The 144,179-nt window shown below is 45.2% G+C and overlaps 3 protein-coding genes, 2 long non-coding RNA genes and 1 other non-coding gene across 8 annotated transcripts in view; 3 read left to right on the top strand and 3 right to left on the bottom strand.

The window, feature by feature from the left end:
- Positions 1–21,272, top strand: part of LOC106608448 (transmembrane protein 151A) — a 41,492-nt gene extending 20,220 nt beyond the window's left edge. Inside the window, exons 5-8 of the mRNA XM_082977273.1 lie at positions 1,710–1,849; positions 2,032–2,862; positions 17,362–17,472; positions 20,984–21,272. Coding sequence (XP_082833399.1) covers positions 1,710–1,849; positions 2,032–2,862; positions 17,362–17,472; positions 20,984–21,272 — 1,371 coding nt within the window. The remainder of the gene's footprint in view (positions 1–1,709; positions 1,850–2,031; positions 2,863–17,361; positions 17,473–20,983) is intronic.
- LOC123743874 (U6 spliceosomal RNA) lies at positions 14,946–15,053 on the top strand. Its single transcript, XR_006770726.1, has one exon. It is a non-coding gene; the product is annotated as a U6 spliceosomal RNA (small nuclear RNA).
- An 839-nt stretch (positions 21,273–22,111) lies between the features above and the next one.
- On the top strand, positions 22,112–29,582 carry LOC106608454 (uncharacterized). The gene is made up of 4 exons (XR_001329513.3): positions 22,112–22,196; positions 26,201–26,367; positions 28,792–28,960; positions 29,042–29,582. It is a non-coding gene; the product is annotated as an uncharacterized LOC106608454 (long non-coding RNA).
- A 6,075-nt stretch (positions 29,583–35,657) lies between these two features.
- On the bottom strand, positions 35,658–52,171 carry tmem179ba (transmembrane protein 179Ba). Its single transcript, XM_082977332.1, has 5 exons — positions 51,868–52,171; positions 40,807–41,003; positions 37,791–37,928; positions 37,017–37,095; positions 35,658–36,044 (listed from the first exon to the last, which is right to left on the bottom strand). Exons 1-5 carry the CDS (start codon positions 51,973–51,975, stop codon positions 35,886–35,888), a joined length of 681 nt encoding a protein of 226 aa, XP_082833458.1. The 5' UTR covers positions 51,976–52,171; the 3' UTR covers positions 35,658–35,885.
- Positions 52,172–60,932: 8,761 nt separating this feature from the next.
- On the bottom strand, positions 60,933–78,248 carry LOC106608456 (uncharacterized). Its single transcript, XM_082977272.1, has 5 exons — positions 77,322–78,248; positions 64,053–65,885; positions 63,875–64,015; positions 61,997–62,209; positions 60,933–61,486 (listed from the first exon to the last, which is right to left on the bottom strand). The coding sequence occupies exons 2-5, from the start codon at positions 65,850–65,852 to the stop codon at positions 61,313–61,315; spliced, it is 2,328 nt and encodes a 775-aa protein (XP_082833398.1). The 5' UTR covers positions 65,853–65,885; positions 77,322–78,248; the 3' UTR covers positions 60,933–61,312.
- Positions 78,249–83,403: 5,155 nt separating this feature from the next.
- On the bottom strand, positions 83,404–101,701 carry LOC145850531 (uncharacterized). 3 transcript variants are annotated; one of them, XR_014392857.1, is made up of 5 exons: positions 101,445–101,701; positions 88,605–88,824; positions 87,624–88,000; positions 87,198–87,368; positions 83,404–85,594 (listed from the first exon to the last, which is right to left on the bottom strand). It is a non-coding gene; the product is annotated as an uncharacterized LOC145850531 (long non-coding RNA). The 3 variants fall into 3 exon arrangements; XR_014392858.1 differs by lacking the exon at positions 101,445–101,701 and adding an exon at positions 92,032–95,126; XR_014392856.1 differs by lacking the exon at positions 101,445–101,701 and having other exon boundaries at positions 88,605–95,110.
- Between the last annotated feature and the right edge of the window lie 42,478 nt (positions 101,702–144,179).

Here is a 144,179-nt window from a genome sequence, read left to right as displayed (position 1 = left end):
ACACACAAACACACACACACACACTCACACACACACACACACACACACACACACACACACACACACACACACACACACACACACACACACACACACACACACACACACACACACACACACAGACACACACACACACACACACACACACAGGTTAGCAGGAAGGGGTGAAAACCCACACCTTCAGCTATTAAAGGGAGTGCTCCTAATCTCAGTTTGTTACCTGTATAAAAGACACCTGTCCACAGAAGCAATCAATCAATCAGATTCCAAACTCTCCACCATGGCCAAGACCAAAGAGCTCTCCAAGGATGTCAGGGACAAGATTGTAGACCTACACAAGGCTGGAATGGGCTACAAGACCCTCGCCAGGCAGCTTGGTAAGAAGGTGACAACAGTTAGTGCGATTATTCGCAAATGGAGGAAACACAAAAGAACTGTCAATCTCCCTCGGCCTGGGGCTTCATGCAAGATCTCACCTCGTGGAGTTGCAATGATCATGAGAACGGTGAGGAATCAGCCCAGAACTACACGGGGGGATCCTCTCAATGATCTCAAAGCAGCTGGGACCATAGTCACCAAGAAAACAATTGGTAACACACTACGCCGTGAAGGACTGAAATTCTGCAGCGCCTGCAAGGTCCCCCTGCTCAAGAAAGCACATATACATGCCCATCTGAAGTTTGCCAATGAACATCTGAATGATTCAGAGGACAACTGGGTGAAAGTGTTGTGATCAGATGAGACCAAAATGGAGCTCTTTGGCATCAACTCAACTCGCCATGTTTGTAGGAGGAGGAATGCTGCCTATGACCCCAAGAACACCATCCCCACCGTCAAACATGGAGGTGGAAACATTATGCTTTGGGGGTGTTTTTCTGCTAAGGGGACAGGACAACTTCACCGCATCAAAGGGACGATGGATGGGGCTATGTACTGTCAAATCTTGGGTGAGAACCTCCTTCCCTCAGCCAGGGCATTGAAAATGGGTCGTGGATGGGTATTCCAGCATGACAATGACCCAAAATACATGGCCAAGGCAACAAAGGAGTGGCTCAAGAAGAAGCACATTAAGGTCCTGGAGTGGCCTAGCCAGTCTCCAGACCTTAATCCCATAGAAAATCTGTGGAGGGAGCTGAAGGTTCGAGTTGCCAAACGTCAGCCTCGAAACCTTAATGACTTGGAGAAGATCTGCAAAGAGGAGTGGGACAAAATCCCTCCAGAGATGTGTGCAAACCTGGTGGCCAACTACAAAAAAACATCTGACCTCTGTGATTGCCAACAAGGGTTTTTCCACCAAGTACTAAGTCATGTTTTGCAGAGGGGTCAAATACTTATTTCCCTCATTAAAATGCAAATCAATTTAGAACATTTTTGACATGCGTCTTTCTGGATTTTTTTGTTGTTATTCTGTCTCACTGTTCAAATAAACCTACCATTAAAATTATAGAGTGATCATTTCTTTGTCAGTGGGCAAACTTACAAAATCAGCAGGGCATCGAATACTTTCCCCTCACTGTATATCTTTCTACCCCATCTACAATATTACCCCTGTAACCTGTCCCTCTCTAACCCCCTCTACAACATTACCCCTGTAACCTGTCCCTCTATAACCCCTCTACATTAACCCTGTCCCTCTATAACCCCTCTACATTAACCCTGTCCCTCTGTAACCCCTTACATTACCCTTGTAACCTGTCCCTCTGTCACAGGTGTATCATGAGAGGGTTAATACCCACGCCTCCAGCTCTGAGTTTGACTACGGTCGCCACAGGGTTAAAGATGTCTCCAAAGAGCTCCAGGGACTTCAGGAGCATCCAGCTGTCAGGCTACGCTTCACCAAGTGTTTCAGGTGAAACACACACATTTGGAATTCTATATATTCATTTACAAAGCATTGTTTAAAATTCAGAAAAATATACTTTTTGTGAGTTGAGTTTCCCACCCTTAGGCTGATTTGTGCTACTGGAAAAGCGCTATGAAATCCAATCCGTCAGTGAATCAATCAATTCATCAATTGTTCCTCCGTTTCAGTTTTGCCAGCGCCCGTGCGGAGGCGGCATACCTCACCCAGCGAGCACACTTCTTCGGAGACAATGAGGGTCTGGATGATTACATGGAAGCGCGAGAGGGGATGCATCTAAAGAACGTTGATTTCCGGGAGCATATCCTGGCGTTCCCGGACCCGACCCGGCAACCGTGGTATTCCCGACCCCGGGTCTTCTGGCTAGCCTCAGTGTTCCTCTTCTCCTGGCCGCTCCGGGTCGTGTCAGAATACCGCACGGCGTACGTACACTACCACGTGGAGAAACTGTTCGGAGAGGAGACGATCCGTGAGGACGGAGGAGGGGACGGAGTGACGGAGAACGGTGGAACGACGAGAGGAGACAGGAGTGTCAACGGCGGGTCGAGTTACAGAGCGATATCGCGGGTGAACACGGTGGACATGACGGAGCTGGAGTGGCATATTCGCTGTAATCAGCAAATGGTTCCTTCATATTCTGAAGCTCTTCTCATGGACTTGGAGAGAGAGAGTAACGGAGGAGTTAGTAGAACAGGAGGAACTAATACCACCACCTCATCTACACCTGGAGCTCCAGGCTCAGACCCCATCCAGGGGGGCATCCCAGCTGGTATGGCCCACCCAGTGGCCTTCTCTTCAGCTTACCTCCTCCAGAGCTGCCCCCGGTGCCGGAGAACCACGTCCAGCTCCAGCCTACCGTCCAGGCTAAGGGCCCCGACAGGGAATCAAGCTCTGCTGAACGGCACCGTGGCTGAGATGAGGGCAAACGGCGTAGGGGGTGGCGGGGGAGGGCAGGGGGGAGGAGGGGGAGGTCAGGGGGGAGGAGGAGGAGGAGAGGGGAGGTTAGTGTTGAGTCGTAGTGGGTTCTCTCTAGGGAGAACACGGCCGAGACCGGCGAGTCTGTTTCACTCTCGTAGTATGGGGGGAGGACTGGGCGGAGGACTGGGGGGAGGACGTGGGGAGGACGGAGGAGGAGGAGTGTTTCTGGGGTTAGGTTCCCGGCAGGGTCAGGACGATGAGGAGAGTAGAGGAGTGCTGGAAGGAGAGAGAGATGAAGAACAGGAGGAGGAGGAGAGGGATGAGGAAGCAGAGCAGGAGGGAGGAGGAGGAGTGGCGGATGCGGGGGTGAGGGAGGGAGAGAGAGATAGACCTCCGTCTTATCACGATGCGTTTTTCTTCCCGGTGTTGATCGTACACGGAGAGGAGAGTTGCCACGGTGGAGATGATGTGATGGACACAATAGTAAACTAACAGAAAACAAAGAGATTAAAAGAAGAGATCAAATTTAAATAGAGTGGTTGTCATAGTCTAGCAGTGGAGTGAAGGGATATTGTAGTACAGGACAAGAAAGAGGGAGATGTTGGAGAGAGAGAGAGAGGTCTGATAATACGGCACAGAGAGAGAGAGAGAGAGAGGTCTGATAATACGGCACAGAGAGAGAGAGAGAGAGGTCTGATAATACGGCACAGAGAGAGAGAGAGAGAGGTCTGATAATACGGCACAGAGAGAGAGAGAGAGAGAGAGAGGTCTGATAATACGGCACAGAGAGAGAGAGAGAGAGGTCTGATAATACGGCACAGAGAGAGAGAGAGAGGTCTGATAATATGGCACAGAGAGAGAGAGAGAGAGAGGTCTGATAATATGGCACAGAGAGAGAGAGAGAGAGGTCTGATAATACGGCACAGAGAGAGAGAGAGAGGTCTGATAATACGGCACAGAGAGAGAGAGAGAGAGGTCTGATAATACGGCACAGAGAGAGAGAGAGAGAGGTCTGATAATACGGCACAGAGAGAGGGAGAGAGAGAGAGAGAGGTCTGATAATATGGCACAGAGAGAGAGAGAGGTCTGATAATACGGCACAGAGAGAGAGAGAGAGAGAGGTCTGATAATACGACACAGAGAGAGAGAGAGGTCTGATGATATGGCACAGAGAGAGAGAGAGAGAGGTCTGATAATATGGCACAGAGAGAGAGGTCTGATAATATGGCACAGAGAGAGAGAGAGAGAGGTCTGATTATACGGCACAGAGAGAGAGAGAGAGAGAGGTCTGATAATATGGCACAGAGAGAGAGAGAGAGAGGTCTGATAATACGGCACAGAGAGAGAGAGAGAGAGAGAGGTCTGATAATATGGCACAGAGAGAGAGGTCTGATAATATGGCACAGAGAGAGAGAGAGAGAGGTCTGATTATACGGCACAGAGAGAGAGAGAGAGAGAGGTCTGATAATATGGCACAGAGAGAGAGAGAGAGAGGTCTGATTATACGGCACAGAGAGAGAGAGAGAGGTCTGATAATACGGCACAGAGAGAGAGAGAGAGAGGTCTGATAATACGGCACAGAGAGAGAGAGAGAGAGAGGTCTGATAATACGGCACAGAGAGAGAGAGAGAGAGAGAGAGGTCTGATAATATGGCACAGAGAGAGAGAGAGAGAGGTCTGATAATATGGCACAGAGAGAGAGAGAGAGAGGTCTGATAATACGGCACAGAGAGAGAGAGAGAGGTCTGATAATACGGCACAGAGAGAGAGAGAGAGAGGTCTGATAATACGGCACAGAGAGAGAGAGAGAGAGGTCTGATAATACGGCACAGAGAGAGGGAGAGAGAGAGAGAGAGGTCTGATAATATGGCACAGAGAGAGAGAGAGAGGTCTGATAATACGGCACAGAGAGAGAGAGAGAGAGAGAGAGGTCTGATAATACGACACAGAGAGAGAGAGAGGTCTGATGATATGGCACAGAGAGAGAGAGAGAGAGGTCTGATAATATGGCACAGAGAGAGAGGTCTGATAATATGGCACAGAGAGAGAGAGAGAGAGGTCTGATTATACGGCACAGAGAGAGAGAGAGAGAGAGGTCTGATAATATGGCACAGAGAGAGAGAGAGAGAGGTCTGATAATACGGCACAGAGAGAGAGAGAGAGAGAGAGGTCTGATAATATGGCACAGAGAGAGAGGTCTGATAATATGGCACAGAGAGAGAGAGAGAGAGGTCTGATTATACGGCACAGAGAGAGAGAGAGAGAGAGGTCTGATAATATGGCACAGAGAGAGAGAGAGAGAGGTCTGATTATACGGCACAGAGAGAGAGAGAGAGGTCTGATAATACGGCACAGAGAGAGAGAGAGAGAGGTCTGATAATACGGCACAGAGAGAGAGAGAGAGAGAGGTCTGATAATACGGCACAGAGAGAGAGAGAGAGAGAGAGAGAGGTCTGATAATACGGCACAGAGAGAGAGAGAGAGAAATGCAGACCGAAAGACTTGCAGAAAAGGACCAAAAGAATGAGGGAGAGGGGGGAGAGAAATAGAGAGAGAGAGAGAGAGAGAGAGAGAGAGAGAGAGAGAGAGAGAGTAGTTTTAAATGGAGGGTAGTAGACTGAACATTGGAATGTTTTCCAGATATAGTATCTATGCAAGGATATTGTTCAAGTATGTTGTTTTCCAGATTTCAAGGACACTTTAGGAGACAGATACCGTAGGAGACAGATACCGTAGGAGACAGACACCGTAGGAGACAGACACCGTAGGAGACAGATACCGTAGGAGACAGACACCGTAGGAGACAGACACCGTAGGAGACAGACACCGTAGGAGACAGACACCGAAGGAGACAGATACCGTAGGAGACAGATACCGTAGGAGACAGATACCGTAGGAGACAGATACCGTAGGAGACAGATACCGAAGGAGACAGATACCGTAGGAGACAGATACCGTAGGAGACAGATACTGTAGGAGTATGTGACTGTTTAAAAAGATTGGCTGTGTCCCAAATTGTACCCTGTTCCATATTTTAGTGACCGGAAAAGTTTCTCTGAAATAGGTCAACCAGAGGGCTGGTAAATATGTTTGCGGGGTACGGGATGTCGCCTTCAGCGACAGGACATCGGACGCCACCATTTAGGATCTGCTCTTTTGAGACAGAGGAGAAGAGGAGGGCAAAAAAAAAAGACAGGATGCTGGAGATGAAAGACGAAACAGAGCAGAGTGTATTCCTCTCGTTATCTTGTCTTCCATGGAACAGATGGAACGAGAGTTCCCATTCTCCACCAACCCAAGGAGAGGAATAGATGGAACATTCTGGAAACAGCTCAACATGCTATGGATAGACATGGACACTGAGCAGCCAATCATCTGAGAGTGCCATCATGAACCAGTTCTTCTATAAACAGTGTGTGTGTGTGTGTGTGTGTGTGTGTGTGTGTGTGTGTGTGTGTGTGTGTGTGTGTGTGTGTGTGTGTGTGTGTGTTCACAGTCACCTCTACAGATAGGAGGCTATCTATTTTCCATCACACTGGACCCTGTCTTCTTAAGCCAACAACCCAGCACAGCAAAACAAAATGGAGGATATCTGATCCTTCCTCTCTGACCTCCTATAGCCTCGTTATCACTATCTGCCTGCTTGGCGTCTCACATTACACCCTATTCCCTGAGTAGTGCACTACTTTTGACCAGAGGCTCTATGGGACAGCCCTGTGTATGTATACTGCCCCTTATATGGTATGTGGCCCTGGTCAAAAGTAGGGCACTACATTGGGAATAGGGAACCATCACTCACTCCGCTGTCTGCATCTACCCAGAGTTCGAGGTGAGGAACTGGGCTTGAGTTACAAGCCGCTCCCCGTCTCTCTCCAACCTCCCCCTGGCAGTAATCAAATGTATCTGTGGTTGGTAGCTCAGTTGGTAGAGCATGGTGTTTGCAACGCCAGGGTTGTGGGTTCGATTCCCACGGGGGGGCCAGTACATAAAAAAAAATATATGAAATGTATGCATTCACTACTGTAAGTCGCTCTTGATAAGAGCGTCTGCTAAATGACTAAAATTGATTTCTGGATCCTGATGGTTCTAGGACAGTCTGAGGTGGCCCAGGTGCATAGGCTGTGATTCTAGCCCCACCAATGTTTAGCCAACGAGAGAGAGAATTATATTCTACTAAATGACAAACTTGACCACAAACAGAGGATGACCTGTTTTTTTCAGCATGTGGTCCTTGCTCACACACACTGCCCTGACTGAGCCTTCCCCTTGATTTGGTGTCGTTATATTCACACGCCGCCTCTGTCTCTTTCTGAGAACAGTGCCAAGATAAATCTCACACACACATACGCGCATTCCCATGAGATCACCACTTGGCCACGCACGCCGGTCGCCACGCACGCCGGTCGCCACGCACGCCGGTCGCCACGCACGCCGGTCGCCACGCACGCCGGTCGCCACGCACACCGGTCGCCACGCACGTGTGCAGGCAACGTTAGTTCCGTTTTGTTGCTGTGATGTCATCGCTACGCTGTCGGAATGTCTTTGTGTTGCAGCACGAATGTTGACAGGTTGACAATGATAATTATATTATTACTACGATGAAGACAATCTTCGAATCACCCCCTATTCCCTAGACAGGTAGGGCACTACTTTCGGGCCAGGGTGGCACCCTGTTCCCTAGGCTTCTGAAGTTTCTAATTTCCACTTTGAAATTTAAGACTTGATTTTCCCTTACGAAGAAAATGGATCAACCTTTACAAAAATGTCCATTAATTACAATCCACATAATAATTCACATTTCCTGTTGCTACAAGGATTATTTTCCTGTTGTAGCAAACTGGCTCAAATTAAGATGCAACATCTGTAATCCTCATCTAGGGCCAAAAGTAGTGGGCTACATAAGGAATAGGGTACCATTGACCTAGTCTTTGTAATGTCTCTGATGGGTTTATGACACTGTATCCAATAACACTCTCCAGTCATTGTAACAGTCCAGCGCTGTCCACATCACTATTTTGTCTAAACATGAGGATGTGTTAGCCAGGATGAAACCCGAGGTGTGACAGTTCTGAGGGGAGAAAGAGGGACCATTTGCAGTTATGGCCAAAAGAGTTTGGCCAACTTGGATGAAGATTTTGAGTTTTTAAACGGGCGCCATGTCAGACCCCAAAAAGCGCCAAGTCAAAAAACTTTTCCTCCTGATATTTTAAACTGTTATTATTCTGCTCTGCTCTATATAGGATACTATTAATGATAATGCTGTTATTCCTACTACTACTGGTCATTACTATCCTGGATATTACTTCTACTACTGGTCATTACTATCCTGGATATTACTTCTACTACTGGTCATTACCATCCTGGATATTACTTCTACTACTGGTCATTACCATCCTGGATATTACTTCTACTACTGGTCATTACCATCCTGGATATTACTTCTACTACTGGTCATTACCATCCTGGATATTACTTCTACTACTGGTCATTACCATCCTGGAATACAAGGGACAGACAGATTATCATCTGTATTTTAAAATGACAGATTATTTTGACCTGGTTGGTTTCCACTAATCTCCATACCAGATCTTGTATGTGCTGACCAGCTAGTCGGTTTGGGTAACTGTCTTTCATGACTCCCGAGACATCAGGTTGCTACTGATCTAAGTCAGATAAAATGGCTGAAATTAAATCGCCAGCAGCAGCTTTTCCTATGGAATGAATGGATGGTCCAACACTGCAATACAGTATTTACTTTAATACCCACCGGTATCAACACTTATATTCACACAAACTAAAGTAATGCTCTTCTATATATTTCTGATAATAAATGTAATTTCATGAATATGCTACTATACCTCTGATGGTGATGATGTATGTGGTACTGCTGATAACGATGACAGCGATGTTGGTGATGTCAACGATGTTGGTGATGTCAACGATGTTGGTGATGTCAACGATGTTGGTGATGTCAACGATGTTGATGATACTGCTGATAACGATGATTGTTACCAATAATAAAGTCAACCTGCTTGATGTACCAGGATATAATTGCTTTGCCTTGTGGTTATTCACACATCAAATCAAACTTTATTAGTCACATGCACCGAATACAAGTGTAGACTTTACAGTGAAATGTTTACTTACAAGCCCTTACCAACAGTGCAGTTAAAGAAGAAGAACATATTTATCAAGTAGACTAAAATGAAAAAGTGAGACAATAAGAATAACGAGGCTATATACAGAGGGCACCGGTACCGAGTCAGTGTGGAGGCTATATACAGGGGGCACCGGTACCGAGTCAGTGTGGAGGCTATATACAGAGGGCACCGGTACCGAGTCAGTGTGGAGGCTATATACAGAGGGCACCGGTACCGAGTCAGTGTGGAGGCTATATACAGAGGGCACCGGTACCGAGTCAGTGTGGAGGCTATATACAGAGGGAACCGGTACCGAGTCAGTGTGGAGGCTATATACAGAGGGCACCGGTACCGAGTCAGTGTGGAGGCTATATACAGGGGGCACCGGTACCGAGTCAGTGTGGAGGCTATATACAGAGGGCACCGGTACCGAGTCAGTGTGGAGGCTATATACAGGGGGCACCGGTACCGAGTCAGTGTGGAGGCTATATACAGAGGGCACCGGTACCGAGTCAGTGTGGAGGCTATATACAGAGGGCACCGGTACCGAGTCAGTGTGGAGGCTATATACAGAGGGCACCGGTACCGAGTCAGTGTGGAGGCTATATACAGAGGGCACCGGTACCGAGTCAGTGTGGAGGCTATATACAGGGGGCACCGGTACCGAGTCAGTGTGGAGGCTATATACAGAGGGCACCGGTACCGAGTCAGTGTGGAGGCTATATACAGGGGGCACCGGTACCGAGTCAGTGTGGAGGCTATATACAGAGGGCACCGGTACCGAGTCAGTGTGGAGGCTATATACAGAGGGTACCGGTACCGAGTCAGTGTTGAGGCTATATACAGGGGGCACCGGTCCCGAGTCAGTGTGGAGGCTATATACAGAGGGCACCGGTACCGAGTCAGTGTGGAGGCTATATACAGAGGGCACCGGTACCGAGTCAGTGTGGAGGCTATATACAGAGGGTACCGATACCGAGTCAGTGTGGAGGCTATATACAGGGGGCACCGGTACCGAGTCAGTGTGGAGGCTATATACAGGGGGCACCGGTACCGAGTCAGTGTGGAGGCTATATACAGAGGGTACCGGTACCGAGTCAGTGTGGAGGCTATATACAGAGGGCACCGGTACCGAGTCAGTGTGGAGGCTATATACAGGGGGCACCGGTACCGAGTCAGTGTGGAGGCTATATACAGGGGGCACCGGTACCGAGTCAGTGTGGAGGCTATATACAGGGGGCACCGGTACCGAGTCAGTGTGGAGGCTATATACAGGGGGCACCGGTACCGAGTCAGTGTGGAGGCTGTATACAGGGGGCACCGGTACCGAGTCAGTGTGGAGGCTATATACAGAGGGCACCGGTACCGAGTCAGTGTGGAGGCTATATACAGAGGGCACCGGTACCGAGTCAGTGTGGAGGCTGTATACAGGGGGCACCGGTACCGAGTCAGTGTGGAGGCTATATACAGGGGGCACCGGTACCGAGTCAGTGTGGAGGCTATATACAGAGGGCACCGGTACCGAGTCAGTGTGGAGGCTATATACAGGGGGCACCGGTACCGAGTCAGTGTGGAGGCTATATACAGAGGGCACCGGTACCGAGTCAGTGTGGAGGGGTACAGGGTAGTAATGAGACTATATACAGGGGGCACCGGTACTGAGTCAGTGTGGAGGGGTACAGGGTAGTAATGAGACTATATACAGGGGGCACCGGTACTGAGTCAGTGTGGAGGCTATATACAGGGGGCTCCGGTACCGAGTCAATGTGGAGGGGTACAGGCTAGTAATGAGACTATATACAGGGGCTAGCAGTACTGAGTCAGTGTGGAGGGGTACAGGGTAGTAATGAGACTATATACAGGGGGCACCGGTACTGAGTCAGTATGCAGGGGGTACAGGGTAGTAATGAGACTATATACAGGGGCTAGCAGTACTGAGTCAGTGTGGAGGGGTACAGGGTAGTAATGAGACTATATACAGGAGGCACCGGTACCGAGTCAGTGTGCAGGGGTACAGGCTAGTAATGAGACTATATACAGGGGCTACCAGTACTGAGTCAGTGTGGAGGGGTACAGGGTAGTAATGAGACTATATACAGGGGGTACAGGCTAGTCATGAGACTATATACAGGGGGTACCGGTACCGAGTCAGTGTGCAGGGGTACAGGCTAGTAATGAGACTATATACAGGGGGCAGCGGTACTGAGTCAGTGTGCAGGGGTACAGGCTAGTAATGAGACTATATACAGGGGGCACTGGTACTGAGTCAGTGTGCAGGGGTACAGGCTAGTTGAGGTAATCTGTACATGAACAGTTGAAGTCGGAAGTGTACATACACTAAGGTTGGAGTCATTAAAACTCGGTTTTCAACCACTCCACAAATTTCTTGTTAAACTATAGTTTTGGCAAGTCGGTTAGGGCATCTACTTTGTGCATGACACAAGTAATTTTTCCAACAATTGTTTACAGACAGATTATTTCACTGTGTCACAATTCCAGTGGTTCAGAAGTTTACATACACTAAATTCACTGTGCCTTTAAACGGCTTGGAAAATTCTAGAAAATGATGTCATGGCTTTAGACGCTTCTCATAGGCTAATTGACATCATTTGAGTCAATTAGAGGTGTACCTGTGGATGTATTTCAAGGCCTACCTTCAAACTCAGTGCCTCTTTGCTTGACATCATGGGAAAATCAAAAGAAATCAGCCAAGACCTCAGAAATAAATTGTAGACCTCAACGAGTCTGGTTCATCCTTGGGAGCAATTTCCAAAAGCCTGAATGTACCACCTTCATCTGTACAAACAATAGTACGCAAGTATAAACACCATGGGACCACGCAGCCGTCATACCGCTCAGGAAGGAGACGCTTTCTGTCTCCTAGAGATGAACGTAATTTTGTGCGAAAAGTGCAAATCAATTCCAGAACAACAGCAAAGGACCTTGTAAAGATGTTGGAGGAAACAGGTACAAAAGTATCTATATCCACAGTAAAACGAGTCCTATATCGGTATTGGAGTGGCCATCACAAAGCCCTGACCTCAAGCCTATAAAATAATGTGTGAGCAAGGAGGCCTACAAACCTGACTCAGTTACACCAGCTCTGTCAGGAAGAATGGGCCAAAATTCACCCAACTTATTGTGGGAAGCTTGTGGAAGGCTACCTGAAATGTTTCACCCAAGTTAAACATATTTAAAGGCAACGCTACCAAATACTAATTGAGTGTATGTAAACTTCTGACCCACTGGGAATGCGATGAAAGAAATAAAAGCTGAAATAAATCATTCTCTCTATTATTATTCTGACATTTCACATTCTTAAAATAAAGTGGTGATCCTAACTGATCTAAAACAGGGAATTTTTACTAGGATTAAATGTCAGGAATTGTGAAAAACTCAGTTTAAATGTATTTGGCTAAGGTGTATGTAAACTTCCGACTTCAACTGTAGGATGGGGCGAAGTGACTATGCATAGGCAACAAACAAACAGCGAGTAGCAGCAGTGTACAAAAGTGGGGGGTCAATGTAAATTCGCAGCAGTCTAATGGCTTGGGTGTAGGATGTCCCAATTAAAAACATTGACAGGTCAGGGAATCAGTCTCAAGATCATTCATCAGTGATTTAAAAATACCAATCGGGACAAGTTCTTCCAGTTTAAAAGTATTTTGTAAGGCGTTCCAAGACGATGGCGCAGAGTACATAAAAGCCCTTTTACCAAATTCAGTTCGGACATTTGGAACAGTTAGCAGGATAAAGAACGAAGAGAGTACCCACCACATTTCTGAACAATAAAAATGCCCAAATAAAAAGGTAGTAAACCCAAAATGGCTTTGTAAATAAAAGTATACCAGTGACTGAGCCTACGAGTGACTAGAGAAGGCCAGCCAACCCTGGTATACAAAGTGCAGTGGTGCGTAAGGGTTTTGCAATTTAAAATAAATCTCAAAGTGCCATGGTAAAGGGTGTCAATTGATCTCAAACACTGAGCGGAAGCATTCATATATAAAATATCCCCATAGTCTAGTAAAGGCATAAATGTAGCTGATACTAGCCTCCTTCTGGCTTCAAAAAAAAAACAAGCCTTATTCCTAAAATAAAATCCTAATTTCAGCTTCAATTTTTTTGTAAGTTGTTGAATATGCATTTTAAAAGAGAGGCCATCATCAATCAAAATTCCAAGATATTTATATGAGGTTACAACCTCAATCTCCTTGCCCTGACAGGTAGTAATAGGTGAAAGGTTCAGAGGTCTATTTCTTGCTTTAGAAAACACCAGTAGTTTAGTTTTGTCAGTATTGAGGATAAGCTTCAATTGACACAAGGTATGTTGAACAGTATAAAAAGCAGTTTGCAAGTTCTGGAAAGCTTTTGTAAGAGATGAGGCACAACAGTAAATAACAGTATCAGCATAAAAATGAAGTTGTGCATTTTGGACATTTTTGTCTAAATTATTTATATAAATAGTGAATAAGAGAGGACCAAGTACAGAGCCTTGGGGCACACCATTAAAGACAGACAATTTAACAGACATAAGCCCATCAAATTGAGTGCACTGAGTTCTATCAGACAGATAGTAAGCAAACCATGCAACTGCATGCTCCGAAAGACCGACGCTCGACTATCTCTGCATCAGTATAGCATGATCAACTGTATCAAAAGCCTTAGAGAGATCAATAAAAAGTGAGACACAATGCTGTTTTTTTTCAAGAGCTTCAGTGATATCATTTAAAACCTTCATGGCTGCTGTAATTGTGCTATGCTTCTTCCTGAAACCCGATTGGTACATTGACAAAATAGAGTTAGTAAATATGCATCTCCCTTCAGACTAGCTAAATTAGACAGCTTCGCTCCGACGTGTGTGAGTAGCTACCGTTAGTTATAACGTTAGTTATAACTTGTTACCTGCCCACCATTGTCATTACCGCCGCTTTATTCCTTACTGCTGTAATTGTAAAGTGCAAACCATTTTTATAAGAACTTCTCTCTATTTTGGAGTCTTGTCAGAGTGTCTGCTTTCAACTTTGTCTTCGAATATATTAGTCAGGGAAACATGGTTGGTGTGTTTTTATTATTTAACCAGGTAGGCCAGTGGAGAACAAGTTCGCATTTACAACTGCGACCTATTTGTGGGAGGAGATGGAAACACGCAGGCTGTCGAAAAATAGGAATAAATCCCAAACTGAGGCTTAAATGCAAGCCTCGGTTTAGGATTTTTACTGCTTTATTTCTACCTCTTTCTCCAGTATTCTGATTTTGTTACCTGGAACAAACACTATTTAGGTTTACAGAACATTTTAAACAGCGCAGACTGACTCCTATTATTTCTTGTTTTATTTGAATATGGTTTGTATTTCGTTTTAAATTGTAGAACTGTGATGTCAAACGTGACAAATAAATAACATTTCTCTGGCAAAGGTGTTTCGTAGGTTCAATGGAACAGCTCTTATCATCCCTCTGCGCTGCACCTTCAAGTCTTATTTGCGGTGAATGGAGCTCCATCTGGCGGAGAAAAGCAGTACTGCACCAGCGGACGTCAAAGAGGACAGGCTTTAAATTAAAACACATCCAAGATGGTGACTCGTGTGAGTATTGAACGCCAATGTATTTTAGTTTAGTTGCCCCTCTTGTTGGTAAGATTTTCTGCTGTTTTAAAAATGTGAGTTCAACGGACACACACACACTAAGCCCAAGTCCTCTCAGCTCTGAGTAGAAGTGGTTACTAGATACAGATATCAGACCAGTTTAGTTTCTACTAGCAGAGCAAAGACTTATGAAGGGAGGAAGGGAAACCACACCAGTCACTCTACCGCTACTCTACATAACCCCCAGCATGCCCTACTGCTCGGTTAAAGGCAACTGGTAGAAGCTTTTAGATGGTAACTCCGAGAGCTCTGTGTGTGTATATAGATGTGTTGATTGTTTTAAGCATGCGTGAGTCTTATCAGGGTGTTTCCAGAGTATAACCGTTAATGAGACTGCTAATCTCGACTGGTCCTACAAATAATGTCTGATCAGAGTGACTATTTGTGCTGGCTTCGGCAGCACATATACTAAAATTGGAACGATACAGAGAAGATTAGCATGGCCCCTTGTGCAAAGATGACACGCAAAATCGTGAAGCGTTCCCAGTTTTGTCCCCCTCGGTTGTAGTTTTGGCTTTTTCAGACCTTTAATTAAACTTTGTTTACTGTATTCATTGTGTGGTGGGAGAAAGCAGGCACTTGTGTGGCTGGCTGTTCACTACCTCTAGTGGTCATGTTGGAGGACAGCGGAGTCAATCACCACCTTCCGGAGACACCTGAAACCCCACCTCTATAAGGAATACCTAGGATAGGATAAAGTAATCCTTCTAACCCCCCCCCCCCCCCCCTTAAAAGATTTAGATGCACTATTGTAAAGTGGTTGTTCCACTGGATATCATAAGGTGAATGCACCATTTTGTAAGTCGCTCTGGATAAGAGCGTCTGCTAAATGACTTAAATGTAAATGTTGGGTAAGTGCAACAGGACTGCTGAACTAAACCCAAACAGCTGTGTCGCTATTGACAGGATATTGCTCACTAGTCGAGTTTGTGCCACAGGGAATTAGCAAATTCAAAGGGGGGTATTTTCTACCAAGGATGAACCTACTCACCAACCCTGTACGGAATCCCGACACGGCTGCTGTATTTAGCCTTCAATCGTTGTTTTTTTAAATGCTTTTTCTTACTGTGAGAACCTGTCACTTTTTGTCAGGATCTAACTTGTAGAAGGGTTGTCTAAATGTGTTAAACCTGAACCCCACAGGAGTTAAATCTTGTTTATGGAGGGTGATTTTGAGACTATGGGCACTTCTGTCTCGGGATCCATTTTGGGGATTTGATTAAAAGTTTATATTCTTTGTTAAGTTCACACTACAAACACCCCAGACTTTTTTTTAACACCTCTCTCAAGTATATTTAGCTACTTTTCAGATGCATTTTATACCTAAAATTCACTGTTTTGCCCTTGTCCCTGACCCAGACTTTTTTCGATGAAAGAACATTTATATAATGTGTAATTGTTATCAACTGGAGAAAGAATCAATGAAATAAAATACATTTATTGTGAGTATGTCCTTTTATATTGTTTACTCAAAATATACCTGTAGTGGTGTTATTTCAACCACTGAGGACAAATACCTCATTTAATGAAGAAAATGTTAATTTAGTTACCAAGGAAACATGGTGACACTGAAGCACATGGCTGCAGCGGACAGAAATTAAGGTAAATATTGTTTGTGTAGAGAATTGGTTTTGTTTTTTTACAGTCATTTCCAAACAGGCTATAATTTCATTAATTTGTGGTAGAAATGTTGAAAAAAATAGTGTATTTAGTGTAAACTACATGCTAACTGTAATACTAACCAAAGCACGCTAAGCAGCCTGTCATTTTTCTCCAGAAACTGTAGAAGTGTCATTTCCATCACAAACTTAACTGGTGGACATTACAGAACGTGGTGGAAATGGCACATCCATTTTCTTATTCGTTTTTACCTTTTTTACTTTAGGATCATTTAAACATGTTTTAAATTAATTTTATCTAGAAAATTCTCCAAGGTGTGCACAAGTCAAACTAAGTAGACTTTGTTTTTAGAAGATGCCACTGAAAACAGAGCAGGTCAGACATATAGAGAAGAGAGAAAATTATCCTATACAATACCCGGAACATCTACAAAAAGACAGCGAGAGATACTGGAAGAGAAGATTCCCTAAAGACAAAACAGCAAATGAAGGGAACTGAAGGATTTTGTTTCAAAATGGCATCATTGCAGAGTTAAAGCAATAGTATAAAAATATGCAGTGCCATGGACAAACAAGAGGAGATCAGCCGTGCATATTTGAAGCACATTCTTCTCTGTTCCTAATACCCATATAGTTCCATTAGTCCTCTCCTCCAATCAGAACTTCAGCTTGTTCCAAACTGGAGAAAGAGAGCAAAAACCCACCAATGAAGAGCTTGTTCCAAAAGTTTTTTTTTAAGCCAATCATCGTCCTCCGAAGTTCTGGTAACGTCATCTCATCACAAAAATATTTTTTTTTTCGGGGGCAGCCATTGAACATACCTGGTGAGTATGTGAGGTAATTGTGCTTAATTTGCAATGAAGTTAACATCGACGACTAAATGTGCTGAAATATGACAATAACACGTTTAGCCAACCGAATTGTTTGACTACAGGGGCTACCTGAACTGTGTAATTTAACGTCCGTAGATCGCTAGCTGCTGTAAACAAGGTTTACAGAAACTCTGTTTATTTGAGCGCTGACAACCCCGTAAAACCTTAGCTAACATTTTATATCAACTCAAAGTTGGAATTCTATTTTCCTTCGTTTTTTTTGATGGCATGTAGTTCAAGTGTATGTAGTTGAATGCATTGCATGATATGTGACAACAACCCCCCCCCGGCACTTCCCGGCCCCCCAAGGACCACAGACGGGCTCCTCTTCACCTCCTCCAGTGCCAAGGACAACGGCTTGGAGGAGGAAGAGGATGGTGGAGGACACAGAGGAGGTGACAGCCGGGAAGAGAAGGCAACGTGAGCAGTACGACTGCGCCAAATGCGGGTCGCCGAAGCGGTGGGAGACGGGGCACAGTCGCTTCGGCGGCGTGGCGTTCTGCTCTGTTGCTGCAGGAGGTAAGACCGTGGCCCAGTGGCTGGCGGAAATGAAGGACGCTAAGGGGAGAGGTGAAGGACAATGAGCCATTGGCTGGGTGGTCGGACCTTTTTATTGGAAATAGTTCACTGTTCTCCTCTACCTGGACCGAGACCTTGAGCGCACTGTAGATGCTTGTGTGTGTGTGTGTTGAGGACCCTCAGAGCTATATTGTCTGTAGTCTATAAGATTACTGGTAGGGTAACCCATGGTAAGCAGGTCTGAGGCGAGACGCCAGACTAACATCGGTCCGTTCCAAAGCAAAATGCACATTGTATTAGTACATAAACATCTTATTTACATAGTTCAATAAAAGGACTGTAGAGCAAAGACACAGGATCATGATGAACCTGTAAAAAAAATATATCAAACATTTATCAATACATCTTCAAGTGAAAACTCAACTTCTTGCTAGAGCTAATGTTTTTTTCAACAGCAGTAGCTATAACACCTGGGTAAAACCAATATAAGGCATGAATAGCTTACCTTTTGCTCACATTTCTGTCCACAGGTCAGTGGGCCAGATGCACTAACGCCAATGTTATACATACACCTGACTGTTAAAAGATATAGACTGTACGAATGCACACATACATATATATATATACCATACATTAATTATGGTGTGTTATTTGGTTTATAGAGATTGCTGACATTTATTTAACGTTAATTGTTTTAATGTACATCCAATAATCTTTCATTTCATCCTGTTTCACTATGTACACTCTGGTTCATCATTAAAACTCCTAGACTGGACTTCTGTGTCTCATCACTGTTTTGACCTGGTGCTCAAAGCACATGGCTACTTTACTTAATATGCATTGTTGACATGCCCCTGCCAACTCCTCCTCTCACCCAGCACCCCCCCCCCCCCCCCCCCCCCCCCCCCCCTTGGATAGAAGATTGGGCCATATCTTTGCACATGGAAACACCCTGATAAGACTCACATATGCTTAAATCAATCAACACACCTATATACACACACAGAGCTCTCGGAGTTACCTTCTAAAAGCTTCTACCAGTTGCCTTTAACCGACCAGTAGGGCATGCTGGGGATTATGTAGAGTAGAGGGGCTGTGACTGGTGTGGTTTCCCTTCCTCCCTTCATAAGTCTTTGCTCTGCTAGTAGAAACTAAACTGGTCTGATATCTGTATCTAGTAACCACTTCTACTCAGAGCTGAGAGGACTTGGGCTTAGTGTGTGTGTCCCCGTTGAACTCACATTTTTAAAACAGCAGAAAATCTTACCAACAAGAGGGGCAACTAAACTAAAATACATTGGCGTTCAATACTCACACGACTCACCATCTTAGGATGTGTTTTAATTTAAAGCCTGTCCTCTTTGACGTCCGCTGGTGCAGTACTGCTTTTCTCCGCCAGATGGAGCTCCATTCACCGCAAATAAGACTTGAAGGTGCAGCGCAGAGGGATGATAAGAGCTGTTCCATTGGACCTACGAAACACCTTTGCCAGAGAAATGTTATTTATTTGTCACGTTTGACATCACAGTTCTACAATTTAAAACGAAATACAAACCATATTCAAATAAAACAAGAAATAATAGGAGTCAGTCTGCGCTGTTTAAAATGTCCTGTAAACCTAAATAGCGTTTGTTCCAGGTAACAAAATCAGAATACTGGAGAAAGAGGTAGAAATAAAGCAGTAAAAATCCTAAACCGAGGCTTGCATTTAAGCCTCAGTTTGGGATTTATTCCTATTTTTCGACAGCCTGCTTGTTTCCATCTCCTCCCACAAATAGGTCGCAGTTGTAAATGCGAACTTGTTCTCCACTGGCCTACCTGGTTAAATAATAAAAACACCAACCATGTTTCCCTGACTAATATATTCGAAGACAAAGTTGAAAGCAGACACTCTGACAAGACTCCAAAATAGAGAGAAGTTCTCATAAAAATGGTTTGCACTTTACAATTACAGCAGTAAGGAATAAAGCGGCGGTAATGACAATGGTGGGCAGGTAACAAGTTGTAACTAACGTTATAACTAACGACACACGTCGGAGCGAAGCTGTCAAATTTAGCTAGTCTGAAGGGAGATGCATGGCCATAGCTTGCCAATTATGGCGCTTTCAACAACAGTAGCTAACAAGCCAAGGCTATAACGCACAGGTAATCTATACAAGGCCAAAGTCATTTACCTATAAGCTTACCTACCTCAAGTATAGCACTTTCTGATTCTGGTAGATGCTTGCTCGTATTTGTCTTCAGGTCACAAGGGCCCAAATGCGCCGTTATCCAAAGTCTTTTCATGGTTCAACGTTCGAGGCGCAAATGATCTACATTCAACCTGCATATCCTCATATCAGTGCAAAATACAATCTTCTATGATTTCCAGAGTGGGCAACGTGCAAAAATAATGGTTAGTGTTACTAGGGATCCCTGGGACGTCCATACCCTAAACCCTTTTACCCTAACCTTCACCATAACCCTTCCCTAACCCTGTCCTTAAGTCAACCATTTAAACGGCTCGTTGGGACCTCCGATTCATCCCATTGAAGTTGACAGGATGTCCCAAGGAAGCCTTTTAGACTTTCCCTAAAGGTTAAACAATATTGGTATTTTTGTTACATTTGAGCAAAAGTAAGAGGGGGTAATTCCAACCACTCAGCCGTCAACATTGAAGGATCATACTTAAAATATTGATGTAATGTGAATCCATTTTCAAAATGTTAACTATCAGAATAACCAATGAACTGGGCAGCAGCCCCTGTTGGCAAATGAATATATCTACTGCTGTTAATTCCATTCTTGTAACGGCCGTCGTCAAAATGAGACCAAGGTTCAGTGGAGGATGTGTTCATCTTAAATGAATTTATTCAAGAAAGAACACGTTAGACAAAAAACAAGAACCCGACAGCCAAACAGTACTGTCAGGTGCAAAACACTAAACAGAAATGACTCACCCACAAACCCTAAAGGAAAAACAGGCTGCCTATGTATGACTCTCAATCAGCAACAACGAAATTCCCTGTTTTAGGTCAGTTAGGATCACCACTTTATTTTAAGAATGTGAAATGTCAATAATAGTAGAGAGAATGATTTATTTCAGCTTTTATTTCTTTCATCACATTCCCAGTGGGTCAGAAGTGATAGCATTGCCTTTAAATATGTTTAACTTGTTTAACCCAAGTTAAACATAAATATGTTTAACCCACAATAAGTTGGGTGAATTTTGGCCCATTCCTCCTGACAGAGCTGCTGTAACTGAGTCAGGTTTGTAGGCGTCCTTGCTCGCACATTGTTTTATAGGGTTGAGGTCAGGGCTTTGTGATGGCCACTCCAATACCTTGACTTTGTTGTCCTTAAGCCATTTTGCCACAACTTTGGAAGTATGCTTGGGGTCATTGTCCATTTGGAAGACACATTTGCGACCAAGCTTTAACTTTGTTGACATCACCAACATCGTTGACATCACCAACATCGTTGACATCATCAACATCGTTGACATCATCATCGTTGTCATCATCAACGTCGTTGACATCACCAACATCGTTGTCATCACCAACATCGTTGACATCACCAACATCGTTGACATCACCAACATCGTTGTCATCACCAACATCGTTGACATCACCAACATCGTTGACATCACCAACATCGTTGTCATCACCAACATCGTTGACATCACCAACATCGTTGACATCACCAACATCGTTGACATTTAATTGCCTTTTTGTTTTTGACTTTAGTTAAAGTGGTGCCATATTGTTTAAACTCATTTATAAAGTGAAAAAAGTTAGGTTTTGAATTAGACAATTTGCATTTGTGAATATGAAATTGACCTAATATTATTAGCAGCTTAATTATATATACTACATCTTTATCAATGTCATAATTTCTGAAATAAATCATTATATCAAATCCATTAAAGTGTACAACTGGTCCTATTTTAATTTTTTTTTGTAACAAAATTCTGTATGTCAATCCAAAACATTCTGCTATAAATACAGGTAAAAAACAAATGCAAAATGGTCTCCTCCTCCATTCCACAGAAATCACATTTATAGTCAATATTCAGCTTGAATCTTTCCAAATCATGTTCCACAGTATAAATTCTATGTAACATTTTAAATTAAACTTCCTTTACCTTGTTACTGATACAATATTTGTTAGCAATTTTCCATGCTTTCCCCCATTCTATATCACCATAGATATTTGACCAAAATAATCTTGCTGAGGGAATTGTAGTATCACAAACAATATTCCTAATCTATTTATTACTACCTTTATCTTTGATGTTAATAAAATATAAATCTATGTTACTTACATCAACCACAGAGGAATTTATAAGAGATACAACCCCCCCTTGGAATCGCATCAAAAACAATTGCATATTCTTTCAAGGTTATTGAAATGTTAAATTTATCAAGAAATTTAAACCCATTAGTTTGGCTGCTCAGCCTACCTAAATTACCCATCATAGCCCTGCCATTCCCAACCAATCAGAGCGCTTAGAAATGCGTCTCTCCACACTGTACCCTCCCACTCAGGTCAGACTGTTTTAGTCGTCCGAACGGAGAGACGCATGTTTCTCAGGACTTTTGTCTACAGTAAACACGAGTGTCTGACTGTTGTGCGGGCATTGCAATGTAAGTGCAGGGTTGTTTATCTGGGTTTTACATGCTGTGTAATAATAGGTAATTACCACTAAATACTTACTGTTATTTTGATAGCTTTCAGACATAATTCTAATACTGCTTTGCCTGTTTATCGTATGTAGTATTAGTCAGTACTGCCGTAACTGTTATTGCATCGGCTGCAGAAGTGGTTTAGTTGTTGTATTGTTAAACACAGTCTTTTGCATGCACACGCTTCCACAATGTTTTCCATAGTAGCCTTATTAAGGTGTTTTATTGCGCTGCGATGTGCGAGCTTCTAGTCATCCCAGACAGTTCTTGGAGGTTGTTCATGCGCAGAGTAATTTACGACCCTGTGGCGCCAGGGCAGATCTGGTAAGATTCTCACAGGAGGCTTGAGAGAGAGGGTGCCATAAATCTTGACCCTTTGTCAATCCAGGTAATTAGTTTATCTCTCTCTCTTAAGTTCATGTTTACATTGATGCTGTGTTTATTGCCCTTTATAGACATGTTATAAGTTTAATGCCATTTAATGTGTATATATGCAGTACCAGTCAAAAGTAGAGTGAAGGAAAAGCAGTGAACAAGTGCTCAGCATATGTGGGAACTCCTTCAAGACTGTTGGAAAAGCATTCCAGGGGAAAGCTGGTTGAGAGAATACCAAGAGTGTGCAAAACTGTCATCAAGGCAAAGGGTGGCTACTTTGAAGAATCTCAATATATTTTTTATTTGTTTAGCACATTTTTGGTTACTACATGATTCCACATGTGTTATTTCATAGTTTTGATATCTTCACTGTTATTCTACAATGTAGAAAATAGTAAAAATAAAGAAAAACCCTTGAATGAGTAGGTGTGTCCAAACTTTTGACTGGTACTGTATATATAGTTATAACGGTTAACTAATGCTGTTTACATGTGTACATATCTTTGTCTTATAGAACTACAACAATAACATTAAGTCATTCAGACTACCAAAATCATATAAACATCTTCAAAGGAAACAGCTGTTTCTGTGTGTGTGTGTGTGTGTGTGTGTGTGTGTGTGTGTGTGTGTGTGTGTGTGTGTGTGTGTGTGTGTGTGTGTGTGTGTGTGTGTGTGTGTGTGTGTGTGGTGGGTGTGTGTGTGTGTGTGTGTGTGTGTGGGTGTGGTGGTGACTATCAAGAGCACAGTGATAGGCCTCAACATCATGTTCTAACAGGACAGCACTATAGAGGACAGAAAGAAAACCAATCATTTCTAAGTATATAGCGGGTGAGGGCATTCACAGCCGACCGCTCAGACTGGTGAGGGCATTCACAGCCGACCGCTCAGACTGGTGAGAGCATTCACAGCCGACCGCTCAGACTGGTGTGGGCATTCACAGCCGACTGCTCAGACTGGTGAGAGCATTCACAGCCGACTGCTCAGACTGGAGAGGGCATTCACAGCCGACCGCTCAGACTGGTGAGGGCATTCACAGCCGACCGCTCAGACTGGTGAGAGCATTCACAGCCGACCGCTCAGACTGGTGAGGGCATTCACAGCCGACTGCTCAGACTGGTGAGAGCATTCACAGCCGACTGCTCAGACTAGAGAGGGCATTCACAGCCGACCGCTCAGACTGGTGAGGGCAGTCACAGCCGACTGCTCAGACTGGTGAGGGAATTCACAGCCGACCGCTCAGACTGGTGAGAGCATTCACAGCCGACTGCTCAGACTGGTGAGGGAATTCACAGCCGACCGCTCAGACTGGTGAGAGCATTCACAGCCGACTGCTCAGACTGGTGAGGGAATTCACAGCCGACCGCTCAGACTGGTGAGAGCATTCACAGCCGACCGCTCAGACTGGTGAGGGAATTCACAGCCGACCGCTCAGACTCGTGAGAGCATTCACAGCCGACCGCTCAGACTGGAGAGGGCATTCACAGCCGACCGCTCAGACTGGTGAGAGCATTCACAGCCGACCGCTCAGACTGGAGAGGGCATTCACAGCCGACCGCTCAGACTGGAGAGGGCATTCACAGCCGACCGCTCAGACTGGTGAGGGCATTCACAGCCGACCGCTCAGACTGGTGAGGGAATTCACAGCCGACCGCTCAGACTGGTGAGAGCATTCACAGCCGACCGCTCAGACTGGTGAGGGAATTCACAGCCGACCGCTCAGACTGGTGAGAGCATTCACAGCCGACCGCTCAGACTGGAGAGGGCATTCACAGCCGACCGCTCAGACTGGTGAGAGCATTCACAGCCGACCGCTCAGACTGGTGAGAGCATTCACAGCCGACCGCTCAGACTGGTGAGGGAATTCACAGCCGACCGCTCAGACTGGTGAGAGCATTCACAGCCGACCGCTCAGACTGGTGAGGGAATTCACAGCCGACCGCTCAGACTGGTGAGGGAATTCACAGCCGACCGCTCAGACTGGTGAGAGCATTCACAGCCGACCGCTCAGACTGGTGAGGGCATTCACAGCCGACCGCTCAGACTGGTGAGGGCATTCACAGCCGACCGCTCAGACTGGTGAAGGCATTCACAGCCGACCGCTCAGACTGGTGAGAGCATTCACAGCCGACCGCTCAGACTGGTGAAGGCATTCACAGCCGACCGCTCAGACTGGTGAGAGCATTCACAGCCGACCGCTCAGACTGGTGAGGGCATTCACAGCCGACCGCTCAGACTGGTGAGAGCATTCACAGCCGACCGCTCAGACTGGTGAGGGCATTCACAGCCGACCGCTCAGACTGGTGAGAGCATTCACAGCCGACCGCTCAGACTGGTGAGAGCATTCACAGCCGACCGCTCAGACTGGAGAGGGCATTCACAGCCGACTGCTCAGACTGGTGAGGGCATTCACAGCCGACCGCTCAGACTGGTGAGGGCATTCACAGCCGACTGCTCAGACTGGTGAGGGAATTCACAGCCGACCGCTCAGACTGGTGAGAGCATTCACAGCCGACTGCTCAGACTGGTGAGGGAATTCACAGCCGACCGCTCAGACTGGTGAGAGCATTCACAGCCGACTGCTCAGACTGGTGAGGGAATTCACAGCCGACCGCTCAGACTGGTGAGAGCATTCACAGCCGACCGCTCAGACTGGAGAGGGCATTCACAGCCGACCGCTCAGACTGGTGAAGGCATTCACAGCCGACCGCTCAGACTGGTGAGAGCATTCACAGCCGACCGCTCAGACTGGTGAGGGCATTCACAGCCGACCGCTCAGACTGGTGAGAGCATTCACAGCCGACCGCTCAGACTGGTGAGGGCATTCACAGCCGACCGCTCAGACTGGTGAGGGCATTCACAGCCGACCGCTCAGACTGGTGAGAGCATTCACAGCCGACCGCTCAGACTGGAGAGGGCATTCACAGCCGACTGCTCAGACTGGTGAGGGCATTCACAGCCGACCGCTCAGACTGGTGAGGGCATTCACAGCCGACTGCTCAGACTGGTGAGGGAATTCACAGCCGACCGCTCAGACTGGTGAGAGCATTCACAGCCGACTGCTCAGACTGGTGAGGGAATTCACAGCCGACCGCTCAGACTGGTGAGAGCATTCACAGCCGACTGCTCAGACTGGTGAGGGAATTCACAGCCGACCGCTCAGACTGGTGAGAGCATTCACAGCCGACCGCTCAGACTGGAGAGGGCATTCACAGCCGACCGTTTTTTCCGTATCCTTCTAGACGGATTTAGTGACCAACAGTTTTTTTTTTACATGGTCCGACATCTCTCCAGATTTAGCGACCAATAGTTTTTACAACAACGTTGGATGTTTCTATAATATTCTGGTCAGTCTGCAGTTAGTGTCGCTCATTATTGTTCTTTACAGTATAAATATTACATCTATGCTGACTTCGTCCTATAAACTCATATGTAGGCTGATAATCTGGATCTTGATTGGGCCTGTTCAATTACTAGAGATTTTAAAGGAAGAGGAGTTTACTGCTATTGGCATTAACCCCTCTTTCCTACCCTATCTCTCCCGCTCTCTCCCTCTCGCTCGCTCATCTTCTCGGATTAATGGCACGCACCAGTCGTGCGTGCTCCAGCAAAATTCGAGGGAGAGAGGGAAGACGACACGCTGTTGAAGGAAGAGAGGGAAGACAACGCGCTGTTGAAGGAAGAGATGCTGTTGATTTGAACCTGCACTGCCAGAAAACGGGATAATACATCTAGCTGAGGATCTACCTACCTGAACAAGGTGCTCCGTATTGAACAGGCACCTGCCATTCTTTGGCAGGGTTTAATGTTGTCAAATATTGCAGACAAGTCTTGTTAATTGCAATGGAACTAATGGACAAATAGCCTACAAAAGGCTGTAGTGTAGGCAGTAGTGTGACTGAATGCTGCTGTTCAGTTCACTGTTTAAATTCCTTTAGAATTTTAATGTCTTTATTTGTTGTACACCTGACGTGTGTTTGAAAGCCCAGAAAAGGGAGGGAGGGAGGGAGGGAGAGGGAGAGAGAGAGAGAGAGAGAGAGAGAGGAGGGGGGATGAAGGGTAGATTAGCCAGGAGTAAAGCCTCTTTCAGGCCACTTGTAGACACAGATCACTCAGTTCTATCTGTCTGTAGAGTCCAGTGGTACCTATAGGTTAGCATGACTGTCTGTAGAGTCCAGCGGTACCTACAGGTTAGCATGACTGTTTGTAGAGTCCAGTGGTACCTACAGGTTAGCATGACTGTCTGTAGAGTCCAGCGGTACCTACAGGTTAGCATGACTGTTTGTAGAGTCCAGTGGTACCTACAGGTTAGCATGACTGTCTGTAGAGTCCAGTGGTACCAACAGGTTAGCATGACTGTTTGTAGAGTCCAGTGGTACCTACAGGTTAGCATGACTGTTTGTAGAGTCCAGTGGTACCTATAGGTTAGCATGACTGTTTGTAGAGTTCCGCGGTACCTACAGGTTAGCATGACTGTAGAGTCCAGTGGTACCTACAGGTTAGCATGACTGTAGAGTCCAGCGGTACCTACAGGTTAGCATGACTGTCTGTAGAGTCCAGTGGTACCTACAGGTTAGCATGACTGTAGAGTCCAGTGGTACCTACAGGTTAGCATGACTGTCTGTAGAGTCCAGCGGTACCTACAGGTTAGCATGACTGTTTGTAGAGTCCAGTGGTACCTACAGGTTAGCATGACTGTCTGTAGAGTCCAGTGGTACCAACAGGTTAGCATGACTGTTTGTAGAGTCCAGTGGTACCTACAGGTTAGCATGACTGTTTGTAGAGTCCAGTGGTACCTATAGGTTAGCATGACTGTTTGTAGAGTTCCGCGGTACCTACAGGTTAGCATGACTGTAGAGTCCAGTGGTACCTACAGGTTAGCATGACTGTAGAGTCCAGCGGTACCTACAGGTTAGCATGACTGTCTGTAGAGTCCAGTGGTACCTACAGGTTAGCATGACTGTAGAGTCCAGTGGTACCTACAGGTTAGCATGACTGTCTGTAGAGTCCCGTGGTACCTACAGGTTAGCATGACTGTTTGTAGAGTCCAGTGGTACCTATAGGTTAGCATGACTGTAGAGTCCAGTGGTACCTACAGGTTAGCATGACTGTTTGTAGAGTCCAATGGTACCTATAGGTTAGCATGACTGTTTGTAGAGTCCAGTGGTACCTACAGGTTAGCATGACTCTCTGTAGAGTCCAGCCATACCTATAGGTTAGCATGACTGTTTGTAGAGTTCCGCGGTACCTACAGGTTAGCATGACTGTAGAGTCCAGTGGTACCTACAGGTTAGCATGACTGTAGAGTCCAGTGGTACCTACAGGTTAGCATGACTGTTTGTAGAGTCCAGTGGTACCTACAGGTTAGCATGACTGTCTGTAGAGTCCAGTGGTACCAACAGGTTAGCATGACTGTTTGTAGAGTCCAGTGGTACCTACAGGTTAGCATGACTGTAGAGTCCAGTGGTACCTATAGGTTAGCATGACTGTAGAGTCCAGTGGTACCTACAGGTTAGCATGTCTGTAGAGTCCAGTGGTACCTACAGGTTAGCATGACTGTTTGTAGAGTCCAGCGGTACCTACAGGTTAGCAAGACTCTCTGTAGAGTCCAGTGGTACCTACAGGTTAGCATGACTGTCTGTAGAGTCCAGTGGTACCTACAGGTTAGCATGACTGTCTGTAGAGTCCAGTGGTACCTACAGGTTAGCATGACTGTTTGTAGAGTCCAGTGGTACCTATAGGTTAGCATGACTGTTTTGAGAGTTCCGCTCACACACACCTTCACCTTGTTTGCGCACAGGTTATAGGGCGTGGCCTGGCTGTCTATGTCTCTATCTGCATCACGATACTCACACACACAGACAGACAGGCAGGCAAACACGCACCCTGTCTGCCCTGGTTGTTATGCCAGGGGCTCGGTGGTGTGACCCAAGCCCCTGTAAGCTTCAGATGCCGGGCTAAGCTCTGGCCGTACGAGGCCCAGGCCTCCAGTGTATGAGTGAGTATCCAGTGTTTAGAGAGAGGAGCGTTAGACAGATGTACATTTAAAGCTTTTCAGACACAACTTCTCCTACTTTCTCTCTCCTTCCTTCCCTCTCTCCACTTATATAGACCAACCATCATCACCATGTCATAGGACCAGTCTCTAAATTCCTCCCATCCATCCCTCTCTTCACCTATATAGACCACCCATCACCACCATGTCAAAGGACCAGTGTGAATCCATAGCAGTGAGCGTCGAGTCCCTTTTAACCAACGCAGTGAACATGCAGTCCCAGTGCCGGGAGCGTAGTGAGCAGCTAGCCATGACCGCCACCGCACTTAGGGAGGAGTCGGCGTGCTTGAGAGAACAGGTGAGGTATGGATGGATGCATAGATATTTAGATAGACTGACTGATGTTTGGTTGATTGATTGATTTTGCTTGATTTAACAGTGTCAAGTCACCCAGCTGGATATGGCCCAGATGAGAAGACAGCTAGAACAACTGTTGGATAGCAAGGCTCAGATGGAGGCCAGTGATAGAATGCACCGCAAACTCAGCAAGACACTCTAAAGGGAAAGGAGGGGAGAGAAGGAGAGTGAGAAAATCAGAACGGCTGGCTAACAAGGCTCCGATGGAGATCCGGGATGGTAAACTTAGTAGTTAAAATGTTAAAAAAAAAAAAAAATGTCTCCTGTTCTCTAACGCTATCTAGCTCCTGTCCCTAAACAATAGACTTTATGCCTAATAAGCCATTATTATGCTAGCTATATAGGCTTTCACTTCTCTTCACGAAGATTGAATGATTATGGGTCTGAATAAATAGCTGCTATAGCCTACCGTCATCGCTCATTCGCGTTTCTTTCAAAACTACGCGCGATTCCTTTTGGCTGCTGTATTTAACATTCGGCAGAAAAGAGCTTGGATCCTTCTTCCAATAGTCTATTGTTATAAGAAATGCTAACAAAAATAAAATAATAATAATATCCAGCAAGCTATTCTAGTTTTTCCTGCATGGGGACCAAGAGCTAAGGAATGTTTTTTTAAGGAGAGGTTAGCGGAGCTCAGGCGCTTGGGTATTACGCAAGAGACAGAGGCTATAAATTAGAAGCTTATTATTATACATAAGCCATCATTAATTAACTAAATATAAGGCTAATACTGAATTGAATGTATTACCTGAAAGAGGTAGGCTAGGACATTATATATATATATATATGATTTATTTCAGCTTTTATTTCTTTCATCACATTCCCAGGGGTCAGAAGTTTACATACACTCAATAGTGTGTATGTGTAGTATTTGGTAGCATTGCCTTTAAATTGTTTAACTTGGGTCAAATGTTTCGGGTAGCCTTCCACAGGCTTCCCACAATTAGTTAGGTGAATTTTGGCCCATTCCTCCTGACAGAGCTGGTGTAACTGAGTCAGATTTGTAGGCATCCTTGCTTGCACGCAATTTTTTCAGTTCTGCTAACAAATTTTCTATAGGTTTGAAGTCAGGGCTTTGTGATGGCCACTCCAATACCTTGACTTTGTTGTCCTTAAGCCATTTTTCCACAACTTTGGAAGTATGCTTGGGGTCATTGTCCATTTGGAAGAGCCATTTGCTACCAAGGCTTTAACTTCCTGACTGATGTCTTGAGATGTTGCTTCAATATATCCACATAATGAGGTCTTGGCTGATTTCTTTTGATTTTCCCATGATGCCAAGCAAAGAGGCACTGAGTTTGATGGTAGGCCTTGAAATACATCCACAGGTACACCTCCAATTGACTCAAATTATGTAAATTAGCCTATCAGAAGCTTCTAAAGCCATGACATCATTTTCTGGAATTTTCCAAGCTGTTTAAAGGAACAGTCAACTTAGTGTATGTAAACTTCTGACCCACTGGATTTGTGATACAGTGAATTATAATTGAAATAATCGGTCTGTAAACAATTGTTGGAAAAATTACTTATGTCATGCACAATGTAGATGTCCTAACTGACTTGCCAAAACTATAGTTTCTTAACAAAAAATGTGTGGAGTGGTTGAAAAATGAGTTTTAATGACTCCAACCTAAGTGTATGTAAACTTCCGCCTTCAAGATATATATATATATATATATATATATATATATATATATATATATATATGGATGACTAGGACATCTATATAGGGCCAGAGGCGACCTGTCATTCAGGGCAGAGCCCCACCTGTTTTGAGCCCAACCTGTTTAGTTATTTTGGCATTAATACGTGTCACATATCAGTTTGCAAACAATCAAAAAACAAAAAATGGACTTAATAAAGCCGCATACAAACATGGTCTACTTTTCTTTCTTGAGTAAAGCAGCTCCAAAATGCATTGATTTTAGTCTAGCTCAGTGCTTTCTGTGGTGGTGGGGCAGCCAATGGAAGATACAGAGCTTAGGGGTTGGTAATGTTCTCTAGTTGCACCGTGATTGGCTCAGTGTTCTGTCACTCATGTGGACACTAAGTCACCGCAAAATCTACAGGTAGAGCTAGAAAATTCAAGCTCCTTCGGTGCTGCCGTAGAGTTACATTAGAAGTGCTCATCCAAGAAGGTTCAAGGTCATTGGCCACAGATATAATTACGTCTATTCACGTTATATCTACCGTAGCTTTGATTGGACTGATCATGTCAACGTCACACTTTCAAAGTCTTAGCTAGCAAGCTAGACAAGCAGTCATCATCATGAATCAAGTCGACAATCTACTGACAAATCCTTTTCAATCCTTGTCATATGAAGATAAATTATGAAGCGAAATTATAGATAAAATGTAGCGGTGCTCATTGCCCATAAACATTACACAATAAGTTGGAAATCACAAATTCAACAATGAGTTGGTTTGGAAGGAATCAGTGGCTGACTGCAAGATTTTGCAAAACAATCAATAGCCTGCTATTCAGTGGAGTTGTTGTGTGGTCAAAGTATGGGTTTGAGGGTCTCTTTTACAAGTTTAAAAGGATAAATATTCAACCTTGGCCATGCTGTCAATCCAACATTACTTCTGCCGCGTTCAAAACAACTCGAAACTCAGAACTGGGAAATGTCAGACTTCAGTGAGTTCAAGACAACTGGGAACTCTGGGGGAAAACAAATATATATATATATTTAACGGGCTCCGACTTGGAAAATACGTTTTGAATGGTCATCCAACTCTGCCTTTTTCTAGAACTCCAACCTGAAGATCACGGATGCCATGATTCGACTTAGTTTTTTTGTGTTTTCGAGTTCCCAGTTGTTTTGAAAGCACCATGAATCCAGAGAATCCCAGACTTTGATGACAAAATTTGCAGCCAAGAAGGACCACCTGTTCTGTTCAAGAGAGCACAGCACAACTGTGAGTTCAGAAATGTCTTGTATGCTGCTGCATAAATGATGTAATATGCCAGGGAGATATGTATACTGTAGCTAAGAAAGTAATACTAAGTGTATGTTGTGTAGTAAGCTGTTAGTAGTCCATTTGCCTCACTCTAATACAGTGCATTCGGAAAGTATTCAGACCTGTTGACTTTTTCCACATTTTGTTACGTTAGAGCCTTATTCTAAAATTGATTCAATCGTTTTTTCCCCCTCATCAATCTACACACAATACCCCATAATGACAAAGCGAAATCATGTTTTAGAAATGTTTGCTAATTTATAAATAAAAGAGAATTGAAGTATTCAGACCCTTTACTCAGTACTTTGTTGAAACACCTTTAACAGTGATTACAGCCTCGTATTCTTGGGTATGATGCTACAAGCTTGGCACACCTGTATTTGGGGGAGTTTCTCCCATTCTTCTCTGCAGATCCTCTCAAGCTCTGTCAGGTTGAATGGGGAGCGTCGCTGCACAGCTATTTTCAGGTCTCTCCAGAGATGTTCGATCGGGTTCAAGTCCGGGCTCTGGCTGGGCCACTCAAGGACATTCAGAGACTTGTCCCGAAGCCACTCCTGCATTGTCTTGGCTATGTGCTTAGGGTCGTGAACCTTCGTCCCAGTCTGAGTTCATGAGTGTTCTGGAGCAGGTTTTCATCAAGGATCTCTCTGTACTTTGCTCCGTTCATCTTTCCCTCGATCCGACTAGTTTCCCAGTCCCTGCCACTGAAAAACATCCCCACAGCATGATGCACCTGAGCTCAAGTCTCATAGCAATACTGTAAATATTTTTTTTTATTTTTACACATTTGAAAAAAAAAACAGTGTTTGCTTTGCCATTATGGTGTATTGTGTGTAGATTGATGAGGAAAATGTTTATTTAAGGCTGTAAGGTAACAAAATGTGGGAAAAGTGAAGGGGTCTGAATACTTTCTGAATGCACTGTAATTTGGTCCATTTTCACCATATAATTTAGCCTACTGTGCTGACTTGGTGGTGCACATTTAGCCTATAGCCTGTTTTAGAGAAATGTTATCATTAAATATTGTAAGACCTGTTATTGTCTGCTTATATACCCCCTATATTTATTCTATAGTTCTGACTTGGTGTACAGGGAGAATACTGTAAGAACAGCCCATGTTCTGAATTCTGTCGCTGTACATTTCAAAAGTGCTGAACAAATAGTTATATTGACTACATCCGCCCTAGCTCGCTCATTAATGTCTTAATCTAAATTACAGATTGTCCTTTATCTGCTCATTGTCTGCACATCTTAATTGTCAGTAGAAACCACATTTGTTTAAGCAATCAGCCATATCAGCTATGTTTTTAAATGAAGCTGAATGAACTGTTTGGCTGCCAGACAAGGCTCTACTGATAGCCAGGTGTAGCAGTGGTAAGGTGTTGGGACTGCTGTTGGGACTCTGCTGTTGGGACCAGCTTTATGTACTGTAGGCCCTAACAGTTTGCGGGCACCGTTTGTCACCGTTCTAGTGCAGTTACTGTATTGTTTATGTATTGCTTAGTTTTGTGTTGTGTAGTGGCTTTGCTGGCATCCCCCAAAACATATATTTTTTTAGTTTGCCCCACCAAGATTGACATGCTAAAATCGGCACTGTATAGGACTATATATCAATCTAGAACAGGATTGTCTATTTTGGATGGAGAGAGAAAGACGAGCGATAGGCTGTTTTTAAAAGTCTGCAGCTGCAATAGAAAAAAATTAAACGAATCTTTACAATTAAAAAACTGCTGCAGAAAATGTAGGTCTACCTGTCACAATACAACAAGTTACAATGATGAGATGATTGGTCTACACATGCATTGTGAACTGCTCTCCATACTGAGATGGGCTGTGTGTCCCCACACCCTAAACGTTGATTTATCATGTAGACGTGGGAGAAGTCAGATTTAGACATAGCATTTAGCATTTATCATTTAGCAGTTCCATTTCACGCCATGCTGTTCATATAAATAATGTATTATAATTTTCATGGTTTCTCGCTGTTATTTAACCTGGGAAAGGGAGTGGTTTGGGGCGGTAAATCTCGGTAACCGGGTCCCCGCCATTCAATCCTAATCTGTTCTCGTTCACGTTTTATAAGGTATAAACCTCAGTAACACAGTTATTAAACATTTAATTTGGGAAGTATTTTGTCTGTTACATGTGTCAAGTCTTGAAATCAGACAAACAACTGCACACGGCATATAAAATGTTGTAATGTCTCTCCGTTATTTTATATGAAAATGCGCAAACTCCAAACGTATCGCAGTGCGTGTCGGGATAGCACTTCGCTCTGAAGTCTTGCTGACTCGATTGAAGGGGCTATCAGAGGGTCTAATTAGGCTTTACACCCTCCATCATTTTCAGTATGATTCCCAATCTGTCCAGTCGAAACTCCTGGTGTGTTTAGTGCTAGATAAAAAGCCTGTCAATCCTTGGAAGCCTACAGCAGCATTAAGGTTGCCAAACCCAGAATGAAATACAGAACAACAAAAAAACGAATGAAAGAATTAAGAATATCCGACAAACAAAATGTATCTTTATTGGATGGTCGATACCTGTTTTTATAAAGTTTTGTAAAAAGATTCAACAATACAGTATCAGCAATGGCAACAATAATTCATTCACTCAAACAAAATACATGTGTTTGCTTTTTAATAATAAAAAAAAAATCTAAGTAAGTGCAGGCAGAAAGGGAACGCAGTAACAAAATGGTTGCTTTGTGTCTTAGTAGTCAGGAAGGCATTATAAGGTTTGTCTGTCTGTCTGTCTGTCTGTCTGTCTGTCTGTCTGTCTGTCTGTCTGTCTGTCTGTCTGTCTGTCTGTCTGTCTGTCTGTCTGTCTGTCTGTCTGTCTGTCTGTCTGTCTGTCTGTAGGACAGTTGCTGAAAGCTGACTGTGGTGCAGTAGTCTTGGTTTGGCAGTGGTCCGTAGTGGGACACACAGACACACACAGTGCATGGCACTGATATTATCTGAGAAGATTGATGTCCCTGTCAGTCAGTCACACACACACACACACACACAGTCACGCATCTACTGTACACCTCTCTCCCTGAATATAGGAAGAGAAAGGACTGTGGATGGAGGGACCACAGAGAAAGGACTGTGGATGGAGGGACCACAGAGAAAGGACTGTGGATGGAGGGACCACAGAGAAAGGACTGTGGATGGAGGGACCACAGAGAAAGGACTGTGGATGGAGGGACCACAGAGAAAGGACTGTGGATGGAGGGACCACAGAGAAAGGACTGTGGATGGAGGGACCACAGAGAAAGGACTGTGGATGGAGAGACCACAGAGAAAGGACTGTGGATGGAGAGACCACAGAGAAAGGACTGTGGATGGAGGGACCACAGAGAAAGGACTGTGGATGGAGGGACCACAGAGAAAGGACTGTGGATGGAGAGACCACAGAGAAAGGACTGTGGATGGAGAGACCACAGAGAAAGGACTGTGGATGGAGGGACCACAGAGAAAGGACTGTGGATGGAGGGACCACAGAGAAAGGACTGTGGATGGAGGGACCACAGAGAAAGGACTGTGGATGGAGGGACCACAGAGAAAGGACTGTGGATGGAGGGACCACAGAGAAAGGACTGTGGATGCTCACTGGGGCGCAGTACTCAGAACCAGAGATCTGCATAGACACTGACCCCAGGAGCAGTTGTGTGTGTGTGTGTGTGTGTGTGTGTGTGTGTGTGTGTGTGTGTGTGTGTGTGTGTGTGTGTGTGTGTGTGTGTGAGTGAGGAGGAGGACTCTCTCTGGAAACATACACAGGGTGAGGTTCATTCATTCTCTACTAACAGGTCAGACAGTTAGGAGTACGTGTGTGTGTGTGTGTGTGTCTGCGTGTCTCCGTCATGTGTTTGCGCACATCCACATGTGTCTAGCCAACAGGTCGTAAGGCGAGACCGTTATGAGTCACTGGGGCCGGGCCGGGCGTGGGAAGAAAGGTTCTGTCTCAGAGGGCGTGGCTAAGGGGTCGGCCACCGTCATTCTGAACTCGGACCCTTGACCTCTCTGGATCACCACCAGCACGCCAATCAGAATCCAGAAAAAGAAGTTCACCCACACCGCAGTCTGGAGAGAGAGAAGAAGAAGAAGAAGATGGGGTGGTGTGATGATGTCAGATAAGTCTGTTAATACTGACCCCAGCCCTGTATAGTCCAGTGTAGTACTGTCTGTTAATACTGACCCCAGCCCTGTATAGTCCAGTGTAGTACTGTCTGTTAATACTGACCCCAGCCCTGTATAGTCCAGTGTAGTACTGTCTGTTAATACTGACCCCAGCCCTGTATAGTCCAGTGTAGTACTGTCTGTTAATACTGACCCCAGCCCTGTATAGTCCAGTGTAGTACTGTCTGTTAATACTGACCCCAGCCCTGTATAGTCCAGTGTAGTACTGTCTGTTAATACTGACCCCAGCCCTGTATAGTCCAGTGTAGTACTGTCTGTTAATACTGACCCCCAGCCCTGTATAGTCCAGTGTAGTACTGTCTGTTAATACTGACCCCAGCCCTGTATAGTCCAGTGTAGTACTGTCTGTTAATACTGACCCCAGCCCTGTATAGTCCAGTGTAGTACTGTCTGTTAATACTGACCCCAGCCCTGTATAGTCCAGTGTAGTACTGTCTGTTAATACTGACCCCAGCCCTGTATAGTCCAGTGTAGTACTGTCTGTTAATACTGACCCCAGCCCTGTATAGTCCAGTGTAGTACTGTCTGTTAATACTGACCCCAGCCCTGTATAGTCCAGTGTAGTACTGTCTGTTAATACTGACCCCCAGCCCTGTATAGTCCAGTGTAGTACTGTCTGTTAATACTGACCCCAGCCCTGTATAGTCCAGTGTAGTACTGTCTGTTAATACTGACCCCAGCCCTGTATAGTCCAGTGTAGTACTGTCTGTTAATACTGACCCCAGCCCTGTATAGTCCAGTGTAGTACTGTCTGTTAATACTGACCCCAGCCCTGTATAGTCCAGTGTAGTACTGTCTGTTAATACTGACCCCAGCCCTGTATAGTCCAGTGTAGTACTGTCTGTTAATACTGACCCCAGCGTTGTATAGTCCAGTGTAGAACTGTGTTCCAGTGTAAGGACTGATCCAGGTCCTAGACTGAGCCTCTTCACAGCTAGATGGAGGGAGTAAATCCAGAATTCATTCATTTGCAATAGGAATGTTTACACACTTTACAAACATCTAAGTTTACACACTCTACTGCCCACACAGTTCTGAAAACATGACACATCTAAATAAGAAGTCTAGTTGTATTGGTACTCACAAACCATTTAGAGTTGTATTGGTAGTAGCAGTACTCACAAACCATTTAGAGTCGTATTGGTGGTAGTAGCAGTACTCACAAACCATTTAGAGTCGTATTGGTGGGTGTAGCAGTACTCACAAACCATTTAGAGTCGTATTGGTGGTAGTAGCAGTACTCACAAACCATTTAGAGTTAGTATTGGTGGTAGTAGCAGTACTCACAAACCATTTAGAGTTATATTGGTGGTAGCAGTACTCACAAACCATTTAGAGTCGTATTGGTAGTAGCAGTACTCACAAACCATTTAGAGTCGTATTGGTAGTAGCAGTACTCACAAACCATTTAGAGTCGTATTGGTGGTAGTAGCAGTACTCACAAACCATTTAGAGTCGTATTGGTGGTAGTAGCAGTACTCACAAACCATTTAGAGTCGTATTGGTGGTAGCAGTACTCACAAACCATTTAGAGTCGTATTGGTGGTAGTAGCAGTACTCAAACCATTTATAGATTTTATATGAAGAAAAGCTACTCCTAATACAAGTTTAGGTAGATGTGTATGGTACCTGGTGATGTTGGGGACAGTGTGTAGGACAGAGTCACACAGAGAGTCTCTTCCTCTCTTCAACATACAGCCCGTCAACAGGAGGAAGAAGAGAAACACACTACACATCACCAGGGTCACGTTCAGCCATAGACGCTCTCTGGAAGGAAACACACACACACACACACACACACACACACACACACACACACACACACACACACACACACTCACAGGTCATAAGGTTAGACAGACATTGTGGAATGTTGCACAATGCACATAATAATGGGTTAAAAATGGCAACATCTACGCATAAGTACATGGACTGACAGGCACCTAGCCTATTAAGACAGGTACCGAGAGGCGGGACATCGCTGGCTTTGTGACTGACAGGCACCTAGCCAATTAACACAGGTTCCGAGAGGCGGGACATGGCTGGCTTTGTGACTGACAGGCACCTAGCCTATTAACACAGGTACCGAGAGGCGGGACATGGCTGGCTTTGTGACTGACAGGCACCTAGCCTATTAACACAGGTACCGAGAGGCGGGACATGGCTGGCTTTGTGACTGACAGGCACCTAGCCTATTAACACAGGTACCGAGAGGCGGGACATGGCTGGCTTTGTGACTGACAGGCACCTAGCCTATCAATAGAGAGCATTAGAAGATGCATATCGTTCATTCTAGTGGGAGAGGGCTATAAGGACTTTTCTGACTAGCGAATTTAAACTTTTAAATGAAAAGAAACCTTGTTAATGACATGCTAGCAGATACCAATAGACTTCCAGTCATTGCACGCTAACACTAGTTAGCATTGTCTCGCGTAACTACCTATTAATTTCCTTCATACTGAACTTGGAGACATACAAATTGTATTCACAAGTTCAGCAGACTCTGGGGAAGAAGATAACGGACCTGAAGTATTCCTTTAACGTATATTAAAATCACAGTGCAGCTTTCTCTTTCTCTTTGCTAATGATGTGTGTGTTCAGTCTTCGGTCTGTTGAGTGTAGAAGATCCTAGTTTGTTCAATGCGAAATACAGCGTTCCGTTAAGAGACACAGATAGGCCTAGCGCACGGTTCTGACTGTCAGTCTGGTGGCCGACCTGCCTATACTGTTCCCCTCTATCTCCGTCCCTCGCTAGTTCGCTATGAAAGATGCCGGTGTTTGTGTTCTCGGGAAGTACGACAACTAATCAGCCTCCTCCGTTCCAGATTATTTGATTTGACAGTTTTGGTTGCTTAGTGATGGCTGTTAGTCTCGCTTTAGAAGTACCCGTTCAGTGGCGCTTTGAAACCATCTCCAGAGAAGGTTTTCGTCCCTGTAGCTGTAGTTTACCCTTCCAGACAAACAAACAAACCCTTGAAAGTGACTCGGCTACGGCATCTGACGGAGGTAGATATAAGGTCACTGCTCGACCCTAGCGGTTATAGTAATAGGACCATTGTTCTGCATTGTGAATTGACATGGAATTTAGATTTTTTTTAAAATTGTTTTAATGGAAAAAAACGATGAAGTTAAAATGGCAGTTTAAACATGAAGCAAAATTGTCAATTTGTCACAGGCAACATGTTCAGTACATTCGGAAAGTATTCAGACCCCTTGACTTTTTCCACATTGTTATGTTAAAACCTTATTCTAAAATGGATTAAAAAATACTCAGCAATTTACACACAATACCACATTATGACAAAGCGAAAACAGGTTTTTAGACATTTTTGCTAATTGATTAAATAAAAAACAGATACCTTATTGACATAAGAATTCAGACCCTTTGCTATGAGACTCGAAATTGAGCTCAGGTGCACCCTGTTTCCATTGATCATCCTTGAGATGTTTCTACAACTTGATTGGAGTTCACCTGTGGTACATTAAATTGATTGGACATGATTTGGAAAGGCACACACCTGTCTATATAAGATCCCACAGTTGACAGTGCATGTCAGAGCAAAAACCAAGCCATGAGGTCAAAGGAATTCTTCGTAGAGCTTAGAGACAGGATTGTGTCGAGGCACAGATCTGCAGCATTGAAGGTACCGAAGAACACAGTGGCCTCCATCGTTCTTAAATGGAAGAAATTTGGACCCACCAAGACTCTTCCTAGAGCTGGCCACCCGGCCAAACTGAGCAATCAGGGGGAGAAGGGCCTTGGTCAGGGAGGTGACCAAGAACCCGATGGTCACTCTGACAGAGCTCCAGAGTTCCTCTGTGGAGATAGGAGAACCTTCCAGAAGGACAACCATCTCTGCAGCACTCCACCAATCAGGCCTTCATGGTAGAGTGGCCAGACAGAAGCCACTCCTCAGTAGAAGGCACATGACAGCCCGCTTGGAGTTTCCCAAAAGACACCCAAAGACTCTCAGACCATGAGAAACAAGATTCTCTGGTCTGATGAAACCAAGATTGAACTCTTTGGCCTGAATGCTAAGCGAGATCCTTGATGAAAACCTGCTCCAGAGCGCTCAGGACCTCAGACTGGGGCGAAGGTTCACCTTCCAACAGGACAACGACCCTAAGCACACAGCCAAGACAACGCAGGGGTGGCTTCGGGACAAGTCTCTGAATGTCCTTGAGTGGCCCAGCTAGAGCCCGGACTTGAACCCGATCGAACATCTCTGGAGAGACCTGAAAATAGCTTTGCTATCCAACCAACCTGACAGAGCTTGAGAGGATCTGCAGAGAAAAATGTGTGCCAAGGTATGCCAAGCTTGTAGCGTCCTACCCAAGAAGATTCGAGGCTGTAATCACTGCCAAAGGTGATTTAACAAAGTACTGAGTAAAGGGTCTGAATACTTATGTAAATGTGATATTTCAGTTTTTTATTTATTAACAAACATTTCTAAAATCCTGTTTTTGCTTCGTCATTATGGGGTATTGTGTGTAGATTTGATGAGGGGGGGAAAAAATGATTGAATCCATTTTTGAATAAGGCTGTAACCTAACACAATAGGGAAAAAGTCAAGGTGTCTGAATACTTTCCCGAATGCACTGTATATAGATAGACATGTACAGTGATATATAGAGAAACACTCACCTGTTAACCCCTCCATCCAGGCAGCATGTATATATCCAGTATAGTGATATAGAGAAACAGAACACGGCTACACACACTGAGATCGCAGAGACAAAGTAACAGAGCGAAGGAGAGCTGGAGGTCTGGACCAATATGGAGTCTGATGAAGAGTTGTGGGTCACTGTTCCATACAGCATACAGCGACCCCTGAAACTCCCCTGGACAGAGACGGGGGGGGGGGGGGGGGGGTAGAGAGGGAGAGAGAGATCACCAGTCATTGTTAGTTTAAATGTACTGAAACTCCCCTGGACAGAGATGGGGGGGGGGGTAGAGAGGGAGAGAGATCACCAGTCATTGTTAGTTTAAATGTACTGAAACTCCCCTGGACAGAGATGGGGGGGGGGGGGGGGGGGGTAGAGAGGGAGAGAGAGATCACCAGTCATTGTTAGTTTAAATGTACTGAAACTCCCCTGGACAGAGATGGGGGGGGGGGGGTAGAGAGGGAGAGAGAGATCACCAGTCATTGTTAGTTTAAATGTACTGAAACTCCCCTGGACAGAGATGGGGGGGGGGGGGGGGGTAGAGAGGGAGAGAGAGATCACCAGTCATTGTTAGTTTAAATGTACTGAAACTCCCCTGGACAGAGATGGGGGGGGGGGGGGGGGTAGAGAGGGAGAGAGATCACCAGTCATTGTTAGTTTAAATGTACTGAAACTCCCCTGGACAGAGATGGGGGGGGGGGGTAGAGAGGGAGAGAGATCACCAGTCATTGTTAGTTTAAATGTACTGAAACTCCCCTGGACAGAGATGGGGGGGGGGGTAGAGAGGGAGAGAGATCACCAGTCATTGTTAGTTTAAATGTACTGAAACTCCCCTGGACAGAGATGGGGGGGGGGGGGGGGGTAGAGAGGGAGAGAGATCACCAGTCATTGTTAGTTTAAATGTACTGAAACTCCCCTGGACAGAGATGGGGGGGGGGGGGGTAGAGAGGGAGAGAGATCACCAGTCATTGTTAGTTTAAATGTACTGAAACTCCCCTGGACAGAGATGGGGAGGGGTAGAGAGGGAGAGAGAGATCACCAGTCATAGTGCATCAAATAACTGTCCGTCCGTCCGTCCGTCTGTCTCTGTTTGTTTGTGTTTCTCTGTCTCTCAGGGGCATCATTTCAGCTAAACCAGGGTATGGCAAAGCTTCATTTGTGAATTTATACATCATTTAAAACTTTTAACATGCTGCGAGGAACAGCGATAACAAGCAACATTGACTCCAGCCATTATCACCTTTGTTGCTATAGCACCATTCACCCCAGTCAATAGGGGACTGAACATTCACCCCAGTCAATAGGAGACTGAACATTCACCCCAGTCAATAGGGGACTGAACATTCACCCCAGTCAATAGGGGAATGAACATTCACCCCAGTCAATAGGGGACTGAACATTCACCCCAGTCAATAGGAGGACTGAACATTCACCCCAGTCAATAATAGAGGACTGAACATTCACCCCAGTCAATAGGGGACTGAACATTCACCCCAGTCAATAGGAGACTGAACATTCACCCCAGTCAATAATAGAGGACTGAACATTCACCCCAGTCAATAGGGGAATGAACATTCACCCCAGTCAATAGGGGACTGAACATTCACCCCAGTCAATAATAGAGGACTGAACATTCACCCCAGTCAATAGGAGACTGAACATTCACCCCAGTCAATAGAGGACTGAACATTCACCCCAGTCAATAATAGGGGACTGAACATTCACCCCAGTCAATAGGGGACTGAACATTCACCCCAGTCAATAATAGGGGACTTAACATTCACCCCAGTCAATAGGGGACTTAACATTCACCCCAGTCAATAATAGGGGACTTAACATTCACCCCAGTCAATAGGGGACTGAACATTCACCCCAGTCAATAGGGGACTGAACATTCACCCCAGTCAATAGGAGACTGAACATTCACCCCAGTCAATAGGAGACTGAACATTCACCCCAGTCAATAGGGGACTGAACATTCACCCCAGTCAATAGGAGACTGAACATTCACCCCAGTCAATAGGGGACTGAACATTCACCCCAGTCAATAGGAGACTGAACATTCACCCCAGTCAATAGGGGACTGAACATTCACCCCAGTCAATAGGAGACTGAACATTCACCCCAGTCAATAGAGGACTGAACATTCACCCCAGTCAATAGGGGACTGAACATTCACCCCAGTCAATAGGGGACTGAACATTCACCCCAGTCAATAGGGGACTGAACACTCACCCCAGTCAATAGGGGACTGAACATTCACCCCAGTCAATAGGGGACTGAACATTCACCCCAGTCAATAGGGGACTGAACATTCACCCCAGTCAATAATAGAGGACTGAACATTCACCCCAGTCAATAATAGAGGACTGAACATTCACCCCAGTCAATAGGGGACTGAACATTCACCCCAGTCAATAGGGGACTTAACATTCACCCCAGTCAATAGGGGACTTAACATTCACCCCAATCAATAGGAGACTGAACATTCACCCCAGTCAATAATAGAGGACTGAACATTCACCCCAGTCAATAATAGAGGACTGAACATTCACCCCAGTCAATAGGGGACTGAACATTCACCCCAGTCAATAGGGGACTTAACATTCACCCCAGTCAATAGGGGACTTAACATTCACCCCAGTCAATAGGAGACTGAACATTCACCCCAGTCAATAATAGAGGACTGAACATTCACCCCAGTCAATAGGGGACTGAACATTCACCCCAGTCAATAGGGGACTGAACATTCACCCCAGTCAATAGAGGACTTAACATTCACCCCAGTCAATAGGGGACTTAACATTCACCCCAGTCAATAGAGGACTGAACATTCACCCCAGTCAATAGAGGACTTAACATTCACCCCAGTCAATAGGGGACTGAACATTAACCCCAGTCAATAGGGGACTTAACATTCACCCCAGTCAATAGAGGACTGAACATTCACCCCAGTCAATAGAGGACTTAACATTCACCCCAGTCAATAGGGGACTGAACATTAACCCCAGTCAATAGGGGACTGAACATTCACCCCAGTCAATAGAGGACTTAACATTCACCCCAGTCAATAGGAGACTGAACATTCACCCAGTCAATAGGAGACTGAACATCCACCCCAGTCAATAGGAGACTGAATATTCACCCCAGTCAATAGGGGACTGAATATTCACCCCAGTCAATAGGGGACTGAACATTCACCCCAGTCAATAATAGAGGACTGAACATTCACCCCAGTCAATAGGGGACTGAACATTCACCCCAGTCAATAGGAGACTGAACATTCACCCCAGTCAATAGGAGACTGAACATTCACCCCAGTCAATAGGAGACTGAACATCCACCCCAGTCAATAGGAGACTGAACATTCACCCCAGTCAATAATAGAGGACTGAACATTCACCCCAGTCAATAGGGGACTTAACATTCACCCCAGTCAATAGGGGACTGAACATCCACCCCAGTCAATAGGAGACTGAACATTCACCCCAGTCAATAGGAGACTGAACATTCACCCCAGTCAATAGGGGACTGAACATTAACCCCAGTCAATAGGGGACTTAACATTCACCCCAGTCAATAGGGGACTGAACATTCACCCCAGTCAATAGGAGACTGAACATTCACCCCAGTCAATAGAGGACTGAACATTCACCCCAGTCAATAGGGGACTGAACATTCACCCCAGTCAATAGGGGACTGAACATTCACCCCAGTCAATAGGGGACTGAACATTCACCCCAGTCAATAGGGGACTGAACATTCACCCCAGTCAATAGGGGACTGAACATTCACCCCAGTCAATAGGGGACTGAACATTCACCCCAGTCAATAGGAGGACTGAACATTCACCCCAGTCAATAATAGAGGACTGAACATTCACCCCAGTCAATAGGAGACTGAACATTCACCCCAGTCAATAGGGGACTTAACATTCACCCCAGTCAATAGGGGACTGAACATTAACCCCAGTCAATAGGAGACTGAACATTCACCCCAGTCAATAATAGAGGACTGAACATTCACCCCAGTCAATAGGAGACTGAACATCCACCCCAGTCAATAGGAGACTGAACATTCACCCCAGTCAATAATAGGGGACTTTCTACAAAGACATGTCATACAAGATATTAGCTGCTACGTACTAGCTCAGACATGGGCGCCTGACTTTGTCTGAAAGTTTAGAAAAATATGCATTTTTTATTCAAATTTTTTTTTTTTATGCAATTCTACATTGTTTCTTTACAAGGATAATCCATATTTATGAACAGAACACAATAATTATTCTTAGGTTCTGCTATAATAAATTAAATTGAACTTGAGTACTGGTATTAAAAAATACATATATTTTAAGGAACACAATCCAATTATTTAGGCATATATGCCAACAATGCCGAATTTATCATAACATTACAGATAACAAATCCTAATTTCTAAATTGCCACATATATATTCAGTCAATAAAAAACAAATGCCATTTAAGATTAGTTTATCGAAACCATAATATCAATTAGTTATATAATATAATGGAATATATTTTTCATACAGGCAGTAACCTCGGCAGTTTAGCTTGCTTGAGAAAGCCTATGGCAGTGCCTTACATTTGACATTTTTACATTTGAGTCATTTAGCACAGGGCAGGTAGCCTAGTGGTTAGAGTGTAGGGACGGCAGGTAGCCTAGTGGTTAGAGTGGAGGGGCAGCAGGTAGCCTAGTGGTTAGAGCGTAGGGGCGGCAGGGTAGCCTAGTGGTTAGAGTGTAGGGCTGGCAGGTAGCCTAGTGGTTAGAGTGTAGGGCTGGCAGGTAGCCTAGTGGTTAGAATGGAGGGGCGGCAGGTAGTCTAGTGGTTAGAGTGTAGAGGCGGCAGGTAGCCTAGTGGTTAGAGTGTAGGGCTGGCAGGTAGTCTAGTGGTTAGAGCGTAGGGGTGGCAGGTAGCCTAGTGGTTAGAATGGAGGGGCGGCAGGTAGTCTAGTGGTTAGAGCGTAGGGGTGGCAGGTAGCCTAGTGGTTAGAATGGAGGGGCGGCAGGTAGTCTAGTGGTTAGAGTGTAGGGGTGGCAGGTAGTCTAGTGGTTAGAGTGTAGGGACGGCAGGTAGCCTAGTGGTTAGAGCGGAGGGGCGGCAGGTAGCCTAGTGGTTAGAGCATAGGGGCGGCAGGTAGCCTGGTGGTTAGAGCGTAGGGGCGGTAGGTAGCCTAGTGGTTAGAGCGTGGGGGTGGCAGGTAGCCTAGTGGTTAGAGTGTAGGGGCGGCAGGTAGTCTAGTGGTTAGAGCGTGGGGGCGGCAGGTAGCCTGGTGGTTAGAGCGTAGGGGCGGTAGGTAGCCTAGTGGTTAGAGCGTAGGGGCGGCAGGTAGCCTAGTGGTTAGAGCGTAGGGACGGCAGGTAGCCTAGTGGTTAGAGCGGAGGGGCGGCAGGTAGTCTAGTGGTTAGAGCGTAGGGGCGGCAGGTAGCCTAGTGGTTAGAGTGGAGGGGCGGCAGGTAGCCTAGTGGTTAGAGTGGAGGGGCGGCAGGTAGCCTAGTGGTTAGAGCGTAGGGGCGGCAGGTAGCCTAGTGGTTAGAGTGGAGGGGCGGCAGGTAGCCTAGTGGTTAGAGTGGAGGGGCGGCAGGTAGCCTAGTGGTTAGAGCGTAGGGACGGCAGGTAGCCTAGTGGTTAGAGTGTAGGGGCGGCAGGTAGTCTAGTGGTTAGAGCGTAGAGGTGGCAGGTAGCCTAGTGGTTAGAATGGAGGGGCGGCAGGTAGTCTAGTGGTTAGAGTGTAGGGGTGGCAGGTAGCCTAGTGGTTAGAGCGTAGGGGTGGCAGGTAGCCTAGTGGTTAGAGTGTAGGGGCGGCAGGTAGTCTAGTGGTTAGAGCGTAGGGGTGGCAGGTAGCCTAGTGGTTAGAATGGAGGGGCGGCAGGTAGTCTAGTGGTTAGAGCGGAGGGGCGGCAGGTAGCCTAGTGGTTAGAGCGTAGGGGCGGCAGGTAGCCTAGTGGTTAGAGCGTAGGGGCGGCAGGTAGCCTAGTGGTTAGAGTGTAGGGGCGGCAGGTAGTCTAGTGGTTAGAGCGTAGGGGCGGCAGGTAGCCTAGTGGTTAGAATGGAGGGGCGGCAGGTAGTCTAGTGGTTAGAGTGGAGGGGCGGCAGGTAGCCTAGTGGTTAGAGCGTAGGGGTGGCAGGTAGCCTAGTGGTTAGAGTGTAGGGGCGGCAGGTAGTCTAGTGGTTAGAGCGTAGGGGTGGCAGGTAGCCTAGTGGTTAGAGTGGAGGGGCGGCAGGTAGTCTAGTGGTTAGAGTGTAGGGGCGGCAGGTAGCCTAGTGGTTAGAGTGTAGGGGCGGCAGGTAGCCTAGTGGTTAGAGCGTAGGGGCGGCAGGTAGCCTAGTGGTTAGAGCGTGGAGGCGGCAGGTAGCCTAGTGGTTAGAATGGAGGGGCGGCAGGTAGTCTAGTGGTTAGAGCGGAGGGGCGGCAGGTAGCCTAGTAGTTAGAGCGTAGGGGCGGCAGGTAGTCTAGTGGTTAGAGCGTAGGGGTGGCAGGTAGCCTAGTGGTTAGAATGGAGGGGGGGCAGGTAGTCTAGTGGTTAGAGTGTAGGGGCGGCAGGTAGCCTAGTGGTTAGAGCGTAGGGGCGGCAGGTAGCCTAGTGGTTAGAGTGTAGGGGCGGCAGGTAGTCTAGTGGTTAGAGCGTAGGGGTGGCAGGTAGCCTAGTGGTTAGAATGGAGGGGCGGCAGGTAGTCTAGTGGTTAGAGTGTAGAGGCGGCAGGTAGCCTAGTGGTTAGAGTGTAGGGCTGGCAGGTAGTCTAGTGGTCAGAGCGTAGGGGTGGCAGGTAGCCTAGTGGTTAGAGTGTAGGGGTGGCAGGTAGTCTAGTGGTTAGAGCGTAGGGGTGGCAAGTAGCCTAGTGGTTAGAATGGAGGGGCGGCGGGTAGTCTAGTGGTTAGAGTGTAGGGGTGGCAGGTAGTCTAGTGGTTAGAGTGTAGGGGCGGCAGGTAGCCTAGTGGTTAGAGTGTAGGGGCGGCAGGTAGCCTAGTGGTTAGAGTGTAGGGGCGGCAGGTAGCCTAGTGGTTAGAGTGTAGGGGCGGCAGGTAGCCTAGTGGTTAGAGTGTAGAGGCGGCAGCGTAGCCTAGTGGTTAGAGTGTAGGGGCGGCAGCGTAGCCTAGTGGTTAGAGTGTAGGGGCGGCAGCGTAGCCTAGTGGTTAGAGTGTAGGGGCGGCAGGTAGCCTAGTGGTTAGAGTGGAGGGGCGGCAGGTAGCCTAGTGGTTAGAGTGGAGGGGCGGCAGGTAGCCTAGTGGTTAGAGTGTAGGGGCGGCAGGTAGCCTAGTGGTTAGAGTGTAGGGGCGGCAGGTAGCCTAGTGGTTAGAGTGTAGGGGCGGCAGGTAGCCTAGTGGTTAGAGTGTAGGGGCGGCAGCGTAGCCTAGTGGTTAGAGTGTAGGGGCGGCAGCGTAGCCTAGTGGTTAGAGTGTAGGGGCGGCAGCGTAGCCTAGTGGTTAGAGTGTAGGGGCGGCAGGTAGCCTAGTGGTTAGAGTGTAGGGACGGCAGGTAGCCTAGTGGTTAGAGTGGAGGGGCGGCAGGTAGCCTAGTGGTTAGAGTGTAGGGCTGGCAGGTAGCCTAGTGGTTAGAGTGAGCGCGGCGGCAGCGTAGCCTAGTGGTTAGAGTGTAGGGGCGGCAGCGTAGCCTAGTGGTTAGAGTGGAGGGGCGGCAGCGTAGCCTAGTGGTTAGAGTGTAGGGGCTGGCAGGTAGCCTAGTGGTTAGAGCGTAGGGGCGGCAGGTAGCCTAGTGGTTAGAGTGGAGGGGCGGCAGGTAGCCTAGTGGTTAGAGTGGAGGGGCGGCAGGTAGCCTAGTGGTTAGAGTGTAGGGGCGGCAGGTAGCCTAGTGGTTAGAGTGTAGGGGCGGCAGGTAGCCTAGTGGTTAGAGTGTAGGGTAGGCAGGTAGCCTAGTGGTTAGAGTGTAGGGGCGGCAGGTAGCCTAGTGGTTAGAGTGTAGGGGCGGCAGGTAGCCTAGTGGTTAGAGTGTAGAGGCGGCAGGTAGCCTAGTGGTTAGAGTGTAGGGGCGGCAGGTAGCCTAGTGGTTAGAGTGTAGGGGCGGCAGGTAGCCTAGTGGTTAGAGGGTAGGGACGGCAGGTAGCCTAGTGGTTAGAGCGAAGGGGCGGCAGCGTAGCCTAGTGGTTAGAGTGTAGGGGCGGCAGGTAGCTTAGTGGTTAGAGCGTTGGACTAGTAACCGAAAGGTTGCAAGATCGAATCCCCGAGCTGACAAGGTACAAGTCTGTCGTTCTGCCCCTGAACAAGGCAGCAACAGGCCATCATTGAAGATAAGAATTTGTTCTTAACTGACTTGCCTAGTTAAATAAAGGTAAAATAAAAACACCCCTCTGGTAGGCGGAGAGAAGGTTGAAGGTTTGAAGCTTATTTTCTTGCAATTCTACACATTTTGTCATGTGGTGCAAAGAAAATGTTGCTGTTTTAAAGCATTTTTTTGCTGCAATTCTATACATTTTTGCCATGCCTAATATGTATTCATGTGATATTTGACTGACTCAAACATTACAACAATATATATGGGTTAAAAAAACCTAGCTAAAAAAGGTTAGCTGACATGGACTAGTTGATCTGGACATTTCTGACAAGTTACACATATCTCTCTAAGGTCTGTAATGACTGACTTGACAAAAGGAACTGATAATGTACTACCCAATATAGAAATGTCACCTTGTGCATTCTACCATCACAACTTTCAAGAGTAAGTTGAAAGCCGGACTGAGTGACAAAAAAAAATGTATTACTTTGTTTTTGTGTGTGTGTGTGGGGGTCGGCCTTCCATTCTCCTTGATTTTCAGCTGCTGCTTAGCTAATGCAGGACAACAACATAGAGAAGCTAACAATGACATTTGACTTTGGTGTGATTTGATTGGTGTGAAGCCAAATCCAAACTGGCATCCCTTAACATTTTTTTTGCTGTTTCAGGACCATTCACATTTGAGCTCACTCAGCTCAGCTCAACGCTGATTGGGTATTATAAAACATTTTATTATCAAGAGAGGCCAAATGCTAGCTGGCTTCCCTTACTATTGAATTCAAAGCTACGGGCCAGACAGCATCATGGGTTACACATACCGAGACAGAGGGGTGCTGTTTCCCTCGCTCTGAGTGATTTCTCCGTTGAGAAAAGCCACTTGGGAATTGAAGGGAAATTATGAAACAGACGCAAGTTTTGGAGGAAGTCTGGCTTCCCTTAGCATCCATGAATACACGCCCCTGTGGTCAAATCGATGTATTTGGAGCTAGATTCCACAAAGCCTGGGCTCCATAAACTTCCTTCAGCATGGAGTGGCGTTTAGTCCACTATTTTCACGTAAAATCAATCAGCACTTACCTAGCCAAAGCCATCTACTATAGACATGTTTACCTTTGAGATGTGTTGAGAAAAGTTCACCGCTATTCTCTGCAGCCGATGCTTTCCACAGAGAGGAAGAGGCGAAGCGAGAGGTTTCACTCTTACCAAACTCTGTCCAAAATAAGCGCCATTGCGTTTCAATGGGCTTATTTTGGACCTAAGCTTGTTGCATTCTTTCCCGTCTTTGGAACAATGACTCATATTGTTAGGGCAGAGACATAAGCATCTCGTCCTTATATACAGATCTCTGCTATTCATAAAGACAGCCATACAAATGGCCTTCCCTCCCGCGCCCAGGCGTCTGCATGGTCCTAAAGCCAAGTCAGTCCTTCTAATACAGCTAAACTACATTTGTCTTTTAATCGGGATTGGAATGATTTTAGTAGCCTATTTTAAATGGTTGGTGTTGAGCTTGCATACCCAATTGACACCCCTTCTCTCTCTCTCTCTCTCTCTATGTCTCTCTCTCTATGTCTGTCTGTCTGTCTGTCTGTCGGTCATTTTGCTCTTGACTCAAAGCATGCGGTTTATAATTTGACACCAGGAGACCGCAGCCAGATCACATGATAAATGTCTATCAGAGCTCTTGGGTTTTAGTTCCACGTTACAGATGACTGTCACACCTTTAGCTACACTTCCAGGACTGATATTTTAGGAACAAATGAAAGCTGTTTGTAAGAGAGGTCATGTGTCACTATAGAATGTAGCCCAGTGGGCTATTGTAGATTGAACATGAACTTGAGACTAAATAGCTTAAACTATGCCAAAATTACTCTACTTACATTACAGTCATTTAGCAGACGCTCTAATTCAGAGCGACTTACAGTAGTGATTGCATACATTTCATGCATTTTTTTTTTTTGTACTGGCCCCCGAACCCACAACCCTGGCGTTGCACACACCATGCTCTACCAACTGAGCCACAGAGAAGCCATTTCCTGTTTGCTAAAACTCTTAATAGTTTGCCTAATTTCAGTTTACGTGAAAATAACATTAGTATCGTGTAGATAATCATTGTACCCCACTAAACCGCTGTGAAATATATTTTCCATAACCAAAAATACTGTTGTTTCAGCTGTTTGAATCTGGTGTACAAAACCGGAAGTTAAAGACGCAAAAACAAAACTTAATAAGGGTAAACAGAAATTACACACATATAACAGAGCTATAGTTTATTTGACTTGCTTTCAAGTAGAATGATGCATTTATAACTCACATTTTATGTGAATTTGGTCGCCCAAAAAAAGTTACATTTGCCACTAAAGGGCCCTGCCTTGGTCGAATGAATATAGAGTTAAACGGTTTTAAGTGGGTTTTCCCGTACCCATACTGGTACAAAATAGAATTAGGATGGTGAAACTGGTGCAGCATTAGGAGAAAGCAGCGAGGCAGTCGGTCATATGACCAGTATCATACACTTTCAGAAGTCCTACTTTCTCCTAATGTACAATACGCTTATTCAATCATAAGACATTACATTAGGCTACTATACTACTCCCCCAGTCAAACTCATTTTATCTGGTGATTCAAATAAAGAAATGTCCGCTTGGAAAGTAAATCAAAGTAAACTTGTACAACTGCGACATAACAGTCAGTCCAAAGCAGACAGCCAGTCGAAACAGTAAGTCAACATTAGCCTACCAGTGTTTGCAAAGTTAACACGAGAAGACAAAGTTTTTTTAAACTTTCTTTACCTGTGTGATAGTGAGAGAAGCTGCCGTGACGATTCCACAAACGAAGCAACTGGCGTACAATCCCATCTCAAGGAAAAGTAGCCACGGTATCTTCGCTATTGCCATCATCGTCCCCTACTCAAACCCTCTCTCTCTTTCTCTCTCTTTCTCTCTCTCTCTCTCTCTATATATATATATATATATATTTATATATTTATATATATATATATCTCTTTCTCTCTCTCTCTCTCTCTTTCGCTCTCTCTCTCTCTCTCTCTCTCTCTCTATATATATATATATATCTCTTTCTCTCTTTCTCTCTCTCTCTCTCTCTAAATATATATCTCTCTCTATCTCTCTCTCTCTCTTTCCGGGATCTAACGGACCGCCTGATTGACAGACGAAGCCTAGACGACAACCGGGACGCGCTCTAACCGTTTATAACAACATTCCGGAACTGCCTCCGAAGCGCGCATTCGACACAGTTGAAAAACCACTGGTGCATCCGCTGAAATCGAGAAATGTCCAATACAAACTATACACTAGCGGTTCTGGGGGGGGGGGGGGGGGGGGGGGCAGTGCCCCTGTGACAACAATTTTGGACCCCCTTGTGGCCCCCCTAAATGTGGAGTATGAAATAATTTTTACATAACTATTTTTTTGCTATCGTTCTTTTTTTTACATCCGTTATTAGACAGTGGCAACGCGGAACACTAATGATTATGAACATGATATTTTGCCTGCTAATGCAGTGAAGAAAACGATATGACAACAATAACGTCTAATGTAACTGGCCCCTCTAACAGTACAACTGGGCCCAGCTTGGCTCCCCCCCCAGTTGAAATGGTCTAGAACCGCCACTGAAACCATAACTATCTAGAACAACTCTTTGACCTGCCCTGTCATGATGTGAAGAATTGAATGATAATCTCATCAGATCATTTTACATGGATATTGTGGTGGTTGCTCTATTTCTAGATGCGCAATGGAGGCTTGTTGGAGACCCCAAAATCCCAATATTGGCTAAGAAAACAATTAGGGGGAGAGGGGGAGGGAGAGTGATGGGGAAGGGGGAGGAGGGATGAGACAATGAAAAGGGAGAGGGAGAACATCAGGGAGAGGGGAGGAGGGATGAGACAATGAGAAGGGAGAGGGAGAACATCAGGGAGAGGGCAGGAGGGAGAGAGAGGGAGAGCATCAGGGAGAGGGGAAGAGAGGGAGAGAGAGGGAGAGCATCAGGGAGAGGGGAGGAGGGAGAGAGGGAGAGCATCAGGGAGAGGGAGAGGGGAGAGAGGGAGAGCATCAGGGAGAGGGGAGGAGGGATGAGACAATGAGAAGGGAGATGGAGAACATCAGGGAGAGGGGAGGAGGGAGAGAGAGGGGAGGAGGGAGAGAGAGGGAGAGCATCAGGGAGAGGGGAAGAGAGGGAGAGCATCAGGGAGAGGGGAGGAGGGATGAGACAATGAGAAGGGAGAGGGAGAACATCAGGGAGAGGGCAGGAGGGAGAGAGAGGGAGAGCATCAGGGAGAGGGGAGGAGGGAGAGAGAGGGAGAGCATCAGGGAGAGGGGAGGAGGGATGAGACAATGAGAAGGGAGAGGGAGAACATCAGGGAAAGGGGAAGAGAGGGAGAGAGAGGGAGAGCATCAGGGAGAGGGGAGGAGGGAGAGAGAGGGAGAGCATCAGGGAGAGGGGAGGAGGGATGAGACAATGAGAAGGGAGAGGGAGAACATCAGGGAGAGGGGAGGAGGGAGAGAGAGGGAGAGCATCAGGGAAAGGGGAGGAGGGATAGAGAGGGGAAGAGGGAGAGAGAGGGAGAGCATCAGGGAGTGGGGAGGAGGGAGAGAGAGGGGAAGAGGGGAGAGGGAGAGCATCAGGGAGTGGGGAGGAGGGAGAGAGAGGGAGAGCATCAGGGAAAGGGGAGGAGGGAGAGAGAGGGAGAGCATCAGGGAGAGGGGAAGAGGGAGAGAGAGGGAGAGCATCAGGGAGAGGGGAGGAGGGAGGAGACAATGAGAAGGGAGATAGAGAGCATCAGGGGTTTGGGGAAGAGGGAGAGAGAGGGAGAGCATCAGGGAGAGGGGAAGAGAGGGAGAGAGAGGGGAAGAGGGAGAGAGAGGGAGAGCATCAGGGAGAGGGGAGGAGGGAGAGAGAGGGGAAGAGGGAGAGAGGGAGAGCATCAGGGAGTGGGGAGGAGGGAGAGAGAGGGAGAGCATCAGGGAGTGGGGAGGAGGGAGAAAGAGGGAGAGCATCAGGGAGAGGGGAAGAGAGGGAGGGCATCAGGGAGAGGGGAAGAGGGAGAGAGAGGGAGAGCATCAGGGAGAGGGGACGAGGGAGAGAGAGGGAGAGCATCAGGGAGAGGGGAGGAGGGAGGAGACAATGAGAAGGGAGATGGAGAGCATCAGGGAGAGGGGAAGAGAGGGGGAGCATCAGGGAGAGGGGAGGAGGGAGGAGACAATGAGAAGGGAGAAGGAGAACATCAGGGGTTTGGGGAAGAGGGAGAGAGAGGGAGAGCATCAGGGAGAGGGGAAGAGAGGGAGAGCATCAGGGAGAGGGGAAGAGGGAGAGAGAGGGAGAGCATCAGGGAGTGGGGAAGAGGGAGAGAGAGGGGAAGAGGGAGAGCATCAGGGAGAGGGAGAGAGCGGGGAAGAGGAAGAGAGAGGGAGAGCATCAGGGAGAGGGGAAGAGGGAGAGAGAGGGAGAGCATCAGGGAGAGGGGAAGAGGGAGAGAGAGGGAGAGCATCAGGGAGAGGGGAAGAGAGGGAGAGCATCAGGGAGAGGGGAAGAGGGAGAGAGAGGGAGAGCATCAGGGAGAGGGGAGGAGAGGGAGAGCATCAGGGAGAGGGGAAGAGGGAGAGAGAGGGAGAGCATCAGGGAGTGGGGAAGAGGGAGAGAGAGGGAGAGCATCAGGGAGAGGGAGAGAGCGGGGAAGAGGAAGAGAGAGGGAGAGCATCAGGGAGAGGGGAAGAGGGAGAGAGAGGGAAAGCATCAGGGAAAGGGGAGGAGGGAGAGAGAGGGAGAGCATCAGGGAAAGGGGAGGAGGGAGAGAATCAGGGAGAGGGGAGGAGGGAGGAGACAATGAGAAGGGAGATGGAGAACATCAGGGAGAGGGGAGGAGGGAGAGCATCAGGGAGAGGGGAGGAGGGAGAGAGAGGGAGAGCATCAGGGAAAGGGGAGGAGGGAGAGAGAGGGAGAGCATCAGGGAAAGGGGAGGAGGGAGAGAGGGAGAGCATCAGGGAGTGGGGAGGAGGGAGAGAGAGGGAGAGCATCAGGGAAAGGGGAAGAGAGGGAGAGAGAGGGAGAGCATCAGGGAGAGGGGAGGAGGGAGAGAGAGGGAGAGCATCAGGGAAAGGGGAGGAGGGAGAGAGAGGGAGAGCATCAGGGAAAGGGGAGGAGGGAGAGAGAGGGAGAGCATCAGGGAGAGGGGAAGAGGAAGAGAGAGGGAGAGCATCAGGGAAAGGGGAGGAGGGAGAGAGGGAGAGCATCAGGGAGTGGGGAGGAGGGAGAGAGAGGGAGAGCATCAGGGAAAGGGGAGGTGGGAGAGAGAGGGAGAGCATCAGGGAAAGGGGAGGAGGGAGAGAGAGGGAGAGCATCAGGGAAAGGGGAGGAGGGAGAGAGAGGGAGAGCATCAGCTATACATTTTTAAGCCAATTAATAAAAGCCCAATAGTTTGCCTGAGAAATGGTTGAGCTCACTATCAAAGTAGAAACGAAACAAACACAGTTGGTTCCTTAAAAGTTGTGGGAATGTGTGTTTTTGGTTTGACATTGGTTGTGGGAACGAAGTCCTACGTTTCCTGACCAGTAAAAGGGGAAGTTTTTTTTTTTTTATGTTTTGAGAGCAGAAGTGAACATTTCTCCTGTTCTGGGAACCTTTATTTTTAGGTTGCAGGGACGTTCTGAGAACGTTTTACTCTGATTCCTTGAACGTTTCCCTGGGAGGTTATATTAAAGCTCTTAGAACTGAAATTATAGGTTTTTATTTATTTTCGTAACGTGTTTTAATAAAGCTTTCAATAACGTTGCAAGCTTGTTTTGGGTAAACTTTAAAAAAAATATATATATCCAAGCACATAGGACACATGGAGATTCATTTCCTTGGGCATTAAACATGCAAGCACATTTATTTTGTATCGTGACATGGCATCAGTGTGATTTGAACCTATAATCTTTTGTACACTGTGCCACCCGGACGGAAGCTAAAATACAACAGAGCCGCTGGAAATCATGTGGCGAGACGGCATTTGCCGGGCCAGTGACTTCTCAGCGCATTTTTGCATTCCGGTTCAACGTTTAGCTCTTGGGTCAGTCTACCATTGATACCTACACCCAGAAAAGTCATGCTGTTCGTATTTGAGTAATATGATTGGCCGTTCATTCAAGCACCACTACGCTCCGGCGAGTTATTTATAACTTCTCGAGTAATTACAGTACAGAATTTGATCTATACCTTAAACAAAAAGAAGGGAGAAAAAAACACCAATTTACTCTCTAAGCGTATTTATTTTAGGGAAAGTGATTTACAAAAGTAAACCTTCAATATTGAACATACTAGCAATATGATAGCTACTGTTGATAATCTGCATGAATAAACCTACAAAAATACACTTTAGCATTTGTTATGGCTAATGGCTAGCCTACTGTAGCCAGCTATATATATCTCGTTAGGAACACAATTGTCTTAAAGGGGCAGCATCCTATTTTGAGATGTAAAAAAAAAAACGTTTTAACAAAATAACAGACTTTAGAAACAAAAATGAATGCAAAAATGAATGCAATGAATATAAGAATAAAGCTGCTTTTTAATACCATCATGTTTTAATACATTCACTCTGTCACTAAGTGTTTCTTCAAAGTCCCTAAGTGCAGAACAGACTCCGGGAAACGCAGTATTACACAGAGCCATGACTACATGGAACTCTATAGGCTCTTCAGGAACCCAGTGCATTTAAAACTACACCATGTCTGGGGGCCAGTAGAAATTTTAACAAAATAGAGAGCGTTTTTTTTTTATTCTGAGGAAGGAATGTATATGTTTTTAAATAACATTATTAGAATATTCTTTGAACGTTACTTTACAATTTCTTGTGCTTTTTTTTAATGGAAAGTTTTCTTAACGTTCTGAGAACGTTCTGAGTTTTTAAAATATTCTTAGAACGTCCTCTGAATGTTATTAAAGTTTTCTTTTGGTTTTTTTTATTGAACGTTTTCTTAACATTGTCAGAACAATTTGAGAACATGACTTGAAGTAGAACCATGACGAAACCTATAGGAAATGTTATGCTGAAGTACTGAAATTCCCAAAGAAGAACGTTGTATTTTAACGTTCTCTGAACTATGAGAACCTTCCCAATGTCAAACCAGTTGGAGAACATTCTTAGAACATTACCAAAATGTTAATTAAATGTAACAATGTTTGAACTTTTAGGAAACGTTCTGTTAAAGTAATGAAATAGCAAGAATGTTTTTTTTTTTTTTGTATTTGTCAATATTAAGTCCCTTATATCTGGGACTTTTACTGGTTTTGGACCAGTTTCCGACTGACATTTTTTGGTGTAAAATGCGCTCAGTGAAAGTCGTAGGGTCCCGTGCATTATAGTGCCAGAAAGCCCCATCTACCTGCTCTCCACTACCACTCTCTCAGTGGAGCTGACATAAAGTCTCAGGTTTCACACCCAACATTTGCATAGCGAGTGACGTGTCACATTTTCTGGCCTATCCAGACAAATAATTGATTTACTCTCCAGCTGAGTGACGGAGCCCAGGCTGGGAGACGACATATGGAAGATGACAGTCTAGTGAATTCAACAGTTGTAGTTTTATCTCACTGTGATATTCTCATGCGGATTTAGAGCTTTTAAAATGAAAAAAAAATCGAAATAATTTCATCGGATTTAAACAAGACCACTTTCTCTTGGTCACAGACAGATGAAATCTGTCACACCCTGATCTGTTTCACCTGTCTGTGTGCTTGTCTCCACCCACCTCAAGGTGTTGCCCATCTTCCCCATTATCCCCTGTGTATTTATACGTGTGTTTTCTGTTTGTCTGTTGTCATTTCGTTTTGTTCGTCAAACCTACCAGCGTTTTTCCCTGCTTCCTGTTTTCTAGTCCTTCCCGGTTTTGACCGTTCTGTCTGCCCTGACCCTGCGACTGCCTGTCGTTCTGGACCCTGTTTACCTTCTCTGGATTATTGACCCCTGCCTGCCTTGACGTGTCGTTTGCCTGCCCCTGTTGTTAGGAATAAACTTTTGTTTCTTCAACGCTGTCTGCATCTGGGTCTTACCTCAAACGTGTTAGAAATCACTTTGTACTTAAAGCTGAAGTTGTAACAAGTGTTTCTGCGCCCCTCAGTGGGGACATTTAGGAGAACATTCTCTGTCGTCGACTATATGAAATGGTGCCAATATTCTTCTGTCACTAAGTTTGATCCTATTTATTTGCCAGTTATAAGAAAGGTTAAATCTTACACTAAGTCATTTTATAATTTGATTGTTACTATATTTAGAAAGCAGTTCAGTCATTTCAAGCCCTATTGCTCCACTTCTGTTGAAATCATATAGGATATTTTCATATTTTCATTATATTTGTACTATGTACTTGAACTTGTGTCCTCAAAAGGTGAGTATAGATCAGGAATGTATAACACAGTTTTTTTTATACCAGACAGATATCTTCCAGAACTTTCTGAAACTACAGTATGCAACATTACCAGTTATTGTTTATGGCCATCTCATGAAAAATAACTACGTTTGGGTATATCTAATTAGGCGGGAAATTAATTTAGGCGGAAATCAAAAATGTTTCCCTATCATTCATGTCCTGAGAATGTTCCCGAAGACAAGCAACAAATCCTGCTCCTTTCCCAGAAAGTTGTGGAAAAGTTGTATAAAATAACCGTAGGACAATCACATTCTCTCACCACGCTCTCACATCAAAACATATGGTTCTCAGAACATTATGTGCTACCTTCTGGGAAGCTATGCGACCACAGAAGGTCTGATATAAGAGGGACTAATTTAGTCCTGTTTTAGGACACATATCTGGAATACCAAGACCTGTGTGTGTCTCCCTATGTGTGTTGCAGTCTGGTAGCCAACACACTAATACTCCTATGACAAGGTGTTTTAAGCAGCTCAATCCACGACTAAGTCTAACCACCTGACACAGAGCCACACACACACACACACACTACCTGGAGGACTTTACTGACCCGAGAGAGAGAGACAGAGAGAGCGAGAGAGACAGACACAGAGACAGACAGAGAGAGAGAGACAGAGAGAGAGACAGAGAGAGACAGAGAGAGACAGAGAATGGTGTGTTGCCCATTCATAGTGTGTGTTCGTCATCCTGTCATGGGGAAAAAACACATTGTTATACCCCATTTTATCTTCAATCCTTTTATTTTCCCCCTTTTCATCACTCTGTTTCCCCCATTATTCAACCCTTCCTTCATTTATTACAATAATTATGTCATAACATCAAAAGTGTGTGCCTGTGTGTGTGTGTGTGTGTGTGTGTGGTGTGTGTGTGTGTGGGAATAGCATCAAAAATCATCAAAAAAAGCTGAGGCACAGATCTTGTAATATACTGTATAAACAAATCATAATAAACCATAGAAATATAATTTATATAATTACTATTCTCAATTCTAGTATTTCTATTTATATGTTAAAATGCTGTGTGTATATATACACACATACATACACACACACACACACACACACACACACACACACACACACACACACACACACACACATATATACACACACATATACATACACACATACATATATACATATACACATATATACACACACATACACACATACATACATATACACATACACATACGTGTGTTTATGTATCTTACTCTTAACAACAACTAAACAACAGTATAGTAAACAAGTAAACAAAAATAATATTCAATATTATGAATGAATGTATAGAAGAATTTGACCATAGAGCCATTTCCAGAGATCTTTATGGTTTTGGATTGGATAGAGCAGATCTGGGTTCAAACAGAGATAGTCAGAGGAATAAACTTGGATATAACCTGTTTTAGCATGGACATTGCCAGTGAGGGTTTCCACCATTTTAAAGTAGTCAACTTGGTGGGGATTCTAATGGGTTGGGAGCAATCAGCCAATGATCAGACCATTGTCTTCTTTTTCAAATTGGGTGCCATGGTTTGGTTCAGGACTGCAGTACTGCAGGTAGAGGTAAATCACAAATATTAGCATAAAAATGGAGATAGCGTCAATGGCGCTTCCCGTTCTGTCACAGACACCATAATGGCACAGATACAAAGAGGAGACCTCGTTCCATCTCTATGGCCTCACATGCTATTTGAAATCATTACAAAAGATGAGACCTCTTTCCATCTCTATGGTCTCACATGCTATTTGAAATCATTACAAAAGAGGAGACCTCTTTCCATCTCTATGGCCTCACATGCTATTTGAAATCATTACAAAAGAGGAGACCTCTTTCCATCTCTATGGTCTCACATGCTATTTGAAATCATTACAAAAGAGGAGACCTCTTTCCATCTCTATGGCCTCACATGCTATTTGAAATCATTACAAAAGAGGAGACCTCTTTCCATCTCTATGGCCTCACATGCTATTTGAAATCATTACAAAAGAGGAGACCTCTTTCCATCTCTATGGCCTCACATGCTATTTGAAATCATTACAAAAGAGGAGACCTCTTTCCATCTCTATGGCCTCACATGCTATTTGAAATCATTACAAATACCCTCTGTGCTTGATTGAGTTTACCAGTTGCAATGGCACTAATATAACAGTCTGGCACTCCAGGCGAGCAAAAAACAAACACTAAATACTATTTGAACCCAGATGTGGTATTGAGTAACACAGCCAATAAGAGCCAGCGAACTATAGCGACCAACAACCAGAGAGATTCATGGCAGAACACATTGTGCAGTAGTTAGTAATAGTATAGCATGTGTTGTATACCTTTCCAATAGAACACGTTAACAATTACTTCAATGTATGAATTTATACTAGTGACATATTTTACATTTAATTCGTCAGCTCATTGTGTGTGTTCCTGCATCCGTTGCAGTGTTTGTGTGTGTGTGTGTGTGTGTGTGTGTGTGTGTGTGTGTGTGTGTGTGTGTGTGTGTGTGTGTGTGTGTGTGTGAGCATGGATGTCCCATACAATGTGCTTCCCGTGCAGTGTGTGTGTCCTCACACTTCAGCCCATAGGGCACCCAGGCATCTGGTACAGGACTGTTCAATGAATTTGTGTGTGTCCCCCTTGCGGTTTGTGTGTGTGTGTGTTCCGTGTGTGTCCCTTGTGGTTTGTGTGTGTGTGTTCCGTGTGTGTGTGTGTGTGTGTATATGTCCCTTGTGTGTGTGTGTGTGTGTGTGTGTGTGTGTGTGTGTGTGTGTGTGTGTGTGTGTGTGTGTTCCCCTTGCAGGTTTGTGTGCGTGTCCTCTCCTCAGCCCATTGGACAGCCAGGCAGCCTAAAACTATCCGGAACAGGGCTATCTAGTTTACAGATAATCTTGTAAATGTATTTCTTCCAGCAGGGGTCACTATCTCTCCCAGTCTGTATCGCCGTGTAGAACTCTCTCAGTGCTAACTCTGCTATCTCCACAAACCTGTCAGGAACCTAGAGAGAGAGAGAAAGAGGAAGGAGAGAGGGAGGGGGATAGAGAGAGAGGCGGAAGGAGGGGGGTGAGAGAGAAAGAGAGAGGAGGAAGGGTGGGTGAGAGAGAGAGAAAGTAAGGAGGGGGAGGAGAGGGAGTGTGAGAGAGAGAAAGAGGAAGGAGAGAGGGAGTGAGAGAGAGAGGAGGGGGGAGGAGAGGGAGGGTGAGAGAGAGAAAGAGAGATGAGGAAGGAGGGGGGAGGAGAGGGAGAGAGAGAGAGAGAGAGGAAGGGGGAGGAGAGGGAGGGTGAGAGAAAGAGAGAGGAGGAAGGAGGTGGAGGAGAGGGAGGGTGAGAGAGAGAAGGAGGAAAGGGAGGGTGAGAGAGAAAGAGAGAGGAGGAAGGAGAGGGAGGGTGAGAGAGAGAAAGAGAGAGGAGGAAGGAGAGGGAGGGTGAGAGAGAGGCGTTCAATGTGCATGTATAAGAGAGATACACAGACAGATAGACAGCAAGTCCCTACACCCCTCACACTTACTTGGTAGTCGTTGCTCTTGTTATAATGCATGTTCAGTATGCGATAGAGCTCAGTGTCCCGGCCCAGGCGTAGGGGGGTCTCTCTGCTATCTCTCCCCAGGCAGAGTGCACCGTCGCGGGCAGCCTGCCTGGCGAAGCGCTCCATCTGGATGTAGAAGAACTCACGGAAGTTACTGAACCACTTGATGAGCTGGGAGGTCACGCAGCGGTTGAACTACAGGTGGGAAAGAGAGATGAAGAGAGAGAGGAGAGAGAGAGAAAGAGAGAGGGAAAGAGAGATGAAGAGAGAGGGAAAGAGAGAGAGGAGAGAGAGAGAGGGAAAGAGAGATGAAGAGAGAGGGAAAGAGAGAGAGAGAGAAGGAAAGAGAGATGAAGCGAGAGAGGGAGAGAGAGAGAAAGAGAGAGGGAAAGAGAGATGAAGAGAGAGGGAAAGAGAGAGAGGAGAGAGAGAGAGGGAAAGAGAGATGAAGAGAGAGGGAAAGAGAGAGAGAGAGAAGGAAAGAGAGATGAAGCGAGAGAGGGAGAGAGAGAGAAAGAGAGAGGGAAAGAGAGATGAAGAGAGAGGGAAAGAGAGAGAGGAGAGAGAGAGAGGGAAAGAGAGATGAAGAGAGAGGGAAAGAGAGAGAGAGGGAAAGAGAGATGAAGCGAGAGAGGGAGAGAGAGAGAAAGAGAGAGGGAAAGAGAGATGAAGCGAGAGAGAGAAAGAGGGAAAGAGATGAAGCAAGAGAGGAGAGAGAGAGAGAGAGGGAAAGAGAGATGAAGCGAGAGAGAGAAAGAGGGAAAGAGATGAAGCGAGAGAGGAGAGAGAGAGAGAGAGGGAAAGAGAGATGAAGCGAGAGAGAGAAAGAGGGAAAGAGATGAGAGGAGAGAGAAAGAGAGAGGGAAAGAGAGATGAAGCGAGAGAGAGAAAGAGGGAAAGAGATGAAGCGAGAGAGGAGAGAGAGAGAGAGAGAGAGAGAGGGAAAGAGAGATGAAGCGAGAGAGGAGAGAGGGAGAGAGAGAAAGAGAGAGGGAAAGAGAGATGAAGAGAGAGAGGAGAGAGAGAAAGAGAAACGAAGAGAGAGGGAGAGAGAGAGGAAGCGAGAGAGGAGAGTCAGAGAGAGTAAGAGGGAAAGAGAGATGAAGAGAGAGAGGAGAGAGGGAGAGAGAGAAAGAGAGAGGGAAAGAGAGATGAAGAGAGAGAGCAGAGAGAGAAAGAGAAACGAAGAGAGAGGGAGAGAGAGAGGAAGCGAGAGAGGAGAGTGAGAGAGAGAGAGTAAGAGGGAAAGAGAGATGAAGAGAGAGAGGAGAGAGGGAGAGAGAGAAAGAGAGATGTCCAGAGGTAACTTTGACACAGTTGTATTGTATGAGTCAGTGTTGTTGTAGTTGATTATAGTTTCACTAGAGGGCGCACTGGTACCTTGACATCAGGGAAGTACACTGACTGTACAAAATATTAGGAACTCCTGCTCTTTCTATGACAGACTGACTAGGTGAATCCAGGTGAAAGCTACGATCACTTATTGATGTCACTTCAATCAGTGTAAATGAAGGGGAGGAGACAGTTTAAAGAATGATTGTTAAACCTTGAGATATTTGAGACATGGATTGTGTTTGTGTGCCATTCAGAGGGTGAATAGGCAAGACAAAATATTTAAGTGTCTTTTAACAGGGTATGGTAGTAGGTGCCAGGTGCATTGATTTGTGTCAAGAACTACAACGCTGCTGGGGTTTTCACACTCAACAGTTTCCTGTGTCTATCAAGAATGGTCCTTCACCCAAAGGACATCCAGCCAACCTGACACAACTGCGGGAAGCATTGTAGTCCACATGGGCCGTTATCCCTGTGGAACACTTTCAACACCTTGTAGAGTCCGTGTGTGTTTGTGTAATACAATACCTTGACATCAGGGAAATAAGTCTTGAGCGTGTTAGAGCTGGGGTATCTAGCGTAGAAGAACATCAGTTTGGCTTTCTTCAGATGACAGGGAGACAAACCCTCCTGAGAGTAACCATGGTTAAGGAGTAGTATGGAGATCACACACACACACACACACACACACACACACACACACACACACACACACACACACACACACACACACACACACACACACACACACACACACACACACACTTTTTCTCACTCCACTCCTCCAAAAAAAGGATATTGAACCCAGACCGAGATATATCCCAGAATCCATCCCTCCGTCCCTTCCTCCTCTCATCCCTCCATCCCTCTCATGATGATGTTGCAGCCCTCCATCCAGCCGATCCAATCCCTCCATCACAGCGAGGGGAGGGAAGGAGGGATGAGAGGAAGAGGAGGAGGAGGTGAGGTGGTGGGGGAAAGGGTTCCCCTCCATGTAAACATCAGAGTTCATAATGCCCCCTTTGTGGAGAGGGTGAAGGTGAGAGAGAGAACGAGTAAAGAGCTGTTGCATGGTGTAGTGGAGGAGGGGGATGGGGAGCAGGCAGGAGGAGGGCGGGAGGAAGGGGGAGGAGTCCTTATGACGAGAGGAGGGGGGGAGGAAGGCGGGGTGAGGCTGACAGAGAGGGGGGAAGGGGTGAGGAGGGAGAAGAGTGTTTTTAGTTGGGTTATTGGGGGGTAGAAGATTGTTTCGGCGGTTGTCGGGGCGACGGGTAATCAACGGCAACGCTTCAGATTGTTCCTGGTGGGGGTGTGGGGGCGGACCTCCGTTTGAGTGGGGAGGTTGGTCGTGTGTTGCTGAACCTCCCCCGCGTCCTCTCTCCTTCCTCTCCTCCCTCTCTCTCAGGGCTGCCCACACTCCTCCTCCGCCTCCTCCCACGTTCCTTCCCTCTCCGGGTGATGGATGAATGGATCGAGGTAGAGGGTCGTTTTGGGTGTATAGACGGAGGACCCTATCGATGACTCGAGCTACAGCGCTTCCCAGTTCCTGTTTCAAAGCTTGGGCAAACTTCTGCTCCCCTCCAAAACGCTCCCACTCCCCCCTCACCACCCCACACCCCATCCACACTGCCGCCCTCTTCAAAACCCCCTCCAAAAACACCCCACCTCCTCCGTTCACGTTCCTCTGTTCTTCACTCCTTTTCTCGTGATCCTCCGCTTTTCGGTCTTGTTTAGCGATGCCTTGGAAATGGGGAGAAGAGGGGATGAAGGGAAGAGAGAGATCGTCTGTTTCTCCTACTTCTTCTTCAGTGATCCCTTTTGCCGTCTCCTCCTCCTCTTTGTTCATCTCTCCATCGCCATCCTCCTCCTGCTCTCCCCCGCTCCACCTCTTCTCCTCCTCCTGAGCGGATCTCTCTCCGAATGCTTTCCATACTTTCTCCTGCAAGTCCTTCAGTCTTCCTCTCGCCTCTTCCAACTGTTCTTTCAGCTCCTCTTTCTCCCTTTTCCTCCTCCCCTCCCGCCCTTTCTCCCTGTTCCCCCTCTCTGCACTCCTCCTCCCTTTCTCCTCCTCCTCTTCTTCCTCTAAGCCTATCTCTCCATCTCCGAAAACTAGACTCTCCAGTCTCAATCGTTTCACTCTCATTATGTCATAACTCCAGTCCGCCACTAGGGCGGCCCCACTCAGCCTCTTCCCCCCCACCCCTACCAACCGTCCACCCATCCCTTCCTCCTTCTCCCCCTCCATCCCTTCCTCTTCCCTGTTATATCTGTCTAGGTGTAATTGCCCCTTGGACCTCATGGGGGCTCCACCAGGCTGCAGCAGGTGGTGGATGAGGGGGTAGTGGGGTTGGGAGGAGGGGTTGGCTCCAGGGTAGGGTGCACCGTGCCCCCCTCCAGAGGGTGTGATGTGTCTGGGGAGGTCAAGGGCGGTGGAGGGGTTAGGATACGGGTCAAAGGGAGAAATCAGGGAGGACTGACGACCAAACAGATCAGAAGGGGAATCCATGGAGTCTTCTCTTCTCCTCGTCGATGACTGTTTCTGAAAAGAGAGAAAATATTAAACTGTTTAGAAATCAAATTTGTGTTTAAAGTGATAAACCCATTGTGACTGTACCTTACACCCCATTGCGACCGTACCTTACACCCCATTGCGACTGTACCTTACACCCCATTGCGACCGTACCGTACACCCCATTGTGACCGTACCTTACACCCCATTGCGACCGTACCGTACCCCACACACACACTTACACATACACACATACACACACGCGCACACACACACACAGAGAGAGAGACAGACAAAAGAGAAAGTGACCTTTTAAATAGGATTTGAATCTAGCTATAATCCATACATTAATTCAACTAAATGTGTGGCAGTTTAACCCTACAGTGAATAGGTCACATCAGTCACCATGGTCACCATGGTAGGGGGTTACTATAATTCCGTTGCAACATTAACTATCTAATCCAACAGCCTAAAAATAGATAAATATTAAATTATTCAAATTCGATCTCTTTTCCATTTCTCTTCATAGTTGTGTTCGTTTGGGTGTCACTGACTAGGCGGATACCTATTGATCTTGGGTCCCTAAAATGGGGTAGAATTCGTCATTGTAAATAAGAATTTGTTCTTAACTGACTTGCCTAGTTAAATAAAAGGTTCAATAAAAAATATAAATACATTTAATAAAAAAGCCTGTACATTGCGATATTAATATGCAATACGTACAAATAGACTGACTGGGGAAGTGATTTCCCACAGTCAAAGTCCTGCAATATGAGCTACAATGCTAATATCAGCTACAATGCTAATATCAGTTACAATGCTAATATGAGGTACAATGCTAATATCTGCTACAATGCTAATATCAGCTACAATGCTAATATCAGCTACAATGCTAATATCAGCTACAATGCTAATATGAGCTACAATGCTAATATGAGCTACAATGATAATATCTGCTACAATGCTAATATCAGCTACAATGCTAATATCTGTGTAAACTCTTCAACGTTGTGTTCTTTGGGTGTCACTGAATTGGCTGATACTCCATTTCATGGAACCAAGATCCATGGGTAAGGCTGTACAGTACGCCCCTTTTTAACTGAATTATTTAATTTCACCTTTATTTAACCAGGTAAGCTAGTTGAGAACAAGTTCTCATTTACAACTGCGACCTGGCCAAGATAAAGCAAAGCAGTGCGACACAAAAAACACAGAGTTACACATGGAATAAACAAGCGTACAGTCAATAACACAATAGAAAAAAAGAGTCTATATAAAGTTTGTGCAAATGGCGTGAGGAGGTAAGGCAATAAATAGGCCATAGTAGCGAAGTAATTACAATTTAGCAGTTTAACACTGGAGTGATAAATGAGCAGATGATGGTGTGTAAGTAGAAATACTGGTGTGCAAAAGAGCAGAAAAGTAAATAAAAACAGTATGGGGATGAGGTAGGTAGATTGGGTGGGTGGGCTATTTACAGATGGACTATGTACAGCTGCAGCGATCGGTTAGCTGCTCAGATAGCTGATGTTTAAATGCAATTCCTTAACCAAGTTAAATAAAAAGGTTAAATAAAAATAATATACAATTATTAAGTCTAATTACATCCACAGTGCGATTAACTGATTTGTCTTTTTTTTTTGTCAAATTAAATTGTGTTTTCTTTAATTCATATAGCAACATTCCAAACGTGTTATTTAGTCCGAATATGGCATGATTCCACTATTTGTATCCGTTTGCGTCAGTTTCAGTGCCGTACGTTTATTTTGAAGGCGAACCGAATATTCCACTATTGTGGCTATCTTCACATAGACCTGTGGCAGTGCTGGCCCCTGCTGAGAACGACGTATCTCCAGATTACCGGATTTCACGTGTGGATGCATGCATCGACAACTTGTCAGCTAGCTGCTACAAGTTACACATTGGTGAACGGATACATTTGCTAGCTGTTCATCTGATTGATAAAGTTGATTAAAAAAAATGCCATTTACTAGCCCGCTATCTTGAGGCTGCAGCGTAGCCTAGTGGTTAGAGTGTTGGACTAGTAACCGAAAGGTTGTAAGATCAAATCCCTGACCTGACAAGGTACAAATCTGTTGTTCTGCTCCTGAACAAGTTAACCCACTGTTCCTAGGTCGTCATTGAAAATAAGAATTTGTTCTTAACTAGGCAAGGAATTTACCTTAAATAAAAGGCAAAAAAATATATATTGTAACTTCTGGGGGAAAGCTAAAGTTAGCTTACTCCCACCATCTGTAACAGTAGCTAGGTTTCTAGAAAACAACAACTAGCTATATAACTGGAAGCTATATTTTAAAGACTAGCAGCTAGTTACTGACTATTGAACACTTTTTGTCAAACGACTTTGTTCCTCTGCCTGTTTGATGAATTGGTGACAGAAAGTTGTCCAGGAAAATGTCCCTCCTAATATCACTGCAAATAGGATTTGTTGTTTTCATATAATTTGGCTGATTAGGCTTGTGCGCATTTACAATAATGTTTCATTAGCTAACTAGCATAATGTACAAAATAAGATAAGTCTTATTCAAGTTGTTTTTGTTGCATTTCAGATGGAGTGGCATTGCTGGCTGATAGGCCAGGGCACACATTCACAAAGTATTTCAGAGTAGAAGTACTGATTTTAGGATCAGTTTTTGCCTAGACTGTCTTTGAGTGCAATTCAATTACATTGGTGGAGGTGGTGGACAAGGTGGAGGTTATCCTAGGACCTAGATAGCTATTGCTCTGGAAGAAAGCTGTCGCCCATTACCTTACAGAGCAGTCCTTTCACCCCAGAATCCCACAGCAGGGGTAGGCAACCCTGTTCCTGGAGTGCCGCGGGTACTGCAGGATTTTGGCCACGGGCTGCGTTCAGGGTGCGTTCAGTTCGCGTGATCGTTTTCTACGTTGCGTAACGGTTTGTATTGAACGACACGTTTTCCCCAAAAACGTTCTCGGAACAGAATTTGAGACGCGTTTTCTCCGTTCGGTGGGAGTGCCAGGGTGTGGCTTGAAGCAACGAGTGGTGTATTGAAAAAGGGCAGCGGTGCAATTTTAAGACCCCCACAAACCCAACCACTCCCAAGTTTTTTTTCAACTGGTCTTCAGTACAGTTTCATCAGTTGAACGTTCCATTATGTTTTGTACTGAACGCAGCCCTGACCAACTGTGCTAATTGATCAGTTCAGTGATTTCCTAAATTCAACACACACAAAAACATGAAGTGGCTGCGGCAATCCAGGCCCAGGGTTGCCTACCCGATCCTTAGAGGTATTACAGTCAATGCTTATGAACTGAATATTGTATGTGAATTTCCATATAATCAATGACACGAACCAAAAGATTGAATCGTTTCAGCAACATGTGCAGTAAACGCTAACATGTCTTTGGTGATGAAAGGTAAATGATGTATCAGGCGACTGCATGCTGTGAAACGGGCCTGGATGGTGACATCTTCAAGCTGCCTGGCTGAAGACTGTGGCCTTTAGTGGTACCCGGAAACAAGGTCCTTACCTGGGGAGTACAGCAACAGTCTCTCTGTCTCTCAGCCATTCTATCAACATGTATTGTATGTAACCATTCAAATTCATACCAACAGCTGTAGACACAAGCACTGACTTATAGTCACTTTGTCTACTTGTACCATTCTTAAATCTTGTCTGCGATATATATATATATTTTAGTTGACAAGCCTGTGTTGATGTGTCGGATATACATGAATAAAGATGTATTTACCCTGGACATGAGACCTTTTGAATCACTTATACCACAGAAGTTAGAAAACTTTTTTTTATAATAAACAATAAAAAAAACAAGTTGTTTATACAAAAAAACTTGACTGTGGCCTTTGAAAGCAGTGATAGTTGCATCCTTCCTCGAAACAGTCTGCTGACAGCTGACAACAGGGTGGTAGGTTTGTTGATGTGTTGCTCTAGAGTTCCCACAGCCCAGCAGACTCACCTGGGGACAGAGGGATGGACACATGTTAGTTTTTAATAATAGTCTCAGAGACTTGTCCAGGGAGGAGAGAGCATGAGTTTTGGAGTGAATAGAATCCAACAACTGGCCCTGGATAATATACTATGTTATCACACAGGCAGGCTGCCGCAGTGAATTATTTTATTTATTTAACCACACAAGTCAGTTAAGAACAAACTGTTATTTACAATGACAGCCTAGGAATAGTGGGTTAACTGCTTTGTTCAGGGGCAGAACGACAGAATTTTACCTTATCAGCTCGGGGATTTGATCTAGCAACCTTGCGATTACTGGCCCAACACTCTAACCGCTAGGCTACCTGCCGCCTCTACGCTCTAACCACTAGGCTACCTGCCGCCTCTACGCTCTAACCACTAGGCTACCTGCCGCCCCTACGCTCTAACCACTAGGCTACCTGCCGCCCCTACGCTCTAACCACTAGGCTACCTGCCGCCCCTACGCTCTAACCACTAGGCTACCTGCCGCCCCTACGCTCTAACCACTAGGCTACCTGCCGCCCCTACGCTCTAACCACTAGGCTACCTGCCGCCCCTACGCTCTAACCACTAGGCTACCTGCCGCCCCTACTATCTAACCACTAGGCTACCTGCCGTCCCTACACTCTAACCACTAGGCTACCTGCCTCCTCTACACTCTAACCACTAGGCTACCTGCCGCCCCTACACTCTAACCACTAGGCTACCTGCCGTCCCTACACTCTAACCACTAGGCTACCTGCCGTCCCTACACTCTAACCACTAGGCTACCTGCCGTCCCTACATTCTAACCACTAGACTACCTGCCGCCACAGTGAAGGAGGTTTACTAGGAGTACAGCTTATTTATCTGTGCTCTGGAGAGATCGCAGGTAGTGGCTCTGGAAGTCCTTGGACCAGTCTGTCTCTAGCATCTGAAGAGAGACTGATCGAGGTAGCGAGTCTCCTAGAAAGAGACCCCTGCCCTCGCACTGGGTCTCCTGCCTATTATCAAAATCAAATCAAAATGTTATTTGTCATGCGTCAAATACAAGAGGTGTAACTTCACCGTGAAATGCTTACTTACGAGCCCTTTCCCAACAATGCAAAGATAAAAAGTACTTGGCCATACGCACCACCTCCTGGTCGGATGCCAAGCAGTTGCCACACCAAGCCGTGATGCAGCCAGTCAAGATGCTCTCAATGGTGCAGCTGTATAACATTTTGAGGATCTGAGGGCCCATGCCAAATCTTTTCAGCCTCCTGAGGGGGAAGAAGCTTTGTCGTGCTCTCTTCACGACTGTGTTGGTGCGTTTGGACCATGATAGGTCCTTAGTGATGTGGACACCGAGGAACTTGTATCATGCAATATAACGGAAAACAACAATATCATGACTTACTGACAAGGGAGTGATCCATGTTCCTGCTGGAAGCAAGCCTCAACCTGGATGCAGAGAAATCTCCTGCCTTAGATACGACCATACATCTCCACTAGGCTCCAGGAAATCATTAAACGTATAGCTTGCTAAGCTACTATTTATATTATGGCACCACGTCTCATCTCACTAACAATTGCTAAGGCGAACAGCAAATTCCACTATTGTGGCTAATCCTTATTGTGGCTAGCTTCATATAGGGGACTTCTTCCATCATGCTCTTCCTTATTTGACTGTGGTTAGCTGCTGGTTTAGATGCCTGTAATTGTTGAGACCATAATTTTGCTGCCCAACTGCTTCAAAGATGGATGATGTAGAGAATTAGCCTAGCTAGCTAGCTAGCTTAATGACATCCCACTTAAATTAGGTATCCACTATGGTTTAATTCAGAAAGTAGGCTACACCTCCGAGTTACATCTGAAAGAGGGTTGGCAACAACACCTCCACACTGACTCTTAACACAGGTGCACCCCCAGGGTGTACTCCCTGTTCACCCACGACTGTGTGACTTTGCACGACTCCAACTCCATCATCTAGTCTCCATGACGACACCACGGTTGTACGCCTGATAACCAACAACGATGAGTCAGTCCATGCCCCAATCCACATCTACGAGACTGCAGTAGAGAGAATCACGTGTTTTAAGTTTCTCAGCGTCCACATCACTGAGGACTTGTCATGGATCAACAACACCACCATTCTTGTCAGGAGGTCGCAACAGCAACTCTACTTCCTAAGGGGGCTGAAGAAATTTGCCACGCCACCCCGGGTCCTCTCCAAATACTACCGCTGCACCATCGAGAGCGTTTGCATCATGGCCTGGTACGGGAATTGCTCCGTCCACAACAGCAAGGCCCTCCAGCGGGTGGTGAAGACAGCCCAGTACGTCACTGGGACGGTGCTACCACCCATCCAGGAAACGGTGCCTGAGGAAGGCACACAGCGTCATCAAGGACCACAGCCACGAGCTGTTCTCTCCTTTTACCGTCGAGCAAACGGTATCGGAGCATGAGGTCTGATACCAAAAGGCTCAGAGACAGTTTCTGTCTACAAGCCATAAGACTTGCTGAACAGTTGAACTGGACTGACTACCTGCTCTGATTCTCCACACCTTAGCACACACACGCTACCAGACTGTTATTATACTGCTCAGTTTATACACTGCCCCCCCCCAATACACATGTAAATATTGGACTATAAATTGTGCCTTCCTGTATTATACTTGTGCTAAAATATTTATTATATCTACTGAGCCATTTACTTTATGTTCGTATTCTTCTCTTTTATTTAGTATTGTTGTTGCATTGTCGAGAAGGAAGCTGCAAGCATTTCATTGGACCATGTATATCCTGTAAATACGACTAATAAAACTTGAAACTTGACTAGCTAATGTGATCTAGCTAACATGAGCTAGCCAACTGCTTCTGACACATGCCACGATCCTGCTTGCTTTACATCTGACAGATATGTTGCTACGGTAGCTAGCTAAATGGTTTACGATACTTGAAGTTTAGTTCATTATCTAGCTAAATAGCTACCTAAGTGTAAAGTTTAGTCTGACTGAAAAACGCAACTAGCTAGCTACTTAAGTGTAAAATGTAGAGTCTGACTGTTAAACACAGCTAGCTAGCTAGCTACCTAAGTGTAAAATGTAGAGTCTGACTGTTAAACACAGCTAGCTAGCTAGCTACCTAAGTGTAAAATGTAGAGTCTGACTGAAAAACGCAACTAGCTAGCAACTTAAGTGTAAAATGTAGAGTCTGACTGTTAAACACAGCTAGCTAGCTAGCTACCTAAGTGTAAAATGTAGAGTCTGACTGTAAAATGCAGCTAGCTAGCCAGCCAACTCAACGTTCAGTTGTAGCCAAGCTAGCTAGCTTGATACTCACTCAGTAACATTAGCTTACCGTGCTTTTCTGTCCAACTGGATATTCCTCTCACCGATCCCGGTCGACTCCTTCTCGCCTACTCCCGTCTCTCGGCCTTCTTCTAGGTTCAAAACTATATGGCTGTAGCCCGGTGCCTTATTGTCAAAACAAACCCACTCATAACACTGCTACCTGGTGTAGCTTGGCAACCAATGGCTCAAATAAGATTTTTGCAACGTAAGCTTAACTTCCTGAACATTCGAGACGTGTAGTCCACTTGTCATTCCAATCTCCTTTGCATTAGCGTAGCCTCTTCTGTAGCTTGTCTACTATGTGTCTGTCTATCCCTGTTCTCTCTCCTCTGCACAGGCCATACAAATGCTCCACACCGCGTGGCCGCTGCCACTCTAACCTGGTGGTCCCAGCGCGCACGACCCACGTGGAGTTCCAGGTCTCCGGCAGCCTCTGGAACTGCCGGTCTGCGGCCAACAAGGCTGAGTTCATCTCAGCCTATGCTACCCTCCAGTCCCTAGACTTCCTGGCGCTGACGGAAACATGGATTACCACAGATAACACTGCTACTCCTACTGCTCTCTCCTCGTCTGACTACGTGTTCTCGCATACCCCTAGAGCATCGAGCCAGCGGGGTGGTGGCACTGGAATCCTCATCTCTCCCAAGTGGACATTCTCTCTTTCTCCCCTGACCCATCTGTCTATCTCCTCATTTGAATTCCATGCTGTCACAGTTACCAGCCCTTTCAAGCTTAACATCCTTATCATTTATCGCCCTCCAGGTTCCCTTGGAGAGTTCATCAATGAGCTTGACGCCTTGATAAGTTCCTTTCCTGAGGATGGCTCACCTCTCACAGTTCTGGGTGACTTTAACCTCCCCACGTCTACCTTCGACTCATTCCTCTCTGCCTCCTTCTTTCCACTCCTCTCCTCTTTCGACCTCACCCTCTCACCTCCCCCCCTACTCACAAGGCAGGCAATACGCTTGACCTCATCTTTACTAGATGCTGTTCTTCCACTAATCTCATTGCAACTCCCCTCCAAGTCTCCGACCACTACCTTGTATCCTTTTCCCTCTCGCTCTCATCCAACACTTCTCACTCTGCCCCTACTCGGATGGTATTGCGCCGTCCCAACCTTCGCTCTCTCTCTCCCCGCTACTCTCTCCTCTTCCATCCTATCATCTCTTCCCTCTGCTCTAACCTTCTCCAACCTATCTCCTGATTCTGCCTCCTCAACCCTCCTCTCCTCCCTCTCTGCATCCTTTGATTTCCTCTGTCCCCTATCCTCCAGGCCGGCTCGGTCCTCCCCTCCTGCTCCGTGGCTCGACGACTCACTGCGAGCTCACAGAACAGGGCTCCGGGCAGCCGAGCAGAAATGGAGGAAAACTCGCCTCCCTGCGGACCTGGCATCCTTTCACTCCCTCCTCTCTACATTTTCCTCTTCTGTCTCTGCTGCTAAAGCCACTTTCTACCACTCTAAACTCCAAGCATCTGCCTCTAACCCTAGGAAGCTCTTTGCTACCTTCTCCTCCCTCCTGAATCCTCCTCCCCCTCCCCCCCCCCCTCCTCCCTCTCTGCGGATGACTTCGTCAACCATTTTGAAAAGAAGGTTGACGACATCCGATCCTCGTTTGCTAAGTCAAACGACACTGCTGGTCCTGCTCACACTGCCCTACCCTGTGCTTTGACCTCTTTCTCCCCTCTCTCTCCAGATGAAATCTCGCGTCTTGTGACGGCCGGCCGCCCAACAACCTGCCCACTTGACCCTATCCCCTCCTCTCTTCTCCAGACCATTTCCGGAGACCTTCTCCCCTACCTCACCTCGCTCATCAACTCATCCTTGACCGCTGGCTACGTCCCTTCCGTCTTCAAGAGAGCGAGAGTTGCACCCCTTCTGAAAAAACCTACACTCGATCCCTCCGATGTCAACAACTACAGACCAGTATCCCTTCTTTCCTTTCTCTCCAAAACTCTTGAACGCGCCGTCCTTGGCCAGCTCTCTTGCTATCTCTCTCAGAATGACCTTCTTGATCCTAATCAGTCAGGTTTCAAGACTGGGCATTCAACTGAGACTGCTCTTCTCTGTGTCACGGAGGCTCTCCGCACTGCTAAAGCTAACTCTCTCTCCTCTGCTCTCATCCTTCTAGACCTATCTGCTGCCTTTGATACCGTGAACCATCAGATCCTCCTCTCCACCCTCTCCGAGCTGGGCATCTCCGGCGCCGCCCACGCTTGGATTGCGTCCTACCTGACAGGTCGCTCCTACCAGGTGGCGTGGCGAGAATCTGTCTCCGCACCACGTGCTCTCACCACTGGTGTCCCCCAGGGCTCTGTTCTTGGCCCACTCCTATTCTCGCTATACACCAAGTCACTTGGCTCTGTCATATCCTCACATGGTCTCTCATATCATTGCTATGCAGATGACACACAATTAATCTTCTCCTTCCCCCTTCTGACAACCAGGTGGCGAATCGCATCTCTGCATGTCTGGCAGACATATCAGTGTGGATGACGGATCACCACCTCAAGCTGAACCTCGGCAAGACGGAGCTGCTCTTCCTCCCGGGGAAGGACTGCCCGTTCCATGATCTCGCCATCACGGTTGACAACTCCCTTGTGTCCTCCTCCCAGAGTGCTAAGAGCCTTGGCGTGACCCTGGACAACACCCTGTCGTTCTCCACCAACATCAAGGCGGTGACCCGATCCTGTAGGTTCATGCTCTACAACATTCGCAGAGTACGACCCTGCCTCACACAGGAAGCGGCGCAGGTCCTAATCCAGGCACTTGTCATCTCCCGTCTGGATTATTGCAACTCGCTGTTGGCTGGGCTCCCTGCCTGTGCCATTAAACCCCTACAACTCATCCAGAACGCCGCAGCCCGTCTGGTGTTCAACCTTCCCAAGTTCTCTCACGTCACCCCGCTCCTCCGCTCTCTCCACTGGCTTCCAGTCGAAGCTCGCATCCGCTACAAGACCATGGTGCTTGCCTACGGAGCTGTGAGGGGAACGGCACCTCCGTACCTTCAGGCTCTGATCAGGCCCTACACCCAAACAAGGGCACTCCGTTCATCCACCTCTGGCCTGCTCGCCTCCCTACCTCTGAGGAAGCACAGTTCCCGCTCAGCCCAGTCAAAACTGTTCGCTGCTCTGGCACCCCAATGGTGGAACAAGCTCCCTCACGACGCCAGGACAGCGGAGTCAATCACCACCTTCCGGAGACACCTGAAACCCCACCTCTTCAAGGAATACCTGGGATAGGATAAAGTAATCCTTCTAACCCCCCCCCCTTAAAAGATTTAGATGCACTATTGTAAAGTGGTTGTTCCACTGGATATTATAAGGTGAATGCACCAATTTGTAAGTCGCTCTGGATAAGAGCGTCTGCTAAATGACTTAAATGTAAATGTAAATGTTCCACAGTTGTTCACCGTTTTCTACGGCAACCAAGGACAATGTTCTATTTGTGTGTTTTCATGGTGCGTGTTCAGCACGGCAGCATAAAATAGATTTTATCTCCAGTTTCTAATGTCGGGAAAAAAGTGACACTGATACATGTATGCTCTACACATGATTGTTTTTGGGGGGGTACTAATGTTAAACATGATCTTTAAAATGTTGAACACCGTTATGTCATACTGAAAGCAGCCCAGGCAAGTGCAACGCACTGTGGCATTGATCAACCAATGGTTTGTTAGATACCAGCCACATATGTTTGCTTGACACCCCCTCGTTATCATACTGGAGGAAGAAATACAGAAATAAATAATATAAAATTAATAGAACAAAATAAACTGCTATTAATTATTAATCTGTATGCATTCATTCATCCATTTATTTATTTGTTTAAATGAGCATTTATTTATGTATTTATCTGTTTACATGAGCATTTATTTATGCGTTTATATGAGCATTTATTTAGGTATTTATGTGTTTATATGAGCATTTATTTAGGTATTTATCTATATGTGTGCTTTTATTTATTAATTTATTTCTAATTATGTCAGGTTTAGTCCTCCATAATGAGCAGCTGCCGCCCATTAATTGTCGGTGCACGTACAGTATGTCGCAGTTGACAATAGGCTAGGATACATAAACATGGACGGACACACAGGTCAGTGCACTTCACAGCAAAGGACACACGGAGTACAGTCAGTGTGACAAACCAAAAGTAGAATTGACTTTCGACAATAACTCACTGAATTGGATAACCCCCCCGCACGGAAACCGACTCTTCTCTCTCTCTCTCCGTGAGACCGTTAGAACCGGTTAGTTCTGAGGTGTTTTTCCAGTGTTCCTCTTCCCGTTTTATCTGTCTGCAACCGCTCCTCTCGTGCCCTTCTGTTTGCTCTGGTCAGTGCATCCGCTCGGTAGAAAGCAAAGCCCTGCGCGCAGTGTTTCCTGTTATTGCTGCTCCTCGCTCTCTCTCTATCTCTCTGTCTATCTCTCTGTCTATCTCTCTGTCTATCTCTCTGTCTATCTCTCTGTCTATCTCTCTGTCTATCTCTCTGTCTATCTCTCTCTCTATCTCTCTGTCTATCTCTCTGTCTATCTCTCTGTCTATCTCTCTGTCTATCTCTCTGTCTATCTCTCTCTCTATCTCTCTGTCTATCTCTCTGTCTATCTCTCTGTCTATCTCTCTGTCTATCTCTCTCTCTATCTCTCTGTCTATCTCTCTGTCTATCTCTCTGTCTATCTCTCTCTCTATCTCTCTGTCTATCTCTCTGTCTATCTCTCTGTCTATCTCTCTGTCTATCTCTCTGTCTATCTCTCTGTCTATCTCTCTCTCTATCTCTCTGTCTATCTCTCTCTCTATCTCTCTGTCTATCTCTCTGTCTATCTCTCTGTCTATCTCTCTGTCTATCTCTCTGTCTATCTCTCTGTCTATCTCTCTCTCTATCTCTCTGTCTATCTCTCTGTCTATCTCTCTGTCTATCTCTCTGTCTATCTCTCTGTCTATCTCTCTGTCTATCTCTCTGTCTATCTCTCTCTCTATCTCTCTGTCTATCTCTCTGTCTATCTCTCTGTCTATCTCTAGCTTCCTAACATACACTATCTCCCTGTGACATCCTCGCACGCTTTGAAAAGGTGCGTGAGGGCGGGCTCGCGAGCTGTTGTCCACTTCACTGCACGGTTGGCATGAACCCCCCCCATGTTCCCCCATGGACCCCCCCTTGTTCCCCATCTCCTCTTTCTCTCTGTCTATTATGGAGACTAAAGTATAGCTACGTGATATAGATGAACTAACGACTTTGCCAAAACTGAAATACACTGGGATTATATATATATATATATATATATACTATTGTGGCTGTAGGTAGTTAGTTACATGGCACAACTAGAATTCATACTCACTCTCCATGTGGGCAGATATCCCAGTAGTGGAATCCTGGCTCCTGTCCTATCACAGAGCAGAGTTCATATTCCCTAGGTCTCTCATTGGCTCTTTAGAACGATCATTATAAACAGTTGGTTTAAGACTATCTTTTGACAGTTTTCATCAGTCCCAAATGACACCCTGACTTTAGGCCCCAGTCAAGGGAATAGGGTGTCATTTGGAACAAAACTACTGACTGACAGCCGAAACGAAACTCGTAGCCTCGATTGAAGGAGTCAAATATGAACCATTTTTTTGTTATCTCTAGAAGGAAAAACATTGATTTATTTGTAGACAGCATTTATTCACATGAAGGGCCCAGACAGCAAACGTGGCAAACTTCATTGGCTACATGGACAATGTGTTTTATTGTCATGTTGGCTTGGTTAATGCCGGAGTTCTGTCAGCTTTCAGGGCCTTGTGGTTGATGGAAGGGTTAATGACTTACTAACGAATAGGAAACATCATCTCACCTGTTCATCTACTGTAGTGTCTAGCCCGTAACACACACCCGCCTCACTCTGTCCCCGTTCCCTTTCTCCATCCCTCTGTGTTTTTATCCCTCCCATCCTCCATCTCTCCTCTTCAGTGTAAGCACCCCCCAAAAACCAAAAGGTTGTGGTTGTTATGGTAACAATGGCGGTAACAAAAGCTGCCTGAGAGAGGGTCATTTGTCTGGATTAACAACAGCATATGCAGAGAAATTATGAAGTCTGTGTACGTGTGAGAGAGGTGTGTTTTTCTGTGTGTGTGGGGACAGATTTATTTAGCCAGTGTATTTAACTGACCATAAACCCTTTCACAGATAGCTAGCTTAGTTAAATTATATTTTGGCACAGAGCAGAGAGGAGGATGATGTGTATCTCTGTCTCTCTCTCTCTGTGTGTCTCTCTCTGTGCGTCTCTCTCTCTGTGTGTGTCTCTCTCTGTGTGTGTGTGTCTCTCTCTCTGTGTGTGTGTGTCTCTCTCTGTGTGTGTGTGTGCTCTCTCTCTCTGTGTGTGTGTGCTGCTGCCTCTTTCTGAGGTCTGTAACATGTCAACCACTTGGCCCAACATCAAGCAGCTCATCCAATGACTGATGATGTGTGTGTGTGTGTGTGTGTGTTTGATCTAACACTTCAATATCACACTGGGAACACAGCAGCACCAGGAATGGAAAAATAGGGCATCCCAGAGAGAGGGATGGAGGGATAGAGAGAGAGAGAGAGAGAGAGAGAGAAAGCGGGTGGGAGAAAGAGAGAGAGGTGGGTAGAGAGAACAGGAAGGGAGGAAGATGAATGAGAGCAAAATAACAGGAAGGGAGGAAAAGAGGAGAGAGAAAACAGGAAGGGAGGAAAAGAGGAAGGAAGGGTGAGAACTGAGGCGGGAGGCGATATGAGAGAATTGATGGACAGCATAAAGTGTTTGTGCATTGATTCCTGTTTAGAGAGAGGGATAGAGGGAGGGAGTGATAGAGGGGGATGGAGAGGGAGAGAGAGAGAGGGAGGGAGGGAGGAGAGAGCACTCAAACAGCCTTAGGCAAGGTGACAGAGAGGGATAAAGGGATGCAGGGGAAAAGAGAGGGAGAGAGGAAGTAGAGAGAATAGAAACAGAGGGTGTGTGTGTCCAGTGCTTTTTTCCAGTAATTGCTGTGTGTGTGAAGGAAACACATTATGCTCATTCCTCATTTCACAACAGAGCAGACCACTGAGGTGTGTGTGTGTTAAAGTGTGTGTGTGTTAGGGGGTGGGGGATATCATTTAACACATATAGGTCATTGGAAGGCGTGTGCGCATATCTGTGTGTACAGTGTATTTGTGAGTGAGTTGGGGTTGAGTTTGCCTACAGGATGTGTGAGTTTTACATATATGTAAAAGTAGAGTCAGTAAAGTATCGCTTAGCCAAGTGTTTGTGTGTCTGTAATTCATGTGCAAATCAAAGTCAAATCAAATGTTATTGGTTAGCAGATGTTATTGGTCACATGGTTAGTAGATGTTATTGGTCACATGGTTAGTAGATGTTATTGGTCACATTGTTAGTAGATGTTATTGGTTACATGGTTAGTAGATGTTATTGGTCACATGGTTAGCAGATGTTATTGGTTACATGGTTAGCAGATGTTATTGGTTACATACACGTGGTTAGCAGATGTTATTGGTTACATACACATGGTTAGCAGATGTTATTGGTTACATACACGTGGTTAGCAGATGTTATTGGTTACATACACATGGTTAGCAGATGTAATTGGTCACATGGTTAGCAGATGTTATTGGTTACATACACGTGGTTAGCAGATGTTATTGGTTACATACACATGGTTAGCAGATGTTATTGGTTACATACACATGGTTAGCAGATGTTATTGGTTACATACACATGGTTAGCAGATGTAATTGGTCACATGGTTAGCAGATGTTATTGGTTACATACACGTGGTTAGTAGATGTTATTGGTTACATGGTTAGCAGATGTTATTGGTTACATACACATGGTTAGCAGATGTTATTGGTTACATACACGTGGTTAGCAGATGTTATTGGTTACATACACATGGTTAGCAGATGTTATTGGTTACATACACGTGGTTAGCAGATGTAATTGCGGGTGTAGCGAAATGCTTGTGTTTCCAGTTCCAACAGTGCAGTAATGTCTAACAAGTAATCTAACAATTTCACAACAAATACCTAATACACACATCTAAGTAAAGGAATGGAATTAAGAATATATAAATATATGGACGAGCGATGTCAGAACAGCATAGACTAAGATACAATAGAATAGAATACAGTATATACATGTGAGATGAGTAATGCAAGATATGAAAACATTATTAAAGTGACTAGTGATCCATTTATTAAAGTGGCCAATGATTTAAAGTCTGTATGTAGACAGCAGCCTCTCTGTGTTAGTGATGACTGTTTAACAGTCTGGTGGCCTTGAGATAGAAGCTGTTTTTCAGTCTCTGGGTCCCAGCTTTGATGCACCTCTACTGACCTCGCCTTCTGGATGGTAGCGGGGTGAACAGACAGTGGCTCAGGTGGTTGATGTCCTTGATGATCTTTTTGTCCTTCCTGTGACATCGGGTGGTGTAGGTGTCCTGGAGGGCAGGTAGTTTGCCCCTGGTGATGCGTTGTGCAGACCTCACTACCCTCTGGAGAACCTTCCGGTTATGGGCGGAGCAGCTGCCGTACCAGGCGGTGGTACAGCCCGACAGGATGCTCTCGAATGTGCATCTGTAAAAGTTTGTGAGTGTTTTTGGTGACTAGCTGAATTTCTTCAGCCTCCTGAGGTTGAAGAGGTGCTGTTGCGCCTTCTACACCACACGGTCTGTGTGGGTGGACCATTTCAGATTGTCAGTGATGTGTACACAGACGAACTTAAAACACTTTCCACCTTCTCCACTACTGTCCCGTCGATGTAGATAGGGGGCTGCTCCCTCTGCTGTTTCCTGAAGTCCACAATCATCTCCTTTGTTTTGTTGACGTTGAGTGAGGTTATTTTCCTGACACCACACTCCCATAGCCCTCACCACTGTGTGTAAAGCCACATTACTTGAGTACACCGATTCTGTGCCTTCTGACCGAGCAGGCTCTCACAGTGAGTGAAGCACCTTGCAGTACGATATAGAACACATGATGGACCCTCTCTAAACACACACACACACTTAGACCCACACAAGCACAGAAATAGACACACTATCTATATCGCTCTCTCACTACAACACTGGCACCAATTACCCTCTCTGACTGAAGTGTTTTGATGGTGTAATTGTCACAGACAAAGAGGAGAGGGGGATGGAGGGATAGAAGGAGGAAGAGACATGGAGAGAGGGAGGGAGAGAAGTGGAGAGAGGGGGTTGGAGAGAGTAGGGATAAATAGAAAAAGGAAAGATGAGTGCTGACTCAGCATGCTAATGCTGTGCTGCTCTCCACCTCCCTGTTTTGTTCCATCTCTCTCTCCCTCTCTCTTCACAGGTGCAAGGTTCTCGTTCTCCTCTCATCCCTCTCTCTCTCTCTCCAGACTCCCCAGAATGCACAAACAAAGAACGAGAGAGAGAGCGAGAAAAGGGTGGGTCAGGATCGCCCCCCCCCCCCAATCCGTTTTTCCCGTACAATGAAGAGATCATCCTCTCTTATCCTTTAATCAGCTCTCCATTTTTCCCCATCCCTCTCCACTCCTCCCTCCCTCTCTCCCTCCCTCTCTCTCTCTCCCTCCCCTCCCTCTCTCTCCTCCCCTCCCTCTCTCTCTCTCCTCCCCTCCCTCTCTCTCTCTCTCTCTCCTCCCTCCCTCCCTCCCTCCCTCCCTCCCTCCCTCCCTCCCTCCCTCCCTCCCTCCCTCCCTCTCTCTCCTCCCCTCTCCTCTCCTCCCCTCCCTCCCTCTCATGGCCAGAGAAAAGGTTAGGTATCTAAAAGTACTACTCCTCTGGGTGTCTATTAAGCAGATGGAATCATTCCGTCATTGTTGACGTCGTTATCATTTCTCTCTGCTGGGTTCATGATGCAGATTTTAATTAGACAACTGCTCAATGGCGACACCTGCTGGTAGAGTTGAGCTACTACGTCACTGCACACACTACATCTGTATTATAGACAAAGCCAATATACTAAATATACTGAGATATATATATGTTTTTAAATGGCTTGGGGGGGGAATTCCATTTGAATTCAGTCTATTTGGAGAAGTACACTGAAATGTGAAATTCCAATAGTTTTTCCATTAAGAAACATTGAAGAAAAATGAGAATTTCAGTATATCTTCCTGAACTGAAATGGAATTGACTCTGATAAATAACGATTCTAATTAGGGCCAATAGTTTTTCCTGGTGAGGTCACATGGTCATGGAAAAGAAACTCCTCGCCCAACAGTATAACAACTATCACAATACTATTGCTATAGCAACAGTACCCCACTGGGACAACATCATCTCATCTACTGTACCGTATTTATTTAGAAAACAATTAACAAAATGTTTGTGTAGTGTACAAATCCACTCTATACAGTACATATTATTACTAACATTAAATTAAAACATTGTAAAAGACTTTAGGAAGATAAATTAAGCGGACATTGTCTTTGTATGAGTCACAAATGGCCCAGAGCCCAGGCACCGTAGTACCATGGGGGCCCTGGGGGGGCCCTGGCACCGTAGAACCACGGGGGCCCTGGCACCGTAGTACCATGGGGGCCCTGGGGGGGCCCTGGCACCGTAGAACCACGGGGGCCCTGGGGGGGCCCAGGCACCGTAGTACCATGGGGGCCCTGGGGGGGCCCTGGCACCGTAGTACCATGGGGCCCTGGGGGGGCCCTGGCACCGTAGTACCATGGGGGCCCTGGCACCGTAGAACCACGGGGGCCCTGGCACCGTAGAACCATGGGGGCCGGGGGGCCCTGGCACCGTAGAACCACGGGGGCCCTGGCACCGTAGTACCATGGGGGCCCTGGGGGGGCCCTGGCACCGTAGTACCATGGGGGCCCTGGGGGGGCCCTAGCACCGTAGTACCATGGGGGCCCTGGGGGGGCCCTGGCACCGTAGTACCATGGGGGCCCTGGGGGGGCCCTGGCACCGTAGTACCATGGGGGCCCTGGGGGGGCCCTAGCACCGGAGTACCATGGGGGCCCTGGGGGGGCCCTGGCACCATAGTACCATGGGGACCCTGGGGGGCCCTGGCACCGTAGTACCACGGGGGCCCTGGGGGGGCCCTGGCACCGGAGTACCATGGGATGGAAAAGGGTGTCATTTGGGATATAGCCAGTGTCTTGTTCATTAAGGCGAATCAGATTTTAAAACTCAAGACTTTACATTTAAAATCAACTAAAATCTCAAAATGACAAACAGCAACACTTGGATTGATGGGCTGCTTCATGGTGCTAGTGTGTACACTTCAGTGTGTGTGTGTGTACACTTCAGTGTGTGTGTGTGTATACACACACTTCAGTGTGTGTCTGTGTGTGTGTGTGTGTGTGTGTACACACTTCAGTGTGTGTGTGTGTGTGTGGTGTGTGTGTGTGTGTGTGTGTGTGTGTGTGTGTGCACACTTCAGTGTGTGTCTGTGTGTGTGTGTGTGCACACTTCAGTGTGTGTCTGTGTGTGTGTGTGTGTGTACACACTTCAGTGTGTGTGTGTGTGTGTGTGTGTGTGTGTGGTGTGTGTGTGTGTGTGTGCACACTTCAGTGTGTGTCTGTGTGTGTGTGTGTGCACACTTCAGTGTGTGTCTGTGTGTGTGTGTCTGTGTACGTGTGTGTGTGTGTGTGTGTGTGTGTGCTATTCAGTGCTCTAGACCTAATGGTTGCTGTAGTGTGAGTTTTGGTCTATTTATAAGGAGCATCTGTGTGCATAAGTATTCTGTTCATGTGTTTGTTTTAAAAGTCCTGGTCCTGTGTGTGTGTGTGTGTGTGTGTGTGTGTGTGTGTGTGTGTGTGTGTGTGTGTGTGTGTGTGTGTGTGTGTGTGTGTGTGTTTGCATTTAAAAAGGAGAAATGTATCTAAAATCTTCCTAAGAGATTCCACACATTGAACCTGGTTCAGTGGAGTTTTCCCCTCTCTTCCCCCGGTAGCGCTGTACTGAAACAGCTGTTACTGGAGCAGGCCTCGCTCTGCTCCGTTGCCAATGAATTCATGATTCAGAAATAAGCATCTCTGCTGCTGTAGCAGTCAGCTATATAAAATAATAGAATGTTTTTAGGTGGAAAAGTACACATTTCCTGACTCCAAACCGATAGTACTTTTGACAAAAATAGCTGATTTCAGCCATATGCTTTCAATAAAAACAACAAACTCATCCACACTTTGGATTTCTGAATCATCAATTCACTGCTAACAGAGCAGAACAGAGCAGAGCAGAGCAGAGCAGAGCAAGGCCAGCATCCAGCAATGTCAGGAGACCCATTTTTGCAGAGGGCAAACTCCCCTGAAATAGTTTCAATGTATGGAATCACTTGGGAGTTTCTGGATTTTGGGTAAACTTCTCCTTTAAGCATTGCGTTAGTATGTTTAAGAGTCCTTCTCCTGCGAGGTGTGTGTGAGAGAGGTGAGCTGTGTGAGAGTGTCTCTGTGTGTTTCAGATACTGAGCAGTTCTTCTCTTTACTGACTCTCTACGTTTTGGGTCTGGATCTCCTAGAGAGGAGGGACGAGGGCGAGGGGGGACAAGAGGGGGGGTACGAGAGAGAGGGGGGATAGGAAGAGACGAGTTGGCGGAGAGAGAGCAAGCGAGAGAAAGAGCGAGAGGGGGAGAGAGAGAGAAAGGTAAAGACATTTGGCAGAAGTCAAAGAGAGACAGTGGGAGCGAGAGCCAAAAAGAGAGAGACAGCGGGAGGGAGGGAGAGACAAAAAGAGAGAGACAGCGGGAGGGAGGGAGAGACAAAAAGAGAGAGACAGCGGGAGGGAGGGAGAGACAAAAAGAGAGAGACAGCGGGAGGGAGAGACAAAAAGAGAGAGTTAGAACAATAGAACAGTGTCCTGGGTTTTAAAATGAACCAACCGTCTCAGATCCTCTTATCTATAACACACTACCCTGGACTCCCCTGGACTCTCCAAAACACTCTTCCCACTCCTCTTTATCCTCGTTTGTCCCAATCTCTTGACTAAGTTCCTACACGGTTCTCCCTAACCCACTCCTCCCACTCCATCCATCTCTCCTAAGCCACATCCCCTCCCCTCAGCCACCGCTCCCCCCCTCCCCTCAGCCGTACCTCCCCTCTCCCCTCAGCCGTACCTCCCCCCTCCCCTCAGCCGTACCCCCTCCCCCCATCAGCCGTACCCCCCCTCCCCTCAGCCGTAGCCCCCCTCCCCTCAGCCGTACCCACCCCCCTCCCCTCAGCCGTACCTCCCCCCCTCCCCTCAGCCGTACCTCCCCCCTCCCCTCAGCCGTACCCCCTCCCCCCATCAGCCGTACCCCCCCCTCCCCTCAGCCGTACCCACCCCCCTCCCCTCAGCCGTACCTCCCCCCCTCCCCTCAGCCGTACCTCCCCCCTCCCCTCAGCCACCGCTCCCCCCCTCCCCTCAGCTGTACCTCCCCCCCTCCCCTCAGCCGTACCTCCCCCCTCCCCTCAGCCGTACCCCCTCCCCCCATCAGCCGTACCCCCCCCTCCCCTCAGCCGTACCCACCCCCATCCCCTCAGCCGTACCTCCCCCCCTCCCCTCAGCCGTACCTCCCCCCTCCCCTCAGCCGCCACTCCCCCCCTCCCCTCAGCCGTACCTCCCCCCCTCCCCTCAGCCGTACCCCCTCCTCCCATCAGCCGTACCCCCCCTCCCCTCAGCCGTACCCACACCCCTCCCCTCAGCCGTACCTCCCCCCCTCCCCTCAGCCGTACCCTCCCCCCCTCCCCTCAGCCGTACCTCCCCCCCTCCCCTCAGCCGTACCTCCCCCCTCCCCTCAGCCGTACCCTCCCCCCCTCCCCTCAGCCGTACCTCCCCTCCCCTCAGCCGTACCTCCCCCCTCCCCTCAGCCGTACCCTCCCCCCCTCCCCTCAGCCGTACCCTCCCCCCTCCCCTCAGCCGTACCTCCCCCCCTCCCCTCAGCCGTACCCTCCCCCCCCTCCCCTCAGCCGTACCCTCCCCCCATCCCCTCAGCCGTACCCTCCCCCCCTCCCCTCAGCCGTACCCTCCCCCCCCTCCCCTCAGCCGTACCCTCCCCCCATCCCCTCAGCCGTACCCTCCCCCCCTCCCCTCAGCCGTACCCTCCCCCCTGTATGCACCTTTCTCCCTCCCCCTCTCTCACCTTTAACTCCAGTGATGAGTAAATCCACAGCTGTCTTGTATTTCAGTATGGCTGTACCGTACTCTCCCTCTCCATTGCAGCTGTGAGCTCATTGGCTGCCTGCCTGCCTCGTCGCCGTCCGGATTGGTCAGGGGCCGCGACAGGAGTTCTGAGTGGTCGTGTGAGGTTGGTCTGGATAGAAAAGGAGGAGGGATGAAAAGAACAGGAAAAAAAATATATGAAATGACCAGAAGATTGTGATTAAAGTGTTACAGGAACGAGAAGAGAGTTTGAAATAAAAGCAAAAAAAAAAAGTGATAAAGTAGTTTTAAAAAGTTAAAAGTGATAGATATGTGGTGGAATGTGATTGTAGCAGTATTTGATCTAACCTTTATTTAATTAGGCAAGTCAGTTAAGAACAAATTCTTATTTACAATGACAACCTACCCCGGCCAAACCTGGACAACGCTGGGCCCAATTGTGTGCTGCCCTATGGGACTCCCAATCACGGCCGGTTGTGATACAGCCTGGATTCGAACCAGGGTGTCTGTAGTGACTCCTCTAGCACCGAGATGCAGTGCCTTAGACCGCTGAGCCACTCGGATTGGGAGAAGCAGCAGTAGTAGTAGTCTCTGTACGTGTGTGTGCTTGACCTCTGACCTTTAGTACAGGGGTCGAAGATGGCAAGGTCATTATCGGCGAGAGCAGGGGGCGGAACTTCTCCCGTAGGCTCCTCCCCAACCACAGAGTCAAATAGCAAATCAAACTCCTCCTGAGACTGTGATTGGTCCGTTCCCAGGACCCGGGGTGGAACTGAGAGGGAACTTGGGAAAAAACATGGAACATTAAGAATCAAGAACAATTAGAACATGGAACATTTAGAATCAAGAACAATTAGAACATGAAACATTAAGAATCAAGAACAATTAGAACATGGAACATTTAGAATCAAGAACAATTAGAACATGAAACATTTAGAATCAAGAACAATTAGAACATGGAACATTTAGAATCAGGAACAATTAGAACATGGAACATTTAGAATCAGGAACAATTAGAATGAATCAAATAGGACATAAAGAAACGGGATTGCAACTTGGATGAGACAGAGATGGTGATTTTGGATGCCAAGAAGCAGAGAGAACTGCTGTCGGATCAGACACTGAATCTCGATGGCTGTGCAGTCATCCCCAATCAGATTTACAAAGACCATGACATCACACTGGATTCTGATATCGAGACAGCGGGAGGGAGAGACAAAACGAGAGAGACAGCGATGCACTATTGTAAAGTGGTTGTTCCACTGGATATCATAAGGTGAATGCACCAATTTGTAAGTCGCTCTGGATAAGAGCGTCTGCTAAATGACTTAAATGTAAAATGTAAATGAGACATATCAAAATAGAAGTAATAGTCATGTCACTCTACCTCGGTTTTCTAGCTCATCTGGTAGCTCAGTCTCTTCCACCGGAGTAGGACTCCCACCCATCTCACTATAGGCCTCAGCCACCAACCTCAGGCTCGCCTAGATCTGTGCCCAGGGAGAGGCCCAGGTCCTGGGGTTGAATAGGAGCCACAGTACCCTCCTCCTCCGCTAGTTCACAGTCTGAGCCTTTGCGCTGGGGGAGGGGGATGAGAGGGGGAGGGACTATACACACTAGTTATTAACATCCAGAAAAGAGCCGTTAAATTCTACAACCACCTAAAAGGAAGCGATTCCCAAACCTTTCATAACAAAGCCATCACCTACAGAGAAATGAACCTGGAGAAGAGTCTCTTAAGCAAGCTGGTCCTGGAGCTCTGTTACCAAACACAAACACAAACAGACCCCACAGAGCCCCAGGACAGCAACACGATTAGACCCAACCAAATTATGAGAAAACAAAAAGATAACTATTTGACACACTGAAAAGAATCAACCCAAAAAAACTAGAATGCTATTTGTCCCTAAACAGAGAGTACACAGTGGCAGAATACCTGACCACTGTGACTGACACAAAATTAAGGAAAGCGTTGACTATATACAGACTCAGTGAGCATAGCCTTGCTATTGAGAAAGGCCACCGTAGGCAGACCTGGCTCTCAAGAGAAGACAGGGAGAGAAGGAGGGAGAGAAGGTAGGTAAGGACAGGGTGATAAGTTCATTGATCTGTGCATTGTATTTACATAGAAGAGATCAATGGTTTGAAGTCCATGTGTACAAAGGACAGGAGGGTTGGAAGCACAGTATTATCAGCAGCTAGAAGGTAAGGGGGAGGAGTAGGGTGGGGGGCTAGGGGAGTGCGTGTGTGTGTGTGGCGGGGGGGTCTAGTTACCCAAGAAGGGTGTAGTCACTGGGGTTGAGGCTCAAGTCATGCAACGAATCACGAGTTCCCAACAATGCCCCTTTGAAATTGATTAGCTAGCTAACAGCTGTGCTTGAAATTTTCAACAAAATTGGCAGCTTGATCACACATAACTTATTTTTTTTTCTCCCCAATTTCATGGTATCCAATTGATAGTTACGGTCTTGTCTCATCGCTGCAACTCCCGTACGGATTCGGGAGAGGCGAAGGTCGAGAGCCGTGCGTCCTCCGAAACACGACCCAACCAAGCCGCACTGCTTTTTGACACAATGCCCACTTAACCAAGAAGCCAGCCGCACCAATGTGTCGAAGGAAACACCGTACACCTGGCGACCGTGTCAGCGTGCACTGCACCCGGCCCACCACAGGAGTCGCTAGAGCGCGATGGGAGAAGGACGTCCCCGCCGGCCAAACCCTTCCCCTTCCCTAACCCGGACGACGCTGGGCCAATTGTGCGCTGCCCCATCGGCCCCAACCAGGATCTCTAGTGGCACAGCTAGCACTGTGATGCAGGGCCTTAGACCCCTACGCCACTCGGGAGACCCTTCACAGTTCCCTTTCATAGCAGCCACATTGTATTCCTTCTCGCATCTATGCGCTCTCCTCCTCTAACCTTTTCCCTTCACTTGTGGACTTCAATTTACAGCACATCAGCTGGATGTGACCAGGAGAAAAAAAATATTTCCAAGCCAAACCACATCATAACTGCTACACACAGCCTACATCGTTGTCTCCATATTAGCTAAAGTCATAGTCAACATAGCTAAACCTGCTACAATCATGCGGTAACATTACAGCATAGTCAGTAAGCAGTTTAGCACTTACACCAGCAGTCCCCAGTGGCAACAATTGAGTAAAACCAAAAGCCCTTGACTTGGAAGAGTTCCAGCGTTGTGTTGGATAGTCATAGCCAGCTAGCTAACATAGCATCCCTCGGTTTGAGCAGGGTGTTTCAGTAGGCTAAACTAGCTAGCTGCATTTGCTAGCTAATAAAGTAAAACTTCATTTTGGAAGAAATTAAATTTGTACAAAACTGTTTAACTATTGTCTTTCTAGCTTATGCTTTCAGTACTAGAGTCATTCTCTGATCCTTTGGGTGGACAACATATCAGTTCATGCTGCAAGAGCCCTAATAGGTTGGAGGACGTCCTCTGGAAGTTGTCCTAATTACTGTGTAAGTCTATGGAAGGGGGTGAGAACCATGGGTTAGGGTTAGGGTTTTCTATTGAAGTAAATGTACCTAGAGGAGGATGGAAGCTAGCTGTCCTCCGGCTACACCATGGTGCTACCCTACAGAGTGCTTTATCTAACTTTATTTAATTTTGATCTAAAATGGATAACATTAAATGTTTTACCATTTTTATGAAATTCACTGAGGAGGATTGTCCTCCACATTCTCTGAGGAGCATCTACTGGTATACACAGTGGTATACACAGAGTATACCAAACATAAGGAACACTTTCCTAATATAGAGCTGCATCACTTTTGCCCTCAGAACAGCCTTGATTTGTTGGGGCATGGACTACAAGGTATCAAAAGAGTTCCACGGGGATGCTGGGCCATGTTGACACCAACGCTTCCCACACTTGGGTCAAGTTGTCTGGATGTCCTTTGGGGGGAGGACCATTCTTGATACACACGTGAAACGGTTGAGTGAAAAACCCAGCAGAGTTGCAGTTCTTGAAACAAACTGGTGCACCTGGCACCTACTACCAAACCCCGTTCAAAGGCACTTAAATATTTTGCCTTGCCCATTCACCTTCTTAATAGCACACAGTGGTGTAAAGTACTTAAATAAAAACACTTTATAGTACTACTTAATTATTTTTTGGCGGTATCTGTACTTTATTTATATTTCTGCCAACTTTTACTTTACTACAGTCCTAAAGAAAAGAATGTACTTTTTACTCCATACATTTACACATGCTGGAGTGTGCCCCTGGCTATCCATCAACAACAACAACAACATAAACAGTTGTGCTGTCTAGTTTGCTTAATAAGGAATTTGAAATGATTTATACATTTTAGCAATTACATTTACTTTTGATACTTAAGTATATTTAAAACCAAATAATTTTACTCAAGTCATATTTTACTGGTTGACTTTCACTTGAGTCATTTTCTATTAAGGTATCTTTACTTTTACTCAAGTATGAAAATTGAGTACTTTTTCCACCACTGGGCACACATACACAATCCATGTCTCAAGGTTTACAAATTATTCTTTAACCCGTCTCCTCCATCGACACTGATTGAATATGATTTATTAACAAGTGACATCAATAAGAGCCTATAGCTTTCACCTGGATTCACCTGGTCAATCTGTCATTGAAAGCGCAGATGTTCTTAGAATAACAACCAAATAGCCCTCAATTACACATGACTATCTTGACAAAGTCTCTACTAGCTAGTTATAACAAGACAGTCAAAACAATGCATTGAAATGACAAACGTTAACTAGCTTGCTAGCGGCTACTAAGATACCAATAAGACAAATTGATAAACCGACCCTTGCGGTGACTTTATATTCAGTGTCTCTCTTCTCGTGTGTGCGTGGTTCTGTCACCGAGAGAAAAAAACATAATATTCTTCATTCTCTTTCTTTCCGAGACATCGCTGTGTGGATAGGAGATTTATACACTGGTAGCTAATGGTACAATAGACAGGCGTGTCTGTGTCGGCTGTCATACAATACAAAACAAAGACAGAACAAAAAGCTAATTATAAATATATTTGATACAAACACTAGTTCTTGTTTACATTTTTTTTTCTTATCCACTGTAGCTTCCTGGTTGGTTGCGCAGCGACAACCGAGGCACGCCCCTCGTTTTGAAGGGTTCTTATGCTGCGTTCAGGTCATAGTCGGAAACCATGAGACTCGGACATTTATGATTTGCTAACTGGCGAACGCGGTACATGTAGAAGTTTCTCTTAAATATGTATAATTGGCGTCCAATCACACTCCTAAATAACGACGACAAATTTAGTAGGCCACTCGGAATAACTTTTCACCTCATAAATGTTTTATATGGAATAATGGGTCGATATTACATAGAAACAAGATGTTATTTTACCGTAACTGGTTATCGAAAAAACATTGTCCTTGTCAGCTAATTAGTTCGTATTAGTGAGAATCTATTTACGCAGAGACAATTTATGGAAAGATACAACTTTGATGTTTTCAAGCAAGGAATATGACACTGTAATAAAAGCTGTACCTAGTGGAATAAAATCATTATTTCAGAATAATGAATATTTTGGAATATCTCCTATTGTAAGCAATATCCAGGTGAATGGCATAGGTTTATTAGATAAGAAATTCAACAATCGTTTATAAAGGGATATTTTCTACAGGAAGGCTATTCCCTCTGCAATATTTTGTTGGGCTTCATCGTTTGATGTAAACTTGGCGCCATGCTTGGCTCACTTCACACAAATTCATGGTGGCCAATAAAGTAAAGGAGATCTGCTTGAAGATGCTCCATAGATTCTATCCGTGTAATAGCTTGATTCCTAAATATATACCTGATGGTACCAGTGAATGCAGTTTTTGTGAACTAGAAACTGAATCTATTCAAATCAAATGTATTTATATAGCCCTTCTTACATCAGCTGTACAGAAACCCAGCCTAAAACCCCAAACAATGCAGGTGTAGAACACTTATTCTGTCATTTTTCACATAGTGAAGTGTTCTGGACTGATGTCAAACTATATCTTGGCAACAAAATGCATACAACCATTGAAATATCTAAGTTTGACATATTATTTTACTACACTGATTCCGCAACTGAACGGGAGTATGTCATAAATCTCTTTATTTTAGGAAACATTTTCATACAAATAAAAATGTATGAAGAAAAAGACCCTTAATTTTTTAAAATCTGATTTGGAAAACTATTTAGAATTATTAAAATATATACCAATCAAAATGTTTCAAAAAATGTATTAGCTACATGTCTGGATTTCAATTGATAGATTGTGGATTTGTGTTTTTTTCTCTTCCTTATTTCTTTGTGAAATCCCTCTGGCTGTTCTGTTTTTTTGTGTGTTTTGCATGTTACTGTTTAATAAAAAATAAAATAAAATAAAAAATATATATATAGTGTGAACGCGGCAAGAGTGGTGGTGGTGAGGAGAAGTCTACCGTGTTGCGGAAGAGAATTCACCATTCTGTATTCAAGGTTCACTCAGGGACAGTACAGTATGAAGACAACCAGAAACTGCTTCTCTGGTTGAAATCCTCGATCACGGTTGTAGGTGATGTCATGGCGACGTCGACAAGCTAAGATCATGCGCAGAAACACGTCTAATGGACGTTATGCGCTGAATTGCGCATGGAAAGGCCATCAATTCAAAGACATTCCTTCAGTATAAAGTTTTTATATTTTTTATTTTTACGAACGTGAAAAAAACTTTCGCAAAGGTTGGAGTAATAACATGTTCAACTACCTAATACATTGGTTCGAATCTAGATTGTGCCTTTAGATCTTTTTAAAATTAACAACTAAGGAAGAAATGTTCACTTTTCTCTTTGACTTCTTAAACCCCGGCCTGGTCTGCTTCGCAAGCGTTCCCGGAAGTCTGGCAATGTTGCGCCTCTGAGTTTAGAAACTGTGGTTTACTAAAACATTGTATATCGATATGTTGCCCTTTAATGTAAGTCATCTGACGTATTCGTTTCAGTCTCTGAATTGTTTAAACAAACTTTTCGGCGCCAGTTCCTAGGTTTCTTCCTAGGTTTTGGCCTTTCTAGGGAGTTTTTCCTAGGGAGTTTTTCCTAGCCACCGTGCTTCTTTCACATGCATTGCTTGCTGTTTGGGGTTTTAGGCTGGGTTTCTGTACAGCACTTTGAGAATATCAGCTGATGTACGAAGGGCTATATAAAAATAAATTTGATTTGATTTGATTTGATGTCAGGGCATAAAAACTACAATTAAATTCAACGGTCTTTATTGGCATGGGAAACATATTTCACATTGCCAAAGCAAGTAAAATAGATTATAAACAATACAAATTAACAGTAAACATTTCACAAACAAGAGTTCCAAAGGAATAGAGACATTTCAAACGGCATATTATGACTATATACAGTTAAAGTACAAAAGGAAAAATAAATTGTTGTATTTACAATGGTGTTTGTTCTTCACTGGTTGCCCTTTTCTTGTGGCAACAGGTCACACATCTTGCTGCTGTGATGGTACACTGTGGTATTTCACACAATAGATATGGGGAGTTTATTAAATTTGGATTTGTTTTAAGTAAGTAATCTCCCCCTGTGGGGGAGATAGATACCATAAGTAACCCACAGGGGGAGGTAGATACCATAAGTAACCCACAGGGGGAGATAGATACCATAAGTAACCCACTGGGGGAGATAGATACCATAAGTAACCCACAGAGGGGAGATAGATACCATAAGTAACCCACAGGGGGAGGTAGATACCATAAGTAACCCACAGGGGGAGTTAGATACCATAAGTAACCCACAGAGGGATTTAGATACCATAAGTAACCCACAGGGGGAGATAGATACCATAAGTAACCCACAGGGGGAGATAGATACCATAAGTAACCCACAGGGGGATTTAGATACCATAAGTAACCCACAGGGGGAGATAGATACCATAAGTAACCCACAGGGGGAGATAGATACCATAAGTAACCCACAGGGGTATTTAGATACCATAAGTAACCCACAGGGGGATTTAGATACCATAAGTAACCCACAGGGGGATTTAGATACCATAAGTAACCCACTGGGGGAGTTAGATACCATAAGTAACCCACAGGGGGAGCTAGATACCATAAGTAACCCACAGGGGGAGGTAGATACCATAAGTAACCCACAGGGGGAGATAGATACCATAAGTAACCCACAGGGGGAGATAGATACCATAAGTAACCCACAGGGGGAGTTAGATACCATAAGTAACCCACAGGGGGATTTAGATACCATAAGTAACCCACAGGGGGAGATAGATACCATAAGTAACCCACTGGGGGAGATAGATACCATAAGTAACCCACTGGGGGAGATAGATACCATAAGTAACCCACAGGGGGAGGTAGATACCATAAGTAACCCACTGGGGGAGATAGATACCATAAGTAACCCACAGAGGGGAGATAGATACCATAAGTAACCCACAGGGGGAGGTAGATACCATAAGTAACCCACAGGGGGAGTTAGATACCATAAGTAACCCACAGGGGGATTTAGATACCATAAGTAACCCACAGGGGGAGTTAGATACCATAAGTAACCCACAGGGGGAGATAGATACCATAAGTAACCCACAGGGGGATTTAGATACCATAAGTAACCCACAGGGGGAGATAGATACCATAAGTAACCCACAGAGGGAGATAGATACCATAAGTAACCCACAGGGGGAGATAGATACCATAAGTAACCCACAGGGGGAGGTAGATACCATAAGTAACCCACAGAGGGGAGATAGATACCATAAGTAACCCACAGGGGGAGGTAGATACCATAAGTAACCCACAGGGGGAGCTAGATACCATAAGTAACCCACAGGGGGAGTTAGATACTATAAGTAACCCACTGGGGGAGATAGATACCATAAGTAACCCACAGAGGGGAGATAGATACCATAAGTAACCCACAGGGGGAGTTAGATACCATAAGTAACCCACAGGGGGAGCTAGATACCATAAGTAACCCACAGGGGGATTTAGATACCATAAGTAACCCACAAGGGGATTTAGATACCATAAGTAACCCACAGGGGGAGGTAGATACCATAAGTAACCCACAGGGGGAGATAGATACCATAAGTAACCCACAGGGGGAGATAGATACCATAAGTAACCCACAGGGGGAGTTAGATACCATAAGTAACCCACAGGGGGAGATAGATACCATAAGTAACACACTGGGGGAGATAGATACCATAAGTAACCCACTGGGGGAGATAGATACCATAAGTAACCCACAGGGGGAGGTAGATACCATAAGTAACCCACTGGGGGAGATAGATACCATAAGTAACCCACAGAGGGGAGATAGATACCATAAGTAACCCACAGAGGGGAGATAGATACCATAAGTAACCCACAGGGGGAGGTAGATACCATAAGTAACCCACAGGGGGAGTTAGATACCATAAGTAACCCACAGGGGGATTTAGATACCATAAGTAACCCACAGGGGGAGTTAGATACCATAAGTAACCCACAGGGGGAGATAGATACCATAAGTAACCCACAGGGGGATTTAGATACCATAAGTAACCCACAGGGGGAGATAGATACCATAAGTAACCCACAGAGGGAGATAGATACCATAAGTAACCCACAGGGGGAGATAGATACCATAAGTAACCCACAGGGGGAGGTAGATACCATAAGTAACCCACAGAGGGGAGATAGATACCATAAGTAACCCACAGGGGGAGGTAGATACCATAAGTAACCCACAGGGGGAGATAGATACCATAAGTAACCCACTGGGGGAGATAGATACCATAAGTAACCCACAGAGGGGAGATAGATACCATAAGTAACCCACAGGGGGAGGTAGATACCATAAGTAACCCACAGGGGGAGTTAGATACCATAAGTAACCCACAGAGGGATTTAGATACCATAAGTAACCCACAGGGGGAGATAGATACCATAAGTAACCCACAGGGGGAGATAGATACCATAAGTAACCCACAGGGGGATTTAGATACCATAAGTAACCCACAGGGGGAGATAGATACCATAAGTAACCCACAGGGGGAGATAGATACCATAAGTAACCCACAGGGGGAGATAGATACCATAAGTAACCCACAGGGGGAGTTAGATACCATAAGTAACCCACAGGGGGATTTAGATACCATAAGTAACCCACAGGGGGAGGTAGATACCATAAGTAACCCACAGGGGGATTTAGATACCATAAGTAACCCACAGGGGGAGGTAGATACCATAAGTAACCCACAGGGGGAGATAGATACCATAAGTAACCCACTGGGGGATTTAGATACCATAAGTAACCCACAGGGGGATTTAGATACCATAAGTAACCCACAGGGGGAGATAGATACCATAAGTAACCCACAGGGGGAGGTAGATACCATAAGTAACCCACAGGGGGAGATAGATACCATAAGTAACCCACAGAGGGAGATAGATACCATAAGTAACCCACTGGGGGAGATAGATACCATAAGTAACCCACAGAGGGGAGATAGATACCATAAGTAACCCACAGGGGGAGTTAGATACCATAAGTAACCCACAGGGGGAGCTAGATACCATAAGTAACCCACAGGGGGAGATAGATACCATAAGTAACCCACAGGGGGAGATAGATACCATAAGTAACCCACAGGGGGAGGTAGATACCATAAGTAACCCACAGGGGGAGGTAGATACCATAAGTAACCCACAGGGGGAGATAGATACCATAAGTAACCCACAGGGGGAGATAGATACCATAAGTAACCCACAGGGGGAGATAGATACCATAAGTAACCCACAGGGGGAGATAGATACCATAAGTAACCCACAGGGGGAGATAGATACCATAAGTAACCCACAGGGGGAGATAGATACCATAAGTAACCCACAGGGGGATTTAGATACCATAAGTAACCCACAGGGGGATTTAGATACCATAAGTAACCCACAGGGGGATTTAGATACCATAAGTAACCCACAGGGGGAGATAGATACCATAAGTAACCCACAGAGGGGAGATAGATACCATAAGTAACCCACAGGGGGAGATAGATACCATAAGTAACCCACAGGGGGAGATAGATACCATAAGTAACCCACAGGGGGAGATAGATACCATAAGTAACCCACAGGGGGAGATAGATACCATAAGTAACCCACAGAGGGGAGATAGATACCATAAGTAACCCACAGGGGGAGTTAGATACCATAAGTAACCCACAGGGGGAGCTAGATACCATAAGTAACCCACAGGGGGAGATAGATACCATAAGTAACCCACAGGGGGAGATAGATACCATAAGTAACCCACAGGGGGAGGTAGATACCATAAGTAACCCACAGGGGGAGGTAGATACCATAAGTAACCCACAGGGGGAGATAGATACCATAAGTAACCCACAGGGGGAGATAGATACCATAAGTAACCCACAGGGGGAGATAGATACCATAAGTAACCCACAGGGGGAGATAGATACCATAAGTAACCCACAGGGGGAGATAGATACCATAAGTAACCCACAGGGGGAGATAGATACCATAAGTAACCCACAGGGGGATTTAGATACCATAAGTAACCCACAGGGGGATTTAGATACCATAAGTAACCCACAGGGGGATTTAGATACCATAAGTAACCCACAGGGGGAGATAGATACCATAAGTAACCCACAGAGGGGAGATAGATACCATAAGTAACCCACAGGGGGAGATAGATACCATAAGTAACCCACAGGGGGAGATAGATACCATAAGTAACCCACAGGGGGAGATAGATACCATAAGTAACCCACAGGGGGAGGTAGATACCATAAGTAACCCACAGGGGGAGATAGATACCATAAGTAACCCACAGGGGGAGATAGATACCATAAGTAACCCACAGGGGGAGATAGATACCATAAGTAACCCACAGAGGGGAGATAGATACCATAAGTAACCCACAGAGGGGAGATAGATACCATAAGTAACCCACAGGGGGAGATAGATACCATAAGTAACCCACAGGGGGAGATAGATACCATAAGTAACCCACAGGGGGAGGTAGATACCATAAGTAACCCACTGGGGGAGTTATCTATCTTTACTCCTGTGACGTCTCAACCAAAGAAAACAAGTAGAGTCTAGTAGTCCTGTTTCTATGGTAGGAAGGGAAAGGAAAGGGAAAGAGGGATACCTAGTTAGTTGCACAACTGAATGTATTCAACTGAAATGTGTCTTCCGCATTTAACCCAACCCCTCTGAATCCGAGCGGTGTTGGGGTCTGCTTTAATCGACATCCACGACTTCGGCGCCCGGGGAACAGTGGGTTAACTGCCTTGTTCAGGAGCAGTTTCTTCAGTAACCAGGCACACTGATGTATATTGACTTAATGATTTGAGAATGTATTAGTATTGTTTATAACTGTAGAAGTGCATTACGAGTAGTTACTAGTGTGTTATGGGTTAGATGGAATGATATGTAGGTTGAATATTCTTCCCAACTCATTAATCTCTTTCCCAATTTCTAACAGCCAGCGAACACTTGATAGATTACAGGCAGTAGTTATTCTCACGGCAGTTGCCGAAGGGATGGCAATTGAAGGAGATTATAGGCCTTGTTAGTAGTAGCAGGGGGCACTTTAGTATCATTGTTGGGATATCAGTTTATGAAGACTCATGCCACATGGATTGGTAACTGGTAACTGGGAGACTGATGGGAGTACAGGGGATGCGGTTATTGAAATGTCACAAATGATGTTGTCAGGAAATAACCCACGTGTTGCAGTGTGTATATCCTCAGGTAAAAACAGAGATAATCAAGGGCTGAATTCCGGAGATTGAGTGAACATCCAGATACACCAGGAGGGGGTGTTGGGATAGATTTGGTCTGGTCCGCACATACAGTACTCCTTACAGCATCTGCAGTGGTAAAGATCGTCATGTCTCTCTTCGGTGGGTGCATAATTCTCACAAGAAGTAAGGTCCAGCTGCATAATGGGTGAGCTTGAAAACACCATGACAGAGGAAGCGGAGCTAAAGAGAGAGAGAGAGAGACTAGATTCCACTGTAGACGTACATGCAGATGGGTTAAGTCTAGGAGCCACTTGTTCTATTGGTTAATGCATCATATGAAGACGATAGCGTGTTAGGGTAATTGTGCTCTAAACAACACGTTGAAGGCATTATTGTGAAAGCATATAAAGTGCTGATCACCACCTTCCGAAGAGTCAATCACCACCTTCCGGAGACACCTGAAACCCCACCTCTTTAAGGAATACCTGGGATAGGATAAAGTAACCCTTCTAACCCCCCTACCCCCCCCCCCCCAAAAAAAAGATATAGATGTACTATTGTAAAGTGGCTGTTCCACTGGATATCATAAGGTGAATGCACCAATTTGTAAGTCGCTCTGGATAAGAGCGTCTGCTAAATGACGTAAATGCAAATGTAAATGTAAATGTCGATGCGCCAGGCAGGAGCCAGGAAGAAGCCGAAGGAGAGGCGGATCAAGGAGCATCTTCTAACAGCCAACAGATGCTCTCGCCTGAATATCCAGAGAGTCCAGGGATGGGGAGGAGTGACATGCCGGTTGCTCCTGATGACATGGCAGATACCTCTGACAGAGGCGCTGTCCAAAGGAACGGAGAAACAACGACAGGAGAATGGGAAGGAGACTTTCTTACCATCGACTTCTCTGTCCTCACATGGTCTTTCTAACAGAGTGAAAACCAGGACAGATGAAGAACGGTAGAATGGCCTTGACAGCAACAGCGACAAACCTAGAAGAAATTGTGAAATCACCTCCCACTAGAGACTAGTACACCAACTAAGACAATGGCAAAACCACAAGAAAGTGGGTTGATGCAGAAAATCTGGACATCTGTTACCAACTGGTGTAGTCACAATGAAGAAACTACCCCAGAATCAAATATTGACTAAAAATTTGTCACGCCCTGACCTGAGAGAGCCGTTTTTCTCTGTTTAGTTAGGTCAGGGTGTGATAGGTGGGTGGGCATTCTATGTATTTATATTTCTATGTTTTGGCCAGGTATGGTTTCCAATCAGAGGCAGCTGTCTATCGTTGTCTCTGATTGGGAACCATACTTAGGCAGCCTTTTTCCACCTGTGTTTTGTGGGTAGTTATTTTTTGTTTTGTTATTCAGTGACCTGACAGAATTGTTGGCTTTCGTTTTGTTTCTTTTGTTTAAGTGTTTCGTTATCTATAATAAAAGTATGAACACTTACCACGTTGCGCTTTGGTCCCCTCTCTACGACAGCCGTAACAATATGTACAAGGTGATGTCCTGACTCACAAGTGTGAATGGGAAACTGGAGCAAAGGTTGGTGAGCTGGATGTGAGGTTGATCACCTCAATAGAGTTTCAGAAGGTGCTCCCCTTCTCATCTATACTGGAAAATTAAATTGTGTGGAACTCTGTAAGTTCTAGAGGGAGGTTATGTAGGTGAAAATTCATGACTATGGTTGATTTTCAGTAACCTATACGGTTCTCTTTGAAGTAGAAAGAATAATCTATATAAAAGTTTAAATATTAGACATGTGTAAACAGAATGAAGACTGAAGCACATGTGAGTGTACAAAGCTGGATCAACATCGAATTGACCATTGGACATGTAAAAAATCAGAATGTAAGCAGAATCAGTGTGGATGAGGCAAGGTAAACCAACAAGACGTGTGTGGTCTGGGCCATGTCTGATCTTTTGAAGGCTACTGGACACGCACACGCACTTAATCATACATAGACAACATCGGCCTGAACTTGTAAAGACCTTTGGACAGGAACATTAGCTAATCAGTGAGGGCCACCAGTAGGAGAGGGCATGTCAGGCCACCAATAGAATATATACCCCAATGTCTGAGCCAATAAGAGAATGGAAACTAAGTAAGACCACAAGATTTGTGAAGTGGAGTGATGACGTTATGTAAGGATAAGACTATAAAAGCCAACCACTAAGAAGGAAGTGTCAGTTCTTCCATGGAATTGCTTGGCTTTGTTACCCTCTGTAATAAAGTCTACTTGAATTCACAAGCTCCGGTATCTGAAAAGTATTTGATTCAATATTTTCCCACAACAGTACACAATGACAAAGAGACAGTACACAATAACCCAGACAGACAGGAAATCCTGCAGTATTGAAATGAGGTTCCTGTCAAGGATAAATATCACCTATCTGTTTCCTGACTGATCATCTAACAGAATCACCTTTATTCAATAGACTAAGTTTGGTGAGATATATTGCTTCACTGAAAGATAGGAAACACACACACGACACAGAAACACTGTATTGATCATATTAACAGTGTATGATATTGATTAAGATGTGTACCTTCTGTATAGCTGCCCAGAAGGGATGCACACAAACATCAACATAATATTCAGATATGTACCTTCTGTATAGCTGCCCAGTCTTCCAGGATATCAATGTCTCTCAACATGTAGATGATGAACAGGCCTGAGAGAGACACAGAGAGAGACACAGAGACACAGAGAGAGACACAGACAGAGACAGACAGAGAGAGAGACACAGACAGAGACAGACAGAGAGAGAGACACAGAGACAGAGAGACACAGAGAGAGAGACACACAGACAGAGAGACAGAGAGAGACACAGAGAGAGACACAGAGACACAGAGAGAGACACAGAGAGACACAGACAGAGAGAGAGACACAGACAGAGACAGACAGAGAGAGAGACACAGACAGACAGAGAGACAGACAGAGAGAGAGACACAGACAAAGAGAGAGACACACAGACAGAGAGACACACAGACAGAGAGACAGACAGAGAGACACAGAGACAGACAGAGAGAAACACAGACAGAGAGAGACAGACAGACAGAGAGAGTCATGGCTGTCGTAGAAGAGAGAGGACCAAGGCGCAGCGGGTTGCATGTTCATCATTATTATTATTTATTAACCTGTTATGGCTAGGGGGCAGTATTTTCACGGCTGGATAAAAAACGTACCCGATTTAATCTGGTTACTACTCCTGCCCAGTAACTAGAATATGCATATAATTATTGGCTTTGGATAGAAAACACCCTAAAGTTTCTAAAACTGTTTGAATGGTGTCTGTGAGTATAACAGAACTCATATGGCAGGCAAAAACCTGAGAAGATTTCATGCAGGAAGTGGCCTGTCTGACAAGGTGTCGTTCTTCTTGTCTCTGTTTATTGAAGAGTGAGGATCTTAGCTGTCCCGTGACACTTCCTACGGCTGCCATAGGTTCTCAGAAGGCGGCAAAAAGCGGAATCGTGGCTTTGCAGGCTCTGGCTGAAACAAAGTAGCTTGTTTGGGTAGTGGCTGGTTACAGTACTGTGAGACTCAGGCTCGTGCCCGCGTCGACCGAAAGGTTTGTTTTCTTTCCTCTGTTTAGCTAAATGGACATTCCCGGTCGGAATATTATCGCTTTTTTACGAGAAAAATGGCATAAAAATGGATTTGAAACAGTGGTTGACATGCTTCGAAGCACGGTAATGGAATATTTAGATTTTTTTTGTCACGAATTGCGCCATGCGCGCGACCCTTCTTTACCATTCGGATAGTGTCTGGGACGCACGAACAAAACGCCACTATTCGGATATAACGATGGATTATTTTGGACCAAACCAACATTTGTTATTGAAGTAGCAGTCCTGGGAGTGCATTCTGACGAAGACAACAAAAGGTAATCAAACTTTTATAATAGTAAATCTGATATTGGTGAGTGCTAAACTTGCCGGGTGTCTAAATAGCTAGCCCGTGATGCCTGGGCTATGTACTTAGAATATTGCAAAATGTGCTTTCACCAAAAAGCTATTTTAAAATCGGACATATCGAGTGCATAGAGGAGTTCTGTATCTATAATTCTTAAAATAATTGTTATGCTTTTTGTGAACGTTTATCGTGAGTAATTTAGTAAATTGTTAGCAAATTCCCCGGAAGTTTGCTAGTTCTGAACGTCACATGCTAATGTAAAAAGCTGTTTTTTGATATAAATATGAACTTGATTGAACAAAACATGCATGTATTGTATAACATAATGTCCTAGGTGTGTCATCTGATGAAGATCATCAAAGGTTAGTGCTGCATTTAGCTGTCTTCTGGGTTTTTGTGACATTATATGCTAGCTTGAAAAATGGGTGTCTGATTATTTCTGGCTTGGTACTCTGCTGACATAATCTAATGTTTTGCTTTCGCTGTAAAGCCTTTTTGAAATCGGACAGTGTGGTTAGATAAAGGAGAGTCTTATCTTTAAAATGCTGTGAAATAGTCATATGTTTGAAAAATTGAAGTTTTTGTATTTTTGAGGAATTTGTAATTCGCGCCACGCATATCATTGGATATTGGAGCAGGTGTTCCGCTAGCGGAACGTCTAGATGTAAGAGGTTAAATAAATGTGAAAATGGAAAAAACAATAAACAAAGAGACCGACAGACGACAGTTTCACAGGCTACGACAACTAGCAGTGCGAAATACAACTACCCACAATTAACAACCCCAAACACATACCTATATATAGGACTCTCAATCAGAGGAAAATAGAAACACCTGCCTCCAATTGAGAGTCCACACCCAAACCTAAACATAGAAAAACTAAACTAGACAGAACGTAGAAAATACAACCTAGAACATACCCAACACCCAGAACTAACAAATCACACACCCTAAACACAACCAACCACCCCGAACCAACCAAAACAAATACCCTCTGTCACGTCCTGACCAAACTACAATACAAACAATACCGAAACTGGTCAGGACGTGTGAGAGAGTGTGAGAGAGTGTGAGAGAGAGAGAGAGAGAGAGAGAGAGAGAGAGAGAGAGAGAGAGAGAGAGAGAGAGAGAGAGAGAGAGAGAGAGAGAGAGAGAGAGAGAGAGAGAGAGAGAGAGAGAGAGAATCAACTATTAAAGACTACCAGAACCCACTGGATTCTCCAATTACATGGAATGAGCTACAGGACAAAATGCCAACCCCTTCAACCCAAAAAGGCCTGCGGTGTTGATGGCATCCTAAACAAAATTATAAAATATACAGACCACGAATTCCAATTGACTATAATTAAACATCATCCTCAGCTCTGCCATCTTCCCCGATACTTGGAACTAAGGACTGATAACCCCAACCCACAAAAGTGGAGACAAATTCAAATGTCAAATTGACTTTTTACCAAATTTCCAGACGACGGACCATGTATTCACACTGCAAACAAATCAAAACAAAGACAAGTCTTATCATGCTTTGTTGATTTCAAAAAAGCTTTTTGACTCAATTTAGCATGAGTGTCTGCTATACAAATTGATGGAAAGAGGTGTTTCAAGGGGAAAACATTATACAATCCATACATAAACAACAAGTATGCGATTAAAATTGACCAAAAAAAACGCACAGATTTCGTTCCTGGGTGAGACAGGTATGCATGTTGACTCCAACCCTCTTCAACATATATATCAATGAATTGGCGAGGGCACTAGAACAGTCTGTAGAACCCGGCCTCACCCTACTAGAATCTGAAGTCGAAAGTCTACTGTTTGCTGATGATCTGGTGCTTCTGTCTCCAAACAAGGAGGGTCTACACAGAGAGAGAGAGAGAGAGAGAGAGAGAGAGAGAGAGAGAGAGAGACAGAGAGACAGAGAGAGAGGGTGTGTAATGACCATATCTTGAGAAAGGGAGAGTAACCTGACAGAGATAATGGTTGTTAATGTTCAACCTCACATAGAGCAATGCCAGCTATTCTTACATAAGTCAGAGAAAGAGTGAGAGAGACAGGAAGGGGAAATGTGGAAGTGAAGAAAAGCGAGAGTTTTGCTACTTTTACAAAGCAACATGAGTAAAGATGTGCCACAGTCTCACTTCTGGGTATTCATGCAGTGTGAGGAAAGGTTTTCCACTGATTCAACAGTAGCCTATCAGACCAGAACAGAACCTCAGAACACATTCAACAGTAGCCTATCAGACTACAACAGAACTCCAGAACACATTCAACAGTAGCCTATGAGACTACAACAGAACTCCAGAACACATTCAACAGTAGCCTATCAGACTACAACAGAACTCCAGAACACATTCAACAGTAGCCTATCAGACTACAACAGAACTCCAGAACACATTCAACAGTAGCCTATCAGACTACAACAGAACTCCAGAACACATTCAGCAGTAGCCTATGAGACTAGAACAGAACTCCAGAACACATTCAACAGTAGCCTATCAGACTACAACAGAACCTCAGAACACATTCAGCAGTAGCCTATCAGACTACAACAGAACTCCAGAACACATTCAACAGTAGCCTATCAGACTAGAACAGAACCTCAGAACACATTCAACAGTAGCCTATCAGACTACAACAGAACTCCAGAACACATTCAACAGTAGCCTATCAGACTAGAACAGAACTCCAGAACACATTCAACAGTAGCCTATCAGACTACAACAGAACTCCAGAACACATTCAGCAGTAGCCTATCAGACTACAACAGAACTCCAGAACACATTCAACAGTAGCCTATCAGACTACAACAGAACTCCAGAACACATTCAACAGTAGCCTATCAGACTACAACAGAACTCCAGAACACATTCAGCAGTAGCCTATGAGACTAGAACAGAACTCCAGAACACATTCAACAGTAGCCTATCGGACTACAACAGAACCTCAGAACACATTCAGCAGTAGCCTATCAGACTACAACAGAACTCCAGAACACATTCAACAGTAGCCTATCAGACTAGAACAGAACCTCAGAACACATTCAACAGTAGCCTATCAGACTACAACAGAACTCCAGAACACATTCAACAGTAGCCTATCAGACTAGAACAGAACTCCAGAATACATTCAACAGTAGCCTATCAGACTACAACAGAACTCCAGAACACATTCAGCAGTAGCCTATCAGACTACAACAGAACTCCAGAACACATTCAACAGTAGCCTATCAGACCAGAACAGAACTCCAGAACACATTCAACAGTAGCCTATCAGACTACAACAGAACTCCAGAACACATTCAGCAGTAGCCTATCAGACTAGAACAGAACTCCAGAACACATTCAACAGTAGCCTATCAGACTACAACAGAACTCCAGAACACATTCAACAGTAGCCAATCAGACCAGAACAGAACCTCAGAACACATTCAACAGTAGCCTATCAGACCAGAACAGAACTCCAGAACACATTCAACAGTAGCCTATCAGACTACAACAGAACTCCAGAACACATTCAACAGTAGCCTATCAGACCAGAACAGAACTCCAGAACACATTCAACAGTAGCCTATCAGACTACAACAGAACTCCAGAACACATTCAGCAGTAGCCAATCAGACTAGAACAGAACCTCAGAACTCATTCAACAGTAGCCTATCAGACTAGAACAGAACTCCAGAACACATTCAACAGTAGCCTATCAGACTAGAACAGAACTCCAGAACACATTCAACAGTAGCCTATCAGACTACAACAGAACTCCAGAACACATTCAACAGTAGCCTATCAGACTACAACAGAACTCCTGAACACATTCAACAGTAGCCTATCAGACTAGAACAGAACTCCAGAACACATTCAACAGTAGCCTATCAGACTACAACAGAACTCCAGAACACATTCAACAGTAGCCAATCAGACCAGAACAGAACTCCAGAACACATTCAACAGTAGCCTATCAGACTACAACAGAACTCCAGAACACATTCAACAGTAGCCTATCAGACTACAACAGAACTCCAGAACACATTCAGCAGTAGCCTATCAGACTACAACAGAACCTCAGAACAAATTCAACAGTAGCCTATCAGACTAGAACAGAACCTCAGAACACATTCAACAGTAGCCTATCAGACTACAACAGAACTCCAGAACACATTCAACAGTAGCCTATCAGACTACAACAGAACTCCAGAACACATTCAACAGTAGCCTATCAGACTACAACAGAACTCCAGAACACATTCAACAGTAGCCTATCAGACTACAACAGAACTCCAGAACACATTCAGCAGTAGCCTATCAGACTACAACAGAACTCCAGAACACATTCAACAGTAGCCAATCAGACTACAACAGAACTCCAGAACACATTCAACAGTAGCCTATCAGACTAGAACAGAACTCCAGAACACATTCAACAGTAGCCTATCAGACTACAACAGAACTCCAGAACACATTCAGCAGTAGCCTATCAGACTACAACAGAACTCCAGAACACATTCAACAGTAGCCTATCAGACCAGAACAGAACTCCAGAACACATTCAACAGTAGCCTATCAGACTACAACAGAACTCCAGAACACATTCAGCAGTAGCCTATCAGACTAGAACAGAACTCCAGAACACATTCAACAGTAGCCAATCAGACCAGAACAGAACCTCAGAACACATTCAACAGTAGCCTATCAGACTAGAACAGAACTCCAGAACACATTCAACAGTAGCCTATCAGACTAGAACAGAACTCCAGAACACATTCAACAGTAGCCTATCAGACTACAACAGAACTCCAGAACACATTCAACAGTAGCCAATCAGACCAGAACAGAACTCCAGAACACATTCAACAGTAGCCTATCAGACTACAACAGAACTCCAGAACACATTCAACAGTAGCCTATCAGACTAGAACAGAACTCCAGAACACATTCAGCAGTAGCCTATCAGACTACAACAGAACTCCAGAACACATTCAACAGTAGCCTATCAGACTACAACAGAACTCCAGAACACATTCAGCAGTAGCCTATCAGACTACAACAGAACCTCAGAACAAATTCAACAGTAGCCTATCAGACTAGAACAGAACCTCAGAACACATTCAACAGTAGCCTATCAGACTACAACAGAACTCCAGAACACATTCAACAGTAGCCTATCAGACTACAACAGAACTCCAGAACACATTCAACAGTAGCCTATCAGACTACAACAGAACTCCAGAACACATTCAACAGTAGCCTATCAGACTACAACAGAACCTCAGAACACATTCAACAGTAGCCTATCAGACTAGAACAGAACTCCAGAACACATTCAGCAGTAGCCTATCAGACTACAACAGAACTCCAGAACACATTCAAAGTAGCCTATCAGACTACAACAGAACTCCAGAACACATTCAACAGTAGCCTATCAGACTAGAACAGAACTCCAGAACACATTCAACAGTAGCCTATCAGACTACAACAGAACTCCAGAACACATTCAAAGTAGCCTATCAGACTACAACAGAACTCCAGAACACATTCAACAGTAGCCAATCAGACCAGAACAGAACTCCAGAACACATTCAACAGTAGCCTATCAGACTACAACAGAACTCCAGAACACATTCAGCAGTAGCCAATCAGACTACAACAGAACTCCAGAAGACATTCAACAGTAGCCTATCAGACTACAACAGAACTCCAGAACACATTCAACAGTAGCCTATCAGACTACAACAGAACCTCAGAACACATTCAACAGTAGCCTATCAGACTACAACAGAACTCCAGAACACATTCAGCAGTAGCCTATCAGACTACAACAGAACTCCAGAACACATTCAACAGTAGCCTATCAGACTACAACAGAACTCCAGAACACATTCAGCAGTAGCCTATCAGACTACAACAGAACCTCAGAACACATTCAACAGTAGCCTATCAGACTAGAACAGAACCTCAGAACACATTCAGCAGTAGCCTATCAGACTAGAACAGAACCTCAGAACACATTCAGCAGTAGCCTATCAGACTACAACAGAACTCCAGAACACATTCAACAGTAGCCTATCAGACTACAACAGAACTCCAGAACACATTCAACAGTAGCCTATCAGACTACAACAGAACTCCAGAACACATTCAGCAGTAGCCTATGAGACTAGAACAGAACTCCAGAACACATTCAACAGTAGCCTATCGGACTACAACAGAACCTCAGAACACATTCAGCAGTAGCCTATCAGACTACAACAGAACTCCAGAACACATTCAACAGTAGCCTATCAGACTAGAACAGAACCTCAGAACACATTCAACAGTAGCCTATCAGACTACAACAGAACTCCAGAACACATTCAACAGTAGCCTATCAGACTAGAACAGAACTCCAGAATACATTCAACAGTAGCCTATCAGACTACAACAGAACTCCAGAACACATTCAGCAGTAGCCTATCAGACTACAACAGAACTCCAGAACACATTCAACAGTAGCCTATCAGACCAGAACAGAACTCCAGAACACATTCAACAGTAGCCTATCAGACTACAACAGAACTCCAGAACACATTCAGCAGTAGCCTATCAGACTAGAACAGAACTCCAGAACACATTCAACAGTAGCCTATCAGACTACAACAGAACTCCAGAACACATTCAACAGTAGCCAATCAGACCAGAACAGAACCTCAGAACACATTCAACAGTAGCCTATCAGACCAGAACAGAACTCCAGAACACATTCAACAGTAGCCTATCAGACTACAACAGAACTCCAGAACACATTCAACAGTAGCCTATCAGACCAGAACAGAACTCCAGAACACATTCAACAGTAGCCTATCAGACTACAACAGAACTCCAGAACACATTCAGCAGTAGCCAATCAGACTAGAACAGAACCTCAGAACTCATTCAACAGTAGCCTATCAGACTAGAACAGAACTCCAGAACACATTCAACAGTAGCCTATCAGACTAGAACAGAACTCCAGAACACATTCAACAGTAGCCTATCAGACTACAACAGAACTCCAGAACACATTCAACAGTAGCCTATCAGACTACAACAGAACTCCTGAACACATTCAACAGTAGCCTATCAGACTAGAACAGAACTCCAGAACACATTCAACAGTAGCCTATCAGACTACAACAGAACTCCAGAACACATTCAACAGTAGCCAATCAGACCAGAACAGAACTCCAGAACACATTCAACAGTAGCCTATCAGACTACAACAGAACTCCAGAACACATTCAACAGTAGCCTATCAGACTAGAACAGAACTCCAGAACACATTCAGCAGTAGCCTATCAGACTACAACAGAACCTCAGAACAAATTCAACAGTAGCCTATCAGACTAGAACAGAATCTCAGAACACATTCAACAGTAGCCTATCAGACTACAACAGAACTCCAGAACACATTCAACAGTAGCCTATCAGACTACAACAGAACTCCAGAACACATTCAACAGTAGCCTATCAGACTACAACAGAACTCCAGAACACATTCAACAGTAGCCTATCAGACTACAACAGAACCTCAGAACACATTCAACAGTAGCCTATCAGACTAGAACAGAACTCCAGAACACATTCAGCAGTAGCCTATCAGACTACAACAGAACTCCAGAACACATTCAAAGTAGCCTATCAGACTACAACAGAACTCCAGAACACATTCAACAGTAGCCTATCAGACTAGAACAGAACTCCAGAACACATTCAACAGTAGCCTATCAGACTACAACAGAACTCCAGAACACATTCAAAGTAGCCTATCAGACTACAACAGAACTCCAGAACACATTCAACAGTAGCCAATCAGACCAGAACAGAACTCCAGAACACATTCAGCAGTAGCCTATGAGACTAGAACAGAACTCCAGAACACATTCAACAGTAGCCTATCAGACTACAACAGAACCTCAGAACACATTCAGCAGTAGCCTATCAGACTACAACAGAACTCCAGAACACATTCAACAGTAGCCTATCAGACTAGAACAGAACCTCAGAACACATTCAACAGTAGCCTATCAGACTACAACAGAACTCCAGAACACATTCAACAGTAGCCTATCAGACTAGAACAGAACTCCAGAACACATTCAACAGTAGCCTATCAGACTACAACAGAACTCCAGAACACATTCAGCAGTAGCCTATCAGACTACAACAGAACTCCAGAACACATTCAACAGTAGCCTATCAGACCAGAACAGAACTCCAGAACACATTCAACAGTAGCCTATCAGACTACAACAGAACTCCAGAACACATTCAGCAGTAGCCTATCAGACTAGAACAGAACTCCAGAACACATTCAACAGTAGCCAATCAGACCAGAACAGAACCTCAGAACACATTCAACAGTAGCCTATCAGACTAGAACAGAACTCCAGAACACATTCAACAGTAGCCTATCAGACTAGAACAGAACTCCAGAACACATTCAACAGTAGCCTATCAGACTACAACAGAACTCCAGAACACATTCAACAGTAGCCAATCAGACCAGAACAGAACTCCAGAACACATTCAACAGTAGCCTATCAGACTACAACAGAACTCCAGAACACATTCAACAGTAGCCTATCAGACTAGAACAGAACTCCAGAACACATTCAGCAGTAGCCTATCAGACTACAACAGAACTCCAGAACACATTCAACAGTAGCCTATCAGACTACAACAGAACTCCAGAACACATTCAGCAGTAGCCTATCAGACTACAACAGAACCTCAGAACAAATTCAACAGTAGCCTATCAGACTAGAACAGAACCTCAGAACACATTCAACAGTAGCCTATCAGACTACAACAGAACTCCAGAACACATTCAACAGTAGCCTATCAGACTACAACAGAACTCCAGAACACATTCAACAGTAGCCTATCAGACTACAACAGAACTCCAGAACACATTCAACAGTAGCCTATCAGACTACAACAGAACCTCAGAACACATTCAACAGTAGCCTATCAGACTAGAACAGAACTCCAGAACACATTCAGCAGTAGCCTATCAGACTACAACAGAACTCCAGAACACATTCAACAGTAGCCTATCAGACTACAACAGAACTCCAGAACACATTCAACAGTAGCCTATCAGACTACAACAGAACTCCAGAACACATTCAACAGTAGCCTATCAGACTACAACAGAACTCCAGAACACATTCAACAGTAGCCTATCAGACTACAACAGAACTCCAGAACACATTCAACAGTAGCCTATCAGACTACAACAGAACTCCAGAACACATTCAACAGTAGCCTATCAGACTACAACAGAACCTCAGAACACATTCAACAGTAGCCTATCAGACTAGAACAGAACTCCAGAACACATTCAGCAGTAGCCTATCAGACTACAACAGAACTCCAGAACACATTCAAAGTAGCCTATCAGACTACAACAGAACTCCAGAACACATTCAAAGTAGCCTATCAGACTACAACAGAACTCCAGAACACATTCAGCAGTAGCCTATCAGACTACAACAGAACTCCAGAACACATTCAACAGTAGCCTATCAGACTACAACAGAACTCCAGAACACATTCAACAGTAGCCTATCAGACTACAACAGAACTCCAGAACACATTCAACAGTAGCCAATCAGACCAGAACAGAACTCCAGAACACATTCAACAGTAGCCTATCAGACTACAACAGAACTCCAGAACACATTCAACAGTAGCCTATCAGACTAGAACAGAACTCCAGAACACATTCAGCAGTAGCCTATCAGACTACAACAGAACTCCAGAACACATTCAACAGTAGCCTATCAGACTACAACAGAACTCCAGAACACATTCAGCAGTAGCCTATCAGACTACAACAGAACCTCAGAACAAATTCAACAGTAGCCTATCAGACTAGAACAGAACCTCAGAACACATTCAACAGTAGCCTATCAGACTACAACAGAACTCCAGAACACATTCAACAGTAGCCTATCAGACTACAACAGAACTCCAGAACACATTCAACAGTAGCCTATCAGACTACAACAGAACTCCAGAACACATTCAACAGTAGCCTATCAGACTACAACAGAACCTCAGAACACATTCAACAGTAGCCTATCAGACTAGAACAGAACTCCAGAACACATTCAGCAGTAGCCTATCAGACTACAACAGAACTCCAGAACACATTCAAAGTAGCCTATCAGACTACAACAGAACTCCAGAACACATTCAAAGTAGCCTATCAGACTACAACAGAACTCCAGAACACATTCAACAGTAGCCAATCAGACCAGAACAGAACTCCAGAACACATTCAACAGTAGCCTATCAGACTACAACAGAACTCCAGAACACATTCAGCAGTAGCCAATCAGACTACAACAGAACTCCAGAACACATTCAACAGTAGCCTATCAGACTACAACAGAACTCCAGAACACATTCAACAGTAGCCTATCAGACTAGAACAGAACCTCAGAACACATTCAGCAGTAGCCTATCAGACTAGAACAGAACCTCAGAACACATTCAGCAGTAGCCTATCAGACTACAACAGAACTCCAGAACACATTCAACAGTAGCCTATCAGACTAGAACAGAACTCCAGAACACATTCAACAGTAGCCTATCAGACTACAACAGAACTCCAGAACACATTCAGCAGTAGCCTATCAGACTACAACAGAACTCCAGAACACATTCAACAGTAGCCTATCAGACCAGAACAGAACTCCAGAACACATTCAACAGTAGCCTATCAGACTACAACAGAATTCCAGAACACATTCAGCAGTAGCCTATCAGACTAGAACAGAACTCCAGAACACATTCAACAGTAGCCAATCAGACCAGAACAGAACCTCAGAACACATTCAACAGTAGCCTATCAGACTAGAACAGAACTCCAGAACACATTCAACAGTAGCCTATCAGACTAGAACAGAACTCCAGAACACATTCAACAGTAGCCTATCAGACTACAACAGAACTCCAGAACACATTCAACAGTAGCCAATCAGACCAGAACAGAACTCCAGAACACATTCAACAGTAGCCTATCAGACTACAACAGAACTCCAGAACACATTCAACAGTAGCCTATCAGACTAGAACAGAACTCCAGAACACATTCAGCAGTAGCCTATCAGACTACAACAGAACTCCAGAACACATTCAACAGTAGCCTATCAGACTACAACAGAACTCCAGAACACATTCAGCAGTAGCCTATCAGACTACAACAGAACCTCAGAACAAATTCAACAGTAGCCTATCAGACTAGAACAGAACCTCAGAACACATTCAACAGTAGCCTATCAGACTACAACAGAACTCCAGAACACATTCAACAGTAGCCTATCAGACTACAACAGAACTCCAGAACACATTCAACAGTAGCCTATCAGACTACAACAGAACTCCAGAACACATTCAACAGTAGCCTATGAGACTACAACAGAACTCCAGAACACATTCAACAGTAGCCTATCAGACTACAACAGAACTCCAGAACACATTCAGCAGTAGCCTATCAGACTACAACAGAACTCCAGAACACATTCAACAGTAGCCTATCAGACTACAACAGAACTCCAGAACACATTCAGCAGTAGCCTATGAGACTAGAACAGAACTCCAGAACACATTCAACAGTAGCCTATCAGACTACAACAGAACCTCAGAACACATTCAGCAGTAGCCTATCAGACTACAACAGAACTCCAGAACACATTCAACAGTAACCTATCAGACTAGAACAGAACCTCAGAACACATTCAACAGTAGCCTATCAGACTACAACAGAACTCCAGAACACATTCAACAGTAGCCTATCAGACTAGAACAGAACTCCAGAACACATTCAACAGTAGCCTATCAGACTACAACAGAACTCCAGAACACATTCAGCAGTAGCCTATCAGACTACAACAGAACTCCAGAACACATTCAACAGTAGCCTATCAGACTACAACAGAACTCCAGAACACATTCAACAGTAGCCTATCAGACTACAACAGAACTCCAGAACACATTCAGCAGTAGCCTATGAGACTAGAACAGAACTCCAGAACACATTCAACAGTAGCCTATCGGACTACAACAGAACCTCAGAACACATTCAGCAGTAGCCTATCAGACTACAACAGAACTCCAGAACACATTCAACAGTAGCCTATCAGACTAGAACAGAACCTCAGAACACATTCAACAGTAGCCTATCAGACTACAACAGAACTCCAGAACACATTCAACAGTAGCCTATCAGACTAGAACAGAACTCCAGAATACATTCAACAGTAGCCTATCAGACTACAACAGAACTCCAGAACACATTCAGCAGTAGCCTATCAGACTACAACAGAACTCCAGAACACATTCAACAGTAGCCTATCAGACCAGAACAGAACTCCAGAACACATTCAACAGTAGCCTATCAGACTACAACAGAACTCCAGAACACATTCAGCAGTAGCCTATCAGACTAGAACAGAACTCCAGAACACATTCAACAGTAGCCTATCAGACTACAACAGAACTCCAGAACACATTCAACAGTAGCCAATCAGACCAGAACAGAACCTCAGAACACATTCAACAGTAGCCTATCAGACTAGAACAGAACTCCAGAACACATTCAACAGTAGCCTATCAGACTAGAACAGAACTCCAGAACACATTCAACAGTAGCCTATCAGACTACAACAGAACTCCAGAACACATTCAACAGTAGCCAATCAGACCAGAACAGAACTCCAGAACACATTCAACAGTAGCCTATCAGACTACAACAGAACTCCAGAACACATTCAACAGTAGCCTATCAGACTAGAACAGAACTCCAGAACACATTCAGCAGTAGCCTATCAGACTACAACAGAACTCCAGAACACATTCAACAGTAGCCTATCAGACTACAACAGAACTCCAGAACACATTCAGCAGTAGCCTATCAGACTACAACAGAACCTCAGAACAAATTCAACAGTAGCCTATCAGACTAGAACAGAACCTCAGAACACATTCAACAGTAGCCTATCAGACTACAACAGAACTCCAGAACACATTCAACAGTAGCCTATCAGACTACAACAGAACTCCAGAACACATTCAACAGTAGCCTATCAGACTACAACAGAACTCCAGAACACATTCAACAGTAGCCTATGAGACTACAACAGAACTCCAGAACACATTCAACAGTAGCCTATCAGACTACAACAGAACTCCAGAACACATTCAGCAGTAGCCTATCAGACTACAACAGAACTCCAGAACACATTCAACAGTAGCCTATCAGACTACAACAGAACTCCAGAACACATTCAGCAGTAGCCTATGAGACTAGAACAGAACTCCAGAACACATTCAACAGTAGCCTATCAGACTACAACAGAACCTCAGAACACATTCAGCAGTAGCCTATCAGACTACAACAGAACTCCAGAACACATTCAACAGTAGCCTATCAGACTAGAACAGAACCTCAGAACACATTCAACAGTAGCCTATCAGACTACAACAGAACTCCAGAACACATTCAACAGTAGCCTATCAGACTAGAACAGAACTCCAGAACACATTCAACAGTAGCCTATCAGACTACAACAGAACTCCAGAACACATTCAGCAGTAGCCTATCAGACTACAACAGAACTCCAGAACACATTCAACAGTAGCCTATCAGACTACAACAGAACTCCAGAACACATTCAACAGTAGCCTATCAGACTACAACAGAACTCCAGAACACATTCAGCAGTAGCCTATGAGACTAGAACAGAACTCCAGAACACATTCAACAGTAGCCTATCGGACTACAACAGAACCTCAGAACACATTCAGCAGTAGCCTATCAGACTACAACAGAACTCCAGAACACATTCAACAGTAGCCTATCAGACTAGAACAGAACCTCAGAACACATTCAACAGTAGCCTATCAGACTACAACAGAACTCCAGAACACATTCAACAGTAGCCTATCAGACTAGAACAGAACTCCAGAATACATTCAACAGTAGCCTATCAGACTACAACAGAACTCCAGAACACATTCAGCAGTAGCCTATCAGACTACAACAGAACTCCAGAACACATTCAACAGTAGCCTATCAGACCAGAACAGAACTCCAGAACACATTCAACAGTAGCCTATCAGACTACAACAGAACTCCAGAACACATTCAGCAGTAGCCTATCAGACTAGAACAGAACTCCAGAACACATTCAACAGTAGCCTATCAGACTACAACAGAACTCCAGAACACATTCAACAGTAGCCAATCAGACCAGAACAGAACCTCAGAACACATTCAACAGTAGCCTATCAGACCAGAACAGAACTCCAGAACACATTCAACAGTAGCCTATCAGACTACAACAGAACTCCAGAACACATTCAACAGTAGCCTATCAGACCAGAACAGAACTCCAGAACACATTCAACAGTAGCCTATCAGACTACAACAGAACTCCAGAACACATTCAGCAGTAGCCAATCAGACTAGAACAGAACCTCAGAACTCATTCAACAGTAGCCTATCAGACTAGAACAGAACTCCAGAACACATTCAACAGTAGCCTATCAGACTAGAACAGAACTCCAGAACACATTCAACAGTAGCCTATCAGACTACAACAGAACTCCAGAACACATTCAACAGTAGCCTATCAGACTACAACAGAACTCCTGAACACATTCAACAGTAGCCTATCAGACTAGAACAGAACTCCAGAACACATTCAACAGTAGCCTATCAGACTACAACAGAACTCCAGAACACATTCAACAGTAGCCAATCAGACCAGAACAGAACTCCAGAACACATTCAACAGTAGCCTATCAGACTACAACAGAACTCCAGAACACATTCAACAGTAGCCTATCAGACTACAACAGAACTCCAGAACACATTCAGCAGTAGCCTATCAGACTACAACAGAACCTCAGAACAAATTCAACAGTAGCCTATCAGACTAGAACAGAACCTCAGAACACATTCAACAGTAGCCTATCAGACTACAACAGAACTCCAGAACACATTCAACAGTAGCCTATCAGACTACAACAGAACTCCAGAACACATTCAACAGTAGCCTATCAGACTACAACAGAACTCCAGAACACATTCAACAGTAGCCTATCAGACTACAACAGAACTCCAGAACACATTCAGCAGTAGCCTATCAGACTACAACAGAACTCCAGAACACATTCAACAGTAGCCAATCAGACTACAACAGAACTCCAGAACACATTCAACAGTAGCCTATCAGACTAGAACAGAACTCCAGAACACATTCAACAGTAGCCTATCAGACTACAACAGAACTCCAGAACACATTCAGCAGTAGCCTATCAGACTACAACAGAACTCCAGAACACATTCAACAGTAGCCTATCAGACCAGAACAGAACTCCAGAACACATTCAACAGTAGCCTATCAGACTACAACAGAACTCCAGAACACATTCAGCAGTAGCCTATCAGACTAGAACAGAACTCCAGAACACATTCAACAGTAGCCAATCAGACCAGAACAGAACCTCAGAACACATTCAACAGTAGCCTATCAGACTAGAACAGAACTCCAGAACACATTCAACAGTAGCCTATCAGACTAGAACAGAACTCCAGAACACATTCAACAGTAGCCTATCAGACTACAACAGAACTCCAGAACACATTCAACAGTAGCCAATCAGACCAGAACAGAACTCCAGAACACATTCAACAGTAGCCTATCAGACTACAACAGAACTCCAGAACACATTCAACAGTAGCCTATCAGACTAGAACAGAACTCCAGAACACATTCAGCAGTAGCCTATCAGACTACAACAGAACTCCAGAACACATTCAACAGTAGCCTATCAGACTACAACAGAACTCCAGAACACATTCAGCAGTAGCCTATCAGACTACAACAGAACCTCAGAACAAATTCAACAGTAGCCTATCAGACTAGAACAGAACCTCAGAACACATTCAACAGTAGCCTATCAGACTACAACAGAACTCCAGAACACATTCAACAGTAGCCTATCAGACTACAACAGAACTCCAGAACACATTCAACAGTAGCCTATCAGACTACAACAGAACTCCAGAACACATTCAACAGTAGCCTATCAGACTACAACAGAACCTCAGAACACATTCAACAGTAGCCTATCAGACTAGAACAGAACTCCAGAACACATTCAGCAGTAGCCTATCAGACTACAACAGAACTCCAGAACACATTCAAAGTAGCCTATCAGACTACAACAGAACTCCAGAACACATTCAACAGTAGCCTATCAGACTAGAACAGAACTCCAGAACACATTCAACAGTAGCCTATCAGACTACAACAGAACTCCAGAACACATTCAAAGTAGCCTATCAGACTACAACAGAACTCCAGAACACATTCAACAGTAGCCAATCAGACCAGAACAGAACTCCAGAACACATTCAACAGTAGCCTATCAGACTACAACAGAACTCCAGAACACATTCAGCAGTAGCCAATCAGACTACAACAGAACTCCAGAACACATTCAACAGTAGCCTATCAGACTACAACAGAACTCCAGAACACATTCAACAGTAGCCTATCAGACTACAACAGAACCTCAGAACACATTCAACAGTAGCCTATCAGACTACAACAGAACTCCAGAACACATTCAGCAGTAGCCTATCAGACTACAACAGAACTCCAGAACACATTCAACAGTAGCCTATCAGACTACAACAGAACTCCAGAACACATTCAGCAGTAGCCTATCAGACTACAACAGAACCTCAGAACACATTCAACAGTAGCCTATCAGACTAGAACAGAACCTCAGAACACATTCAGCAGTAGCCTATCAGACTAGAACAGAACCTCAGAACACATTCAGCAGTAGCCTATCAGACTACAACAGAACTCCAGAACACATTCAACAGTAGCCTATCAGACTACAACAGAACTCCAGAACACATTCCACAGTAGCCTATCAGACTACAACAGAACTCCAGAACACATTCAGCAGTAGCCTATGAGACTAGAACAGAACTCCAGAACACATTCAACAGTAGCCTATCGGACTACAACAGAACCTCAGAACACATTCAGCAGTAGCCTATCAGACTACAACAGAACTCCAGAACACATTCAACAGTAGCCTATCAGACTAGAACAGAACCTCAGAACACATTCAACAGTAGCCTATCAGACTACAACAGAACTCCAGAACACATTCAACAGTAGCCTATCAGACTAGAACAGAACTCCAGAATACATTCAACAGTAGCCTATCAGACTACAACAGAACTCCAGAACACATTCAGCAGTAGCCTATCAGACTACAACAGAACTCCAGAACACATTCAACAGTAGCCTATCAGACCAGAACAGAACTCCAGAACACATTCAACAGTAGCCTATCAGACTACAACAGAACTCCAGAACACATTCAGCAGTAGCCTATCAGACTAGAACAGAACTCCAGAACACATTCAACAGTAGCCTATCAGACTACAACAGAACTCCAGAACACATTCAACAGTAGCCAATCAGACCAGAACAGAACCTCAGAACACATTCAACAGTAGCCTATCAGACCAGAACAGAACTCCAGAACACATTCAACAGTAGCCTATCAGACTACAACAGAACTCCAGAACACATTCAACAGTAGCCTATCAGACCAGAACAGAACTCCAGAACACATTCAACAGTAGCCTATCAGACTACAACAGAACTCCAGAACACATTCAGCAGTAGCCAATCAGACTAGAACAGAACCTCAGAACTCATTCAACAGTAGCCTATCAGACTAGAACAGAACTCCAGAACACATTCAACAGTAGCCTATCAGACTAGAACAGAACTCCAGAACACATTCAACAGTAGCCTATCAGACTACAACAGAACTCCAGAACACATTCAACAGTAGCCTATCAGACTACAACAGAACTCCTGAACACATTCAACAGTAGCCTATCAGACTAGAACAGAACTCCAGAACACATTCAACAGTAGCCTATCAGACTACAACAGAACTCCAGAACACATTCAACAGTAGCCAATCAGACCAGAACAGAACTCCAGAACACATTCAACAGTAGCCTATCAGACTACAACAGAACTCCAGAACACATTCAACAGTAGCCTATCAGACTAGAACAGAACTCCAGAACACATTCAGCAGTAGCCTATCAGACTACAACAGAACCTCAGAACAAATTCAACAGTAGCCTATCAGACTAGAACAGAACCTCAGAACACATTCAACAGTAGCCTATCAGACTACAACAGAACTCCAGAACACATTCAACAGTAGCCTATCAGACTACAACAGAACTCCAGAACACATTCAACAGTAGCCTATCAGACTACAACAGAACTCCAGAACACATTCAACAGTAGCCTATCAGACTACAACAGAACCTCAGAACACATTCAACAGTAGCCTATCAGACTAGAACAGAACTCCAGAACACATTCAGCAGTAGCCTATCAGACTACAACAGAACTCCAGAACACATTCAAAGTAGCCTATCAGACTACAACAGAACTCCAGAACACATTCAACAGTAGCCTATCAGACTAGAACAGAACTCCAGAACACATTCAACAGTAGCCTATCAGACTACAACAGAACTCCAGAACACATTCAAAGTAGCCTATCAGACTACAACAGAACTCCAGAACACATTCAACAGTAGCCAATCAGACCAGAACAGAACTCCAGAACACATTCAGCAGTAGCCTATGAGACTAGAACAGAACTCCAGAACACATTCAACAGTAGCCTATCAGACTACAACAGAACCTCAGAACACATTCAGCAGTAGCCTATCAGACTACAACAGAACTCCAGAACACATTCAACAGTAGCCTATCAGACTAGAACAGAACCTCAGAACACATTCAACAGTAGCCTATCAGACTACAACAGAACTCCAGAACACATTCAACAGTAGCCTATCAGACTAGAACAGAACTCCAGAACACATTCAACAGTAGCCTATCAGACTACAACAGAACTCCAGAACACATTCAGCAGTAGCCTATCAGACTACAACAGAACTCCAGAACACATTCAACAGTAGCCTATCAGACCAGAACAGAACTCCAGAACACATTCAACAGTAGCCTATCAGACTACAACAGAACTCCAGAACACATTCAGCAGTAGCCTATCAGACTAGAACAGAACTCCAGAACACATTCAACAGTAGCCAATCAGACCAGAACAGAACCTCAGAACACATTCAACAGTAGCCTATCAGACTAGAACAGAACTCCAGAACACATTCAACAGTAGCCTATCAGACTAGAACAGAACTCCAGAACACATTCAACAGTAGCCTATCAGACTACAACAGAACTCCAGAACACATTCAACAGTAGCCAATCAGACCAGAACAGAACTCCAGAACACATTCAACAGTAGCCTATCAGACTACAACAGAACTCCAGAACACATTCAACAGTAGCCTATCAGACTAGAACAGAACTCCAGAACACATTCAGCAGTAGCCTATCAGACTACAACAGAACTCCAGAACACATTCAACAGTAGCCTATCAGACTACAACAGAACTCCAGAACACATTCAGCAGTAGCCTATCAGACTACAACAGAACCTCAGAACAAATTCAACAGTAGCCTATCAGACTAGAACAGAACCTCAGAACACATTCAACAGTAGCCTATCAGACTACAACAGAACTCCAGAACACATTCAACAGTAGCCTATCAGACTACAACAGAACTCCAGAACACATTCAACAGTAGCCTATCAGACTACAACAGAACTCCAGAACACATTCAACAGTAGCCTATCAGACTACAACAGAACCTCAGAACACATTCAACAGTAGCCTATCAGACTAGAACAGAACTCCAGAACACATTCAGCAGTAGCCTATCAGACTACAACAGAACTCCAGAACACATTCAACAGTAGCCTATCAGACTACAACAGAACTCCAGAACACATTCAACAGTAGCCTATCAGACTACAACAGAACTCCAGAACACATTCAACAGTAGCCTATCAGACTACAACAGAACTCCAGAACACATTCAACAGTAGCCTATCAGACTACAACAGAACTCCAGAACACATTCAACAGTAGCCTATCAGACTACAACAGAACTCCAGAACACATTCAACAGTAGCCTATCAGACTACAACAGAACCTCAGAACACATTCAACAGTAGCCTATCAGACTAGAACAGAACTCCAGAACACATTCAGCAGTAGCCTATCAGACTACAACAGAACTCCAGAACACATTCAAAGTAGCCTATCAGACTACAACAGAACTCCAGAACACATTCAAAGTAGCCTATCAGACTACAACAGAACTCCAGAACACATTCAGCAGTAGCCTATCAGACTACAACAGAACTCCAGAACACATTCAACAGTAGCCTATCAGACTACAACAGAACTCCAGAACACATTCAACAGTAGCCTATCAGACTACAACAGAACTCCAGAACACATTCAACAGTAGCCAATCAGACCAGAACAGAACTCCAGAACACATTCAACAGTAGCCTATCAGACTACAACAGAACTCCAGAACACATTCAACAGTAGCCTATCAGACTAGAACAGAACTCCAGAACACATTCAGCAGTAGCCTATCAGACTACAACAGAACTCCAGAACACATTCAACAGTAGCCTATCAGACTACAACAGAACTCCAGAACACATTCAGCAGTAGCCTATCAGACTACAACAGAACCTCAGAACAAATTCAACAGTAGCCTATCAGACTAGAACAGAACCTCAGAACACATTCAACAGTAGCCTATCAGACTACAACAGAACTCCAGAACACATTCAACAGTAGCCTATCAGACTACAACAGAACTCCAGAACACATTCAACAGTAGCCTATCAGACTACAACAGAACTCCAGAACACATTCAACAGTAGCCTATCAGACTACAACAGAACCTCCAGAACACATTCAACAGTAGCCTATCAGACTAGAACAGAACTCCAGAACACATTCAGCAGTAGCCTATCAGACTACAACAGAACTCCAGAACACATTCAAAGTAGCCTATCAGACTACAACAGAACTCCAGAACACATTCAAAGTAGCCTATCAGACTACAACAGAACTCCAGAACACATTCAACAGTAGCCAATCAGACCAGAACAGAACTCCAGAACACATTCAACAGTAGCCTATCAGACTACAACAGAACTCCAGAACACATTCAGCAGTAGCCAATCAGACTACAACAGAACTCCAGAACACATTCAACAGTAGCCTATCAGACTACAACAGAACTCCAGAACACATTCAACAGTAGCCTATCAGACTAGAACAGAACCTCAGAACACATTCAGCAGTAGCCTATCAGACTAGAACAGAACCTCAGAACACATTCAGCAGTAGCCTATCAGACTACAACAGAACTCCAGAACACATTCAACAGTAGCCTATCAGACTAGAACAGAACTCCAGAACACATTCAACAGTAGCCTATCAGACTACAACAGAACTCCAGAACACATTCAGCAGTAGCCTATCAGACTACAACAGAACTCCAGAACACATTCAACAGTAGCCTATCAGACCAGAACAGAACTCCAGAACACATTCAACAGTAGCCTATCAGACTACAACAGAACTCCAGAACACATTCAGCAGTAGCCTATCAGACTAGAACAGAACTCCAGAACACATTCAACAGTAGCCAATCAGACCAGAACAGAACCTCAGAACACATTCAACAGTAGCCTATCAGACTAGAACAGAACTCCAGAACACATTCAACAGTAGCCTATCAGACTAGAACAGAACTCCAGAACACATTCAACAGTAGCCTATCAGACTACAACAGAACTCCAGAACACATTCAACAGTAGCCTATAAGACTACAACAGAACTCCTGAACACATTCAACAGTAGCCTATCAGACTAGAACAGAACTCCAGAACACATTCAACAGTAGCCTATCAGACTAGAACAGAACTCCAGAACACATTCAACAGTAGCCTATCAGACTACAACAGAACTCCAGAACACATTCAACAGTAGCCTATCAGACTACAACAGAACTCCAGAACACATTCAACAGTAGCCTATCAGACTACAACAGAACCTCAGAACACATTCAACAGTAGCCTATCAGACTAGAACAGAACTCCAGAACACATTCAGCAGTAGCCTATCAGACTACAACAGAACTCCAGAACACATTCAACAGTAGCCTATCAGACTACAACAGAACTCCAGAACACATTCAACAGTAGCCTATCAGACTACAACAGAACTCCAGAACACATTCAACAGTAGCCTATCAGACTACAACAGAACTCCAGAACACATTCAACAGTAGCCTATCAGACTACAACAGAACTCCAGAACACATTCAACAGTAGCCTATCAGACTACAACAGAACTCCAGAACACATTCAACAGTAGCCTATCAGACTACAACAGAACCTCAGAACACATTCAACAGTAGCCTATCAGACTAGAACAGAACTCCAGAACACATTCAGCAGTAGCCTATCAGACTACAACAGAACTCCAGAACACATTCAAAGTAGCCTATCAGACTACAACAGAACTCTATCAGACTACAACAGAACTCCAGAACACATTCAACAGTAGCCTATCAGACTACAACAGAACCTCCAGAACACATTCAACAAGTAGCCTATCAGACTAGAACAGAACTCCAGAACACATTCAACAGTAGCCAATCAGACCCAGAACAGAACTCCAGAACACATTCAGCAGTAGCCTATCAGACTACAAACAGAACTCCAGAACACATTCAGCAGTAGCCCAATCAGACTACAACAGAACTCCAGAACACATTCAACAGTAGCCTATCAGACTACAACAGAACTCCAGAACACATTCAACAGTAGCCTATCAGACTACAACAGAACCTCAGAACACATTCAACAGTAGCCTATCAGACTACAACAGAACTCCAGAACACATTCAGCAGTAGCCTATCAGACTACAACAGAACTCCAGAACACATTCAACAGTAGCCTATCAGACTACAACAGAACTCCAGAACACATTCAGCAGTAGCCTATCAGACTACAACAGAACCTCAGAACACATTCAACAGTAGCCTATCAGACTAGAACAGAACCTCAGAACACATTCAGCAGTAGCCTATCAGACTAGAACAGAACCTCAGAACACATTCTGCAGTAGCCTATCAGACTACAACAGAACCTCAGAACAAATTCAACAGTAGCCTATCAGACTAGAACAGAACTCCAGAACACATTCAGCAGTAGCCTATCAGACTAGAACAGCGAGGTATATATAGAACGAGGAATAACGACATGGTTCTAATCCTTTGGGGTCAGGCAGTATGGCTATAAGCCTGAAGGCACGGGGTACTCAACTGCTTGGAATTCTTCACACGCACACACACACACACACACACACACACACACACACACACACACACACACACACACACACACACACACACACACACACACACACACACACACACACACACACACACACACAGTAGCCAGGCACCCAGCATTCTATGACCCGTCACATGGAAACATTCATCCATTGTTCTATACACAGACAATCTGGCAGAGAGAGAGAAAGGGAGGGAGGGGGAGGCAGAGGGGGGGAGGCAGAGAGAGAGAGAGTTCACAAAGCCTACTGCAAACAGTCTGCTCTTTGTCCACTAATATCATCCATTATGGAGTGAGAGGTTAATAAAGGAAGCAGGAGAGATATAGAGACAGATGAATGAATGAAGAGACTAGAGAGGTTGGACAGGGTTACAGGAAGACAGAGTTGACAGGTTACAGAAGACAGAGGTTGGACAGGGTTACAGGAAGACAGAGGGTTGGACAGGGGTTACAGGAAGACAGAGAGGTTGGACAGGGTTACAGGAAGACAGAGAGGTTGGACAGGGTTACAGGAAGACAGAAGTTGGACAGGGTTACAGGAAGACAAGGTTGGACAGGGTTACAGGAAGACAGAGAGGTTGGACAGGGTTACAGGAAGACAGAGAGGTTGGACAGGGTTACAGGAAGACAGAGGTTGACGGGTTACAGGGAAGAGAGGTTGGACAGGGTTACAGGAAGACAGAGGTTGGACAGGGTTACAGGAAGACAGAGAGGTTGGACAGGGTTACAGGAAGACAGAGAGGTTGGACAGGGTTACAGGAAGACAGGAGGTTGGACAGGGTTACAGGAAGACAGAGAGGTTGGACAGGGTTACAGGAAGACAGAGAGGTTGGACAGGGTTACAGGAAGACCGCGAGGTTGGACAGGGTTACAGGAAGACAGAGGTTGGACAGGGTTACAGGAAGACAGAGAGGTTGGACAGGGTTACAGGAAGACAGAGAGGTTGGACAGGGTTACAGGAAGACAGAGAGGTTGGACAGGGTTACAGGAAGACAGAGAGGTTGGACAGGGTTACAGGAAGACAGAGAGGTTGGACAGGGTTACAGGGAAGACAGAGGTTGGACAGGGTTACAGGAAGACAGAGGGTTGGACAGGGTTACAGGAAGACAGAGAGGTTGGACAGGGTTACAGGAAGACAGAGGTTGGAGAGGGTTACAGGAAGACAGAGAGGTTGGACAGGGTTACAGGAAGACAGAGAGGTTGGACAGGGTTACAGGAAGACAGAAGTTGGACAGGGTTACAAGAAGACAGAGGTTGGACAGGGTTACAGGAAGACAGAGAGGTTGGACAGGGTTACAGGAAGACAGAGAGGTTGGACGGGTTACAGGAAGACAGAGAGGTTGGACAGGGTTACAGGAAGACAGAGGTTGGACAGGGTTACAGGAAGACAAGGTTGGACAGGGTTCAGGAAGACCGCGAGGTTGGACAGGGTTACAGGAAGACAGAGAGGTTGGACTGGGTTACAGGAAGACAGAGAGGTTGGACAGGGTTACAGGAAGACAGAGAGGTTGGACAGGGTTACAGGAAGACAGAGGTTGGACAGGGTTACAGGAAGACAGAGGTTGGACAGGGTTACAGGAAGACAGAGAGGTTGGACAGGGTTACAGGGAAGACAGAGGTTGGACAGGGTTACAGGAAGACAGAGAGGTTGGACAGGGTTACAGGAAGACAGAGAGGTTGGACAGGGTTACAGGAAGACAGAGAGGTTGGAGAGGGTTACAGGAAGACAGAGAGGTTGGACAGGGTTACAGGAAGACAGAGAGGTTGGACTGGGTTACAGGAAGACAGAAGTTGGACAGGGTTACAAGAAGACAGAGGTTGGACAGGGTTACAGGAAGACAGAGAGGTTGGACTGGGTTACAGGAAGACAGAGAGGTTGGACTGGGTTACAGGAAGACAGAGAGGTTGGACTGGGTTACAGGAAGACAGAAGTTGGACAGGGTTACAGGAAGACAAAGGTTGGACAGGGTTACAGGAAGACAGAGAGGTTGGACAGGGTTACAGGAAGACAGAGAGGTTGGACAGGGTTACAGGAAGACAGAGAGATTGGACTGGGTTACAGGAAGCCAGAAGTTGGACAGGGTTACAGGAAGACAGAGGTTGGACAGGGTTACAGGAAGACAGAGAGGTTGGACTGGGTTACAGGAAGACAGAGCGGTTGGACAGGGTTACAGGAAGACAGAGAGGTTGGACTGGGTTACAGGAAGACAGAGAGGTTGGACTGGGTTACAGGAAGACAGAGAGGTTGGACAGGGTTACAGGAAGACAGAGAGGTTGGACAGGGTTACAGGGAAGACAGAGGTTGGACAGGGTTACAGGAAGACAGAGGTTGGACAGGGTTACAGGAAGACAGAGAGGTTGGACAGGGTTACAGGAAGACAGAGAGGTTGGACAGGGTTACAGGAAGACAGAGAGGTTGGACAGGGTTACAGGAAGACAGAGAGGTTGGACAGGGTTACAGGAAGACAGAGGTTGGACAGGGTTACAGGAAGACAGAGAGGTTGGACAGGGTTACAGGAAGACAGAGAGGTTGGACAGGGTTACAGGAAGACAGAGAGGTTGGACAGGGTTACAGGAAGACAGAGAGGTTGGACTGGGTTACAGGAAGACAGAAGTTGGACAGGTTTACAGGAAGACAGAGGTTGGACAGGGTTACAGGAAGACAGAAGTTGGACAGGTTTACAGGAAGACAGAGGTTGGACTGGGTTACAGGAAGACAGAGAGGTTGGACAGGGTTACAGGAAGACAGAAGTTGGACAGGTTTACAGGAAGACAGAGGTTGGACAGGGTTACAGGAAGACAGAGAGGTTGGACAGAAGCAGTGAAAGTATAAACTATAGTGGCTTTTCTTACATTAAATCAGTCAGGTGACTTTAGGTTCTACAGCTGTAAAATGACAGAAACAGAGTCAAAGTCCCAGCAAGAGATTGTGATCCGATTATGGTACACGAAAGAACAACTGGTTGGCAGTAAAGGAGAATGTCACAATACACTATGTGTTGGTGTACGCTGTTAAAGCAGGCGGTGAGAGCTAAGTGTCACAGTAAACGGCCTCGTCACCAACCTGCCTCTCTTTGTGAACTGAGCCGTGAAGGCAGCTTTCCCAGACCACTATCAGACTACTAAGTACTCACTCAGAACGTTAAATCTCTATCTCTCTCGTACTAACCTTTGAACTCTTTCATAGTCCACAGTTCTGGAACTGCGGACTTGGTCGTGGGCTGTTTTATTTCAGGCCTCGCGTCATTACTGAGAAGTGTCTTGTTGTACCTGTTGTGAAACAATAGCACCTGTAACACATTAAGTGTGGAATACCTGTGTGCACTAGACTGTGTTGCCTGTGTCCGACTGTGTGATATTGTGGAAAGAAATGTGTCCTTAGATGACTCATGGTCTGTACTCTATAAGGGAAGTGAATCTAGGACTGTCTCACACAGAGACAACAGAGACTACAGAGCAGTCCAACACACCAGTCTGAAAGGAGTCTAGAAGGACTGTCTCACACAGAGACCGCTACAAAGCTACATACAGACTGTAGTGTCAGTGGACAGAGAAAACACACACACTTGATTGTACACAGACTGTAACTGAAGTACTGATCAGAGGAATCCATCCAACTATGACAGGAAACAACAACACTACACAGAGATCCTGGACACCATGCAGAGAACCGGTTCAGTCCAGTCTGGGTCTGGTTGTTTTCTCAACGTCTCATGCTGTCTTTGCAAATAAACCCACTGGTTGAGATCAGAGAGATTTCTAGAGGGAGAAGGCCCCCTCTCTACCCCTTGTATATTCATCTACCCCTCCTCCCCCTTCCTGCACCTCCCTCCCTTCCACTACTCCTCTCCTACACCCTTGCAGTCCCTCCAGTTCGCTAGCCTTCCACTCCTCCACTCCTTTCTCGGCCGCGCCATGTCTCTCTTTAAATGTCTCTTTCTCTCCTCTCTCTATTCCAGGAAAAGGGGGCCTCCACAGCTAAAAAACAATAACCCTCTCTCTCTCTCTCTCTCTCTCTCTCTCTCCCGCCCCCCCTCCCACCCTCCCTCCCTCCCTCCCACCCTCCCTTCCTCCCTCCCACCCTCCTTTCCCTCCCACCCACCCTCCCTTCCCTCCTCCCTCCCTCCCACCCTCCCTTCCCTCCCTGCCTGCCTCCCTCCCTCCCGCCCTCCCTCCCTCCCTCCACCAAAACATTCTAGCTGGATGGAATGGGGGGGGGGGGGGATAAAGTGAAGATGATACTCTGTAGTTCAGCCTGTTTCCCAGCCCTTCCTCTGCAGGGGGAATGGGGTTACAAAGTACACACACTACACTATGTCCTGCCTGGAGAGATAGAGGGATGGGTGGTAGTATGGAGAGAGAGAGAGAGAGAGAGAGAGAGAGAGAGAGAAACAGAGAGAGAGAGAGAGAGAGAGAGAGAGAGACAAATACTTTATATTTCTCCCTGTTTAAACCAGGTAATTAAATCTGCCCTACAGAAAGAGAGAGAGAGAACCCTAGTCCTATATAAACTAGTCACCTCTAAACTAACGCTGTATAAACTAGTCAACTCTAAACTAACCCTGTATAAACTAGTCACCTCTAAACTAACCCTATATAAACTAGTCACCTCTAAACTAACCCAGTATAAACTAGTCACCTCTAAACTAACCCTGTATAAACTGGTCACCTCTAACTAACCCTGTATAAGAGCAATAACTCAAAATGAGAGAGAAAGAGTACATTTTTTGTATTTAACCTTTATTTAACCAGGCAAGTCAGTAAAGAACAAATTCTTATTTACAATGACGGCCTACCGGGGAACAGTGGGTTAACTGCCTTGTTCAGGGGCAGAATGACAGATTGTTACCTTGTCAGCTCTGGGATTCAATCTAGCAACCTTTCAGTTACTGGCCCAATGCTCTAACCACTAGGCTACCTACCGCCCCTACGCTCTAACCACTAGGCTACCTGTTCGTGCGGTGAAGGTTGTGTAGAATGAATAAAGTGATACGGCGTGACTGTGTGGTGTGTGTGTGTGTGTGTGTGTGTGTGTGTGTGTGTGTGTGTGTTGCTCAAAAGTTGCTGTGAGGAAGACATACAGTTTTACTCCAACTTATCTAGTCAAATAAACTGACTCAGTCTCTGTTGCTCTTTGACAGACAGACAGACAGACAGACAGACAGACAGACAGACAGACAGACTGGCAAAGGCAGGCAGACAGACAGACAGACAGACAGACAGACAGACAGACAGATGTCTCTCTCTCTCGCTGTGTTCCAGAATATTGTGATAATAACCTGATGTTGTAGCTGGTCCAACTCGAGTTGTCATAAAAAAACGTTGCACACCCTCGGCCATTGTAGAATTAACTCAAAATAATGTTCACAACCACAAATAACAATAACTGTAGCGACCCTGTGTTTATAAACGTGAATATCGACTTTGCCAGTATGCTTTTGTGGCACAGTAGATGCCACGCAGGGCTATGGGCCAGAAGGTTGAGAGTTCACCGACCACCACGGATGAGCTAACTCATCCTGTGTGAGGACAGACGCTGGGAGACGAGAAGTACAGGGAGTTAATATTTTATAAATAATGGACATGAAACAAAACAAGGATAGCGTCTGGACAGTTGGAACAAAACGACATCAATGCAGACACGGGGGAAGAAACTGAGGAATTGACAGATATAGGGGAGGTAATCAATAAGGTGATAGAGTCCAGGTGAGTCCCATGAAGCACTAATGTGTGTAATGGTGGTGACAGGTGTGTGTAATGAAGGGCTGCCTGGCGCCAGAGAGCGCCAGAGAAGGGGAGAGGGAGCAGGCATGACAGTAGGTCCCCATCTAGGGGCTCCACTCGGCGTCCCACCTGGGCAAGCCTGATGTGCCGGCTGAGGCGTGGGAGCCCGATGAGCCGGCTGAGGCGTGGGAGCCCGACGAGCTGGCTGATCCGTGGGAGCCCGATGAGCCGGCTGAGGCGTGACGTGGGATGGGAGGCTGCCGAGCCAACCGAGGCAAGAAAAGCTCGAGCCAGCTAAGGCATCCACCGGTTTCTTAGGCAGCGGGCACCCGGACCCGACGTCACCAACCCCAACAAAAAAACTCCCTGATGCTTCAAATATTGGTGTCTGCATTCTATGAGGATAGACGCTGGGAGACGAGAAGCAAGTACAGGGAGTGAATATTTCATAAATAACGGAAATGAAATAAAACAAGGACAGTGTCTGGACAAGGGGAACAAAATAATATTAATGAAGACACGGGGGAAGAAACTGAGGAAGGGACAGATATAGGGGAGGTAATCAATAAGGTATTAGAGTCCAGGTGAGTCCCATGAAGCACTGATGCGCGTAATGATGGTGACAGGTGTGTGTAATGATGGGCCGTGACATCCTCCCTGTTTCATTAGACCTACACCACGATCAGAGTTTGCTGCAGACACTGGGCAAGTTTCCATTGACCCGGGTTTATTCAACAAAAGCAATGTCGCAAAACAAATCTTTGTGACATGTGTAATGGAAATACAGGAGACTTTTTTTTAATTAAGATCGCCAACATATTCCTCAGTTCGACAGATTCTTCTTTTGTCGAACTTTCTTTATTGTGACAAACAATGATGGAAACAGTTTTTTTCCAATAAATGATGATTGCTGAATAATTTTTAAGGTCCGTGGGGCACGTGATGTCATCACGTAACTACAAAGCTCCAATCCACATTGAATTCTAAATGCCTACTGCTTGAAAAACTATAACTATAAACTAATTTCAGCAAAAAAAGAAACGTCCCTTTTTCAGGACCCTGTCTTTCAAAGATCATTCATAAAAATCAAAATAACTTCACAGATCTTCATTGTAAAGGGTTTAAACACTGTTTCCCATGCTTGTTCAATGAACCATAAACAATTAATGAACATGCACCTGTGGAACGGTCGTTAAGACACTAACAGCTTACAGATGGAAGGTAATTAAGGACACAGTTATGAAAACTTAGGACTCTAAAGAGGCCTTTCTACTGACTCTGAAAAACACCAAAAGAAAGATTCCCAGGGTCCCTGCTCACCTGCATGAACGTGCCTTAGGCATGCTGCAAGGAGGCATGAGGACTGCAGACGTGGCCAGGGCAATACATTGCAATGTCCGTACTGTGAGACGCCTAAGACAGCGCTACAGGGAGACAGGACAGCTGATTATTATTATTATTATTATTATTATTATTATTATTATTTGACCATGATGGTCATTTATGAACATTTGAACATCTTGCCCATGTGCTGTTATAATCTCCACCCGGCACAGCCAGAAGAGGACTGGCCACCCCTCATAGCCTGGTTCCTCTCTAGGTTTCTTCTTAGGTTTTGGCCTTTCTAGGGGAGTTTTTCCTAGCCACCGTGCTTCTACACCTGCATTGCTTGCAGTTTGGGATTTTAGGCTGGGTTTCTGTCCAGCACTTTGAGATATCAGCTGATGTAAGAAGGGCTATATAAATACATTTGATTTGAAATTTGATTTCATCATCCTCGCAGTGGCAGACCACGTGTAACAACACCTGCACAGGATCGGTACAACCGAACATCACACCTGCGGGACAGGTACAGGATGGCAACAACAACTGCCCGAGTTACATCAGGAACGCACAATGCCTCCATCTGTGCTCAGACTGTCCGCAATAAGCTGAGAGAGGCTGGACTGAGGGCTTGTAGGCCTGTTGTACGGCAGGTCCTCACCAGACATCAATGGCAACAATGTCGCCTATGGGCACAAACCCACCGTCGCTGGACCAGACAGGACTGGCAAAAAGTGCTCTTTACTGATGAGTCACAGTTTTGTCTCACCAGGGGTAATGGTCGGATTTGCGTTTATTGCCGAAGGAATGAGCGTTACACCGAGGCCTGTACTCTGGAGCGGGATCGATTTGGAGGTGGAGGGTCCATCATGGTCTGGGGCGGTGTGTCACAGCATCATCGGACTGAGCTTGTTGTCATTGCAGGCAATCTCAACGCTGTGCGTTACAGGGAAGACATCCTCCTCCCTCATGTGATACCCTTCCTGCAGGCTCATCCTGACATGAACCTCCAGCATGACAATGCCACCAGCCATACTGCTCGTTCTGTGCGTGATTTCCTGCAAGACAGGAATGTCAGTGTTCTGCCATGGCCAGCAAAGAGCCCGGATCTCAATCCCATTGAGCATGTCTGGGACCTGTTGGATCGGAGGGTGAGGGCTAGGGCCATTCCCCCCAGAAATGTCCGGGAACTTGCAGGTGCCTTGGTGGAAGAGTGGGGTAACATCTCACAGCAAGATCTGGCAAATCTGGTGCAGTCCATGAGGAGGAGATGCACTGCAGTACTTAATGCAGCTGGTGGCCACACCAGATTCTGACTGTTGCTTTGATTTTGACCCCCCCCCCCCCCCCCCTTTGTTCAGGGACACATTATTCAATTTCTGTTAGTCACATGTTTGTGGAACTTGTTCAGTTTATGTCTCAGTTGTTGAATCTTGTTATGTATATACAAATAATTACACATGTTAAGTTTGCTGAAAATAAACGCAGTTGACAGTGAGAGGACTTTTTTAGTTGTTGCTGAGTTTCTAAACAGTATGTTTCTTTGCAGGACAAGGTTTGTCCTGCAAACCTTGTCCTGATACTTAGATATGGTCATTTTCATGTTTTGATAAATTCTTAGAATGTTTGGGAATTACCTATAGTACAGCATTTGTGAAAATTATATAGCAATATAGAGTGGGAAAGCGATTCTATACCAATATAGAGTGGGAAAGCGATTCTATACCAATATAAAGTGGGAAAGCGATTCTATAGCAATATAGAGTGGGAAAGCGATTCTATACCAATATAGAGTGGGAAAGCGATTCTATACCAATATAGAGTGGGAAAGTGATTCTATACCAATATAGAGTGGGAAAGCGATTCTATACCAATATAGAGTGGGAAAGTGATTCTATACCAATATAGAGTGGGAAAGCTTCCATGCGTTTGGACAATTAATAGACACTGCAGTAAATAAAACCTAATAAAAACGTCTGTCTCATCCAGGACTGGAGTCTACGCAGACCGGTGCCCTATAGCCAATCAGAGCTACAGTAGACCTTTATGCAAATAAGCCATTTTCCACACGGGCCTACCATCATTCACTTTGAACTGGACTGTGTGTTTACAGGCAGTAGGGCCTGCCATCATTCACTATGAACTGGACTGTGTGTTTACAGGCAGTAGGGCCTGTCATCATCCACTATGAACTGGACTGTGTGTTTACAGGCAGTAGGGCCTGCCATCATTCACTATGAACTGGACTGTGTGTTTACAGGCAGTAGGGCCTGCCATCATTCACTATGAACTGGACTGTGTGTTTACAGGAAGTAGCAACAGCGTGATTTTAGATCATTAGAACACATTCGCTAAAAGCCACAAAATACACCTGAACGGATTTCTGCAAATAAGTAAATACCACGGGAGTCTTCTTACATTTAAAAACTTTACAGTCCCGTTGATCAAACAACCATGAAAAGGTAGTCTCTCTCTTTCTCAGTTATACACATCAACAACGACAAGATCAACTACTAATGCTAGCCATAGCAAGATGAGCTAAAATCTAACGAAGGAACATTAGATAAAACCTCTCAAATTCTTTCAGTTAGTTGGCTGTCAAAATTGCACTGATAAACAATGGGGAATTGTAGCCTGCTCGTCCTTCTCCAGCTTGGCTGCCAATGCACGCTTGTACCAACCAAGCACCCAAGCTAACTGGCTAAAGTTGGCTAGCTTGTTAGCTACTTCCAGACATAAATGAGAGAACACATCACTCTGACCATTTTACTCACGGTAGCAGAGCTGGTTAGGATGTTGATAAGAGAATTGTCTAATAAAGGTAAATGAATCAATAATCCATTATTTAATTAGAAGTTATGTAGCATGGATATATATATAGCCTGTAGCAAGAGTAACTAAAGTGTTAAGTATAAGTCTCATGAGATTGACGAGGATAAGAGAGAAATGGAGGTCTGTGTGTTTAAGTAAACATAAAGAACTGTTAAACTGTGGTTGACCTGACCTAGCCTGAACCCTCCACGTTTCCTTAATCTCAGAGTACTAAAAACTGTCAGCTGGGTAAGAATTTACAGGGTTGAGAGTTCTGAGGAAGAACAATGAACTCTCCTTAGTGTGTAATGTGTGTGTGTAAATGAGGAGCCTAATATATAATAGATATTTTGTGTATGTTGGGCAGAACGTTCTCTGAATAAAACTGTACAGATCCTTTGCAGAAAGCTGAGTCCTTGCCTAATTATTTAACCCATTGTCTTACAAACCCTGGGGATTAGTCAAGGCTTATGGATTGCTAATTATTATCATTAGGATAGAAAATTCGTTTAACAGATGTTTACATGTTATCCATGTAAACATGTTATCGTGACTAACAATTTTTTTTTTTTTTGCCTACTTTTACTGACACCGGTCATATTGCATCGGCTGTTGTGCGTTCGTGAATTCATCAGTTATTCTGCGCTCTGGCACACTCAGACGAGAGTTCTTTGAAATTGGAAGAAATAGCTAGAGTGAATTTTCAAATGCAAGAGATATAATAACTGGACAACAGTCGTTCAAGTTCAGCAAAGCTAGCTAGCAAAGCGATTCACATTTCTTGCTAGCTAACCAAATTACTACACCTCTAGCTGTGTAGCCACTTGAAAAATGATATGAGGGGAAAAAGTCAGGTCACTCACCCTCTCCTTCAATAACGTGACATCCTCCTAGCAGCTAGCTAGCAACGTCAACAGTAAAGAGGCGATTCTGGGATGCATGCTTTCTAGGCAGAGTTCCTCAGTCCTGTGTCTGTGTTCTTTTAACCATCTTAATCTTTTCTTTTTATTGGCCAGTCTGAGATATGGCTTTTTCTTCGCAATTCGGCCTAGAAGGCCAGCATACCGGAGTCGCCTCCTCACTGTTAACGTTGAGACTGGTGTTTTGCGGGTACTATTTAATGAAGCTGCCAGTTGAGGACTTGTGAGGCGTCTGTTTCTCAAACTAGACACTCTAATGTACTTGTCCTCTTGCTCAGTTATGCACCGGGGCCTCCCACTCCTCTTTCTATTCTGGTTAGAGCCAGTTTGCGCTGTTCTTTGAAGGGAGTAGTACACAGCGTTCTACGAGATCTTCAATTTCTTGGCAATTTCTCACATTTTCTCACAATTTCTCACATGGAACAGCCTTAATTTCTCAGAACAAGAATAGACTGACAAGTTCCAGAAGAAAGTTATTTGTTTCTGGCCATTTTGAGTCTGTAATCGAACCCACAAATGCTGAAGCTCCAGATACTCAACTAGTCTAAAGAAGGACAGTTTTATTGCTTCTTTAATCAGAACAGTTTTCAGCTGTGCTAACATAATTGCAAAAGGGTTTTCTAATGATCAATTAGTCTTTTAAAATTATAAACTTGGATTAGCTAACACAACATGGCATTGGAACACAGGAGTGATGGTTGCTGATAATAGGCCTCTGTACGCCTATGTAGATATTCTATAGAAAATCTGCCGTTTCCAGCAACAAAAGTAATTTACAACATTAACCTCTCTGGGCTAGGTGGGACGTTCCACCCTAGTCAACAGCCAGTGGAATCCCGTGGCGCGATATTCAAATACCTTAGAAATGCTATTACTTCAATTTCTTTTTACATTAGCATGTGACTAGCATGTGACTAGTATTCCCACCGAACACTTCCGAACACTTCCGGTGAATTTACTAAATTACTCACGATAAACGTTCACAAAAAACATAACAATTATTTTAAGAATTATAGATACAGAACTCCTTTATGCAATCGCGGTGTCCGATTTTAAAATAGCTTTTCGGTGAAAGCACATTTTGCAATATTCTGAGTAGATAGCCCGGCCATCACAGGCTAGCTATTTTGACACCCACCAAGTTTGGTACTCACCAAACTCAGATTTACTATAAGAAAAATTGGATTACCTTTGCTGTTCTTCATCAGAATGCACTCCCAGGACTTCTACTTAAATAACAAATGTTGGTTTGGTTCCAAATAATCCATAGTTATATTCAAATAGCGGCGTTTTGTTCGTGCGTTCAAGACACTATCCGAAGGGTAAAGAAGGGTGACGCGCCCGGCGCGTTTCGTGACAAAAAATGTCTAAATATTCCATTACCGTACTTCGAAGCATGTCAAACGCTGTTTAAAATCAATTTTTATGTGATTTTTCTCATAAAAAAGTGATAATATTCCGACCGGGAGTTGTTGTTTTCGTTCAAAGACAGAGAAAGTAAAATGGACTCTTCAAGTGCACGCGCGCACCCGTCTCATTGTTCTCAGATCGACCACTTACCAAATGCGCTACTGTTTTTCAGCCAGTAACTGCAGAGTCATCATTCAACGTTCTGGCGCCTTCTGAGAGCCTATGGGAGCCTTAGAAAGTGTCACGTTACAGCAGAGATCCTCTGTTTTGGATAGAGATGACAAAGAAGGCCAAGAAATGGTCAGAGAGGGCGCTTCCTGTTTGGAATCTTCTCAGGTTTTGGCCTGTCAAATGAGTTCTGTTATACTCACAGACACCATTCAAACAGTTTTAGAAACTTTAGGGTGTTTTCTATCCAAATCAAACAATTATATGCATATTCTATTTACTGGGCAGGAGTAGTAACCAGATTAAATTGGGTACATGTTTTATCCGGCCGTGCAAATACTGCCCCCTATCCCCAACAGGTTAACAATGGCTACACTGTATTTCTGATCAATTTGATGTTTTTTTTAATGGACAAAAATGTACTTTTCTTTCAAAAACAAGGACATTTCTAAGTGACCCCAAACTTTTGAACGGTAGTGTGTGCGTAATATATATACATACATACATTACCAGTCAAAAGTTTGGACACACCTACTCATTCAAGGGTTTTTCCTTATTTTTACTATCTTCTACATTGTACTGTAGAACAATAGTGAAGACATCAAAACTATGAAATAACACATATGGAATCATGTAGTAACATAATATTTTAGATTCCTTAAAGTAGCCACTCTTTGCCTTGATGACAGCTTTGCACACTCTTGGCATTCTCTCAACCTGCTTCACCTAGAATGATTTTCTAAGAGTCGTGAAGTAGTTCCCACATATGCTGAGCACTTGTTGGCTGCTTTTCCTTCACTTTGCGGTCTAACTCATCCCAAACTATCTCAAATGGGTTGAGGTCAAGTGATGAGAATTTGGACTCATCAGACCAAAGGACGAATTTCCTCTGGTCTAATGTCCATTGCTTGTGTTTCTTGGCCGAAGCAAGTCTCTTCTTCTTATTGGTGTCCTTTAGTAGTGGTTTCTTTGCAGCAATTCGACCACGAAGGCCTGATTCATGCAGGTCTCCTCTGAACGGTTAATGTTGAGACGTGTCCGTTGCTAGAACTCTGTGAAGCATTTATTAGGGCTGCAATTTCTGAGGCTGGTAACTCTAATGAACTTATCCTCTGCAGCAGAGGTAACTCTGGGTCTTCCATTCCTGTGGTGGTCCTCATGAGAGCCAGTTTCATCATAGCGCTTGATGGTTTTTGCGATTGCACTTGAATAAACTTTCAATATTCTTGAAATATTCTGGATTGACCCACCATGTCTTAAAGTAATGATGACTGCCATTTCTCTTTGCTTATTTTAGCAATATTTGTCCCCATGTGCAGTTGCAAACCGTAGTCTGGCTAATTTATGGCGGTTTTGGAGCAGTGGCTTCTTCCTTGCTAAGCAGCTTTTAAGGTTACGTCGATACAGGACACATTTTACTGTGGATATAGATACTTTTGTACCTGTTTCCTCCAGGATCTTCACAAGGACCTTTGCTGTTGTTCTGGGATTGATTTGCACTTTTCGCACCAAAATACATTCATCTCTAGGAGACAGGAAATTGGAAATTGCTCCCAAGGATGAACCAGATTGTGGAGGTCTACCATTTCTTTTCTGAGGTCTTGGCTGATTTCTTCTGATTTTCCCATGATGCCAAGCAAAGAGGCACTGAGTTTGAAGGTAGGCCTTGAAATATACTGCTCAAAAAAATAAAGGGAACACTTAAACAACACATCCTAGATCTGAATGAAAGAAATAATCTTATTAAATACTTGTTTCTTTACATAGTTGAATGTGCTGACAACAAAATCACACAGAAATAATCAATGGAAATCCAATTTATCAACCCATGGAGGTCTGGATTTGGAGTCACACTCAAAATTAAAGTGGAAAACCACACTACAGGCTGATCCAACTTTGATGTAATGTCCTTAAAACAAGTCAAAATTAGTCTCAGTAGTGTGTGTGGCCTCCACGTGCCTGTATGACCTCCCTACAACGCCTGGGCATGCTCCTGATGAGGTGGCGGATGGTCTCCTGAGGGATCTCCTCCCAGACCTGGACTAAAGCATCCGCCAACTCCTGGACAGTCTGTGGTGCAACGTGGCGTTGGTGGATGGAGCGAGACATGATGTCCCAGATGTGCTCAATTGGATTCAGGTCTGGGGAACGGACGGGCCAGTCCATAGCATCAATGCCTTCCTCTTGCAGGAACTCCAGCCACATGAGGTCTAGCATTGTCTTGCATTAGGAGGAACCCAGGGCCAACCGCACCAGCATATGGTCTCACAAGGGGTCTGAGGATCTCATCTCAGTACCTAATGGCAGTCAGGCTACCTCTGGCGAGCACATGGAGGGCTGTGCGGCCCCCCAAAGAAATGCCACCCCACACCATGACTGACCCACCGACAAACCGGTCATGCTGGAGGATGTTGCAGGCAGCAGAACGTTCTCCACGGCGTCTCCAGACTCTGTCATGTCTGTCACGTGCTCAGTGTGAACCAGCTTTCATCTGTGAAGAGCACAGGGCGCCAGTGGCGAATTTGCCAATCTTGGTGTTCTCTGGAAAATGCCAAACGTCCTGCACGGTGTTGGGCTGTAAGCACAACCCCACCTGTGGATGTCGGGCCCTCATACAACCCTCATGGAGTCTGTTTCTCATCGTTTGAGCAGACACATGCACATGTGTGGCCTGCTGGAGGTCATTTTGCAGGTCTCTGGCAGTGCTTCTCCTGCTCCTCCTTGCACAAAGGAGGAGGTAGCGGTCCTGCTGCTGGGTTGTTGCCCTCCTACGGCCTCCTCCACGTCTCCTGATGTACTGGCCTGTCTCCTGGTAGCGCCTCCATGCTCTGGACACTACGCTGACAGACACAGCAAACCTTCTTGCCACAGCTCGCATTGATGTGCCATGGTTGGATGAGCTGCACTACCTGAGCCACTTGTGTGGGTTGTAGACTCTGTCTCATGCTACCACTAGAGTGAAAGCACCGCCAGCATTCAAAAGTGACCAAAACATCAGCCAGGAAGCATAGGAACTGAGAAGTGGTCTGTGGTCCCCACCTGCAGAACCACTCCTTTATTGGGGGTGTCTTGCTAATTGCCTATAATTTCCACCTGTTGTCTATTCCATTTGCACAACAGCATGTGAAATTTATTGTCAATCAGTGTTGCTTCCTAAGTGGACAGTTTGATTTCACAGAAGTGTGATTGACTTGGAGTTACATCATGTTGTTTAAGTGTTCCCTTTATTTTTTTGAGCAGTGTACATCCACAGGTACACCTCCAATTGACTTAAATTATGTCAATTAGCCTATCAGAAGCTTCTAAAGGCATGACATAATTTTCTGGAATTTTCCAAGCTGTTTAAAGGCACAGTCAACTTAGTGTATGTAAACTTCTGACCCACTGGAATCGTGATACAGTGAATTATAAGTGAAATAATCTGTCTGTAAACAATTGTTAGAAAAATGACTTGTGTCATGTGTAACCGATGTGAAATGGCTAGTTAGTTAGCGGTGGTGCGCGCTAATAGCATTTCAATCAGTGACGTCACTCGCTCTGAGACCTGAAGTGGTTGTTCCTCTTGAGTTGCAAGGGCTGCGGCTTTTGTGGCGCGATGGGTAACGATGCTTCGTGGGTGTCAGTTGTTGATGTGTGCAGAGGGTCCCTGGTTCGAGCCCGGGTTGGGGCGAAGAGAGGGACGGAACCTACACTGTTACACATGCACAAAGTAGATGTCCTAACCGACTTGCCAAAACTATAGTTTGTTGACACAAAATTTTTGGAGTGGTTGAAAAACTAGTTTTAATGACTCTAACCAAAGTGTATGTAAACTTCCGACTTCATCTGTAACTATAATGCATAGATGGCAGTTCCCATTCAAGTCAGGACTGGCAGCCTGAGTTTAGCAATCAAAGTGCCAGGGTTAGAGATTCCAAAATCCTTCTATGGATTATCTCTATGGCCACGACGCAACAAGCTTTTCAATATTTACCGTACGTGTTGCGGACTAAGTGCTTGTGATAAAGCTTAATCCATTGCAATTCTATTAAAGTGTGATGTGTACGATCGTCTGTAGTTAAATTATGCTCTCTGGTGTAGTATTTATATCAACATTTTTTTTTTTTTTATGTCTGTTCAGACAGTAGGATATAACTTTGGGGGAAATCATTTTTTTATAGCCTAATTTTGGCAAAATTATTGCAGCACTCCCATTACCCCTACTTCCTGCAGCTAACAGTTTGCTCTATACAACTATGCTGGACTACCTTGGTCTTCAGTGCAGTAAGAGTTAAAGATATGAGAAGTAGCCATTAACTGATCATAACCTAAACGTTATAACGTTTGAGTGTGTGACTCAAAGCTCATTTCTGGTATTGTTTTTTTGTTGTTGTGTGCATTCCTTGTGTAGCCAGTGGGGGTGTACTGGTTTCGATGCATATAAATAAGCTTTGTTTATTGAGTTTCCCCCTCCAATATTTTCATGTTAAAATCACCACGGGTCATACAAAAATGCCTA

The sequence above is a fragment of the Salmo salar genome, chromosome 07, assembly GCF_965601325.2.
Source record: "Salmo salar chromosome 07, fSalSal1, whole genome shotgun sequence".
In the NCBI taxonomy this organism is placed as follows: domain Eukaryota; kingdom Metazoa; phylum Chordata; class Actinopteri; order Salmoniformes; family Salmonidae; genus Salmo; species Salmo salar.
This window is presented reverse-complemented; position numbering and strand designations above follow the sequence as displayed.

Coding starts and splice junctions, on each gene's coding strand:
- tmem179ba (XM_082977332.1), bottom strand. CDS start 51,975: ATGATGGCAATAGCGAAGATACCGTGGCTACTTTTCCTTGAGATGGGA. Junction 41,004..51,867: donor CTTCTCTCACTATCACACAG/GTAAAGAAAGTT, acceptor GTCTCTGTCCAG/GGGAGTTTCAGGGGTCGCTG. Junction 37,929..40,806: donor CTGGATGGAGGGGTTAACAG/GTGAGTGTTTCT, acceptor GTTTCCTTCCAG/AGAGCGTCTATGGCTGAACG.
- LOC106608456 (XM_082977272.1), bottom strand. CDS start 65,852: ATGGATTCCCCTTCTGATCTGTTTGGTCGTCAGTCCTCCCTGATTTCT. Junction 62,210..63,874: donor CTTATTTCCCTGATGTCAAG/GTATTGTATTAC, acceptor TCCCACCTGTAG/TTCAACCGCTGCGTGACCTC. Junction 61,487..61,996: donor ACAAGAGCAACGACTACCAA/GTAAGTGTGAGG, acceptor CTCTCTCTCTAG/GTTCCTGACAGGTTTGTGGA.